The 121,837-nt window shown below is 35.4% G+C and overlaps 1 protein-coding gene across 2 annotated transcripts; it reads right to left on the reverse strand.

Moving 5' to 3' along the window:
* Nucleotides 1-7,751: 7,751 nt before the first annotated feature.
* gsk3ba (glycogen synthase kinase 3 beta, genome duplicate a) lies at nt 7,752-114,873 on the reverse strand. Of its 2 annotated transcripts, none has more exons than XM_056464785.1 (11): nt 114,006-114,873; nt 74,852-75,045; nt 59,228-59,311; nt 34,675-34,785; nt 31,793-31,923; nt 26,465-26,571; nt 24,624-24,721; nt 22,779-22,886; nt 16,280-16,466; nt 16,032-16,130; nt 7,752-10,244 (listed from the first exon to the last, which is right to left on the reverse strand). In XM_056464785.1, exons 1-11 carry the CDS (start codon nt 114,091-114,093, stop codon nt 10,174-10,176), a joined length of 1,278 nt encoding a protein of 425 aa, XP_056320760.1. In that variant the 5' UTR covers nt 114,094-114,873; the 3' UTR covers nt 7,752-10,173. The 2 variants fall into 2 exon arrangements, with proteins under 2 accessions (XP_056320760.1, XP_056320761.1); XM_056464786.1 differs by having other exon boundaries at nt 22,791-22,886; nt 114,006-114,871.
* Nucleotides 114,874-121,837: the final 6,964 nt, after the last annotated feature.

Here is a 121,837-nt window from a genome sequence, read left to right on the forward strand (position 1 = left end):
TCGCCTCTGGCTTTTCTGGAATTTTCCACAATCTGAAATATTGATGTGGCTTTTTAATCCTTTTCTTCATCTGTGTTAAGATGCTTTGGCACAATCTACACTGAAAAAAGCACTATAGAAATAAAGATGAATTGAATTGTTATAGCGGTTCTAGGGTCCAGCTGGAGTGTCAACTCAAACACCAGAATAAACACTTCACAACTAACAAACAGTCATGACAATAACCACAAACATGCAAAGCTGCCCACTGTCATGCATTCGGTGTGAGAGTCACGCAATTGACAGTATTCTCATGCTCTCTTGCCATACATCCATTTCTCACGCAGAAAAATTATCCCCATTGTGCAACAGGTGTTGTGCTGAGAAACGCACCCCTGACTTAAAATGCACCCCTTTCATAGACTTTCATTGGGATTCTCAGTCTACATAAAACCCAAAGGCCATAATTGATTAAAACATATGATTATTATCTTGATGGATAAAGCAAAAACAAGAAGTGAAACACATTTTAAAATGCACTAGGTTTACAAATAAATGTAAAAGAAAATCTGTAATCTTGTGTAAGGGAAGGGTTCACTCTCATTAGTGTCATAATGATGTTATTTAAAAATTATCAATTTAAGTTATTAGATTTCAGAAGGGCTGTGTTTTATAGTAGGGGTAGCAGCCTTTAATGTACAGGTGTTCCAATTTTTGTAAATCGACAAAACTAAAGTTTAACTAATATGATAAAACCTATTTTGAATAGCATATCTCCTGATAATTTATATATATTTTTTGTCTGAAGCAGAAAGAAGGGATGAAGTCAGGGAGTTCAGACTTAATAAATCTAATTCTTGGCCATAAGTCAGGTCTAAGGCAACATACAACAGATAATTCTATAAAACATACTTTTTGTGTTCTATACAATCTATAAAATTTTGTTCTAATAAAATATATATTCATTTATTACTTTTCCTTCAGCTTAGTCTCTATTTCAGAATTCGTCACAGTGGAATAAACCACCAACTGTTCCAGCATATGTTTTACACAGTGGACGCCCGTCCAGCCGCAACCCAGTACTGGGAAACACCCATACACACTCATTCATGCACACACTGGTACACTACGACCAATTTAGTTTATCAATTCATCTATAGCGCATGTGTTTGAGCTGTGAGGGAAACCGGACCACCTGGAGGAAACACACGCCAACACAACAAGAACATGCAAACTCCATACAGAAACGCCAACTGACCCAGCCAGGACTCGATCCAGTGACCTTCTTGCTATGAGGCGACCGTGCTAACCACTGAGCCACCATGCTGTCCTGAAATTAATATATTTTAATTATTTATAATAGAATAATTGTATAATAGTAATAATACTCTAATTTGAAATAAATATGTATAAAGTATTTATTAAAATATTATATTTTTCATTTTTATATATTTAAAAATAAATAGGGCGTGGCTTGGTGTGGGGGCGGGGCTTGGGATACGCGCGGGGCTTAAATTCTCACTCCAAGCTATAGCCAAAAGTTGGCAGCGCTGAACATGAATAAATAAATGAAACAATGAAAATGGTCAGAACAATGGAGGATGGTTTTGATTATGGAATGTCCAACCAATGCTGATATAAGTAGCCTAGTACTAGTTTTTGTTTGTTTGTCTTTTCAATCAATTTAGTCATGAGAAGTTTAACAGCCTTATCTGTTGATGACAGGATGGATTCAGTGTAGATATCCTTGAAGATGTAGGCCAGGAAGAAACTAAGTGGCACTTTATGATGAATCAGAAAAATCCCCTATAAAAAGGTAACAATTAATAAACGTGAATGCTAAACCAAACAAACACAATACACGAGATTAAACAGTGAACTCCACTAACGTTTAAACTTAAAAGTAACATCAAATGCTGACAAGAGAGGAAATAACTCTTGTCACTTACGGTTGAGAAGCAAAAAAAAAATGTCTACCATAGAAGCTATGAAGGATTAAATTGCGTTTTGGTGCACCACCTTGAAACAGAACCTGCCTCGTCTTTGTCTAAAGACAAACTGAGCCTTCTGGTGTCATCTGGTGGTCAGGATGAGCGTCGCACCCAAAGCCTTGCGACCGGAGAGGGGTCTGCATGCAGACCTGGTGAGTAAAGTGTGTAATAAAGTTATATAACTTTATATATATATATATATATATATATATATATATATATATATATATATATATATATATATATATATATATATATATATATATATATATATATATATATATATATATATATATATATATAATGGGAAAACTGGCTTTCCATACCAAACATTTCAATTGTGGATCATCATAACCTGCATCCAATCCCTTCTAACCTCCGGAAAGGGAGAGTAACCAATAGCGTTAGAGATAACAAGTAAACCAAGTCCGCCCCAGGACTGACAAAAATCCAAAACGTTTAACAAGAGCAGAGAGAAGAACCAGCGAGCGAGCGGAGAGGACTGATCGGACTGAAAAACATGTTTGTACGTCCATCTTCCAGATTTGATATTTATAAATGATCTGCTGTTAGATGATTTTTGAACAAATTTAGAACGGTTTTATTTTCTATACAAGGCCGCTGGGGATTTGTGATGAGATATTGGAGTACACAAAGCATTATCAAAGCATTTCCTCAATGCCAAGGGCTCTGTGAGGCAGGTGCTGAACGCCTCCATTGTTGTTGTTCTGATATCTCGGGGGCCATCTACCACAGCAAGGAAGTCATGGGTGAAGATTCTGATGTCAGTTCCTTTCTGCTGTAGAGAGACTTCCAGGATGCCCTGAAATAACTGGTGTTTGACAGAGTCTTAAAGAAAAGCAGATGAAAACAGGAAGCTGCCCACTCCCATGTTAGAGTAGTTTTACATCATCTAACACTTTTTAAAAGCATTTAAGACAAAGTGCTTTCAGATTTTCTTCTAAGCTGCTTAGCAACAGACTACATCAGGGTGCTCAACCCTGGAGATCTACCTTCCTGCATAGTTCAGCTTCAACCCTGATCAAACACAACTGAAACCAACTAAGTAGGATCTGAAGGAGCACTTGGTAATTAAAGACAGGTGCGTTTGATCAGGGTTGCAGCTGAACTCTGCAGGGTAGATCTCTGAAAAAATGCTGGGTTATTTCAACCCAATTCTAGGTGTAATACAAACTAAACCAACTGCTGGGTTATTTTTTTTAATTAAATTAATAAAATTTAACTTAATGTTTGGGTTAGTCCATATTTTACCCAATTTGGGTTTAAATAACCCATCATTTATTAGAGTGTAGATTTCCAGTTACAGAGTTGACTACATTGAACCCTGGATTATCATGTTATTGTTGTAAAACAGCGGTACAACTTTGTTATTGTAATCTTTAGACACACTGTCAGTTGTGACTAGTGGTTTCTGGAACATATGGTTACATATTGGCGTGATCCAGGGGCAGATTGGCCATAGGAAGGACCGGAACATTTCCCAGTGGCCTGACAGTCAATCATGAATCTGGCCTGCCCAACCAATCTTTCCTGGGTGAAAATGCTGTGCCAGTCCACCACTGGCGTGATCAGAACATGCAGTACATCATTAATCAGGTGCTAAATTCAAATCTGAAAAAGAAGAGCAAGAGAAAGACAAGTGCAGCACTTGTCAAACATAAAAACGTATCAGAGCTTTCAATAAAATAACATTTGCTTATGGTGCAGACATTTAAAAGCTCAGTTCACCTAAAACTGACAACTCTTTACTCATCCTTCAGTTGTCACAGACAAGTTCCAGAGTATTTGTTTTTCCTACTATGGAAGCCTATAGACCCTTCTCACAATGACGTCACTTCCCCCTATCGGCAACACTGTATTTTTAGTTCCGGTTTACCTTTGAATGAATGGGAGGCTTCTCTGGAAAATGTACAAATAAAAATATTAACATTGCACGATCTTATTTAAGGCTATTATTGGTATAGGGCATGTGTCCAAATGTTTTTCTTTCAATACTGAACTGCTTTCTGAGTTTGAAAATGATTCTTTAAGTTATTAAGAATAGGTATAAGCTATTGTTTAAGGAAAGCATATGTTTGCAACCTTTTCACTTAAGTTTATTTCCTCAATAATGGATTTATTTTTACTTTAATGCTGCTCTGAATATAAATGTATATTATTTGTTATGTGAATGTTCAAGCATGAGTACAATTCTTTACTAAATCTTCTTATATTACCTCACCTGGTATTTCTATAAATGCAAGCAGTTTCATAATCTATTATTTACTGATCTATTAATATTTTATTCAGTCTCTCTGTTTGAATGAATGAATTATGTCCTACCGCCACCTTTTGGGTGAATTTAATTTGATATCTGTACTACCTTTTAATTAAAAATGCTACAAATAAATTCATAATCTAAAAATACTGAATTATAATGCAGTCTTCTTGGTGTTATTTTTGCAATTGTAATTTTTATAATGATTTTTTAAAAATTGTTAAGAGTAACATACCAACATAGTTATTCTATTTCATTTAATTTGAATATTAAATAGACATAAATGTTTTATGTTAATGAATAAAATACCTATATAGAAAAAAATGTCTGCAAAAACTGAGCAGTAGAATGTAAATATGAATGTGTTTGTGAATCAGCTGTCCACTGTAAACAACCACAGTAAAACACCCAGTTTTTATTTATTTAAAATATATATATATATATATATATATATATATATATATATAATTCTGACATAAAAAATGTTCAGCACCCGTGAAAACATCTGAAATCTTTATTTGACAAATACTGACAAATGCATACCAACTTTATCTGCAGTAAAGACAGCAACACAAAGCAAAAGACTCTGTTTAAAGTACCATTTTCTTGGTTCAAGCTAAAATCTGGATGATCCGTAAGTTTTTTTAGATGTCAGATGTCTCACCTTGAATGCAGACAACAGAAAACAGCCGTAGTCACAGTCTAACCATTTCTGTAGTAAATATACAGCTGTCTGGGTGAGCTCTCTATGGGGATTTCTGTGTAGGCAGAAGTAACGATACACTGAGTGGAGTGAAACCGGAAACCACATGACGTCATGTGAAAAGGGTCTATTGTTAAAGGCTTCTACAGTTTTTCAAAATACGTTCAGAAAAGAAAACTCAACTAAAAACAACAGCACAGGACTGAACACACAAGCGGATTAAATAGGTAACGGGTAACAAGGAGAGCAGGTGAGGCAGAAGAATCAATCAACTGATAACAAGATAGGTGTTCTCTCTCAGAAAACATTCATCAAACCATGACACTTGTTTACATTTTGTGTCAAGTAGTCATGTATTATGTGGGTTGTCCTTGCAAAATAAATCCCTTTAGACTTATGCTGCGGTCACACTAGCGGTTAAGCTTGCCTAATTCTGCGATGACGAGCGATTGATCCGTATTTTACATTGTACATTTCTGTACAGAGAGGTCATGTTTTGATCTTCAATTGGTCTCACGCAGTCACGTGATCACCAAGTTTGAACTTTGAAATGCAATTAGTATTAATTTGTATTATTGGTTTTAAATTACCCAATAAATTGTATTTTATTAATGCCTACCCTAAACCCAACCGTCACAGTACTGTAAAAATATAAATTATTGTTATAAAATGTCATTAAAAAATGCTGCTATATTGATATGCATATCGCACTTCCAACCAGCCGCGTATCCAATCTAGACTTTACCATCATTCAAGAAGATGATCAGACATTAAAAAAAGCGAGTGATTGGTCCATATTTTAAATTTCTGTCTAGAGAGGTCAGGTTTTGATCTTCAATTGGGTTCACGCAGTCATGTGATCACCAAGTTTGAACTTTGAAACACAGCGGACTGCGTAAATAAATTGTTGCTAGATCGGATATGGTTGCGCCAGAAGTTAACAACAATTATTTACATTATTAAATTTCCCATTCATTGCATTTTATTATTAACGTTTACCCCTACCCCAACCCTAAACCCAACCATCACAGTAATGTAAAAACAGTAGTTTAATATTAGAATATTATTTATGCTATCTATTAAATTACCCAATAAAATGTATTTTATTAATGCCTACCCCCACTCCAACCCTAAACCCAACCGTCACAGTACTGTAAAAATATTAAATATTTTTAAGTCATAAAAAATGTTGCTATATTGATATGCATATCGCACTTCCACGCGGCTGCGTCTCCAATCTAGACTTTACCATCATTCAACAAGATGATCAGACCATAGACTGTAAAATATGGGATCAGTCAATAAAAAAAGCAAGTGATTGGTCCATATTTTAAATTTCTGTCGAGAGGTCAGGTTATAATCTTCAATTGGTCTCACGCAATCATGTGATGTGATTTTGCAGATCAGAGTTCACAAAGCTTGAACTTTGCAATGCAGCAAACTGCGAGACTTGTTGCACAAGCTTATGTTTCTGGTTTGTCACATACGCTTGCATATGAATGGAAGTTTCTACTTACTATGATCTTCCATGTGCAGCTGCTTTGACACAATCTACACTGTAAAAGCGCTATAGAAATAAAGGTGAATTGAACTGAAAAGTCTTTGGGGCAAAAAGTGCAGTACGACAGCAGCTTTATACAACAGCCTAGGTGTTTATAAAACAAAATGTACTTTACTTATCAGTTAACCTCAATGATCAAACATTTTTAAAACATCTAGCATTAAAATTAATTAGCATTTTATGTATATAAAAATGACCTTTGCTAATTTTAATTGGATGGAGACATAAAATGTCTAAAGTTAAAGAAACAGAATATAAATATTGTAAAAATAAATGTTTTACTGTCACTTCTAATCAGTTAATTGCATCTGCTGAGTGTAATGAAAGTAGCCTATTTATTTTTCATAAACCTTATAGACCTCATTGTTGAATCGTGCGCAAAATCTGATATTTGTGTCTTCATTAATATTTTAAAGCATAGGTCTCAAACTCAATTCCTGGAGGGCCGCAGCTCTGCAAAGTTTTGCTCCAACCCTATCAAACACAGCTGAAATCCAAATAATGAAGGTGTTCAGGACTCTTTTAAACACCTCGATTAGTTAGATCAGCTGTGTTTGATATGGTTGGAGCAAAACTGTGCAGAGCTGCGGCCCTCCAGGAATTGAGTTTGAGACCTATATTTTAATGCATTTCGACACAGTTGGCGTTTCTGTATGGAGTTTGCATGTTCTCCCTGCGTTCGTGTGGGTTTCCTCCGGGTGCTCTGGTTTCCCCCACAGTCCAAAGACGTGGTACAGGTTAATTGGGTAGGCTAAATTGTCTGTAGTGTATGTATGTGTGAATGAGTGTGTATGTGTTTCCCAGTGATATGTTGCAGCTGGAAGGGCAACCGCTGCATAAAACAGATGCTGGATGAGTTGGTGGTTCATTCCGCTGTGGCGACCCCAGATTAATAAAGGGACTAAGCCGAAAAGAAAATGAATGAATATCTGCGTAATGATTTTGAGATATTGAGCTTCAAAGGTTTTGCATTCCATAGCAAACAGTGTGTGTGTGTAACATTATTTTTTTTTTTAAGTCTTAAAATGTAAACAATTTATAAAAAAACATCCCATAATATAAATAAGTTGTCATTTAATAAGAATATGTCAATAACTAAATTTTGACAAAAATGTCAGATAGAACCTTATAATTCTAAGATGACGATTTATCAGATACTTTGACATAAAACACATTAAATTATTATACTTTTTTAATTAATTCCAGCAGGAAAAAGAAGGACTCAAGGCAAAGGCAGGGTCATTTCCAAGCTATCCTACTCTTTATTTAATGCAAATTACAGTACCAGGTAACTAGTCTCTGAATCCAAGTCACACCAAGGACCAAAACGGACATATTTACAAGGAGAGGAGACATTTAGCATACCTTCACAGAAAAAAAAGAATATATTTAAAATAAAATAAAAATTTCAGTCACAAACAGAGGCATTCAAGTAATATTAATGTTATACAGGTTGTATTTTTTCCATTTTTTATTTCATTTTAAACCAAGACAACTTTTTCCCCCCAATAAGTGTATGTAATGCGATAGTCTGTATTTAGCCCACATTTGTTTTTTGTCTTTTTATTTTTGGTAATCGTTTTTTTTTTTACCCCTTGTGTCTTTACAGTTTTACTCTAACTTTAGTCACGAGAAAGTGGTCACACCATTCGTGGAAAGCAACACATCTATGAACGCGTATGTTACAAGCAAGCTTTACATTGAGGGTTCGGGGGACGAGGGTCCTGCGGGTGCTACGTGACATCTCTACTGCGTACTGTCAGCTGCTCATCCAGCCAAACACACACAAAGAAATCATTATTGCCCCTGGGATGTCGCAGTTACGTCACAACACGCTCAGAAGTTGCTTCACTTTGGTAGTGGAACAAGTGTAAAAACATGCATTGTGAGCGGCTCCACAGGAACATGACATCTCCACTTCCTCCACACACACACTCACAAAAACATCTTTGTGCCAACAGTTGAATCACAAATCAAAAAAACATAGACAGGAAATGGCATTGGCTGTCAGTCATACAGATTTGACCAATCAACAGCACCTGCATGAGAAGGGAGGGGGCGTGGTTTATCTTGAGTAGGTGTAGTCTAAGGACAGGAAGTGTATGGTGGCAAAGGCACTCCAAACTATAGATACACTATACATTACTAGTTCATAATTACAATAATATCGCTGGCACCTACTGTACAGAGAAGATTGAACTATATGGCTGGAGAAAGCTCCTTGTCTACAGTATCCAACAAACTGATTTGTTTTTTTTTTAATGTTTTTACATATATATCCTTTGATTTCTTCTTCTTTGATCCGTTTTTCGTTTAATCCCTCGTCTTTGTTTTTGCTCATTAACAGTTCTCAGGTCAGCATATATTTATGTACACAGCCAGAACAAACGCTTGTACACATTCACTCACACACACACTTGCAAATTATACAAAATAAAACAATTAAAAAGCCAGAATTTGGTGAGGAGCATATGTGCTGTGCTGTATATACATGTCTGTCGTTTTCTTATACTGCTATACTTTGCGTATTAAGACATTTCGGGAAAGAAAAAAGTACATTTTGCATTAAATATACTGAGAGGAAACAAAAGTAGTGGTTAAAACAACACAAACGCAGTCTCTGTGATGTCTTTTTCGTCATGTTTTGCTGTGACCAATGAATCTGAACTTTATGACACTGACGCGCACACGACAATGAATAACAGGAGGATGTCAGGACAGAAGGTGAGCTGTAGTTTTAGCAGAAAAAAGCCAAACAACGCTTACTAGAAAAGCTCCAGCAGAGAAAACATACTGTATCATTTTGTGCTGACACACTGATGGATTCTGAACCGATGATGCTAGATATAGATCTATATATAACTATATATATATTTATATATATTTATTTTACATAATGCAAAGTAATATATAAACTGTGTATGTGTATATCATACAAGAACACAGAGATGGAGACAGCACGTCTCACCTGTCGATCAAAAGGTCTGCCCTTCCCCAATAGCCCGTCCTTTTTCTTTATATAAAACAAAATAAAAGATACTGGGCTGACTTAAAACTGCAAGATCAGAGCATTCCTCTGATGGCTTTGTGGCTGGAACATGCGCTTTTTACATTTGTTGGATACGATTAGATACGATATATCCTCTAGTTTCATTTTCACCCAATACATATACATATATATACACGCTTTATATTTATATATGTATACATGAGGGTCTCCTGACCAAATTCAAGTCATGCGTTTGGTTGTCAGAGGCCCAGAACAGAGTGTGTAGCTAGACAGTCCAGGTGAGGGAAAAAAAAGGGAGCCTGAATGCAAACGGAAGTGGATGGATCTGGCTACCGGATTGCTTACATTACAAGATTGTCCTCTGAGAATGAAAAACAAAAATCAAAACAAAACTTTGGGCCGGTCATAGACCAGCATTAATGGTTTAACCCTCCTCGCTGCTCTCCTGGTTTCTGTTGCTCTGGTGGATTACACCTGAGGCTTTTGCCGCACATTATTTTGAACTTGTTTTGAAAAAGGCGTAAATGAAAGTTGGCTCTTGCAGTCTCAATAAGAGTGATGGTCGCATGACTCAAATCCTGCCAATAGGCTGGTGAGCAGTAGGGTGGGCATGGCCTCAGACGCAGGGTCAGGTCTGATTGGCTGGGGCTCTCAGGTTGAGGTGTTAGAGGCGGAGGCAGAGGCTGCAGTTGTTGTCTGGCTGCGATCTCCACTGTTGGCATCTGGAAAGACAACATCTTTATTAGTATAGCATGTATGGTTATAAGGGTCAGGAAAGTGATGATGGTTTTCCAGTCACATCTAGGGCTCTATTTTAACAATCTAGGCGCAAAGTCTCAAGTGCATGGCACAAATGCATTAAGTGCTTGTCCGAATCCACTTTTGCTATATTAAGGATGGAATAATATGCTCTACGCCCTGGCGCATGGTCTAACAGGGTTGAGCTTATTTTCTTAATGAGTTATGGGTGTGTTTTGAGCATACTGTGCATTAAACAAATTCCCTTTAAGAGGCAGTTGCATCATGCCATGGCTCATTTGCTATTTACATGGCGGACTTTGTAAGTGGAAAAACTTAATGCTTCACTAGTGAGAAAACAGTTAAACAGATCATCTGCAGCATGAGGATAAGAACGAGCCTCCTCCATCCGGCCTCTTTACTTTACTTTTACTCTTTACTTCAATCCTTTACTTTCATGGAGTAAGGAAATGGTGGAAACTCACTCCACTGAAGATTTCCATTAGCCTACATATTTAATTTTGTTTAAGCGCAAAGATTTGTTTCAAAACTATTTCTAAATTCAGTTCTAATTTTCAGCAAACGAATAAATGAACAATAATTATAATGAAGTGTGGTCAAAAAACTAAGTTACATCAAAACACAGGTCCTATTGCCCCATATAGTGATGCATACATCTCCAAAACCCGACAGGTGGACAAATCTAAACTTGTTTTTATTAAAACAAATATAAATATACATTAATAATAATGCTAATAAAAATAATATTATACTAATTGTCTATTTATTTAGTTCTTTTATCATGAACATGTTTTTCATTTAAAATAATCTAGTGATAAAAGACCTAATACAAACACTTACTGACACTTTATTAAGTTCATTTGTTCAATACTTAACCCTCTACCGCATGGTGTTTCCATATGGCAACATGATATTTATGTTTATTTCCCTGCCACTGTTTAAGACCAACGTTTCTTTAAGACCAACGTTCTATTTATTTTATTTATTTTTTATTTTTTGAAAAGAGAAGACCTTAGTTTAGCCAATGATGTGCTTTGGTTAAGTCAAATGACATGCAGTCTTTTTTCTGTGGCACGATTTCTGACAGACTGGCGTTTATTGTGAGTAGTTGCTAAATGCAAATGAATAAAAATAATAAAACCAAAGGATCAACTCATGTCAGATCCACAAAAAAATCTGAAACATCACCTCCAGTAAGTTATGATGACATATTCACAACTCAAATTTTTTTAATCAAAGTAGTTTTTTGTAAATTGATCAAATGTATGTGTTGCCAAATAGCAACACTGTCCAATAGTGGAATGTGCAATACTGGGATAGGTTAGCTAGCTAGCAAGGTCAGCTGTGATCTTTTAAGTTGTAACAATAACAACATGAATGCTAGTATTAGCATAATGTTTAATTATTCATATGTTAAAGGGATTTTGCATTATTGATAAAATAAAATTTTAATGGCAATGCTTTTGATTAGATATAAATACAGGGAACAGTGTATTAGCGAGCACCACCATGTTCTATGGTAAGTGGAAAAAAGAAAAGAACTGAACGGGGGCTCTTCCTGAAGATGAAAGTGAGGATGAGATGGGTTTTAGTGACAATGAGAATGATGTAGATTGGACATTTGATAAGAGCAATGATGAGGACAGTTCAGGTAAGTTGGCAGATAAGACAGGGGTAGTATAGTGTATAGTATAATATATAAACATTAGCTAGTAGCTACAATATTCTGGTACATCTGAATATACTAGACTTGTAACTTATTTTTTATAATATTTACTTAAGGAAATATTTATACCTTCTGTATACATGATAATACAATATTATGATTGTTTTCATTAAAATTCAGCAAAAAGAATGGAATTCATGAAAGCTGTTGGAATAATGGAAAGTATGTACTGCAACACCAATTAAATCATTTCAAACTACAACATTATTAATCATAAGGAGAGTTCTAAATTTGAAATTTCTAAGTTAGATCCACTGTTGGACGTTGTTGCCATGTGGAAAGAAAAACAGTCAAATATATATTTTTATAGATCTATTATAATGCGTGCAGTAGAGGGTTAATATATACTCAATGATGTGGTCAAGACTATCTGCTGAAGTTCTAAACATCAAATTCTGTAAGAAAAGAGATTTAGGTAACTTCAAAAGTCACCACTCAACCACTCTGTACTGCTGTTTACTGAGTACAAACACAGATACACAGGCATAAAGCATTTTAAAGCCATGTAAATCCGTCGATCCATCAGTAAATCACAGGTATATGAGCTCATACACAGACCAGATGATCGACGTGACTTTGAAACGCTCCAGTGTCCGTGTTTTTGTGTTTGCACTCGTTGAACAGCGGTGAAGTGCGGTGAACTGATGTCGTTTCTGTTGAGCACATGAACACAATGACCAATCAGCGGTGTTTAAGAATGTGCTCAAATGTTAGCATGAAATAGACATTTTTAAAAATTCAGTATGTACTGTTACTGAAGTCGATACTTTTGACAACACTAGACCAGACTGGTTTGAGCTGACAGAAAGACAACAACAGAGGTCTGCAGAAGAGCATCTCTGAACACACGACACATCAGAGCATGAAGCAGAAATCCTGTAACCATTATTTCAGAGTATTTGTCAAATGCCATTATTATTTCTTTTTCCTACTATGGAATTCAAATCAATTCATCTTTATTTCTATAGTGCTTTAACAATGAAGATTGTGTCAAAGCAACTTTACATAGAAGATTATAGTACAGGGTGGGCCATTTATATGGATACACCTTAATAAACTTATTGGGAATTTCACAAGAAAAACAATGGTGTGCTTGGTTTTAAATGTAACTTTATTCTTTCATGAGTTATTTACAAGCCCCCTCACATATACTAATGTGCCACAAACAGGACACCAATATCACCAACCATTCCCATTTTATTAAGGTGTATCCATATAAATGGCCCACCCTGTACATTGAAACAGTGTCAGCCCAGTTTTCAGTGAATTTCTTTTTTTTTTTTTTTTCAGTTTTAAAGTTCAGTTTAGTTCAGTTCAGTGTGGTTTAAATGTTAAATGGAATTCAATGTTTCAGGTTTCTAACATTCTAACTACTTTTGTGTTCAACAGAAAAATAACCTCTAAAGTTTTGAAACCGCTTGAAGGTGAGTAAATAATGAGGGAATAATCATTTTTGGGTGAACTACCTCTATAAGAATAGCAAACCAAGATTTCAGTTCACACTCACTATAATTTGAAGATTGGAAAAGATTGCCTGGTCTGTGATTACTGCAATGACATTCAGACGGTTAAGTCAATCTGGCATAAAAACATGTAATCCTGGAGCCATCTATGGATCCACCTTTGTAATTTGGTGGAACTGGAGATTCACATCATGCTTGTGCAGCCGACAATTTTCCAATAACTGTGTGATGCTACAATGTGGATATGTTTCAAATCCCTGAGAAATGTTCCCAGCACCTTATCAATTTTGTGCTATGAAGTTCCAGTTAATAAAAAAGCTACACAGCAAAATCCAGAGTAAAATTTACTCTGTTCAGAGTGTATTTGGTCCCTCTCTAAATTGAGTAAAAGTTACTCAGCAACAGAGTTAAAGTTAATGAGTCAGTAAAAGAATTAATTAAGTGATGACTGAGCACTGATGATGAACACCTGCTGTTAATAAGCCGTAAAAGAAGAGAAACACAAATATACAGCTGACTTCAAACAGCAGCAGCAGATTCATTATTACTACGGCCAGACGGAATCTGCGGACATTTTTTGCTAAATCTGCAGATTTATGCGGAATTATTTTGGGAGCATCATAAATAAAACCTAAATATATGAAATAAAAAGTAATACCTTTTTAACTTGTATCTACTGTTTACAATGCAAATCCAATTGGATCCACTTATTTGGTAAACAAAGCAAGTCTCTCATATAATATATCTACTAAAAGACAGAAAATATGACTTTACAAACTATATTGTAAATAAATCATATAAATATTTGCATATTAGTCAATAATATTAATGAGATTAATTTTAAAACTGAATAAATATGAATTTACACACATTTACACAAGTAAATAAACAGAATCAATGATGGGCTGAAAATCTGCCAAATTCTGCGCGTGCATTCTTTGTGGGCCTACTTATTACTGACCTGTTTAACTAACCTCTTCAACTCAGTGATTTATTAAGAATTAACTTAGTTTTAGTTATTTACGTTTTACAAAAAAAAATTATAAAATAAAACAACAAAGGAAAATTTTTATTTTGTGATGTCACCATTGTTGAAAACAGTAGTTGATTTACTTGGGCTCTTTGACTTGATTTCTAATGTTAGGGTTTCTTTGCTTATTATGAATTATGACTAGTATAAAGAGGGTGAATATGATCAGATTAAAATGTTCCTGTGTTGATTCTTGATGTTTATAAGTTTACTTTGCATAATGTTAGCTTTGCAAATTATGTTGAAAGGATGGTTTATCATTCAAGAGACAAAACGCTGTGTTTTTCAAGAGAATGGACCTCAACTGTGATTTTATAAAAAGAATTTAAAACACATTGAGCATCTGAATCAATTTAGAGACAGACATCAAGAATCAGCTTATGCATCTAAACAATGGTTAGCGATGTTTTGCTGCAGTTCATGCAAGGGGAATCATACAACATTCATCCATAGATCCCAGGATGCACTGCAAAAAAAAAAACATCGTTGTGAAGCATACACTGATTATTTTGTCTGTGTGTTTTGAGTGTTCAATTCTCTTGATACGCAGCGTTACTTTCGTGATAAAACATCATTCAAACTTTATAGATCAAAATCAATCTTACTGGTTTGTCTAGTAACTAAATCACCACAGAATTAATTATCCTAGTAACATTTGGTCTCTTATGCATTGCTTGCCATAACACACTATTTGTCAGGCAAAAAGACAAACATTACAAATCAAATCCCAACTAAAGCAACTACTGTTCTTCTCAATGGTGACATCTTAAAACACAAAATAGTGGTGTAGTTTTTTATTGTTGTTATAAAAAAATTACTTAATCAGTTCATTCTCTTTAATATCACTATATGGAATTTTGGCAGAAATAAGGCCAAACAGGTTGGTAAAACGTAAAGCTGCTGTTCCTGAATTGCTTAATGAACCTCTGCTGAGGTTTTGAGAGATTCAATGTGCTTTATTTCAGTTTATTTCATCTACGGTTGTGACTGAAGGTAGATGTAGTTTTGTGTTTTTCTTCTGTTTTTGCTTATTAGCAGCAGGTGTTCATCATCAGTGCTCAACCATCGCTTAATTTGTCCCTTCACTGTCTCATTAACTTTAACTCTCCTGTTAAGTAACTTTTACTTAGAAAGGGACCAAATACACTGATCTGAGTAAAGATGCTCAGAGGACTTTGCTGTGTATTAGTTACTAGTTAATTAGTTAAAGTTATTAGCTAACTAATAAAGTTAGCTAATAAAAACTATTAATAACTAATAAAGTTATGATAATGATCTGAACTTTTTCAATTTGATTGTAATCCAATAATGTGCACCTTTTGTAAAGCTGCTTTGAAACAATATTTATTGTGAAAAGCACTATACAAACTTGAATTCAATTGAAGTATTAAGGTAATTCTGAAGGCAAAGTGACTCCAATATGTTATTAGCAAAAAGAACTTGATAAAGTGCCCGTTAAGTGTACAAACACTGTACATGCAAAATATTCGACATCAGATGAGCACAAAAAGGATCTTAAACACACACTGACCTGAAGTGGCAGAGGGGTTGGTGGGAGTTGAAGCTCCTGCCTGGTTACGTGCATGAGTGGGGATTAAGATGGAGGCCAGGGTAGGGTTACTTGACAGCTCTAAATAATAATAAAAAACAAACACTACTAAGAAACTGATTGTCTTAAAGTTGTTGTATACAGTTTAAGCCAAATGTATTCGTCCTCCAGTAAAATTTGTATCATTTTTCAAATGTTTCCCAAGTGCTGTTTAATTGTTGATGCTACACCTTGAGTTGTAAAGTTGAATAAGGAAGGCTTCTCGCGTCCATTTGGAAGTTTGACATTTGGTTCCCGCAGTTCATCGAAGAAGGAATGAGCGCAGGCCTCGAGAGGAGTCAGTCGAGCGGTCGGTGTGTATTCCAGCAGCCGGGAGCACAAGGCAATGGCTTCAGGAGGAGTGCGTGGCCGGAACACCTGAGGAGGAATTCAACTAATTTAGAAACAACACATGCAGAATCAATCAATTAATCTATCTACAGTATCTATCTATCTACAGTATCTATCTATCTATCTATCTATCTATCTATATATATATATATATATATATATATATATATATATATATATATATAGAGAGAGAGAGAGAGAGAGAGAGAGAGAGAGAGAGAGAGAGAGAGAGAGAGAGAGAGAGAGAGAGAGAGAGAGAAATGTCTCTTGAAATTAATATCAAATGGCAGCATTAACAATAGACGGGTAAAACACCAGTAGTAGTCTTTTTCAATGGAAAATACTACAAAAATATAGCTCTTCATTCATAAACAAAAGCAAAATGTTATGTGTTTGAGAGATTGGATCTGTACGACAAAAATAGATGTTATATTGTAATGATATTAATCATGGAGCTCAATCTTTACAAGAACACGAGTGAAGTATAAAGCCTTCTGTAGCCTAGATTTGTAAAAGCCGAATAAAATATGAAGATTACGTTCCTTAAAAAAATAATAATCAAATAAAATGCATTGCATCTAAAGATTTAATGGATTTTAACTAGTTATAATTGCAAATAGGACTTAAGTTCATATTTTTAAGGCACATGTATGAGGTCAAATGTAAATGGACCCGTTTTCACAAATCAGAATAAGAGAAATTGCATGAAGTTACCAGGGGCCTGTTTCAGTAAGGAGATTCAACCAACTCGGAGTTTAAACTTGAACTCTGAGTGGATTTACAGAGATATTAAAAACTAAGAGTTTAGGTTAGAATTAGGTCTATCAACTTTGAGTAGAGCAACTCAGAGTTAAGCGCGCACTCCGCAACTATAAAAAGGCATTATCAATGGAGCGCAGATATTACGAGTGACTATGGCAACATCTTAAAAAAGAGATCAGCATTTCTTTCTCCAGCTGACCTTGATGTGCTCATGCAAAGTTATAGCAAATATGAGCATATATTTAAAAAAGCAACACCACTGCATGAGTGAAACAGAGACAGTTAGCGTGGGAAAACAGCTGCTCAAGTTAATGCGAAATTTAAAATTTAAAATATTTAAATATTACAGTAAAATAAAATTCTCAAAAAAAGTATTGTTATGTGTGACGTTTATAAAATTTTTACACGTTCCCACTTTTATACACATTGATCAGTTTTAATAGATTTAAAAGTGCACTTGAGTGTTTCTGCCTTTTTTAATCTAGTAACAGTACATGTCCCTGTCAAAGGTCAGTGAATTTAAGATAAGTTCTTAATTTTGATTCTGTAAAATGTCCAAGAAACACAGCAAAAATGGACCTCATTAAGTCTCAACCTTTATTACAGCTCATGACGGACATTTCTCAAAGAGGGAATAACAGAAATCTTGCCCGAGACAGTGTGTGTGGAGCTCGAGTGCCGAGCAGGCGCGCCGTTGTGATTGATGACTCTCGCTTGTTTATTAATGCCTGTGACAGCGGTGAAGTAATTTTGACAGTGAAGTGTCGCTGTTTGATTCGTACTCGTAATAAGGACTTCGTGTCAGTGGAGAAACTGTAATTTGTGTGTGTAAAGTACACAGATCGTAAAATTATCAGTCGTATACAAACAGACAAAGAAAATGTCTGTTCTAATCGCAGATTTTGAAATTGTACCCTCGTAAAATTACGAGTACGTTCCGTTTTCCTTTACAATTTTATAATTACGGATGCATGAATTTTATTTTCGCATGAAATATTTTTGACAGTGATTTTATTCCATAGAATAACGCATAAAAGATGTGCGAATAAAGCAGCATTTCCATCCAACGAGTCAAAAAGAACAAAATCAACACTTCCTGATTAAACGGGCGCCAAATATCAACAGTAAAAACAGAATTTACTGCGGTAGAAAAAGCTATGTTAATATTTTCTTTATTTAATAAATGTACTTGCGCCTTAGAAGACAATGCTGACACACTATGAACACATGAAGCCATGAGACGCGCAGAACAGATGCTCTTGACAAGCTCCAGGCGCTCTGGAGGTCATTAATAATATAATAACATTAATACTGAAACGTTTAAGGCGTTTTAGAATGAATAACCAAAACAACATTTAAGATGTGTTACAGTGTGCTCAGCCTGCTGGTTTGTCCATTCACACATATTTTCATCATCATATGATCTCTTATATATAAACCTTTTTTTAAAGCACATGCTGTAATTTGTTCAGTAAAAGTGTTTACATCGTAGTTTATGCACATCTTTTCTATTGAATGAAAGTTTATCTTACTCAGTTATGCACATGTTTTTTTATGCGTATTATTGAAAAGTTATGTGCATCATGACGTTTCCACAAATCATTTTTTATTCACATATCCAAAATGAGCATTAAAATAGATGGGTGGAAACGTAAGGCTAAGGCGAGAAATACCGCTTAGTCTTTAAAAAAGGGCAGGAGACCGACAGAAACTCAGAGTTTAAAGAATAAAACCTGCTCCTGACCGGGTTATGTTCACAGAGTAAGTTACCACAGTAACTGACTTTGAGTTAAAGTTACCTTTCTTTCAGAAACATGCTTGACTTACCCAGCTTTCTCGAGTTTAACAAACCTGCTATTTTTAAAACAGAAAACCCAGAGTTTCTCTCATTTCAGGGTTAAAATACTCTGAGTTTTCACTTAACCTCTTTTCTGAAATGGGCCCCAGGTGTAAACCGACCCTTACTTTGTTCAAGGTATACCCTAACAATAACTCAACAACTTTTGTGTTTTGATGTTCAAAACATTCCAAAAACAGACACAGCACTCAGCATAAATTAATTCACCCCTCCTAGATCTCACTTTTATATCAATATTTTCTCCAGGATACTTTACAATAATATATATGCTCATAAACATTAGTAAAACAAAACATATACAAAAGGTTACTTAAAATCACTCGGATCACTTAAGATTAAAATTAATATGTTAGGAAAAAATAACAAAATAACATTTTAATAAACTATAAATAGTAAATTGACTTACCTGGTTAAAATATGTTAGTAAACAAAACTTTAATAAACAGGAAATATCATGAGAAACTTAAATAAATGTCAAATATAGTTTTGATGAAGTAAGTTGTTTAAATTTACATGTTTTATCTTTCTAATACAAAAGATGTTTCGTGACCAAACTCTTATTTTAAAGGTTATAACTGTACCAAAACTCTTTTGTTTAAATGTACTAAATATTTGTGGCTATAATGACTGAAAAAATGAATAAAAATATTAATATTAAAAATGGGGTGTACTCATTTATGCTGAGCACTGTACTTTACACATTAAATGACAAATAACATCTGAACAAAAAAAGCTAAGTTTTTCACTTTAGCAAAGTTGCATGCCTTTAGTAATATTTTGTATGCCCATGCTTGTTTTGTGAATCACTCAAAAGAAAACTGAATCATCTATGAATTAGGAAATGATCTTACTATTTAATTCAAGATGATTATACATTAATCCTCAAAAATGAGGCCCCAGGTTACCGTTGTGGCAGCTTGCACTGTCTAAAGTCGCTTCATGACTAATTATGTTACTGTTTATCTTTTCCTAGGAAATAAGGATGCAATCATCTATAAGAACATGGATAATCCTAAATAAAATTTCACAATAAACACATAAACCAATGGAGAAACAGGAAGGAATCTGTGTCTTTGGAGGTATTTGCGTCACATATGGTGGTCATATCCTGTGCTGAAGGGAGGCTTTGATTGGAAGCAAGATAAGACTAAACACACCCAGAAGCCCAGTGCTGTACTTTATACAAAATGACCACCAGAGGGCACCTGAGAGCTCCTGCTCATATACCTGAGGTGTTTTTACAATATGAAATGTTGACCAGATTTATTGCTTTTTCATATTTGCACAGGACTTTTAGTATAAATGTTTGAGCATAAATGTCAATAAATAAAATGACTGTAAACGTAAAATAAACTCCATTTTAATCATACACAAAGAAAAGAAGAGATTTAAGATGCATTACCAGCTGAACCATGTCCATCCAGTATACTGTAATTGAACTGCTTTTAAAAATGACTCAGCAAAGTTTGATGTACAAGATTTCAGTTTCAAGGCAAAATCCACACTGTTTTCAAAAGTTTGGGGTCCATACATTTTTTCCCATTTGTTTTACTAAAGAAATATCTTATAGTCATCATCCTGGACTGTAAAACTTGTCAAAATAAGAAATATTTGATTTCAAAATATAATTTTCAGGATCATTGCATTTTTGTAATATTATAAATGCATTATAAATGTCCATTTTTGTCAATTTAGTGCATGACCCCAAACTTCTGTATGATAGTGTATATCACAAGCACAACATAAATACACATTCTAGACCACACTAAACAACAATAAAGTGTAATGAAGTCAGCAATGTAATGTCTGGTGAGCTCATTCACTTCAAATGGATATGAAGATGTGACATCACTGGATGACCACTGTTCTGTTCCGAAACCACTGCTTAATGAAATTGTTCACTTATTCACAAAGTCCTTTACAGTATGAAAGTGAAGTGCGTTATTCTGGAATTAACAACTAAATCGATCAAATTCAGCCATTGTGCATCAGAGAGAGCTGTCACGCATAGATTATGATTTAGAAACAGGTATAAACACATATTAGTGTAGATCACTGTGTATGTTCGTTTTTTGTAGCTCTAATGAAACTCTAATGAATCTGAAGTCTTGAAAATTCTGAAAAAACACCCAATAAAAGCAATAGCAATAAAATCATTACATAATCAAATTATCAATCACTAAATTATCAAAAGGATAAGAGACCATGTCTCTTATTTGCAATTACTTTGTATTGGGTGACAAAAGCTATGTTTCCTTCCACCAATTTTTAAATGTATGTAAAAACGCATACATTTAATAAGGATCTTCATGTGGAAACATAACTGAGGATGACGACATAAAAGCAAGCTAAAACTTGGTGGAGCTTTTACTATACCCTTCTAAAACAGCTAATTTGATTATAAAGAGATACTTTCTTTTACAATTTAGTTGATATAAACTTTAATTAATAAAATACAAGAAATCTTAAATGAACACTCCACTAATTTTACAACTCCTAGAGTTTAAACTCTTGGGTTTAACCATTTTTGAATCTATTCAGCCAGAGTCTAGTGGGAGCATATTTAGCATAGCATAAAGCATTAAATTAGATTAGACCATTAGCATCTCACTCAAAAAATACAAATAGATTTTCTTTAATCTTCATATTTAAAGTGTGATTCTTCTGTAGTTGTATTGTGTACTAAGATCAACGTAAAATGAAAAGCTGCTATTTTCTAGGCTGATATGGCTAGGAACTATACTCTGATTCTGGCTTAATATTTAAGGGACTTTGCTGCCGTAACATGCCTGCACCAGGCGTAATAGCATTATACAGGACCGGAAAATAGTCCCCAGATAGGTAACTAGGTAACAGTTGAGTGTAATATAATTGTGCCTGCTGCAGCCATGGTACCGCAGCAACGTTCTGTGATTATTATGCCAGAACAAGAGTAAAGCTACTAATCATATTGACCGAAAAAATGTATATTATTTAGCAAACATTTTTCACTTTTCTTAGTACAAGAACAGTCAAGTTTTTTTATAATATCAAAAAAAGTTCAAATTTTGACTGAGATGCTAATGGTCAAATCTGATTCAGTGATATATGATATGCTATGCTAAGCTAAGCTAATAGTGCTCCCGCAAGACATAAAGCTGGGCTGAATGGTTACAAAAATGGTAAAACTGAACTGTTTAACTCTAGGAGACTTGTAAAATGAGCATATTTTAAAAAAACAAAGTAATTTTTTACTTTTTCTTTAATGAAATCTTCAGAATTTCAGAAAATCAGACGCAACTTTTTGAAATGGAGAAAATTCCATTTCCTTCAAAAATGATTAATTTATCATGTTATCATCAAGTCAATTATTATGAATTATCATTATTTTAAAAATAATAATAGTATTTGGCCAGTATTGCCAAATATTACTGAAAAACAGAATAAATGTCCATCAGAATGAGCTGAGAATTGTAGCATTGGTGCATCTCTAAGCATAATTATTCTGGCTACCTTTCTGAAGAGGCATCCTACATAGGCAGCTCACTAGGCTTTCGGAACAGAACTTGTTTAAGGTCACTGATCACAAATACTGATGACTACAGACAGACACAATCCTGACAGGAATAAATGTGGTTTGGTGGAGTACATCGCACTGTGAGGTGACTAAGATGGAGGCGGGATGAGGGCTGGAGGTGGAAGACGGCTGTGCTAGAAGTAGTAGAACTGTTGGCCTGTACCTGTTTACTCACCTTAGTCCATGGATGGGCCTTAATCTGCGGGAATTTGAACTCGGTGTAGTTTGGGTTCATTTCCCGTATCTGCTCTCGTGTGGGGGTTCCCAACACCTGTCAACACAAACACACATAATATGCAGACAGTGGTTTAGCTATAGCACATTGTTTTAAAGTCATGGAACTTTGATTCTTTAATTTTAAATATCTTTAATGTACAGGGTTCTCACTCTAAACCAAATGTCAAAAGTTGAATTCCCACCTATAATGAACTGGAGGCTAATAAATTGTCAAGACTACTGTAATATCATTGCGCCTGCTGCGATCATGGTACACAAGCAAAGTTCTTTGGTTATTATGCCAGAAAGAGAGTATAGTTCCTAGCCATATCAACTTAGAAAATAGCAACTTTCAATTTTCTGTAAGTCTTAGTACATGATCTAACTTCAGAAGAGTCAAGCTTTAAATAGGAAAATTATGCTAATTATGCTCATTATGCTAAGCTAAGCTAAAATTGCTCTCACAAGACATAGAGATTGGCTGATGGGTTTTAAAAAAAATCTGTACACAAACACACAATATATAATGAACTGGAGAGAAACAATTGTCAAGACTTAACAGTAATTACCTCACAACCTAATCAGCTGCATTATTCAAATAGGTATCGCTGCATCCTAGAGACCTCAAAGTGGGAGGGATTTCACCGCAAGTAGGTTGGGTGACCTCCAAGTGGGAGGGACTTACGCCACAAGTAGGTTGGTTTAGGTGATGTACGTGGAGCAGATATTAAGAAAACACAGGCTACTACAAAAAAACAGGCTACTATAACAAGGCTACTATAGACTATTAAGCAGGTGTGAGTTGGAGGTGGTTGGAGCTAAACTATGCCAAGCTGAGGCGCTCCAAGAATTGAGTTTGAAATCATTGGTGTAGACATTCATAAAGCACAATATTGGACTCTGTGTCATGCACAAGACATAAAAAAATTAAAAGCTCCAGGTGTGTACAGCCCACTTGGAGCTCAAGTCCCACCAACTTGGAGCTGGCTCCGACCTCCGTTTATACTCTCTCGGTTCTCTCAGTGGTCACTTTCACTGCATAACAGGCTACACTTTAATCGTTTATTTTAATTATAACTAGCTAGCTAAAATTATAGCTATATATCACTTTTGGACCTGCATGATTAGTGGGACGGGCTAAGTTACAGGCACCACAAGGTTTTAGCTTTTCTGTCATCTACTTTAAACAGACACAATTGGAAATCATCATTTTATAGCCAATCTCTTGAAATATACATTTTCCAGGCATGCTTGCCTTAGTTGACAAGTACAGCCTCGTGACTTCATTTGTTGTCAGCAAGTGTGAAAAGGAATCATCTAAAATGAGTCTAACCATAACAATGTGTAAAACACATGAAACAACACACAAAAAGTTACATTTTAAGTAAAGTTTATCAACTTTTTTTTGAGCAAGATGCTAGTTTTCTAATCAGATTCAATTAACTATGCTAAAAGTGCTTCTGCCAGACCAAATGATCAGCTGAACGGATTAAAAATGGTAAAACTGAACAGTTTAACTCTAGGGAACTTATCAAATGAGCCTATTTCCAAAATAGGGGAGTGGGGTGTACTTTTAATGTACGGAAAAAGGCTATATTTTCACAATTACACATTCCATGCTAAGAAAGGTTTTGAGAATTTACCTTCTAAAACCCACCAAACCTGCCTCAAATTGAAGAAACCCCCATAAAACATGCACAGAACTAGTCATCCTCAGAATCTGATGCAGTAATTGTTCCTTCGACAAACTCCCAAAGCAGTGAGATGCTTTGAGACAAACAGAGGGCAGTACCTTGATTATCTCCACCAGCTGATCCACGCCGCTGTCACCTGGGAAAATGGGCTGTCCGAGCAGCAGTTCAGCCAGCACACAGCCAGCAGACCACACATCTGTGGGACAGAGAGACAGGAGCGTGAGGAAGGATAACGCCAATCACCATACTCTTATCAGCCACAGGTCAAATATTCAAACACACAGTGAAACTCTAAAAAAGAACATCTGAAACACTAGCAGCAATCTGCGCTCACTGCGTGTCTATGAACAATCAATAATGGCACAGAAAACAAAACAGTGAAAAACAATGCTCTAAATATTAGGATGGAAATTTTATATGATCCTGTTGTTTGAAAAAGCAGTCAAGTAGTAAGACATTTCTAAGGCTGATATAATATTTAAAGATCAAAACTGGCATCATATGGTGATATCTAAACTGTCCACAAATGCACAGGTACTTTTATAAATGATTTTGATTTTGTTTTAAAAAAATCTTCACCCACTTGAAAACACCAGAACACAATGTGATGTTAAGGGCACGCTGAACCAACAAGTGGTGATAATGACACTTTTATGCTGGGGAGTATTTGCAAATGGGGAGTATTTGCAAACAATGCAAACATGACAACAGAGGCGGATTACTGTTCTGTGGTGAGAACGACGCAAAACACGGAATGTGTTTGCCACAATTTAATTAATGTTTATTTATATAGTGCTTTTACGATGTAGATTGTGTCAAAGCCGCTTAACATAGAAATTCTAGTAAATTGAAAATGTCAGTCCAGTTTTCAGTTTTCAGAAGTGCTATAAATGAAAATAGTAGTTATATAAACAAACAGAAAGTATAAAGTATATATGAGTATTTCTAACAAAATGTCTGGTGCATTAAGACAGGAGGAGTGTTTACTACAGGTGATTTGTCAAGCCCACTCACTTGCGTGGAGCAACACTCATGCATCATACTGTTATGTGATGCACTGTGCTTATGCTTTATTAAAGAGATAGGTCTTTAATCTAGTTTTGAACTGAAAGAGTGTGTCTGAGCCTCTGACATTATCAGGAAGGCTATTCCAGAGTTTAGGAGCCATAAATGAGAGGGCTCAACCTCCTTTAGTAGACTTTGCTAGTAGACAAAAGGTTGATTAGATAAACAGGGGCTAGATTATTTAAAGCTTTATAGGTAAGAAGCAATAGTTTATAATCAAAACAGAACTTAACAGGCAGCCAGTGCCACAAACATGCAGAAATTGCCTCATTCACGTCTTTTGCATTTGGGGTGAACTGAGCCATGTTGGCCAATCTGAAAGGAGAAAACAGCATGCACGGTGATGTCATGAGGCAAAAACTCAGTTTGTAGTGTCCACACGACTACACTGTACCTGGGATTTCGGAAAAATCTTCACCCTGTCCTGAGTTTTCAGAAAGTTATGGTTTTATCACCATTTTTAGTCACCAAACAGCGAAACCACATAGAAAAAAAGTGTGGTTTTGAAATACCCGCATTCGTGTGGACAGGGCCTAACTTCTTTTTTGTAAATAGTTCAATGAATGAATGAAATTACATGAACATTATTTTTGAAATTGTAAATATATTTACTCAAACAGCACTTCAAGATAAATAAAACAAACTAATCGAACAAACTAATGTGATTATTACTAGCTGCAGAACAGACAAATGTCACAGAAATATTCAGCCTGTATCCCTTGTGAAAAAAGTGTATGCTTTATCGTAATCAGTATGAATTTGCTTATTAATCATGATAAAAGGTACCAGTGTCACCCTGGAGGAGTAGTTTATTGAAGCGGAACTGATTTGCATGGGAGATGTGGTTATTATGGTGTGATCAAAGCTTATATACCTATGCTGGAGGTGTAGTCGGTGGCTCCAAAGATGAGTTCAGGAGCTCTGTAGTACCGTGAGCAGATGTAGGACACATTGGGCTCTCCACGCACTAACTGTTTAGCGCTGCAAACAAAAACACAAACTGATCAGACACCATTTTTATCACGCTCATCACCATTTCAATCAAAATCAATACTTTGATCTCTGTCTTTTTTTGATACTGTTGATTGTATAAAAAAAAAAATCTGCATTCACTGTCTTGCCATAGAAAACAAGCTCTGGCGTTCTTTAGGATGAGAACAAAAAAATCTAACTGTGCTGGATTACGAAAAAACATTTGTATAAAATATGTACTTTCTGTATTATTTGTCATTTCAGTAATAAAAATATTAATTTTGTGTCTTCCTCTACATTCTCGTCGACTCTGTTACATCAGTTTCCTCTGGCGAAAATAGGAAAGTAATTAACTGCTATTTTTAAATAAAAAGTTAAAAGTTTTACTGAGATTGGGATTGGTGGTGATTGTATAGGTGTTGATGGCCTTGGGTGCGTTTCCGAAAACCATCGTTAGCCAACTATGGTTGAAAATTCCGTCGTTGATTTAGTGTTTCCCAAATCCATCGTTCCAATGAACGTTCGAAACTGCGTCGCAAACCTCTATGCTTGCAACTACACCTCTAGAGCTGCAGTTAGAAACATAGTTTCTGGCTGTATTCTATTCCCAGTTATCCCACCTATGCCCTTTTCGTTTAGAATATTCTAACATTTAAACTTGGAATTATTTAAAAAAGCATTAAAGTCATCACTCTTAGGTGTAATTTGTTTTCAAAGTATTTTTACAGTTCAGTTTAGCGATCTTCATGTTTACAATTGCGCTCCCTTCACAGTTGAAAACTACAGGTGAGCTTTTATTTGAAAGCAGAATCTATGTTACGTCTCCAAAGCTTGTAAAGACCAAAAACATTGCATCCGTTAATGCTTTTAATTTATAGTAGGTTATTTATTAAGTATCTGTACTGTATATGACATGGGCCTGTTGGTTAGAACATTTCTGCAGTGGTTTGCATGCGTCAAATTGTAAAAGTATTTTTCAAAAAATAAAAAATAAATAAACAATATCCTACTTTATTATTTTAATTTATCTATACTTTCCTAATTTATTTATTTGTATGATTTATTTATGATATTAGAATACGTGTTAGCTTTTGTAAGTGTTTTTGTTATGCTTTAGAAGAGAATTTGTTATGTTCTCAATGATATATGTAAAGAAAGTATAGGTCCTATATGTGCCATTTACATATATTTTTATTAATATGGAAAATGAGAGCATGTTTTTACCAAAAGTAATATTGGAATTTTTTTAAATACGTGTTTGTAAAAGAATAGAATTTGCACAAAGAAATTTATAGGGTTCTTCTCTAAAGAAGTTGTTACCACCCTGTTAAGAGCATCATTATGTGCCTTTTACGTTATAACTAACGTGGTTTAAACGATGGATCTGCAACAGAGAAACTACGTTTTTTGGGAAACACTCATCACTACATCATTTTTTTCCGAAACGATGCATCGTACTATGATAGTTAGTTCAGCCGCGAGTTACATCGTTGTTTGGGAAACGCACCCCAAATTAAGACTTTTTCAGGGCCTAAAATTTAGCTTTTGAGATTTATTTATTTATTTATTTATTTATTTATCAGGATCCCCATTAGCCACTACCAAGGTAGTGGCTATTCTTCCTGGGGTCCATCGAACATAACACAAAATTACATTAATACATGAAAACAAGACCAATAAAAACATTAAAATACAAAATTCATACACAACATCCAAATCAACAATCCACTTAATATTGTTCCATTAAATATTTTTAAACGATTTTTTAAACCCCACTTTACTTGTTACAAAGCATGTAATGTCTGATGGCAATTCATTCCATGTTTTCATTCCTCTATAAATTACAGTTCAAGACATTTTAAGACTATTTAAGACTCTGCGGATACCCTGTAATAGAATTGAATGCTCCCTATCACATTTAAAGCATTTTGCATTCATTTACATTAATATTGGATTCAGTTTACTGTAAACCATACTGTACATTTCTTCTATATCATTCCAGCTAAATAAAAATGCATGGAAAATGCTTGAAATGTGTCCAAAAATCTGAAATGAGTCACATGCTAAGATATATGTGTACAGTGTACGTGATGCAAATTTCCTCATTATGGCTGATGAATTGACAAATCTTGCAACAGAAACAACATTGTCTATAGACAGACTAGTTTCTAATCACCAGTATACACATTCACTAAATTTGCATACACATGCATATGCATTAAGCAACTATAAAACAAGAATAAAGAAATTTGAATCATTCATAACATTTGGAGAGAAAGAACCTCAAGATGCAGAACACAGATGAATCTTTCTAGCGTGCATGTGTCAAGCCCTGATATTAGCATGCACTATTAAATGTAAAAATATACTTTAAAAGATTTTGCATCCACTAACATATGTTAAAAGTAATGAACTAAACTGATTTTCCTTAAAAAGTTGTTCCTTAAAACAAGTAAAATAATCTGCCAATGAAGTAAGGATTAGATTGCTTTTCTTACCCCATTGGCAAATTATTTTGTTGCTTTAAGGAGAAACTCATTTAATTTTTTTTATGTTATTTCTGAAAACAAGACAATACTTGCTTGCTGGTCTAGAAAATGCTTCTTGATTTAATCATTTCTAGACAGGGTATATGCAGGAATCCTAAAGGAAATCGCAATACCTTTTTTAGACTATTTAAAGAATATTTTAAGACCTTGTCACCACTTCAAGTTCTAATCAGTATCAAACCTTTAACTCAAACTCCATTAACAGTTGTTAATAAACAGTTGTAGTTAAATAAATGAATGGAGCACAACCGTGCAACAGAACTTAGATAAGCTTGAAAGAAACAAACCTTGAAAGAATAAATTACATGGTTGTTTTCAGCGACAAGCTTCAGCCACTGTTTGAACTCGTCTTTCTCTAACCAGGAATATGCAAACTTACATTATCCAATTTTGCAGTCTGTTTTGATATTTGCTATTCAATTAGTTTGTCATGGGGGCCATTTCATGAAAAGCATCCCAAACGAGGGGCCAGAGAGATATGACTTTTAATATGAGTGATGACACAACAGCATATACGAGCCCATATGTTGTATTTTTACTCCTTACGACACCCACATTGTATTTATCTACATTAAAATGTCAATATATTGTATTTTGAAACTACATACCATCACTGCATTGTACAATGTGGCTTTTTTTTTTTTTACAAACTTTCAAATGTTGGATTTCAAAGCACAACAAAAGCAGTGCACTGCCAAAGAGCATACAATCACCAAACACTCTAGTGCGATTTGGGAAACAGCCACTAGATGGCGCGGAAGCCATTTTGGAATGAAAATTCAAACAGAACAACAGCATATTATAAGTCTGTAAAATAAACTATTAAAAGTGTTGGTGATTGTGATAGTAAGTGTTGTATTGTCGTCTTTCAGGTTGTATCTCAGTTTTGATGCGCTTTTTAAATAAATAAATAACAAAGCAGCTGCTTGCCATTGCAACAGCAGTAAGATCTAATGGACAGCTGATCGCTTTCACTCCAAATTGGCGGAATCCGGGGCTGTTGCTGGGCATTGCTTAAGTAGGCTTCTTCTACATTCAAACACATTCATATGTTATGTTTTGAACTGCATAACAATTATGGCTGCAGCAATTATAGATTTTGGTTGTACGGTTATATAGTCTGAAGAATAATCATGTCTTCACGGTTATCATGTTATGTAATTAAGTAATGTAAATTTAAGCTTTATATTAGGTTAGTATTTAAATGAACTGTTGTTATCCTCTGCGTTCATACATACATAATCATTTTAATAATTTGGAATAATTCGTCTAACATTTCTTTTGTTTAAGTTGCACTGAAAGCCACACACAACTCTCACCACTTCGGTATGAGATGTTTTCCACTCGGAAAACATCACTCCGCTTGCGCAAGCATATTAGCATATATTCTAATATAGGAAATAACGAACTTGTGTGCGGAAAAGACATGATATGTGAGCGACCTGCTGCTATAGTTAATCCAGTGTGCGTGCATATTAGCCTTGGTGTAGCTATAAACTCGGAACTTTAAACTAGCGCACAGGGGGCATAACTTTGTTTAGTTGCAGCAGTTTCATTCTGTGCAACAGAAACGTGACTTTGAGAAGCCTCGGCTGCTCGCACCACTCACTCAATTAATGTCAGGTGACTCACGCTCTGTGCAGCCTTCAACTGCAGCTCATGCCGTATTGAACAGATGCACGTCACTTCACAACTATAGTGGCCATTTTTCGACTGAACTAAATCTATTTTGGATGTTTTGGTCAAACTATTTGGAGGGCAGGAACAAATTGCCAAGTTCGGCCTGCAGGCCGCCAATTGAATAGCCCTACCCTATGGTTTTGCTACATGTGGAAAGCGTCACATCACCTTCCCGCAATTGTGGCAAATTACTTGACATCACCCGGACAGTGGAGTTTGGCCGGATACACCCAGCCAGAACCAATCGAGGAAAATAAATCATATTTATGCTTTTTTTGAGTCAAACACTTTAGACAACGCTTGAGAAAAAATTTAAGACCTCATAAAAACAGGATTAAGACTTTTTAATACCTCTTAAGGAACTTATTTTTCTCATAATTGATTTATCAACTTTTAATACTTTTTAAGAGCCCGCAGACACCCTGACAGATATTTAGACGAGAAACAAGACAAAAACTAGTAAGAAGACAGTCAACAGCTGTAGCAAGATCCAAGTGGATCACTACATAATGCTGATCGCCCTTATCCTACATTTAAACAAAGATGTATAAAGTCAATTAAAATCTAAAGATGGTTTCTTTGTCTAAATGTTAGCTGTTAGCATAGTCTCCATCCAGCTCACACGCCCTCATTTGAGAAAAATCTGCATTATTTCCGTATGAGGCAGAAGAATCACATGCCCTACTTTCAGTCAATTCACACTAGCAAGTGAGAAATCAACACCCGAATATCACTTCACCGAAAATCTTTGCTAATATTCTCAAGCGGGGGAAAAAAGTGAAAAGCAGTCTAAATGAAAGGGCTGAAGTCAGCAGACAGACATCACAGAGCATAGCGAGACCATCTGGAGGTCTCTGCTGAGGTGTAATGTGGGATTATCAGGTTAAATGCAGTAAAGCGATGCTTTCAGTTCATAGATCCACGAGACCTTTCAAAGGTTATCAGAAAAGTCATTAGCCCCCCGCCCCAATGAATTGCCTATCAGGGGATTACCAACTGACCTGCCAAAGTCACAGAGTTTGAGCACGGCTGTGTCTGGGTCCAGCAAGAGATTTTGTGGTTTTATGTCCCGATGGCAGATCCCAAAGGAATGGATGTAGGCCAGACTCCTGAAGAGCTGGTACATGTACAACTGCAGGGATGAAGACAAAAGAAATAAACACAGGTTTAGAAAAGAACTCATAATGAAGCATCACAAAACATATGTGCTGTAAATATGTACAATTTTGCTTTCGTGGCTTACAATGTCAAATGTTTTAATGGAATAATTCAATTTGAGGTAAAGCAAAGCATAGCATAAAGCATAAACGTTGCTTTAAAACAACGCTCCATTGGTTAATGTCAGTTAATCTATGTACTATGACACAATAAATTATTATATTAAAAAAGTTGTTTACAGGGTTCTTATATTGTCACATACCAAATTGCCTGACTTTCACTGACTTAAAAATATTACGAATGGAAAATAAGCCGTTTTTGTGCTTATATATTAATACTAACATAATATGCTAAAATAATAACAATATTAAAATGGTTTTAGCCTGAATATAATTTTGCATGACTTTAATAGCCACTATTACAAAAATAATTGATAATTTACCTCAGATTTTGAATTAAACAATGCCTGCAAATCTCTCCTATATTTGACAGTTTCATAGTAGTTTTACAAATTTTAGATTAGGGTTGCACGGTTTACCGGTACTATGGTAGTATCGTGATACTATGGCTCCAAAATACTGGGTGTGCCACTGTAGTTTGTAAATGATAGTATCGTCATTAATGGTCTATCTACAATATTTAATGTTGCATGTGGAAAAGTCACTAAAATGCTCACACGTTTGTGCAACAATAGACCATTTTATTTTAATAGTCTGGAGCCCTTTGAGGTTGCACATTTTCTGATGTTTTCTGATGTTTCTAACGCACGCCTGAATCTGTTCATTTCTGTCCTGTCAATGTGATCTCTTAAAAAGAACGACTCACAAAGTGAAATTTTTAATTACTTTGGATTGCTACCTGTAAAAAAAAAACAATAGATGAAAAACCCATAAAAAAGCAATAGGAAACATTAAAACTATTTTTATAGCCACTTCATATAGCCTAATTTTTTTTTGAGAAAATGCTTTTTGTAACAAATTTCATTTGGTATAATTTGTATCTTTATTTTAATGTATTTTTTGTTGGTCAGTTATCTACAAAATAAACAAAAAGAACTAACACATTTTAGGTGAAGTGACGTGCAAATAATACTTTTTTAAATAATGAGGGAAATATGAATGTAATTCAAGTAGACCTTTTATAACATGTAAAATATAGTATTTCTGACCATTTTTTATCATTTGAGTTATGAATTACAATATTGCAATACTACTTGGTATCGCGATACTTCAGCTGGTATAGTATTGTAAGATGACCTAATGGTATCGTGACAACCCTATTTTAGATTTAGCGTCATTACTTTTTAACACCTAGTCATTGAAGTGGTCATTTTGAAGTCAAAGTTCTTAAAATGTATATTATCCTGTTAAGTCAGCCTTAGTTAAAAGATATTATAATAGGTGTGACATTGAGCAATATACAAAAAATAAGGTATAGAAAAATTACATTTTGAGAAATATTCCATGATTGGTTGAAAAAAATCCCTGAATTTCACTGTCTGAAAAAGACCTTTTAAAATTCCATATTCCAGAAATTCCATGACTTGTAGGAACCCTGTGTTCATAATTAGGCCTTGTTAACTAACAGTGCATTGCCTAAAGCACAACTTTGGATTTTAATAATGAATTAGTAGATATTATATGATTAATACATGCTGTACAAGATTGTTCATGCTTAATTCGTGTTACTAAATACATCAACATTAACTAATGGACCAATACTTTAAAGTGTTACCCAAGCAATATTATGCTATAAAAAGTGTTTTTATTTAATTTTAGTGGTTATTATTTTCTATGTAACAAGAGTGTTAATTTTATTTTTCATTTTAAGAGTCATTTTAATTTTTAAATGATCTTAGGGTCCCCTTTATAGTTCGCTAAGGTTTATGTTGATTATGTTGATAATTACACATCTGTGCATATATTTTAGTAGCAGTCAAGACTATATTTAATTCTTTATATATATATACAGTTAAAGTCAGAATTAATGACAGAATTAATAAAGTTAGCCTCCCTTTGAATTCTTTTTTCTTTTAAAAATATTTCCCAAATGGTGCTTAACAGAGCAAGGAAATTTTCACAGTTTGTCTGATAATATTTTTTCTTCTGGAGAATTTTTTTTTTGTTTTATTTCAACTAGAACAAAACAGTTTTAATTTTTTTAAAAACCATTTTAAGGTCAAAATAATTAGCCCCTTTAAGCTATTTTTTTCATTAGTCTACAAAACAAACCATCACTATACAATAACTTGCCTCATTATGGTAACCTGCCAAGTTAACCTAATTAACCTAGTTAAGCCTTTAAATGTCACTTTAAGCTGTATAGAGATGTCTTGAAAAATATCTAGTCAAATATTATTTACTGTCATCATGGCAAAGATAAAATAAATCAGTTATTGAGATATTAAAACTATTATGTTTAGAAATGTGTTGAAAAAATCTTCTCACCTTAATTGGGGAAAAAAAATAAACAGGGGGGGTAATATATATATATATATATATATATATATATATATATATATATATATATATATATATATATATATATATATATATATATATATATATATATACACACACACACATATATATATATATATATGTTTATTTATTTTACTCATTTTATAGATACAGTATTTTTCCCCTCTCGATATTCAGTGTATAATTCCCACACAGCCCGTACACACAGAAACATACACACATAAAGCATCAGGAATGATCCGCACCTTCACATAAACCATGGGAAGAGTCTGTTTAGCGCGGCTGTAGTGTCTCGCCACTCTGTACACGGTTTCAGGAACGTAATCCAGAACCAAATTCAGATACACCTCATCTTTCTGTGGACAGAAAACAAGAAAAGAAATGCTGTTAGTCACAGACCGAAACATGTCAGGCTTTAATAGCACACACATAATGTATATATCAGACGCTCCAGGATTTCATAATTCCACAATCACTTAATTTAGCGCAAAATAAAGCAAATGTCCACAATTTGGTGGAGCTTAGAATTTAAAAAAAATAAACAGATATCCCACATACAGTGTATTAAACAGATATCCCACATTTTTGGCCAGTCAGGACATATAGTTTAAATTCAGTTTCAGCCTTCCATCCACATTTTTCCATTCATATATTAGCAAATATTTTGTAGGGTTTGCATTTCCATTACTGCATAGAATTCAAAAGAATATAAGTAAAATAGCATTCACTACAACAGGGTTTCTGCAGATATCATAATGTCAAATTTAAGACTTTTTAAATATTCCCACAATTAAATATTATATTTAAAACCTATATCACAATATTAAAAACATGCAAACACATAAAGAGAAAAAAGAACAGTACTAAAGACAGGTTAGATGCACCATTGAACTACAGAAAAATCAAACAAACAAACAAACATCTTAAGGCTGATTTATACTTTCGCCTGCTGCTGCATCGCGCACCTCGCGAAATCGATGAGGTTTTTATACTTGACACGTTTGCCATTGAGATATTCTTTTAAATGACAGGGGGCGGTCAAAAGAAACAGACAGTAAAATCAGACGGATAAACAGAAGTAGAAATTTTTTGGAACTAGGTCATATCATTAATATCATTGAAGATTTTTAAACTAATTGTTTTTTATTATTTTTATAAATTGTTATAATGATTATAAAGATTTTTATAACCTTTCAAGATTTTTTTTGATCAACTTTGATGCATCACTTGCTTTTGTTCATATCTCGGACAGTTCTACCTGTTAAAGTTAAATATTAATCGCAACAGAACATAAATTGCTCTACAATTATATTTTTTTATTATAGCAAGAATAAAAGCAAAAAAACAAGTACACCAACTAAAAAATACTGACTTTTTTATTTTTATTTTGACCACTCAACTGTTCACACATTACTGTCTGGCTAGTTTCTGTCCTCTACTTATAAGCTAAAAAGGCAATAATGGACCAACATTTCTGACCATTATCACTAATGAAGCCTAGAAATTGGGCATCAGTATATTGTAAACTGACAGGTTCATACATTCCTTTTCAGTGATTAAAGACATAATTTGACCTATGGATGGTGAAAAAACATATTCTGTAATATTATAACCAATTTAGTCTCCACTTTTGCATGGCCTCTTTTTTTGTTTGAACAAACTTATCCCTCAGGTTTTTTCAAATCTTTCCTCCTTTCCCACGGCTGTTGCAATTTCTAGCCATGAATTATTGGTCATCTGGTTATGCCTATGATCACACATGGACGGATAATACAGATGTCTGTACAGTCATACCTGTTTCAGACAAAATCTCTTCAAAGTGTTTCATGTTTTCAATAACAGAAAGCTGATTGGCTATTGAATGTTGGTCTCATTTGTGGTTGTAATACCGCAAATTACAATTGGACTGGTAAAATAAAAAACTACAACACCACAAAAACCAAGCAACAACAACAAAAAAGAATTTAAATGAGAATTAGATGTAGCGCTACATGGACATCGGAAAAATATAACCTGTGCAAAAATATTTAAGACCTAGAACAGCGAATTTAAGACTTTTTAATGACTAAAATTTCCATTTTTAAATTTTAGACTTTTTAAGACCCCGCGAAAACCCTGTACAAGTTGATTTTTAAAAAGCACCTAAATAGTTTTGCAATTTGTGTTTTTTTTAGAAAGACTTCCTAAAAATAGGGTAAAAATTGTGTTTCGTCTTGTCTCATGGAGTAGGGGTCTCGTCACACCCCTAAATAAACAGTGTTTTGTGGTTTTAATTCTAGTGAGATGGTATTCAGAAATTGAATAGTCAAATATAAAATAACCCTGCATAGTCTTTACTGTATAAATAATTCCATAAAAGAATTTTTCATTAAAGTTACTAATGATAAAATGTCTTTGCTTTGAACTCTCGCAGGGCTGCAAATTGTAAACTTTCACTCTATTGTGGTTAAACACCACAGTAACTCCACAAACCAAATGTCTCCTAAACAGTATTCTGCCCAACTATAATCTCTACCTAACAGATCCTGCAATGTGACTATTGCGAATCTGCACATTGCGATATCAATGCTGAAATGATATATTGTGCAGCCCTAGCCTACAAATCGGTATGGAAGAGGCTAATGGTTGTGAATCAGTGCCTATACTAAAAATGTCCCATTGCTCCATCTATCTCTATGACTAAACAGCCAGCTTGTGAGAAAAAAGCTGCTATGGAAACAACACAAAAATAGTCCATTTTGGGGCATGATGTCATTGTAAGCGTTGACTGCCATGCATTGTGTGGATCCGTGCCTGAAAGCTTGCGATGATTGTGCCCACCTTCTTTACATAACATAAATGCTCAGACACTGAAGTCACATCCTCCTGGAGAACTGAAGGAAAGGAAGAGCTCAATGCGGTGGCCTACAGGGCCACTCTGACCTATGTCTGATGTCACATCCTGTCCTTTATGCACTTCTTCCTTCCTTCATGAGTTCAGCTGTGAGAGAGTCTATTTCTGATGGTCTGCATGCTGTTGTTTCTTTAAGCAAACTGAACTCAAATCTACTCATGAACGTGTAGAGATCAGTAAAATAATTAGATATGCAAATTTAAAATATATTTAAGAAATAAAGGATATATAGTAGAATATATTAAATAATTATGCGCGATATCGCGACATTTACATAAAAATTATACAACCAGAGAAGGGAAGTACTTAAGTAGATTTTTCTGGTATCAGTACTTTACTTCACTATATATTTTTTGACAACTTTTTACTTTCTACTCCTTACATTTTTACACAAATATCTGTTCTTACTACTCCTTACATTTTTAATTATTCAATTACTATCGTTTTCATATATTTGGTGGCGTGATCTATATTATTTCTTGTCATTGTGCAATTTGAGTGCTTTTTCGATTAAGACAATCTGTTTTCGTCATTGCGCGCCTGCGTGTTGTAGCGCACGGCTTTTTCAACCAAGGTCATCACGCGCTGTATGTAGGCTAGTTAATGAAGTTTACTATGAGAAAAGCAAGGATGACTTCGCAGATAAGACAGAGGGAGACGGCAAATTTAACATGACTGATGTTGCCTTGTTTACATGGTAATAAGTGCCATTTTGCTTGATCAGATCACAGGTAAACAAAAGAAGCACATTCCAGTTCAAAAATATGCAATTTAAATGCTCAAGGTTGGAGTCTTTTGTCCACTTCCGATCATACTGCACAGGATTTCTCTGGTCTTTCAATCTAATACCATGATAAAAGTGCTATTTATGTTTATTGATGCTTGGCCAAAGTGGTGACACATTCTTTGAAGAGCTACATTTGAAATCAATGTGATTTGAGAGGATTTGCAATAGTTTTGTAGATATTATGTAAATTTCCTATATACCTAAAATACATTCATTAATTCATTTTCTTTTCGGCTTAGTCCCTTTATTAATCTGGGGTCGCCACAGTGGAATGAACCGCCAACTTATCCAGCATATGTTTTACGCAGCAGATGCCCTTCCAGCCACAACCCATCACTGGGAAACCCATACACACTTATTCGCACACATCCATACACTATGGACAATTTAGCTTACCCAATTCACCTGTACCGCATGTCTTTGGACTGAGTGGGAAACCGGAGCACCCGGAGGAAACCCACGCAAACGCAGGGAGAACATGCAAACTCCATACAGAAATGCCAACTGACCCAGCCGAGGCTCAAACCAGCGACCTTCTTGCTGTCAGGCAACAGCATTACCTACTGCGCCACTGCATTGCCCCTAAAATACATCAAAACTTAATTTATTCATTTTCTTTTTGGCTTAGGCCCTTAATAATCAGGGGTCGCCACAGTGGAATAAGCCACCAACTTATCCAGCATATGTTTTACGCAGCGAATGCCCTTCCAGCTGCAACCCACCACTGGGAAACACCTATACACACTCAATCACACACATACACTACGGCCAATTTAGCTTACCCAATTCACCTATAGCACATGTCTTTGTCCAAATGGCCAAACCGGAGCACCCAGAGGAAACCCACGCGAACACGGTGAGAACATGCAACCTCACACAGAAATGGCAACCGACCAAGCCGAGACTCCGACCAGGGACCTTCTTGTGGTGAGGCGATCGTGCTACCCGCTGCGCCACTTTGCCCCGCCACTATCACCCCCCCACCCCCGGACAAAAACTTTATTTTTTCCTAAGAACTTTCTAGACAACTTCAATGGCAATTTTCTAAACATTTAGATATGTTTTGAACCATCAGATTCCAGATGTTCGATTGATTGTAACCTTGGTGAAATATTTTTGTATGCTAATAAACCATACATCAATAGAAATCAATTATTTATTCAGCTTTCAGATTATGCATAAATCTATAAATCTTAGTGGTCCAGAGTCACGTTTTAGCTAATATGTACCTAATCAATTATTTCATTTCATTAAAAACATTTCATAAAAACATGAATGCATCTTAAATACATTAATTCTGCAAACACAATAAGAGTAGAGAGTGCCACTGCTTTCCAAATCAGTTTGGATTTTAATAACACACATTTCACATGTCTGTATTTGGAATTTGTCTCAAATTTGAGTAGTTGTGCTTTAATAAACCCCCCCTCAGGTTAGTGCTCTGTGCGTTTGGCTCTGACAGGAGTCGTTTGTGTACGAGACTGTAAAAGCAGAGCCTGGAGACACATGAGTCTCTACCTGTGGCTCTCATTGTGGCTGACGTTAGAGACAGACCACCCAATCACACGCTTACAAAGTCACACAGCCACCAATCGGCAGCCAATCAGATCCTCTGTGATGCTGTTCAGTGATGGGCTGTAATTGAGGAAGTATGTCTGTTGCTGTAGTGAAGGCGGAGAGTGAGTCATCATCGCCACACTAATTTTAGCCACACTGCACAGTCAGGGGGCGGCTTCAGTTGTTTCCCACTCTTTTTTATATGAGGAAATCAAACATCTGTTAGAGGCTACTTATGAATCTAGTCAGAATGAAGAAAAAAAAGACTTGGCTTAAGAGTAGCAGCGAAACCAACACATTCATTGCCTGTTCTTTCTTTGAGAGGAACAAGAGTTTATTAATCACTGACTTGGTGAAATATTGTGTTGGGCTTCCGATGAAATGTCTTTACATCACAAAATTGACAGGTTTAAGGTTTAATTTCTTTAAAAATCTGCCATCTTCACTGCCTGTTAGATATACAATATGAAGTGGGTCTCAGATCGGACAAGAAGCACTGCATTAAATTTTATTTCCCTCCACCATGTCTTTAAAATATGATTATATATTTTACCCCAGTATTTTCAATGGAATTTCTGCTACTAGTGGTTACAATGGTCTTTCATCTCGTTTTATGCTTGAACAACTAAATAAATGCTTAAGTCTATTTAACTCAATATATTGTAATTACATTAAAACATTGATGCTGTAAAAACAAAATTCAAAATAGTCACAATAAGCTTTCACTGGAAGTTTATCGAAGGCTTTAAAACTCTAGCTGTGTATAGAGCCAATTTTACTCAAGTCCATTGTACTTACTCTCGTCCCTATTCTGGCCATAAAATAAGTACATAAAGGTAATTAATATTACTCAGTACTTAAAGTCTATGTAAAATCAAAATTTACAATGTTCTATTTTGCTAGCACACATTGTTATTCTTTATTGAACCATTAATCAAAACAAGTCAATCCACTGAAAAAAAGTTAGTTTTAGTAATCTTTAATCAATTTCTGAGCACTTGCTTCTGTGTTTGAAGTGGTGGTCCTTCTCTGTTGAAGTCAGTTTGACAGCTTCAGTGACAATATTCTTAACCACGCCCCTCTTACCATAAGTTTGATAAGAGGGAATTATGAGCTAAATAAACCACTGTACCTATTCAATATTCTGTTTGAGTGTAAAGTACATCAACATACTGAAATAAAAGTCTCATGCAGATTTTAAATGTAAATCTTAGACTGCATGTAACACTAGCTACATTTCCATCCACCTATTTTTATGCGCATTTTGGATATGCGCTAAAAAAACGGCTGATGGAAATGCTAAGATGCGAATACCTTTTGAAAATGCACATAAAAAAGTATAGCACATTGTAAACCATCTGAAATGTTGTTTTGGTCATTCTTAAACGCCTTAACCGTTTCAGTATTGGTGTAATTATATTATTAATGACCTCCAGAACAGGGGCGCAACTACACATTTACTGAGGGGTATGCGGGTTCAAGTTTTGCCCCACAGTTCTGAACACAACTGAAATAGTATGAAGTAGTAAAAGTATAATTACACTAAGCATGTTAAGTCACAAAGAATTACATCTCATCCCAACCCAAATTTCTTCTCAATTTCATTTCCTCATTAAATGACTATAGCACATTGACATGCCTTGCTTCTGTACTTTTTGTACATTTGTGAAAACAAAATGATAGATATGAGAGTCCCAAAGGGCAAAAGAACATAAAATGCCATGACTTCTCATATGCGAGGTGTAAGGTCTGTCTTTGCATTAACAATTGGCTGAAACTGCTATTACACCTTTGTGAAATAAAAAAATACTGTAAAATGTTTAGTGTAAAAAATAAACAGAGACAAACTGCCTGAAATGTTCTATTTTATCAAAACTTCATGGGCAAACTTTTACATAATAAATTTATAAAAATATGTATATGGTATAAAAAATAGATCTTGATATAAAGATTAATAAACATTTAAGTTCCGAAAAAATGTGAAGATTATGACTTATTATGAATCATTATAATCAAGTATATAAAATTAATATAGGGGAATTTTTAATCTGAAATATATTAAGGTCTGTACTTACATAAACATACATTTTGTGTGATCCCTCTTATTTTGGCAAATTAATTAATTAGTTAATTAATAATAAATAAAGACATTTTTTCAGATTAATCTTTCTTTGACATTAATCTTACTTTTGACCTCAACTGTACTGTATGTATGATTTGACAGTTTATTTTGATAAAAATGGCAAAAATCTAAAGTTACATCTACATGAACACTTTACACTTGGCTGTGTGACTGCAAGTTATTGTGTTAAATGATTTGGAATTAAAACGTGTGTGCCAACATATGCAACTCATGGTATCATTTTTTATTTAATAAAATACAATATTATACTCGCATAAAATGCAAAATAAACATTTTTAACAAAACATATTTATTTATTTTTTTTATTTGACACTTAATAAGGATAATTTCAAAAATCGTTTTGGCACAATGGCGCCCCCATATGTGGCGCCCCTATGCACTGCATATACTGCATACCCCCTTTTTGCGCCCCTGCTCCAGAATTAAGAGCATCTGTGCTCTGCGTCTGACTCCTTCAAATGCCACCGCGCGTTTACTACGTGTCAGGATTGCCTTCTGAGGTGCAAGTCATTCATTAAATGAAGAAAAAATTGACTGAGCTTCTCCTACTGCAACAAATTCAGTGTTTTACTGTTGTTGATAATTGGCACCAGCTAATCAGGAAGTGACGATGTTGTACGCTTTGACTCGTTGAATGGAAACGCGGCTTTATTCGCACATCTTTTATTTGATAATTCAGTTTTGCGCATAAAGTTAATTTGCATTTTTGGATGGAAACAAAGCTAATGACATCGTAAAATAATTTGTAATTATATTTTTGTGGTTGTTTTTCAACCTTGTCAACAATTGTTCACCAAAACATGAAATATTTGACATCATTTACTCACTCTCTTGTTGTTTCATATCATATGACTTTCTTTCTGTTATGACACACCAAAGAAGATGCATTGCAAAACACATGGAGCCAAACAGAAATTACGAATTATTCCATTTCATAATTAATTATTAAAGTATAATTAAAACAAGGATATGCATTATAAGACGTGGTCGTGGAAGCGAATTTATAATTCGAATTATGTTCAGAGCTCCATAGTTTAAAATAGGCTAACTGTCAGTTAAACTATAGTATAAGTTAACACACAAACCTGCCTAAATAAATAGGCTATAAAATACACAGTTGATCACTTAGGCCTATTAAAATAAAACTGTGCTGAAAGAAAAAAGCACAAGAAAGAATACCGCGTTGTGCTTTTAGACAGCTAGTTAAGATTATTTTAGTTACAAAAACAATTAGTTAGCCAACTAGAGAAATTTTATGCCAGCGCGGGATCTGAGCGGTATTTAGTTTACCGGCAAGCAAGCGCACGACAGGCTTCAGTCACTGTTTAAACTCGTCTTTCTCCAACCAGGAGCATGCAAACATACATTTTCCCATTTTGCCGTCTGTTTCGCTCTATGGTTTCACTACATGTGTTACTTTTAGACAGTTATTTAAGATTCTTTTAGTTACAAAAAAATTAGTTAGCCAACTAGAGAAATTCTATGTTGCCGCGGGATCTGAGCGGTATTTGGTTTACCGGCGAGCAAGCGCACGACCATGGAGCAGAATGCTTAGCTGAGCGTCACGCTGCTCAGCTCTGCTCACATGCTCTGGCTGTACAATATGTTCACTATGTTACATAACTGCCCCCTGCTGGTCATGTATTTCTTGTGATAGACCATGTTGTGCTCTGCCGCACTTTACTGCAACAACGTGCAACACAACTTTAGACCACTCGCACATTCTCAGTAGCCACATCTGTACTTTTACATTAAGGGGCAGTATTCACGCCTAGGAATTGATTGATTTATTAAATTCTATGTGCTATTTGAACGTACAACAAAAAATTCCCTACATAATGCATTTCATATTCGCAAAAATATACAATACATATTCACATCACCTTCCCATGTTTGTCGCAAATAACGTGACATCACCCAGACAGAGGGCCCAAACTAATCGCGTAAATAGAGCATGCCGTTGTTAACATTAGGAGGTAAATAAATAAATTCATGATTTTTTTGGAGTCACTTGGACATCTTCAAACACTTTGAGCAACGCTTGAACAAAACTTAAGACCTGGTAAAAACGCAATTACGATTTTTTAATACCTTTTAGGGGCCTTCTTTTTCTTATAATTGATTTATCAACCTTTAATACTTTTTAAGATCCAGCAGACACCCTGTTTATAGGAGATGTTAAAAAGCCTTGTTAAATAGCTTTTATAACTTGTGGCTACTTTCAATCTCTCATTGGCAGCAGTGTGAACACACAGTTATCAAACAGAATGATTTAAATGACAGCAATAAAAAACCTTTGTTTAAAACCAAACTACAATGTTTGTGGTGTATGTAGGCATGGGACGATAACTGGCTTTAAGGTATACCGCAGTTTGAAAAAGTCAAGGTTTTAAAACCGCCATAATTTTCTGTAATACCGTTCCTAAGGTATGAGTACGATTTTTTATTTACCTTTTTTTTTAGGACAACAGTATTACCAGCAAAAAAGATATCCAAAGATGCCATTTTATATTGTAAACAAATCTGTGTTTGAAACAAATGAAGACAGCATAATTCTTTTGAATTATTTAGCCTGACATATTTACTGCACCAAAATATTTGAAATGTTTCCCAAATTAAAATATAATGTGCTCATAGGGGAAAACTGTTTAGTTTTTTACCCAGACATTTAAAAATAATAAACTTTTGAGCATTAATCACAATATCGGGATACCGTGATATTTGTATCCAAGTTTATCATACCATCAGATTATTACACTGGCCCATGCCTAAGTGTATGTTTGCTGTTAAGGTCCCAAAATACTATGATTATTACATAATTTATCTCTCTTCAATTCGTCAAGAACAGACAAACATTATGAACAACTTACAACAAAAATCAGCTTTAGAAAACTGTAGAAACTGTAATTGCAATTTAAAGCAACAGTGACACTTATGTGAAACATAAATTCACAGAAATTTGTAACTTTTAGGCCCAATCCCAATTCTATTTTTGTACCCCTACCCCTTTTCCTTCACATTGTCCCTTAAAACCGAGGGTGAAGGGGAAGGGCTTTAAAATTTACCCCTAAGAATTGGGACAGCACTACAGCACCTGCACACGTCATCATATGTCATCGCGAGCTCATGCTTCATGTGAGATTAGACGATCGCAACTGCTGTAGTTATTCCAGTTGTGTCATTTTTTGGTATTTATCTTCAGGAAATCACTGAAGGCGTATATTATGTTATCATAATGATCTAATGTGGCAGTAAGCTCGTAACTATACTGTGCATTTGCACCCTTGGCATATTCATCTATTTAAACACAAAAAAAAACAACATTAACATTATAGAAGACACTGTAAAAAGCTCATTCCCAGCCACTAGACATTACTGACAGGGTATTTGAGTGTCATCGAGTGTCAGAACGTTGTGGGACTGCTGTACAGAAGTTATGATTATGGATTATAGATCATGAAATATAGCAGCTTTTATTTTAGCGGTTTTTTTTTTTTACAAGCATGACGGTAAAGCATGAACGCGGTTATGAATATATTAAAACATATGCTTGTTTGTTGTAAAAATTTGTAATAATGACAAAAAATACTAATTTGTGGATCTCCTTACTTCCGGGTGCTGCAATCCTGCTGTTGTGGCTGGTGTTTTCTGGGAAAATTTCTTACCCCTTGGTTTCGAGTGTGGTCCTGAAAAATCTTTGTTCAAAGGGCTATTCACCCCTTTCCCTTAGCCCTACGCCTTCAAGTTATAAGAATTGGGACACCCCTACCGCTTTACAGGAATCCGCAAAACAAGGGGTAGGGGTAAGGGGAAGGGCTAAGGGGTAGAAATGGGATTGGGCCTTAAAGTGGAATTAGGGGCAGAAATTCTTTTGAAAAGATGCTTTTGATCAATTCAATTTCTTTCAGCAAATCTTACTGAATATAAACTTTGGAAGCATGAGACATGTTTAAAGAAACACAGAATACTTCACAACTCCAGTGGGAGAATAAATCAGTATGTTTCACACAATTACAGAAACTATGTGACACAGTGCTTAGACGTGCTGGATGACATCTCTCTCTCTCTTTTTACCACTCTCTCTTTTCCTATTTTAGTCTGTGCCGTCTAAGTAGATGTATTTTTTGACTCATCTCTGCCAGTCTTGAGTAGCTCCCCTGTCAGGAAAAATCAGCGGGCACTAACTATAGGGGACAGGGATCATGGGTAACGGCTGGTGGTTGTCGAGACCCAGTAATCTCTTCACGTATCAGTGTACAAGAACCTGTCTCTGAAGAATCTGTAACACCATCTCCTACACCATTCATAAATAGAAGCTTTTAATATGTTCTCTTGGTTAAGCACAAAGTGTTTGCTCAATCAGCTGAACATGTTGACACAACCACACACACTTCTCTGTTCTAAAACCTAGTGACCTCTTATGTAGACAGCATCGAAAAGCAGTCCAGATATGAAGGCTGTTCCAAATGGCAATCAGAATAGATTAAAATAAAGCAAATATGCTGCATGAAGTGAAAGAAATATTAATAATAAATGTAAATATTTATTCTTTTATTCATTTTCCTTTGGCTTAGTCCCTTATTTATTAGGGGTCGCCACAGCGGAATGAACCGACAACTATTCCGGCATATGTTTTACGCAGAGCTGAAACCCAGTTCTCGGAAACACCCATACACTCTTGCATTCACACACACACACACACACACACACACACACACACACACACACACACACACACACACACACACACACACACACACACACACACACACACACACTCATACACTACAGCCAGTTTAGTTTGTTCAAGAGCGAAATGTCTATTTCTAGAAACGACATTGCCGCAAAATAACAGCATAAACTACTATGACAATGATATCCTCAGGTATTGATTATGTGCTTTATTCAGTGTAAATGCTACTAATGTGAATTTGAACACCATTTTACACCACATTTTTTACCATACTTAAAAAAGCACAAGCCAATAGTTCACCTTAGATCTTAAAAATAAACTAGCAAATGGTTTGAAAATTAAAGTCTGAACTGTGACTCGGTGCAAATAAACAACATCAGTTATTCAACCTACAGTATGTACTTTTAATTATGTTGAATAGGTTAAATATCTATTAATTAGATTATTAGCCCTTAGTATTTCATTGTGATTGCAATGGCTGCTATTTAAATGTTTCTGTTGTGTCGCATTGCATTTAGGACACCGTGTTAGCATTTCTTGTGATTGTTTGTGTGATACAAGTAATGACTTGAATTTTTGCAAGGAAAATAATATAACAGTTATTAGGGCTTTATTAATCAAAATCCAATCGCGATTTGAAAAGTTTTGAAAAGAGGCAGCGATATGAAATATATGTACCATTTAATTTCCCCCGCCCAGAGCAAATGTGTGACTGCTGTCTGTGTTTGATAGTCTAACTAACCAATTGAGTGAGCACACTTTTGTGCTGCCCAATCAGAATTGCGCAACAAAACTATGTGGAACACCCCCAATAAAAACAAACAAAAAAAAAAAACAAACAGACAGACAAGTGGGATAATGGCATTTGAGTTGTTTCAGCCATGTTAGTTTGCTGAGTGTTTTGTATTTTTATAATTATTTTATTTATTTTTTAAACTACACAATCACCCTAATTTGAAATCAACTTGTTTACAGAAAGTTAATTTTATTTGTCTTTACTGTTTGCTCTAGAGAAAAAAAGATGGTTTTATTTGTAAATATAAAAAAAATTAATAAAAGTTTAATTAAGATAATATCTTTTCAGTTTGTTTTTTAACTAACACTCACTGCATTTTAGTAGTAAGAAGCTATGATATAAGTTATTGAGCTAAAGCTTGACTACAAAATTAAATCGCAAATTAAATTGAAATCGCAATTTCTGTAAAAAAAAAAATCACAATGAGATATTTTCCCCAAATCACACAGCCCTAACCGCTAAAAGAAATGAATAGAAATACATGAATACTGTGATGCCGGTAGCAGAAATACAGTGATTTTACTCACTGTCTGTAGAAAAGCAGCCAGCATCTAAGTTTTTTTTCTTTTTTTTTTTTACAGGTGGAACTGCTTAGTAGGCCTATAGTAGTAGCTTACATATCTTCATGCAAAAAAAAGATCTCAATAATAATAATCATACTTGAAGTCATATTTTTATACAAATAATCTTAATACAATACGTTATACAAATATGTTAATACAATATAGCACAAAAAAAACTGTTGTTAAATGATTTAGGGCTGACTGTGGCAGTTCTGAGTTCACATTTGTAAAAATCTATGTAGTCAGAACAGCTACAGTAGGCCACTCACTATGTTTTGGAAAGATGCCTGTGACTGTAGTGAGAGTCATTTAAAAGGCTGTGAGGTCGAGATCTAGAGCACAGTTCTGCCAGCAATGAGACACAACAACACGTCTCCTAATCGCGCCACTTAGCTAAAGTGGAAGTTGTTTTGTGGAGAAAACGGGCCACGTCCAGACATGACGCCACCTCATCTGTGTTGAATGCTCTCTTTTCAAGTCTGATTTTAATCTCTTTCTCTCTCCAGGCCCACGTCATCCTCCTCTCTCTATCTTTCTGTTTTATCTTTTCATGGAGACAAGATGTGCTCTGATTTCAGGCTGCTTCACACTAGACAATTCAACTGCCAAGTGTACAAAAACAAAGCCGCTAAAATCGCAGTTAAAACCATGGTAGCTGTAAGCTGACCATAGTACTGACTGTGGGTCGCAATGACTGACATAGCCTCTCAACATTGAAATCGTTGAACTACTTGGCTAATTTGCAGCCATTGTTGACTTATATGCTTTTGGGAAATGCATTCCTTTTTAGGGCAGATATTGGAAAGAGATATTTACATAAAATTCACCTACTTCACCACAACATAAGTGTGATTTGTAAAGGGATTGTTCTCAGCGAGCAGAATGTTGGTGTACTCTTTAAAAAACAGGAAGTACTTAATGGTAAATATATATTTTAAAGTACAGTGGTCTGTCGTTTATCGTGGGAGTTACATTCTAAAAATAGTCCACGATAGGCGAAATCTGCGAAGTAGTCAGCTATATTTTTTACAATTATTATAGATGTTTTAAAGCTGTAATACCCCACTACACACTTTATACACTTTTCTCAGAGAGACATTCACATTTTCACACTTTTCTCTCTTGTTTAAACACTCTTAAAGTTCAAACCTTCGTAGAAAGATAAGTCCAATATTATACATGTTGTAAGGAGCAAATATTCATCGCTGTCAGCAAACGGTTCATAAATCTTTTTAGCTTTTGTGCAGATAATGATGGCATCCAACGTAATATTCTTTTTCCTGCAGTCACTGATCATCAAACCAAGCATACTCCATCCTTAAGGGGGTCACACAGCAGATGCGCAGCTCACATGACAGTTGTAAGTAACACACCGGACACGCACATACACATGTTATTTAGAATGAAATTATTCAGATAGCGTGGCAGAAATATGAACAGTGTTCTGAGTCGTAGCTGGGCACCGCAGACAGCAGCCGATTTACGGTGCTGGTGTGAGTACCCTGATATAAACCTGTGTTTACAATTCTAAAATGCATGGTGTTGAGTGGTGCGGTGCATCCGGTGTGCAACCCCCTTTTACGATGGTCTTGCTGCGAACAGTTACAACCCTTTTTGCATCTTTGTTGGAACTCTGCTAGCGATCTGCGATTTTTGTTAATTGGCAAGCTGAACGCATTCTGTGCTGTACAGGAGACATGAAGGAGATTGATTGACAATGGTCTACAGCCAATCAGGACGCAGAACATAATCTAAAAACACGTTGAAAAAAAATCCAATAAATAAATAAGCACGTCAAATTGCACTAAACAAAAATATTTGAAACTGTGAGGCCGCGAAAGGTGAACCACGCTATAGCGAGGGACCACTGTATTGTAATCGCCAGGACACACCAAGGCAATGCCAAACAAATAGCACCGATGAAACCCAATAGTGTTGGGTGTTTTCTTGTTTACAACAGAAAACCGGATCTTCAGATGTGTCTTCTATATATATATATATAATAAGAATTTCTCCAAAAGAAAAAATATTATCAGACATACTGTAAAAATTTCCTTGCTCTGTAAAAAAAAAAATATATATATATCCATGTCTAATATCAGATAGCCAGAAAGTGATTCATTTTTTAATAAATTGATAAAATATTGGTGTCTGTGATGCAGCAAGTCCAGAGACTGTAGTGTACCCCATGATTTCATTTAAAATTCACTTCAATATGTGATATGACTAAAAAAAGGTCATAGACGAATATTTTCTCAATTCAAATGAGTAGCAGCTTGGACCCGGAAACAGTATTCCATACGACATGACTTTACAAGGAGATATCCCTTTACTATGTCATGATCGTGCTCTGATTTGTTATTAAATAACCAGTTAGATAACTCTCAAAATGCAATTCTACATGCTGAATCGGGCCAGTGAGCTCCGTCATTAACCCAACAAGAGGCAACATGTGAAACACACCAAACCAACTAGATGGACTGACACTAACCGACAGACCAACGAAGGTGACCACTGGCTTGGTGTGTCCTGGGCTTAAGTGGACTACTTGAAGACTGAGGCTGCATTTACACTAGTGCATTTCAGTTTTAAAACGGTGTTTCATCAAAAAAAAAAAACACTCCTCTATCAGACTACCGTTTTTACTAGTTTCAAGAAAATGACACTAAACAAAAAAAAAGTATGTAAACAAATGTAAAAAGCATGATACTTGACCATTCACATTCACTAGGCATACGCATATTATGCTAGCATCCATACTTGCAGTCTACAGGTTGAGTAATGGACATATGAGAGTGGCTTGATGAATCAGGGAATGATACACAATTGTTCAGAAGACTAGTCAGAGAGCGATTGTGGAATTCCACATCTCTATTTTCAAACGTTTGTATTTCAGTCCATCTACACTGAAACAGAACATCTGCATTTCCAAAGTAAATTGGAGTTTTCTATTTTTCAAGCTGAAGAGGAAAGTAGTAGGGATGGTTGATATCCTATCATTTGAAACATACCAGTAAAAATCATCTTCATAATAAAAAATGTTACTTATTGTAATACAATAAAACCTAGGCTATAATTGGTCTGTGCAATGAGTTGTTATTACAGTAGTACGTCTTTATGATAATTTTGCATTTGAGGCTGTTTAAAAAAAGAGATTTATTGGCATACTTTCCATCTAAATTTATTTCAAAACATCAGTCGAGTGTTTGAAATAAACCATCTTTGTGACAACCATGGTTTAATGAAATAATCATACTATTTTATAGTATTCAATATAGTGATAAAGGCTAGGTCAATTAGCATTGCATTGCAAATATACTTTATGCTTATAAAATACCCAGCATGGCTTAAGGAACACAAATAATCATATATTGCTACAAGCGTCTGTTTATTGTCCTTGTGAACGATCCACTAATTTGTTTCTTTCAGCTTGTCTGACGGTGAAGTCTAGATACAGCTGCGGATACGCACACAAATATAGCATCATTTTTATAACAATAATTCATATTTTTACAGTACTGTAACGGTTAGGATAAGGGTTGGCGTTAATAAAATACAATTTATTGGGTAATTTAATAAATAACATAAATAATACTCGGTACAGCTACTGATTGTAATGACGTTAATAAAATACAATATACGAGAAATTTAATAAATAATATAAATAATTTGGTCCTCCAGGTTGGGGGTTGAGCCTTGGGTTAATGACCCACCTCATAAAAATTCTATGTTAAGAAACACCAACATGGTGTGGCTAAATATCAACTTCGATATAAACGGCCCTGTGAGTAAGTATTTAAGTAACAGAAATAATTCTTGTTAACTTCTGGCCGCAACTGTATCCAAAGAGCATAGAATTACCAAGAGGCGACACTTTGTTGCTATTTGGTAAACAGCCACTAGATGCCACTAGTGTCCCACGGTGGTCATTTTGGAATGAAAATTCCAATAGAACAACAGCACGGAGGACTAACGTTAGACAGAATGAATTAAAATATTGCATTAAACACGAGTTAAAATGAGTACATGCCCTTTGAAAAGTAACATTTTAAAACATTTTAATAGGCACCTATGGTAAAAAAATCTACTTTTCAAGCTGTTTGGACAGACATATGTGCATGTATGGTGTACAGACCGTCATATTGGGGTGATATAAGCACACCCAGTGTATTTTTTTCAATTTAACAACATAAAAAACGGTGGACCAATTGGAGCGGTTTTCAAACCGACCGCAACTTTACGTAGGAGAGCGGTCCCCCCACCCACCAATATTGATTGACAGGCACGTCATCATATCTTCAGTTTGTTGATTCACATCCGCCATTTTCAGCGTGAGTCGAAGCAACATCACTAAAGGAACACCCTTGCTCTATTTTTAGATGCAAGGCTCATTGGGCTCAACACAAGATCAATATTCTCCACATTATCACTCTAATCGGAATTATTGGTTGTATCTTTAGGTAGGTTTGCAAACATGTGTACTTCTCATTGAGTCTACCTTATACTTCAGCCGTTTGCATTTCTCGCGATCACAGAAGCTCCCTGTGATCTTAACTAGGTGCTGCTACACCTGACGCTGCGCCATGAGTTTTATAATTCTAAACATAGGTTTCTATCAGGGTACACACAATGGTGCGACGATTCGGGACACTTCATGTTTCTGCCGCGCCACAGAGAGTGTCTCGCGGCTTCGAGCGACGCATCCCGTGCCTCAGTCAAAGTTATTTCAGTGTGCGTGGTTATTAGTCTCGGTGTACAAGCTCGGCACTTGAAACTAGCACACAGTTGGCTGTAAAACTATACAAAGACACAAATGATTTTGTACTCTCTGCTTAGTCTGTGTCCGATTCGTATAGGTATGACTGATTGCTGATCCTCTCACCCCTGCTCCTTCTCTCAGTCTTCCCAAACACAGAGCGGGTGAGCTCATGGCTCCGCCCCCTTGTTACAATGGGCGGAAAGCCAAAACTAATCTACATGTGAAGCAACACACCCCTAAATCAGCAAGCTGTGGACACGCCCCCAACATGACACTTTTTAACACATTATAATAAAAAAATCTGAATTGTGTTTTGAACTGAACCTAAACTGGCACACTTAGAAGAACCATAATATTAATATTAAATCATAAAAAAGAGGTAAACTATGTGCCCTTTAAAACAATATTCCAATGAAAACAGATAATTTCCAAAATGTTGACAAGACTAAGTTTAATACATCTGATATCTAAAATATAACATAAAATCAAGGTTAACAAAATAACTTAATTACTTTTTTTGTTTGTTTTGTTTTACTCAAATTAGGATGAAGCAAATATGAGTATACGCAATGAAAACTACAACAAAAACTACATTATGTGGTAGTTTGTATGGCCTCCATGATTTTTGATGACAACATAAAAAATTATGAATAAAAATATATATAAAAATAAAAAATAAATAAATTTGGAGAAAGTAGCTTTTTAAATGAAAACTTTATTAGTCTTTTTTTAACAGACGACACTGGAAAAAAATACTATGCACTATTATAATATAATACTCCAACAAAAAGCAGTGTTAAATCTGTTATCAACATCCAATTTTGAAAGTCATGGTAATTTAATTTATCATGTCAGTATTAATATGAATTATGACAGTGCGTAAACTATTAAATTAAAGTCATTTAAAGTAATTTCCCCCTTAAAGTGACAGTTTCAAGAAAACAAGTATGCTTCATTTATTAAACATTAAGTCTGTAAAATAAACTATTAAAAGTGCTGATGATCACCAGTCTATGATTTTAGGTGTTGCATTAGCCTCTTTCAGGTTGTATTTCAGCTTTGATGTGCTTTTTAAATAAATAAACAATTAACAAAGCAGCTGTTTGCCATCGCAACAGCAATAAGATCCAATGGACTGCCGATCGCTTTCACTCCAGAATGTTGAAATCGCTGGGCGCTGCTGTTACAATGGAGCGTTCTATTGAGCGTCGCCTCTCTGTGATTCTAAGCCGTTTGCATTTCTCGCGATCACAGAAGCTCCCTGTGATCTTAACTAGGTGCTGCTACACCTGACGCTGCGCCATGAGTTTTATAATTCTAAACATAGGTTTCTATCAGGGTACACACAATGGTGCGACGATTCGGGACACTTCATGTTTCTGCCGCGCCACAGAGAGTGTCTCGCGGCTTCGAGCGACGCATCCCGTGCCTCAGTCAAAGTTATTTCAGTGTGCGTGGTTATTAGTCTCGGTGTACAAGCTCGGCACTTGAAACTAGCACACAGTTGGCTGTAAAACTATACAAAGACACAAATGATTTTGTACTCTCTGCTTAGTCTGTGTCCGATTCGTATAGGTATGACTGATTGCTGATCCTCTCACCCCTGCTCCTTCTCTCAGTCTTCCCAAACACAGAGCGGGTGAGCTCATGGCTCCGCCCCCTTGTTACAATGGGCGGAAAGCCAAAACTAATCTACATGTGAAGCAACACACCCCTAAATCAGCAAGCTGTGGACACGCCCCCAACATGACACTTTTTAACACATTATAATAAAAAAATCTGAATTGTGTTTTGAACTGAACCTAAACTGGCACACTTAGAAGAACCATAATATTAATATTAAATCATAAAAAAGAGGTAAACTATGTGCCCTTTAAAACAATATTCCAATGAAAACAGATAATTTCCAAAATGTTGACAAGACTAAGTTTAATACATCTGATATCTAAAATATAACATAAAATCAAGGTTAACAAAATAACTTAATTACTTTTTTTGTTTGTTTTGTTTTACTCAAATTAGGATGAAGCAAATATGAGTATACGCAATGAAAACTACAACAAAAACTACATTATGTGGTAGTTTGTATGGCCTCCATGATTTTTGATGACAACATAAAAAATTATGAATAAAAATATATATAAAAATAAAAAATAAATAAATTTGGAGAAAGTAGCTTTTTAAATGAAAACTTTATTAGTCTTTTTTTAACAGACGACACTGGAAAAAAATACTATGCACTATTATAATATAATACTCCAACAAAAAGCAGTGTTAAATCTGTTATCAACATCCAATTTTGAAAGTCATGGTAATTTAATTTATCATGTCAGTATTAATATGAATTATGACAGTGTGTAAACTATTAAATTAAAGTCATTTAAAGTAATTTCCCCCTTAAAGTGACAGTTTCAAGACAACAAGTATGCTTCATTTATTAAACATTAAGTCTGTAAAATAAACTATTAAAAGTGCTGATGATCAATAGTCTATGATTTTAGGTGTTGCATTAGCCTCTTTCAGGTTGTTTTTCAGCTTTGATGCGCTTTTTAAATAAATAAACAATTAACAAAGCAGCTGTTTGCCATCGCAACAGCAATAAGATCCAATGGACTGCCGATCGCTTTCACTCCAGAATGTTGGAATCGCTGGGCGCTGCTGTTACAATGGAGCGTTCTATTGAGCGTCGCCTCTCTGTGATTCTAAGCTCTTTGCCGTGTCTGATCTAGCAACAACCGTACCTGGTGTCTTTTCTTTAGTGAAGTATATGTGTAAATTATGCGCAAGGGTGCCATCTAGCATCCAGTATGAATGGAACAGAAATAACATCACAATGTATGCTTGACATTTCAAACTCTGTACTGGAATGTTTATTTCTAACCTGCTTCAGCACATCTGCTTGTGAATCAGGGCCATCCTGTAAGGCAGTACTAAAAAACGTATAAATAAAAAATAAATATGAAATATATCCATTTTACTATAAGATGAATATGCATCTTATTCGAGTCAGTAAATCCTAAATGATCCCTCTTTAGTTTTTAGTTTTTCACGTATTTTCACTTGCTTGTTCAAATTAAAATGAGCTGAAAAAACACAATCATTGAGCTTTTTTGGGACAATTTAATTGTTTTATGTCCCATCCACTTAAATTTGTTAAAACAATTAAGTTACCTTAACTGATTTGTGTTGGGACAGCATGAAGAAATTGTGTGGAACCCAGCCTTTTTACAATGTTGTTCAGTTTTTATGACCCTGAAAACATTGACCAGCTGCTTCAGTGTGTTTAACTATGGTTGAGCTCTGAGGGATAGTGGACATCCAAGAGCAGGTTCAAAAACCCTTTTTTGTGTAAATTATAAAAATTAAAAATATGAAAATTAATGCTTTTCTCTAAAGATACGGGAATGTGTTTTGTCTCTTAGTGGTTACATATGAAATATTGTTAATAATATTGTTATCACAATAAATACCAGTATTGTAATATCATTTTAAGTCCATATCACCCGTTCATACGGACAAGTGTGGATGCCATGCATAACTGTAACAAAATGTATACATTTTAAAATGAAAACACACCATGGTGGCAATGGTGGCGATGACATTTCTCTCAGTACACTCATCCTTTTATGGACAACTTGATTGTTTTATGTTTAATCCACTTAAATTTGTAAAATACTAAATATTAAACTTAATTCCTCCATGTTGTCCCAACACAATTTGATTTTTGAAGGCAAGCATATTTAATTGCAATTTTAAGTATATTTCTGAGAAGTACATAAAGTACATTTCAGAGAAGTACATATAAAGTACACTGGAAATATACTTTCCTATTTTTAGCATAAAGAAGTATAACAGCACACTTCCTTAAAACTCTTTTTCGCAAAAATATGACTACCACCGTAGAAACATACATATATCTAAACCATTCTCTCTCCTCATTTCCCTTTAGCCGTTGCTCCACTTTCCTAGACTTCTTCATTATTTTATGGACCTGTTTTCCATGCAGTCCCAGTGAGCCTTCACCCTGGTGCTTGGTTCTCTGTGATTCTGGGTTACAGAGGGGCCGGGGCGCATGTGGGTGTGTGAGCGGAAACCAGCTACTGACATTTCGAAACAATGTTTGTCAAAGAAGAAGGAAAAATAAAAGCAGTGGTCAGGCATTTTTGCAAAGTCACTGCATGTGGGCGAGAGATCGAGAGGGTCTGTATGATGGGTGAAATAATCAAGACCAAGAAAGTGAGCTAGATGTGCAGTTGGTGGTCAACCAGTGCTGCAGCATTGACATAATTTACTTGTGTTTGTCTTTATTATGTCAGTCAGAGAGCATCAGGTCTATGTTTGCCTAGTAGATATAAAGATGGGTGAAGTTCTCTGAGTCAATGTTTCTAAAGTCTGCATCTGGATGTCATTAGAGACTCCATTATAGGTTAATTAACACGGACAAGCATTCAGAATATATAAACAGATTTAAAGATTGATATAATACTGAAGAATGGAATGACGATGCTGACAATAATCACCATTCATTTTAATAAAGAACCATTTATTTATATTATAATTTTTTAAAACTGTATATTTGACAAATAAAATGACTAAAATGTATCTTGAGTTTTATTTACTGCAATAGAAATGTCTAATGAAATACTCAATATTTTAAATGTAATTACAATGTTTGTTTTTCCTTAGTTTTCTAACTACTTGCACTTATAATCATTAATATAGCCTCGAATACACAGCCATATCACCCTGCAGCCCAAGACCAGTTACTCACTGAAGCTAAGCAGGGCTGAGCCTGGCCAGTACCTGGATGGGAGACCACTTGGGAAAACTGGGTTGCTGTGGCCAGCAGGGGAGTGAGGCCAGCAGAGGGCGCTCAACCTGTGGTCTGTGTGAGTCCTAATGCCCCAGTAAAAATAAAGGGGACACCAAACTGTCAGTGGGCGCCGTCTTTCGGATGAGATGATAAACCGAGGTCCTGACTTTCTGTGGTCATTAAAAATCGCATGGCACTTCTCGTAACGAGTAGGGGTATAACCCTGGTGTCCTGGCCCTCTCAGCCCTTAACCATCATGGCCTCCCAATCATCCCTATCCACTAAATTGGCTGTATCACTGTCTATCCACTCCCCCTATAGCTGGTGTGTGGTGAGCACACTGGCGCCGTTGTCCTTTGGCAGCCAACGCATCATCTAGCCCATGATTGTGAAGTACTTTGGGTGTATGACCATACACAATAACTTTATAAATACACACATTACATTACATTACAATTCTAACCAACCTTACCAAATTTATACCAACATCTAATATGAATTGTTTTTAGACCTTAAATATTTGGGGGAAAAATGTATATGAATATTTTACAGATTTACACACACACCCATACTGATATACTGTATAAGGTTTACAAGAACTCTCCATAGGTATTTTATATTGTCAAAACTTTATATTGTTTTATATAGTTTTACTTATATCGGCGATTATTATTTGGCCCAACTCTACGCCTAAACCCAACACTCAGGAAACCTGTGGCAAATTTTGAATGTCAAAAGACCCATTAGCGTATGATTTTTAAGTATTTTGAATTACAAAGACACACTATATGTCCTCATAAACCAGCTTAATAAAGTAAAACTAGGTCATAACTATGTCATTATACAATTTTGTGTCCTCATAATCCACGTAAACAAACACACACACGTGAAAGGATTGAAAACATGGAATAGGGTCTGTCTGTGGACTGCAAGACAGGGGCGTAACATGAAGTACCCCCTTAGTGGGATAACTTGTAGTACGTTAGAGGCGTAACTTGAAGTTATGGAGACATGTCAAAACTATGTTGTCAGTTATTAACCTAGACCTACTCCAGACCTAAACCCAACCATCAGTTATTAACGTCTATACCAATTACAACCCTAAACCCAACCCTCATTGTTATTAATGTCTACACTTTCCCAATCCTAAACCCAATAATCACTGTTATTAACGTACAGCCACGAGATGCGGAGCCTTTCATATTTGGTCCGTTCACAATTGTACTGTTATTTGCAACAGAGGGCGACGCTGAGTCGACTAACTGTCATGACAAATGGATGAAGAAGTCGGTGGAGTTGAATGGTGGAGGTGCTAAATGAATGAATATAATACAAAAATCAGATGAATTGATTGTGGATAAATTTGGAGAAAGCTCATAAAAACATCTGATGAAAATGTTCACTGGTTGGTATTTCTGCCATCTTGCCAACAACATCTCATTGTGACGTCTCGCATGGTTCAATGGGATCTCGATAACTGCATGTTACACCTCTAACTTACTACAAGGTTCACCCTTTCATCTTACGCCCCCGTCTTGCAGTCCGCAGACAGATACACTTGAACATATGGATTATTTCATATTGTACTGTCATTTTCTGCAAATGAACGATCTAGATCAGGGGTGTCAAACAGCCCTGCAATGTTTAGTTGCAACCCTGCTTCAACACACTTACCTGTAGGTTTCAAACAAGACCTAAAGACTCAATTAGTTTGATCAGGTGTGTTTAATTAGGGTTGGAACTAAACTGTGCAGCGCTTCGGCCCTCCAGGAACTAAGTTTGAGAGACACTTGCCTTATCTCCACTAGAGTAGAAGAAGTAACGCAGACGAACAATGTTGCAGTGGTCCAATTTCCTCATGATCTGAAGCTCACGGTTCTGCAAGAAAACACAAACAGAAGAAACAGATTTACTACTACTAGTCATTTTCAGCTATTAATAAATGCAGTACTCAGCCACAGCAACAGTCTTCCCAGCTCCGTTTAACACATTTTAACCATATTTAAATCCCACACACTTATTACAGAAAAGGTGTAAATTGCAATGTTGGCTCATGGGATCTGTGATGGCCCTTTAAAGACTTGATATCTAGAAATGATTTGAAAGAAGAGAGCAGTGAGATCCAAGTTCCAAAATTAGGGAACATTATATTAAAAAAATTAAATAGAGGCCCTCTTACAAATTGGTCATTAATTAGTTAATTTATTAATTGATAGGTTTTTTTGTTTGTTTATTCAGGGAATACAACATTGAATGGAGGGTTTATTCAATATTTAACCTTTTTTATTTATAATTGCAATAGTAGTGCTGTCACTGATTGATAAAATCTATAAAATATAATAGATTTTGCTAATAAAATCTGCCAATGCAAATAATCACATATAATGTAAACTAACATTATATTAGTATTTTAATATTCATTCATTCATTCTTAGTCCCTTCATTAATCTGGGGTCGCCACAGCGGAATAAACCACCAACTTATGCAGCACATGTCCTTCCAGCTGCAACCCATCTCTGGGAAACATCCATACACACTCATTCACTACAGACAATTTAGCCTTTCCAATTCACCTGTACCGCATGTCTTTGGACTGTGGGAGAAACCGGAGCACCCGGAGGAAACCCACGCAAACGCAAGGAGAATATGCAAACTCCACACAGAAACGCCAACTAGCCCAGCCAAGGCTTGAACCAGTGACCTTCTTGCTGTGAGGTGACAGCACTACCTACTGCACCACTGCGTCACCGTATTTTAATATATTATAGTGAATAATTTTTGTAATCATCTCTATTTTTTGATCACTGGGGATAACTTCAATTTTAACATATGGCCAGAAATGCACATAAATGCAATAAAGTAATCAAATATAACAGAGGCTGAATAGACTTTACTGCACAACAACCATTTCAATTCATCCTTATTTTAACAAAAAAATTATTTAAAAAGAACAATGAGTGAATGATTTGTATTTGTGTTGGATTAAAACATTTGATTAACTGATGATAAAGACAGGAAGTTTACTAGAATGCTGTCATTTTAAAATGCAGATTGATTCACATTAGATTTCCTCTCAAAACATAAGATTTTAACTCATTAAAGGTCCCATGAAATTAAAATAGTTTTTAGATGTTGGTATCAGTATTGTTAGTTTTTAAGATATCTATAAGCTAGTGTACTCCAAAACAGTGACAAAATTTGCATTTAGAAGAAGTGCAATAGTGTAATAAATCCAAAATGAGAAATCAAATCAGTACCTGAGTACTGACTGAGAAACACATAGAGGCATTTCATACACACCAGGGCCCTCATGTACAAAGACTCATGTACAAAGTGTTGAATTCATGCTAAAACATTTGGTACGGACAAAGCTGTAAATGTGCTTACGCAGTAAAAAAATCAGATGTATGAAACACTGCATACGCAGAATCCCACGCATATTCTCTTTGTACATCTGAATTAACGTGAAACTGAGCACACGTGCACGAGCACAAAACCCCTCACTGCCTCCTCCCCCTAATAAATATGGTAATGACTCCACTTTGGCAAAACCAAACGAAAAAGCAATGGCAAAAGCAAGCAAAAAGAGAAACTTTCCAGAATGTGAATTGGAGGTGCTCATATGGGAGGTAGACCAGAGAAAAACGGCGTTATTTGCAAGTTTGTCCTACTCTGGAACTAATAAAAAAATAAAAAACAAAAAAATAGAGTGGGAAAGTTTAGCTGATGCGGTTAATTCAGTAGGGTCTGAACATGTGCAAGTTAAGAGGAGAACAGCGGAGCATCGTCAAAGTGTGGACCGAACAGGCGGGGGAACAGGGGATGCTGAACTAACAGCCTTTGAGGAGAGTTACCTCAATTGTGGGCGACACACAATTTTAGAGTTGATTTGTATATTTTATCTCAAATGGTGTCAGAGTTTAATTGACTTTTACAATTTTTACATAAAAGATATTAAAAAATATTATAAAATAAATAAAGTGCTATTTCCAAAAAAGAGTCTTTTGCAATAGGCAGGGTGTTTTTCTGAACATTTTGGTACTGGTTTTATTGTATAATTTCATATGGTTGAATTATTTAATAAATAATAAATAATAAATACATAATTTAGTTCAGACATGACTTTCAAACTTTCAGAACAGCATTTTCACAATGGTGAAAAATCTTTGCTATCTGACCTGCAATAGAAAGTGAGGTTCGGATCTTTGCTGTTTGCCTCGTGCACCATCATAGGATATATTACAAAAAGATTACATTTTTTGTTAATAATGACTTTATAAAATATGACAAGAGACATTCAATGTTTTATTCTAAAATGTCAATAAAAGCTGTGAGTGTAAATATGACATGACAAAAATTCGAATTAGTACAGTTTTATATGAATGAATGCTTTGGCCATTCATGTAGCGTGAAGACTTCCAGTAGTTCCAGTGTAAAACAATACCAGCAATCAGTTAAAATTGCTCAAAACCCATTAAACACAAGCAATATTAATTCCGGAATTAAATGTGTTATTTTTCACAACCCTAACGTTTACACATTTGTCTTATTGTCGGAATGTACAGTATATGCATCTGTCAGTGGAAATAATGGGGAGAAAATAACTGAATTGGAAAGACACAATGACCCAGAAACAGTCTGCCGTAGCTCCTCGCTGAGAGCAGTTGGGTCAGTTTCCGACCCACATCTGACCAGAATAATAGACAAAAATAGAGCTATTGAAATGACCTGTTACCATGACAACTAGTGTCATCTGGCTGCTTCCAGGGTAGAAACTGGCTAATCAACTATTTTTTTCAAAGCACCACCCACATGGTGCCAGTCTAAGTGATGCTTCCTCTCTGAGAGCGGCACAAGATGAAGATACACGGGAAGACTTCACTTTCGAGGATTTTGTTAGTCAGATTAACAGCCACACTAGAAAACAGCAGGACTTATACACTCAGTTACTGTCTGGGTCAGGTCAGTTTGATTCATTTTTGGCTGGTGTGGAGTTGGTCTGGTCTGGGTTAAAGGGCTAATTCACCTAAAATGCCCATTTGCTGTTAATTTGCAGTCTCAGGCCACTGAAGGTGATTACTTTTTTCCACCAGAACATTAAAGGTACAATATGAGATCTTGGAAAATGCTAACATTACCCTGATAGCACTATAAAATCGCTACTTAAAACTGCACCTCCTAAACGCATAATTGCTAGACAATCACTACATCGCGTAACTACATACAGTACATCACATACTTTTTACTACCGTTAGTAATACAAAACTTTAAAAAGTAGGTCGTTTGTCGATGTTTGCCTGCCATTCTGTCTGAACTGTATCCATGACGTAATCCTTTCTGCACAAACAGGGTGCGCAGAGTTATGCAAATACATCTTTTGACAGCCAAACAGGACAGCCTATTATAATGCTCGGACCAAACGTTTTAACTGGAAGAACTTTTCTTGGTTTTACACCTTCCACTGAATATTAAAATACATATAAATACAAAGAATACCAGCACTTTAATACACAAGAGAGACTAAATTATCATTTAATTAATTGCTCTGTGCAGGAAACTGGTCATTATTAAAAACATTATTGATTTTAATCCAAACCTCTACAAAACAATCCTGTGTGAATTCACAACAGTCTAAGTAAATTAACAGCCAACTTTCATTTGGGGTAAACTAGCTCCATTAAGGTGGACGCTTTGGTATTGTTCACATGTAGTATTAGAGGCTCCATGAAATTAAAATAAGTGAAATTAAAGTTTTTTAGATGTTAGTATCAGTATTATCTGTTTTTAGGATATCTATAAGCTAACGTGGCCCAAAACAGTGACAAAATTCACATTTAGAAGATATAAAACTGACATAAACTTGCAAAGCTTGTATTTTGTCACTTAAACCATGGACCAACAATTTTATTCACGTCATCTCACACTACAGTTTTTCATCACATCATAACCAATCAAATGCTCTCTAGTATCTCACATGCCCCACCCCCTGAGGTCAACTACTCTCATTGAAAGAGCTGTGATAACAAACAAAACGCTATTGGCTGTTTTAAATAAAGGGGAGGAGTTACTCTATGTCCCACCCTCACTTCATGTTTCGGTTGAGATTACATTAAACATCGAATAAAAATGCATATTTCAAAGCACTTCACAGGACCTTTAACCTCTTAAGGCCCAAGGTGTTTTTATATGCATTTTTTATTTCTCTTTGCTATTTGGGTTTGTTAGAAAAAAACCTAAGCATCATCTTTTGTTACGATGTACTTTTAGAGAAAAATGATGTCCATATATATGGACTCATTGTCTGAATTTACATAAAACACTTTTCCTAAATTTTTTTAATGCATATTTAACATAGAATTTTTTTTTGAACTTTGACTATCAGAGAGTAAAAACCATTCCCATTTTGGACAGTTAAAAATAGTGTTTGGGACATTTCATATGCTGCAAAACAGTTGCAAGATGACACTGTATGTCTGTAAAAAAATATAAAACATTCAAAGTATTTTAAATAGCCACTTAAGAGCTAAAATGTGCTGTCCACTTATGTGGACACTCAAGCCCTAGGAGGTTAAAGAAATCTATACAAACCATGAACCTGAAAATAACAAATTATTTCAATCTATGCACATTATTAATTATTATTATAAATTAAAATAATTTCGTTGTAATAGTTCTTTCTCCTTGAACACATTGCCTTTGACAAAATCAAGGTCTTTATGATTTCTAAATTTCCAACTTTATATCCAACAAACAAAATAAAAAAACAGGAAATTGAAGCAACAGGAAGCAAGAACCAATACTAGATCTTAATTACTTTTGGTTTACTTGAATAATCCAATCTAACTTCAAGAGGATAAAAAAATATTTTATGTATTCCCATCCCATCCCATCCTTGATCTCAACTGTCATTGTGGGACGAGCAAATTATACCAAAACATACAAATGAAATTACAATGTGTACTTCGTTGGCAAACATGTAAAGATGAGGATTGCAGCTCTGCACAAGACGTTTTCACAGAGGAGAAATGGTCATGCCCAAATGAGCCTGGTTTCTCTCTAGGTTTTTTCGTTCACTTTTATCAATAGGTGAAGTTTTTTCCTCACTACTGTTACCACTGGCCTGCATGGTTCCGGACTTATGGAGCTGCGCATAGATGGATTTTCTCTTCAGTGTTTGGACTTTCAGCATTGAAATTAAACCACACTGAACTAAACTAAACTGAACTTCAACTCTGAAAACTGGACTGACACAGTTTCAATTTACTAAAACTTTGATGTTAAGCTGCTTTGACACAATCTACATTGTAAAAGCGAATTGAATTGAGATGTGAAAATTTTCATTCATTCATTCATTTTCTTTCCGGGGTCGCAACAGTGTAATGAACCGCCAACGTATCCAGCACATGTTTTACGCAGCGGATGCTCTTATAGCTGCAACCCATCTCCGGGAAACATCCGTTCACACTCATACACTACGGTAAATTTAGCCTACCCAATTCACCTGTACCACATGTCTTTGGACTGTAGGGGAAACTGGAGCACCCGGAGGAAACCCACGCGAACGCAGGGAAAACATGCAAACTCCACACAGAAATGTCAACTGACCCAGCCGAGGCTTGAACCAGCAACCTTCTTGCTGTGAGGTGACAGCACTACCTGCTGCACCACTGCGTTGCCATGTGAAAATTTTATACTAATAATTCCATTTTTTTAAAGGCACGAATTTGACCTAAATAGTTTTGCTGTTATTTCAAGAACTGTGTATTTTAGAGAACCCTGTTATTTTGGTATGGTTGCAATGTAGTTGTGAAAAGCAACCTGCTGGGACAGAGGGAGGGGTGTGGAATCGAACCGGGTTTGTGAGTGTGGTGTTTGTTAGCCATTACAATCACACAGTGGGTGGTAATTTGTGAACACATGAGCACTGCCAACTGTGCTTACAGTCTCAGGTCCCTCATTTACACACACACACACACATACACACAACTTCCTCCATAGAGTTAGCGTCTGTCACACTGGGCTTAAAGTAACCTAATCATGACCTCTTTCATAAAGAACAATAGTTGTTGTTTTCTCATTTAAGGATCCTGTTTTGCTTATTTTTACCAAATTCTCACTCTCGGTGTGTCGTCACAATGCTATCAAAGGAAATATGATTTTGATGAAGTCATCAAGAAATCAGAACTGACTAATCCTATTGCACTTTGCAGCATGCTCCGAAATTTGTCTGATTTAGTATGTAATTTCATGACGACTTTAAGTCTGTGTTTACACTTATAATTTGGTACAGTTGGTTTGTTTGTTCTGAACCTAAAAGAAAAGCATTTAAACCAAGATCACTTAGCATCAACACTATTATTTTCAAGTATGAACCTAAAACAACAAATACAAAAATACAAATACAAAAACACTAGATTTTATGATGTATTGCACTTATACAGGCTTGAACCACACTAAAAGAGCAGTGTTCATTTTAATCTAATGCCAAGAGGAAACTGGGAAACTATTCATTTCAGTAAATCAACTTAAAATTATGATTCAGTGTTTTATTTCCTACTAATATAAATTGCTCTGCATTACTATGTATTGCTATGTTGGTGCATTTAACGCTTACACTCTGCAGCTGTTAAGGGGGTTTCTGCCTGGACTTTCCCTCCCCAAATAAAAAAAAAATTAAATAAATAAATAAATGAAAAACCTTTGGATACCCACATCCAGAGATGTACTTTTTTACACGAAACCTTGTGAAATTATCTAAAACACTGCCCGGCAGTGACATCAGATGTCTAAACATAAAATTTTTGCTAAAACAAGGCTATTTTTGGGCTGTCAGTGACTCTAATAGATATCTAATAGCCAAACAAAAATGAAAATAAAACAAAAATAGTCAAGATGTCTATGTTTAGACAACTATTAGACATCAATTAAACACACACACTTGGTGATGAACGTGATGAAAATTATGGCATATTTTGTCTGTGTTATATTAACCAAATCCCCCCCCCCCCTCCAAAAAAAGTTGCTTTTTTAATTATTTATTTTTTTACTTTGAATATATAAGGCCCAATGTATTAGCGCTGCACATTTATCGATTCAGCATTGATACTGCAATGTGATCATTCCCAATAGTCACATCGCAACTAAATAGTCAATCTCTGACTAAACACATGCATGAAAATCCTCACAACACAGAAAAAACACTGCAAATAGAACAGACATCAACGAAAATGTGTCGGGGACCCCAAAATTTCTCACCTCTTCTGTTCATCATGTATACTAACAATTGCCGGAGTATGTACGGAAACTGTCATATCATTAAATATGCTGATGATTTGGTGATTGTGAGTCTCCTCCACTATCAGGATTTGGGGCATGGTCCTGGTGTGGAAGAATTTACTTCCTGGTGTGATAGATTTTCTCTCTAGTTGAATGTAAATAAAACAAAAGACATAGTGGTAGATTACAGGAAGGCTTCTCCTACCCCCAGTATAACAAATATTAAAGGCTTGGACATTGAAATTGTGGACACACATAAATATTTAGGGGTTGTTATTGACAATATGTTGACATTTCAACCTAACACTCAGGCTGTCTAAAAAAAGTCCAACAAAGATTGTTTTTTCTGAGAAAACTGAGATCGTTTCAGGTTTGTACCTCTATGATGACATTGTTTTATAAACAATTTATTGAATCTGTTTTATCTTTCTGCATTGTAGCTTGGTACGGTAATCTGAGTGTGTCAAACAAGAACAGGTTAAGTAGTCTGGTGAAGGTGGCAGGCAAGATCCGTTTTAACCAAACTGGTCCAACAGTAATTTACCATACTAGTGATTTAAAGAGAGCTCAGGGTATCCTATGCACCCCGGATCACCCGTTGTACTCTGTGTTTCAGCTGTTGCCATTAGGATGTTGTTTTAGAGTTCCTATTTGCAGGACAAATAGAGTCAGAAATACTTTTATAATGGTGGCCATTAGGTCATTAAATGAGTCCAGGTGGGAGGGAGATGCACCTTCAATATGATGTATTGGATGTTGTGGGGTAATATTTTCTTAATGTGTACATGGAACTTCGCCTGCGTTATGGGACCTTGCTGCAATTTTAGCTTCCCTAAATGGGATAATAAGGTTGAGTCTGAGAAATTTTATAGATTGTTTATTGATTGTTGATTTTCTAGAGGTGCAGAATCATCCCACTAAATCTAACATTATAAGTCCATTCCAAATAGAGATATTAGGTCATCGAATGAAAATGTATTCATATCGCAATATATATATATAAAAACATCGCAAAATAAAAAACATTGCAATGTTAGATTTTTCCAATATCAAGCAGCCCTACTATTTACATATAGCATGTCCCATGTTGAACAATATTTTTAGGTCAAATAAATTTGATTAAATAATATCTTTTCTTGACAATAATTCGAGAAAAGAGGTCTCAATCATGAAACATTCTTAAAGTTGCTGTAACTTTAATAGGATGTGTCATATCAATACTGATACTGAATATCTTCAAAAAGCTAAAATATATAATTAGAATATGCTAAATATTTCTACACTGTATAATTCAGCACTGTAAGTGGTTGACTGAAAATAAGCTATATTTGTCGAAGTAACAAGCAAACAGTACCTTTGCTACATGCACACTGCCAAGTACACAATCACTTCATGGAAAATGATCGATTGCACTGAAAACCCCCATTACATCACTTCATCTGCACTCTTAAATCACACAAGGATTTGCATAAGACCCAAATAGAAGTGCTGAAATCTCCTTCTGCTTCTTTTTAGTGATTATATATAACTACTATAAAAGATGATTGCACTTTTTAGATAATATTTTTAAACGCTTGCATGCTAGCATCATGTACATGCTAATATGTGTTTGTTGCAGAGTCAAGTTCATAGGCTAACAGCTTTTGACACACTTTACACAGATATTTCAAATACACTCATACAGATTTTTGAGGCAAAAAGAGCAAACTGCATGCACTGAAGGTGATAAAGGAATGACAGAAATAACAGCAAGAGTATCATGTGCAAAGAATTAGCTAATTAGATGACGAACACACCTCACAGTGCTCTAGAGGTGTTTATACATGACGTGTTCACTATTGAACTATTTTCCGAAACAACACGTGTCAGTCCTGAGGACAAACCGCCTGGTTTACTTAACCTACTGTGCTTTGGCTAGTGATTTTAAAAAGAGGTTAATGTTAGCATGTGGCTAAGATAAAAGCTCAGGGCTTTAAATTTACCAAATGAGTGATGTTAATTGTGAAGTACTTCAGAGTGTAAGGGAAAAATACAGATTATAAGGTTTGATTTTAGAACATTTGCAAATGTTACCTTAAAAAACAGCATGACCTACATTTTTTTCAGCTAGAAATTCATTTTAACAGTGTTAGCATGTAGCTAAGTTCCTTGCAAACAGAAAGTTGAGTGACTTTGCTTGAGTATTGTGACTTCTTTGAGCAAAAAAAAGAATGCTATTTAGAAAATAACACAGTGTGAGGCTTGTTTTTTTTATCTTGGCCTTGATTTCCTGCTAGCGAAATGAAACAAAATGTCTTGTGTTGCACAGAAAATATTGTAGACAGCAGCCAAATTACTTTGTATGGATCAAATATATAGATATTTCTTTTATGCAAAAAATCATTATTATATTATAGATAACTCCTATTTTATCTGCACTTTACTGGTTACCCATTAAATACAGAATTGATTTTAGAATTTTACTATTTGTATACAAACCCGTCAACAATCCTGCACCTCAGTACCTTACAGACTTGTTTCTGTCCATATACTCACTCTCGATTATTGAAATCTTATGATCTCAACCGTGCCTCACTTGTCTAGAACACATAAAACGAGGTGATCAAGGATTTGCAGTTGCTGGTCCTAAACTCTGGAACACTCTACCAATTCTCATTAGACTTTCCCCCTCCATTTCTGTGTTTAAGTGTGTCAGCTGTAAAGATCTATTTATTTTCTCTCGCTTTTAATACTCCTTGATTGCTGTTTTATTGCTTTTATTTGTTAAACATTTCTTTTATATTCTGATTTTTTCTCTGTCATAGTACTTCTATGTACAGCACATTGGTCAACTTTGGTTGATTTTAAATGTGCTTTATAAATACTTCATAAATATTGTATTGTATTGTATTGTATTGCATAGATCATGTTCCATGAAGATAATTAGCAAATGACCTACTGTAGATACAGTATATCAAAACCCATTGTTTTATCAGTAACATCATTGCTAAGAACTTTATTTAGACAACTTTGTCTATATTTACACTGAAGTTTTAAGGGTTGATTCCGATTTTGTGACTGTATCTGATTTTTTTTTGCTGACCTGCTTACAGCATCTTTTAAAAGTGACTAGTATCCAATTGTCTGCATTATCAAGGCACAAGGCAAAAGGCACATTGAGCCGGAAAAAAAAGAGCGGGCGCTGACTGACAGCTGATAATAAAAGAGCGCTCTTTTCAACAATCCTGTATTTATTTTGTTCGCAGAGTTTCATTTTTTATTTTCATTTTTGACAAATTGTTTTGCTATAGTTTATGACAGAAAAGTTCTCATTTGTCAATATATTTCTATTTAAGGTTTTTTAAACTAGTAGGGATTTTATTGTCATGTCCATAGCGTGATTTATGCACGTTTTGTATGCAATAATTTTATATTAGTTCATTTTGTTTACGTGTATGCAAATGTTGTTCTCGCGCACTCTCATTAACATGCTTAAATAATAATATGCTTAAATAATAATATAAAAGCTTTTTTAGTCCTCGTGTATGAGATTTAAGGTTTGGGACTCTGCTGAAGTCTGTTCTGAAATGAAAGTGTCAGAGTTGACATCATTCACTGTATTTTTTACTGATGTATGACTCACATTGACAGGTGAAAATCCGATCTACCTGCTTACAATGCAGACACAAGGGCAGGGATCATGGAATCATATTGGATAAATTACCACATATGAACATGGCCTAAATCTGATTTGAGTAAATCGGAATCCATGTGATTTTTTCCTGCTTACACGTTCATAGGCCATATGCGATCTGTGCCACATGGGAGAGAAAATTCTGAATTGGGTCACTTGAACCATGTCGTGTAAATTCAGCCTTTGATGATTGAAGAAGGTAATTTTGCTGATATAACCCTCAGATTCCAGATGTTCAGTTAGCTGTATCTTTGCCAAATATTAACCTACAGTATCCTAACAAACCATACACCAATGGAAAGCTTATTTATTCATATGTCATGTGATGCATAAATCTAAAAATAAATAAATAAATATATATATATATATATATATATATATATATATATATATATATATATATATATATATATATATATATATATATATATATATATATATATATACTGATATAGATTCTCTTATAAAGAAAGAGAGAAAAAAATGTAGGAATAAAATCTTTTAATTGTGCCCACAAAAACTTTGAGTAGACTTTAAAGTGTTTGTATGCTCTTGCGAAACCTATGCATTTGCTCAAAACACAAAACTAATAAAAATAGTAAGAGGTGGCAGAAAAAAACTATGTTTCAAAGCTTTTTTTAAAACATTTTCCAGGTAAACATTTCCCTGGAGTATTTAGGCAAGTGCAAACATACTGAAATGGAACTTTTCCTCCCATATCTTTTTAAAAACATTACTATTTTGAATTAGATATACAATTATATGAATTATTATAGCTATAGAATGAATTATGTGTTTATAATTAACATTTCACTGCTATCTTGAATATATTTATTTATTGGAATTTCTAGAATACATGCTATACAGCCTTATAAACATGCCATCAAGGTTTTTGCAAATACTCCTGTCGAAAGTGTGCCAATCTTACATTAAATAGATAGCTCATCCAAAAAAGAAAATTTACTCACCCTTTACTTGTTTCAAACCTAAGTCTCTTTTTCTAAAAGCTATTTTGAAGTAAGCATTTTATTGAAATATCTTCTTTTGTATTCAACAGAAGAAAAAACAACCTCACGTCCTGTCTATTTATACACTACCCTGTCATAAAAAACAAAAACTTTAAGACGTTTAACATGGTGTATAGGTTTATAGCACTTTTACAAAAAAAGGACCCAACACAGGGAGAATTGAATACAGCAGAGATACACACAAAACACACACACCACTTCACAATCATAGTGTCAATATCTCTGTCAGGTCACTTTACACATGCTGCCCTTCACATGACACACACACACACGCAGCACATAGATGCGGTACAGTTCTCTAACAGACACTGCTCATGCATGTCGGTCACTGTCATGATGAAACAAGGTCAACTTTTGCACACTAGCAAAAAATTGCTTGTGGACACGAGTAAGCTATATTTAATTTACAACACCACCATCTGATCTTAGAGTCACTCTCAGGACAGCAGCATTCATCTGTGGCAGCTCAGAAAAGGGGACATTTTTCTCATGTCAATCATACTTTTTTGCTGCAGTGCATGAAAGGGATGATGTAAGGAACGTCTGCTGCTGTCACACATGTGCTTTTATTCCAGATGAAACTCACTAGAACCAAGGTTGTCATTAATAAGGTGGAAAATAGAAACTATTTTCTATAGTATCTGGATGCAGCCTTGAGGATGCAAGCTGAGAATGTATTTCTCAGAGATGCAATGTTAGACACAATGCACTCAATGGAGCTAGTGACGTCACTGTGAAGGTTAGGGTTAGGGGTGGAGTTAGGTGTGAGCATTAAAAGCACTGCATGCAGCTCAGATTTCAACTGCACCAGGTCTGCATCCAGACCCTTCACAATATTTTAAGGGCTCACAGGTTCAGTATGAGGCCCAAAACAATTGCAAGTAGCAAGTCGTGCTTTGTCACAACTGAAAAATGAAGGCAAAACTAAACGAGTTGAATGTTACTTTTATATGAGCGTGACTGAAAACTACATTTTATCAGTGTTACATCTGTTCTCTGGTTCTTGACCACTGTTTGTAAATTCAAGACTGCATTTCTAACGTAAAACTATTTAAATTTGATTACTGATTAATAATTGAAAACAAAAGTCTAATATAATCAGCAGAGAACATTTTGATATTTTTTTCACAACGTGAACCTGACTGAAGCAGATTTTTTAATTACTTGTGTCAATTTTGGCATATTTCCACTGAGTGGTTCAGTACAGTACGGTACGGGTCGATATGGGACACCTTTATCAGGCTTGCGTTTACATTGCCAAAAGGGTACTCTTTTGGTGGGCGTGGTATACGACAGAAAGTTTCAATCAACGTCATTCTCGCTCAAGGAAATGTCTATCTACATGTCTACATATCATATGAGAAGCACTTCTCACAAAACAGATGCTTTATATACAAGTAATTGTGTATAAATGTTCATTACTAACCTTTCTACGAACATGATTTGATTATAATTGCAGATCAATGATAAAAATAGCCTACTGTAACGTCTGCAATTATAAATTACAATTAACGTTATAAATGCAACATAGGTCTCTCATATGTTACCAATTACAGATAAACTACACACAGCATATTTAGGCCCTTATTTGGCTTCAAAAACACGTAACATATAGCCCACAGTAAGTGCAAACCTCTCGTCTGTATCTTTAGTCTTCACTAGCACATGTAATCTCTTGTTAGAGAGTAATTCCATCATTCCGAGTTCATAATAGTCCAAAAAGTGGAAATAGTTAAACACGGCAGTTTGTTCATGTTTTAGGTTGCTGACAGAATCATTTGCTCCTTTTGGTTTTTTTCCAGCTTCTTCTTTGTTTTTTCGCACATCACTCTTGTATTTGTCCGTTTCTGAAAGGATCAGATGTCAGAAACACTTCAGTAATCACGTGCACGTTGTTATCATCAGCTCAAGAAGTTCGTTATTGCAAATATAGACGCGCACACGAGCGATCGCGAGTACTCTGGAGAAAGTGAAACCACTCGCATTTTTAGTCGGCCTTGTAAAATAAAAACAGGACACGGCAGATTTTGTTCTTCTAGGCTTTGTGGATGTTAATCAAGTTGACAACAAGGTTTGTTTGAGCTCAAGTCGAACATGGCTCGTTATTATATGTATATAGTATTACGATGTAATGTCTCTGCTGTGTTTTTAAAAATGGCGGTTTCTTTGTTTTCATTCCTCTACTTGTGTACACTAGTGACGTATCTCTGTAAACCAATAGTGTTCAGCTGCGCCTCTAGCTCTGCCTTTTGGTACCCTTTTGCTGTGCTAGATACCCTTTGCAAAGAGTACCCAAAAGTGGTACGGTATGGTTCGCCTTTTGGTACCATTTGACAGTGAAAACGGCCATAAAAGCGTACCATAAAAGCGTACCACTCAGTGGAAACAGACCATTTGCGCCTTAACTACTGACAAATGTTGGAAACTCACTGATGTGCGCAGCACCATCACTGACAAAAGTCAAGCGAAAGCAGGTGGGAGTGAATACACAGGAGAGAGGCCTTGTCTCCCCACCCACTACACAATGGCTGATCTCACTTGACAAAAAGTGGGTGATTATTACAAATTCATATACCTTCATAGATAAAAAATTTTTTAAAGGAGGCACCCCCAAACTTCACCCCTAAACCCAACCATCATTGAGAGATGAGAAAATCATGCTTAAATTTATGAATGAGATCATAAAAAATCTGATGAATTAGCAACTGGATCCAAAAGTTGTCAATTGCTTTGAGATTGCATTGGTATTTCACAAGTCACGAATGAGAAATAAGTAGGTTGTAAAATAATTTTGGTATAAAATTATACCAAAAAATTTAATGATAATTATTGATTATAAATCAACAACATTATTCTGAAAATTAATAAATAACAATGGCCCAAACATTTGACCATAGGTTTGCTTTATATTTACCATTTTACTTGATCATAATTAACTTTATTGTTTATTTTGTTAACTTTATTTTGTCCTTGTCTTTTGTTGTTTGATTAATAATGATAAGCACAGCCAACAGCAGGAATGTAGTGCGCTGTCACTTTTACTTTACTGATTTAGGTTTACACGTCTTTTCATTCTGATCTCTTTATATTCATTTATTACATAACAAACTAGGTTTTATGTGAGTAATCACTACATGTTGCATTTTGACAAAAATGTTTACACGTTTTTCACCATTCGTGAGAACATATTGGGCTTAAAGATGAATTTACATGTCCCTAAAGTCATGATTTTGCTGATTTGAAACTGAGCTAGGCAGAAAAACGACTGTAGACTGCTACAAAGAGGGCGAGACATGAAACAATAAGCGCTTTTTCCTGATTTTATTCTTAATCATTGGAGGGCAAAATCGAATTTAAATTTTGATTAAAGGCACAACCCTGTGATGTCAGTTCAAACCAAAATTTCAAGGGAGCAAGAGGGAATGAATGTCTCAGTCTTACCTTAAATCGCTTGTCCTGAAGGACCTTCTTAATGGCCACCAGTTCTCCTGAGTCGCAGAGCTTGGCCTGATAAACCACGCCAAAAGAGCCATTACCGATGACCTTGGTGTCAGTGTAGCTGACCTCCTGTGGCCGGTCAGGTCCCTGTCCAGGAGTCGCCACCACTGTGGTCACTTTGCTGCCATCTTTATCTCCTACACACAGATAAAAAGAGGTGGGTTGGAGACTGAAGCTGCAAACAGCCAATAAAACGACAATTTGGAACGCAATGGTAACAAATTCCTGTGTCACACCAATCACACTCGTGATTAATGTGTAAAAAAATCTGTAAGATTGAGAATCTAGAGGCATTTTCTTCATCTTCTACAAAGAAGAAAATAATCTCAATGAAAATTTCTTGACAGTGCTCTTGAATTTCCATGTCTAGGGATGATTTTTTTTATGCAAAATGTATTTTATGCATTTGGCAAAGCAATATGAATTCATGCATTCCCTGGCCATGGAACCCATGTCCTCAGTACTGCTAGTGCTCTTCTGACTGAGGACACAATGTTGGCAGATGCAGTAAAAAGTACAGTATCAACGCACTAAAAGCATCTAAAATATTTGGTCCACTTCATATTAGGTGGCCTCGACTACAATGTACTTGCATCAAAAAAATAAATACAATGTTCTTGCTGTGTTCATGCTGTATTGAAGAACACTTCTTGGTGCTCTTGAGATGGGATATGGGCAAGGTTAGGGACAGGTTTGGAGGTATGGGTAGGCTTAAAAGTGGGTTAAGGGATACTCAACCGTGAAATTACAGAAATTAATTACCGATGCAATTAAATGCAGATATTAAATCAATCATAAGTAAAAACATGCCTTTACACAATAAGTACATTGTAACGAATGATTCATTTCAGTGTAAGTACATACTAGTTAAGGTCGTCTAATATAAAGTGCCACCAAATATTCTCCTGTTAGTGAACAAATACTATACTACTATATATTTAAGTTGTAACTTTCTGCTGAGTAAAATAGGTACTTCCTTACAATAAAAATACACTTTACCTGACTGGATATGATATTATGAAATTCCACCCCAAACCTAGTATCCAGTGGGTTAGATCAGTTTGATGTAAGGCTTCGTGTTGATTCGTGAACATGGGTGTCAGGACTCAACAATTAATCTTTTTTATCTTGTAGTGTGTTTCTCCTATGGGGTGACAAACTACCCCCAATTGTGGGATGCTTCATGACATGATCCTAACAGAAGAAGTAGCATGACTCTCCATGATGGACCAATAGAAGTAAGCTCTTCAGTACACAGCTTTTAAACAAGGCAAATTGGATCAGAGACATTTTTAGTGGTATAGGTGAAACTATGAAGAAAAGTCTATTTATATTTTCTGGTTGTGTTCTTATTTAGATCTTTTTTTTAGACAGCTAGTTCACAACAGTTCACATGCTGTGAATGATAGCAAGGAATAATTTGTCGAAAAGCAATGTGTATCGTGAAACATTAAAAGCACCTTTTTCCACTATAAAGCACATTTTTGATGGTAAAGGTTCTACATCTACATCCCTCTATAAAATAAAAAAAAATTTAAGACACCCCATAGATGGGACAATGCCCTAAAATGCTCCAGAAATCTGTACTTGATAGTATTTTAGTTCAGTGTTAACTGCTGCAAATGAATCAACTTCACATTCATTTTCCTTATGTTCAGTGTTGCCAGATATAGCTGACTTTTTCCAGCCCAAACACACAAGCAAATGCCCAAAATATTAGGTTTATAATTTATTTAATTAAATTAGAAATTAACCTAGTTACTTTAACTCATAAGTCGTACCATTTTAACCATACAGCAACCAACATCAACAGTCACATAACCACAATTTTAAAATTACAACATAACTGGATCACATCGAAACACTGCGTCCCTCTCACCATCACACTGCACTTATTGTTGTGTAGATCATTACCTGTTAGAGTATGTTTTACTTTCAAGACTATACTACCTGAGACTATGGTCATAAGCAAAAAACATGTCAACATTCTATAAAGCTGGACAACATTGTCTTGAAGCAAGTGGAAGAGTTAAAATACCTTTAAACAGTTTTAAGTGAGGATAGGAAACCCGATAAGGATCTCAACGTGAGGGTTGTTGCATCTGGCAGACTATATCACGCTTTAAACAGAGCCTTTCTGGTAAAGAGAGAAATCTCCATCAAAACAAAGCTAGCCGTTTATAACGCCACCTATGTGCTTACTCATACCTATGGGTGTGAGCTTTGGGCACTTACTAGCAGCAGGAACAACACATTGCAGGCAAATGAGACGCAGTACTCTAGACGAGTAACCACCAAAACTCGTAGAGACTCTGGGTAAGGAACCAGACCATCAGGACAACCCTACAAGTCAAACCACTGACTGAAATGATTGACAGGTATAAGATGAGGTGGTTCCGTCATGTTGTCAGGATGAAAAACCACAAGGTTCCAAAGCAGATGCTAGAGGCAAGAACCCAAGGAAGATGTCCAAAAAGTAGGCCTCAAACATGGATGGACTTATTTAACCTAGCATTCCAAAAGAGAAGAGTAGACCCAAACTGCACTAGAACAGATAGGGAAAGGTGGCGAAAACTTTGTTTAGCCTCTACACCTCAAGGTAGAAGATGCAAGGAATAAATAATGTTTACTTTCAAAAATGGGGTATATATTCATCCAATTTGGCGTTTTAAATTCTATTCAACATAATTAGGTGCTGCTTGTCAATCAGACAATGCTTCTATGTTTGTTCTTGCTGTCAATTGCAGAAAAAATTATCGATAAAAGTTTCATGATAAACCACTGTGAGTTTAACTTCAGGCGCTGCATGATGTGCTTGCACGCGATGGAAAGTCTGATTTGTCCAGGGAGTCAGATTTTAATACTTTGAAACTTACCTTCACCTCCTCTTGCAGGTGGGTCCATGCAGTTTGCACTATGCACTGGTCGCTACTAGCTGAATGGAGTCAGAGCACACATTTATGTTTTGTTAAATAAGTTGCATAAAAATATATGTTTCAAAACTTTTCAAGTTTTGTCAGCCCGCCCAATCTGGCAACACTGCTCATAATACTAAGCATGGATTCGCCAGAATATTGATGAGTATTCGATTTTACCATTTTTAACATCTCAACTGAAAAATCTAATTTCTTTTCAAAATGGCTAACACAATTTTTAAACTGTAAATAAGACCCTATTTGGAACACATTCACAGGAAAAGGCTGCAGGAAAAGATACCTTAAAAGGATAGTTCACCCAAAAATGAAACTCACTATTTACTGTCCCTCAAGTGGTACCAAACCTTTATAAATGTCTTTGTTCTACTGAACACTTAAGAAGATCATTTGGAAAAAAAAACTGAAAACATGTAACCACTCACCTCCATAGTAGGAAAAACAAATACTATGGAAGTCAATGGTTAAAGGGTTCGAGCTTTCTTTAAAAGATCTGCTTTTATGTTTAATGGAAGAAAGTCTAATAGGTTTGGCACAAGTGAAGGGTGATTAAAAAAAGAACACAGCATTTTCAGTTTGGGGTGAATTCTCCCTTTAAGCTTATGCATTTTACATTACCACTTTTGGCAGATGTGTTCCCACCAAAACGGCAAAAAAGAAAATGCATATTTGGCGCATGGGAGGATTACTTTAGCAGGTGACTTCAGATGAAAGTCGATTATATTGCTTACAACGCAAACATAGCACGTGAAATATAATCCTCAGCATGATGTGGAGAGGTTTTAAGACTGACTATACTTTCTTTCAGAGCCGTGAGGGGTAATAAACCAGAGAAATAAGTGGTCTGCTAAAGTATGATCTTGTTAGTGTCTTCATCTAGCACATTAGGAACAGATTTAAAGAACTCAAGAAAATATTTACTACGTATTACCTCGTTCAGTAAAAGTAGAACCCTGCTGTATATGCAATGGAAGAAATGCATCAACTTTTCTAATATAAATATACATAATTCCTATTATAAACATATATAATTACTACTGAATCAATGAATATATGGTGAAATTTGCATCCCAAAACTCTCAAAAATTAAGGTTGCAGAAATTAGATTTTGCAGTGATGCTATAGAAGAACCTTTTTTTAGTTCCAGTGTTGCCAGATTGGGCGGTTTTGAATTTGCTGTAAAAAGTGGCATAGACAGGTTGACAAAACTTGGGCGGTTTTGAAACACAACTTTTAGATGCAACTTATTCAACAAAATAACTGTGTGCTTCTACTCCTTTCAGTTAGTAGTGACCAGTGCATAGTGCAAACCGTGTGAACCCACCTGAAAGAGGAGGTGAAGGAAAGTTGTATCAAAATCTGACTCCCCGGACAAATCAGTTTCCTTTGTGCAAGCGCATCACACAGCGCCTGCAGGTAAACTCACATCGGTTTATCATGAGACTTTTATCGATAATTTTTTTTCTACAATTGACAGCAAGAACAAACATATAGGGCCCTATCATACACCCGGCTCAAGGCGTTTTGATCTAAAAAGGGAGGTGTGTTGAGGCGCATAGTTGGTGCGTTGCTATTTTGAGGAACTTAAATCGACGGTTCAATAGACCAGATCAAAGCTGGTCTATTGTCCAGCACAGAGTTCGTTAGTTGTGCGCCTCGCTTACACATTGCTTAATACACACAGGATGTACAGCAATACGCAAATATCTTTACAAATGAAAAAGAATTAAAGGGTTAAAATATTACAAAAATTATTTTTTTGGGGGGGGCGGGGGGAGGGGGGGGGCTTTTTCAGTTTATTCATAACAATTTGCTATTGTGTAATGTTATTTTTATTAGCAGTATTATTTATTATATGGATATATATATTTGTTTTATTAAAAACAAGCTTAGATTTGCCCACCTGTCAGGTTTTAGAACATATGGGGCATAGCATGTGTATTAGGATATAACTCAGTTTTTTGAACACACTTCGTTATTATTGTTCATTTATTCATTTGCCGGAAATTAGAACTGAATTTAGAAATAGTTTTGAAACAAATCTTTGTGCTTAACAAACAAAATTAATTATGTACAGGCTAATGGATATCTGTGGGTACAACACGTTTCCCTATCCATGAGAGTGAAAGCGAAAGTAAACAATGAGGAGGCTCATCTCTCATTCTCGCGCTGTAGAAGCTCTGTTAAACTGTTTTCTCTCTAGTGAAGTGTTCAGTTTTTTACACTTACAAAGTCTGCCATGTAAATAGCAAATGCGCTATGGCGCGGTGCAACTGGCTCTTAAAGGGAATGGGAGATGACACTCTTATTGGTTTATTCTCAAAACACACCTATAACTCATTAAGAGAATAAGCTCAACCCTGTTAGACCATGCACCATGGCGCAAAGCGGATTTTTCCGTCCTTAAAATAGCAAAACTGGATTCTGACATGCCCTAAATGCATTTGCGCCCTGCGCTTTGGACTTTGCTCATGGATCGTCAAAATAGAGCCCAGAAGCAATGTCTGATTGACAAGCAGCACCTAACTATGTTAAAAAGAATTTAAACTCCAAATAGGACAAAATTATATCCCATTTCCAAAGTAAAACATATTTTAACATTAAGTGCAGTGTGTGAGTGAGAGGGGGCAGTGTTTCGATAAGCTGGTGTTGGTTGCTGTATGGTTAAAAATTATGACAGTTAAAGTAACTAGGTTAAACAAAATATGAATATAATATTTAGATCCCACTCGAAGCCACATGTCATATTCTCTAACTTTTCCCTGACATTCGCTGACTAAAAAACTGCATTTCCATGAGCTATAATGAACAGAGAAATAAGCAGCTGCTGTGTTGAGAACTGCTCAGACAAAAAAAACAACCACAGACAGCATTCTGGAAGACCTTGAAATGAAATAAAATGGTAATGAAGGAAAACCGAACTATAACAACTGGCACAATATGTGAAACAATGTGGACAAATAACATGGTCCGGACAAATTTCCTTTTGTTAAATGGAAAGTCAAGTTTAAAACAGCAAACAAAAATTCCTGATATTCCAAATTTTGGACAAATATAATATATACCCTGATGTCCAATGTCTGGAACAGAGTTTTAAAAATGCTATGGGATTCCAGAAATTCCACGACCCATGGAAACCCTGACAGTAAAAAAAAAAAACATGCATTTCTGCTCCTAAAATAGTGTACATTTAAATTATAAAGAATTTTGTGCAATGTTCTTCAAAGGGCTCATTAATGCCAATATAGAACCTTCACTTTTAAGAATGAGGTCATATGTGTATGTGGGATTTGGTCTGATATTAATGGTTGAAGCTACTTGGATTAGCTTCTTTAAACTCCAGAGTACAAAGTCCCTGTTTACTTTGTTAAAGGTTAACTGCACAGAGTCAGCTTGTCTTGAACATATCCAATACACTCACAACAACACAATTCACAAAGTACAGATTCTTTAAATCATATCTGTCCAGCAGGTTGTTGTAGCTTTGTTAAAGAACAGAATCAGATGTTGGGCTTCAGCTCACAACATACTTTCTCCTTCTCCATCTAAGATTGGGGGAGAAAACTGCAATATTATTGATATGTTAGGGCTGGGCAAAAAATATTGATGATTCTGACATTGAGTTTTAAAATGGCAAGATTTTTTGCTAAGTAGATTTCATTAATCATTAGTTGTAGAATGTCTCTCAATCTGCAGATGTTGCTGACTCAGTAGATTTAGAACGATGACCCTGCACAAAGATCAAAGATCTAAATTTGGTGAAATTCAGCCTTATATTTATAATGTACTCTGAAAAATTCTGGGGTTATTCATTTAGGCCCTCAGTAATGGTTTTGGTTAGAGACAGCAGGCCATTTTTTGATAAGTGTTAAATATTTATATTAGTGACATCGTCATGACTTTGCTGCCATACCATACGTGCAACAGGCGCAATGAAATTTTGCAGCACTGTTAACCAGCTAGGGACTATTTTCATGTGCTTTGTAATACCATTGTGCCTGCCTGTATAGTTCCTAGACATATCAACTTTAAAAATAGCAACTTTTAATTTTCCATCTGTCTCAGTACAAGATATAGAGGAGTCAAGCTTTAAATAAAAAAATTATCAATTTTTTTTTTTTTTTTTATTAAGTGAGATGCTAATAGTCCAATCCGATTCAATTATTTTTGCTAAACTAAGAAGGTGCTACCAGATCTGGAGATCGACTAAAAAGCTTAAAAAAATTATGAAACTTAACTCTAAGGGTATTGTAAAATGGTTGTATTTCCAAAATAATAATAAAATTATTAATTAAACTGTTTTCATTGACTGCATGCTTTATGGAGAATAGATTTTTTTTTATTCTACATTTTATTTATTCAATGGTAAAAAAAAAATGGTATAAAATATTTTTTCTTCTTCCTGTGTTCCTAATTATATAGGCAAAAGCCAAAAAATGAAAATAAAGCATGCTGCAGTTGTGTGATCATGCAGTTATCATGTTGAGATTAACTGAAATATTCCCAAATGAATAAGTACTGAGGATATCTTATATTTGGAGTCAAACCAGGAAATCAGTGACGATACCCAAACCCTCTCCATCCATCTCCATGGCAACTGAGATGTCTACGAACCGTAGAAATGTTGTGTCCCACTTGCTAAAGACTCCCACTCATCTGCACCAACAAGCACATACACACACACACACACACACACACACACACAGAGTGTGTCAAGGGTGACATTCACACACTCCAAAAATAACCCTATAAAACAGTAACTGAGCGAATGCCAGTGCAAGTGAGAATAAAGATATGCTGGAATGTCTAATGTACAAGCAAATATGTGAACATATGATAAAAACATTTGAATGTGATCAACTTAACATGGTGACGTGACACTTTCATACAGTTGGTAACTGATTTAAGCAACAATTAATTGTTCGACTTAAATATGATTAACTAGGTGAGTGGTCTTGACAAACCACCCATCTTTCCTCTTCATATACACCAGACACTTTCTTATTAACACTTATTACTATTAGCAATTCTTGCAGGTGAATGGGCTTGGCAAACAACCTATAGGTGACACTCTTTTCCTCTCCATATGCACCTTTTAAATCCTCACTTGTAAGTCTCTAGATATACAATTATAGTCAGAATAATTAGCCCCCCTGAAATATAATTTTTTTTTTACCAATTTTTGTTTAACAGAGAGAAGATTTTTTTTCAACACATTTCTAAACATATTATTTGTTTTGTAGACTATCGGGGGGTAGAAATTGTTAAAAGGGGCTAATAATTTTGACCTTAAATTGGATTTAAAACATTTTAAACTGCTTTTATTGTAGCTGAAATAAAACAAATAAGACTTTCTCCAAAAAAAAATATTATCAGACATACAATAAACATTTCCTTGCTCTGTTAAACATCATTTTGAAAAAAATTATAATAATTAAAAGGGGGGCTAATAATTCTGACTTCAACTTCATTTGTAAGTCGCTTTGGATAAAAGCGTCTGCTAAATGACTAAATGTAAATGTAAATGTAAACTGCATACTGTATATCTCAATGAAAAGTTTCACAATTTTTCTGCATGTCTCACATTTGATGTAACTACATGTACTATTTCAGCCTTAAATCATCCAAATTGATGTCTCAATATTTTCGTCAGACATTAAAAATCTTATTTTGGTTCACCACTGAAGTTCTATAGTCATGTTTTTACTCATGCACGTCTGGACTCCTCGACAGACAGAACAGAGGAAATGAACTGATGAAGATCTTCAAGTCAAAGAAGGTACACAACCACTTATTACATTATCGTCACGGACCAAGACGGTGACTTTCTGAACTTTTTTTGTAATGTTTGCTATGGCAAACTGTGTCCAACTTCTGGAACGAACTTTTGTTTTGGACAAACTTTGCTTGAAGTATACTCGGGCCTATCGAATGGCAAATGAAGAATCATATGACTTAAAACTGGAAAACACTTAAAACTGGAATAATGATGTAGAAAATTCAGCTCTGCCATCATGGGGATAATTTATAATTAAAAATGTATTCAAATGGAAAATCATTAGTAAATTAGTTGACCATTCAACTATCACTGCAGCTTTTAAGTTCACACTTGAAAATTACATATAAAATATACAGTGCCCAGCATAATTGAGTACACCCCGTTATGAAAATGAATTTATCCATTTCTCAGTGAATAAGCAATGCATTTTGCTGCATTTAAACAAAACAGAATTATTAAACATATATTTATTAAAATCATATTTTAGTCACCAAACATACTTAGAAAATGAAGTATAATACAATTCAATTTAAGCAAAATATTGCAAAAATATATTACAATCTACAAAATTTTCAACTAAATTCTCTTGATTTTTCATCTTTCTTAAATTTGTATTTAACGTTTTTCTATAACATATAAATTTGGGTGTACTAGTTTTTGGGCTGTTATCGTAAGTCATTTTGTTAGATAAGCTCCAGATTCAGCTTCAGTACTGACTAATCTAATGTATATGCACAAAAATAACATTGTATAGCTTCCTATTTAAAAAAATGTATTTAAAATAGAGATTTGTGAGGGGTGTACTTATATATGCTGAGCACTGTTTGCTCAATAATCAATATATCGACATATCGCACAACACATGGACATGACCATCATTTTTGGTAAAGCATTATATATCACCCATACATAAAAACCAATTCTATCAACATTTTATCTGATTGCACAACCTCTCTCTCTCTAGTAGATATGTCATTGTCAGTATGGTTAAAAAAACACTGTAGTATTTACTTTGAATGACTATAGTATACTTTCATGTGGGTGTCTGACAACTGAAAACAGATCTGGTAGGAATAACTCTTCTACTTTTTTACCTTGCACTTTTTTGCTAGCACTTATTATTATTTATTTGTTAAGGAAATAGGTTTTCACATTACGACTCCAATGCCTCATTATTAAATTGTTAAAATGATTATAATCAAATAAAATATTCTTAAGAATAAAATAGTATGTGTTCTTTGAAAGAGTGTACTTGCATTGTGATGATATTATATTGTCAAAACAAGGGTATAATGATATATAAAGAGTGGAATAAAATGGTCTTAAAATGACTATCCAATGTATTTTGGTGCAATATATCATACAACAAAAATAGATATTAATAATGTGACAAGCCTACATATGATAATGTATATAGTGTGTTAAAATCAGGTTTAGACAAAAAAAGAATCTTACATAAGTTGTGAAAAGATGTCCCACGTGAGGGATGGCGAAATTTTTAAAGTGATAGTTCACCCAAAACTGATAATTCTGTCATCATTTACTTATACTTATAGTTGTCACAACCCTGTTTGATTTTCTTCTGTTGAAAAGAAGAAATACAAAAGACGGCATCTTGAAAACAGCTGAAAACCTGTAACCATTCACTTTCATGATATTTGTTTTTTCTACACTCAAAAAATTACTTTTGTTGCTTGTTCAAACTACTAAAATGGGTTGAAACAGCACAATTCTTACGTTTTAGGGGGCATTTAATTGCTGTGTTCAATCATCTTAAATGTGTACAAACGATTAAGTTAACTAAATCAGTTTGTATTGGGACAACAAAGAAATTGAGTGGAAACAAGAATTTTTACAGAGTACCATAGAGGTCAAACTTACCGGTCTCTAAAATTTGTAAAAATAATTTATTTTGTGTTCAACAACAACAACAAATTTTTGGAATATTTGGAGTAAATTTGTGTTATTTTATTTCATTTTTGGGTGAACTATGCCTTTAAATGTTTACCGTTAGCTCAATAAAATGTAATAGTCGCCTTCTGTTGACAAATGGAACCTTACTACAAAGTGTTACCAATATTAACCCACCTCTGGTGTTAAATGATCCTTCTGATAAGTTAACCAATCTGTGGCTGTAAAGTGATCTGTTCAGACACTTCTCCTCTCCTGTTTTCCACTGACGTAACCTCTTTGTTGAAACAATGTTTAGATGTTACCTCAGAGGTATGTGATGCACAGTGTATAAGAGAAGTGAAACTAAATGACACACACATACCCAGAAATCAATTCAGACATGCACCGACACCAGATTGCAAACAGAGTTGTCAAAAGTTTAATACCTAGGAGAACGGCAGATGATATTCCCCTGCTGTTCCAGTGACCCATGTCTTGACCTTTGCTCACACAGAGAATCATATAGCAGTGACATGTCAGTCTTGTTCAAACACTTTATCAGACAGTCTGTTTGATCACTGTATCTAACACACTGCAATATCAGAGGAAATCTCTGCTGCGATGGCTCCAGAATAAACATTCAACGAGTAAAACAGTAAAAAGTTTTGCTCATCGCAGAGTAGATGTGCTGCATCAAAGAGATGGACATACCTTTATTGTGGAATCACAACCTAGAAAAGCTGATTAAACATTTTATTTGGCCAGTTAAGAGATGCTAATCAAGGCTTACAGAGACACATCCAAACTTGTATGTGTGATATTCAAGTTTCACGGTAAGTGAAATGCAATTTTGTAGTGATATATTAGTCACACTTTACTAGAAGAGGTGTTCATAAGTCTGTCATGAAACCTTTATGATGCATGCCAGGAATATATTAGATTGTATGCATGCTTGTGGCAAATGTCAATAAGTGTCAATAGCTCAGTTGTGGCATGTTAAATGCAAAGATGACATTTTTTTTAGATGACTTTAACAACTTAATACATCCTAAATCTGTCAAAAACATGACTGTCATGAGGCCATTATAGTGGTCATGAATATTTTTCTTGTTACCTTTTTCAGTGGAACAAAATAAATAAAAATGTCTTATTAAGTGTCAATATTCTCGAAATAATTTTAGAATAGACTCATTAATATTTAATGGCATTCAACAAGATAAATTCAATTTGTACCACAATAGTTGAGGTCAAGAAATATATTAATGAGACTTCACGGCAATTATAATGGCCTCATGATAATCATGTTTATGACAGATTTTTGACTAGTTATGTCCTCTAGATAATATATATTTTTTATGAAAACATTGCAAGAATTAGATGCTTTGTTTCCAGTGAAGACTTATAGAAACTTGTTCATGCTTTTATCAGCAGCAGGGTGGATTACTGTAATGCACTCTTCACTGGCCTTCCCAAAACGACAGTTAAGACAGTTGCAGCACTTCCAAAATTCTGACCAGAACCAGAAAATCAGAGCACATCACACCTGTCCACAGGACTTTACACTGGCTCGCAGTTACATTCAGAATAAATTTTAAATTATTACTTGTTTATAAATCACTAAATGGCCTAGGACCTCAATACATTAATATGCATCACTGAATACAAACCTAACAGCAGTGGTGGATTTAGGCATGAGCAATATGGGTGAATGCCCAGAGTGGCATGGGGAGAAAAAAAAAGTGCCCCAGTAAAAGCTTTGAGATGAGATTTACTTAATGCAAGTGTATTAAATTATAGTGGTTATACGAGAATAAAGACGTTATTCACATTTGGCGTCTTTTGCACACGAAAGTTTGTTATTTTCTATGTGCAACCAAAACAATGGTGAAAACAAACTGACGCAGAAAGCCATTCTCCCGCACTTCACAACGCGATTAAACTAGAACCGCCACTGCCTAACAGATAACTCCGATAATGAGGATTCACACTCAGAACGCACAATGTTTTCCAAAATGTATGATTTGCTTATAAAAAGGTGTCTGGTGCATATGGAGAGGAAAAGATTTTGTCACCTACATGTGGTTTGTCAAGCCTACTCACCTGCATTGATATTAGGGCTGCAACAACGAATCATCGTGTCGCGGAGATGTTTGATTATTAATAAAACTTTAGTTGAGCATGGAGCGCAGTGAACACACTCTGCCTCTCTTGCGCAGAGATGCCGGGTTGGCTTGTGCTAAGCCAGAGAAAGACGTGTCATATTATAACAATTATGCAGTGTTTTTAACCACCTAATGCTTATTTTATGTTTTACACTTGTAAATACACACAAGTACTATTAAACAATACATTTACGAATTTAAAACACACAAGAAAGTCTATCAAAGTCTAACAATCTATTCAAATATAATGTACCGATGTGTATTTTTCATATCACATACACATAGTGAAAGTAACACTAAAGTTTAAGCTATTCTTCCCCCAGCTGGCCAGCCACTTGCTTGCATGTATTTTGGGAGTAACTGGTGAATTTACGCACTACGTCCTGCATGTTCTGCTTTTATGAATGAGGCATACGACCGGATGCAAGTAAAAAAGCGATGCCCATCTCACGTTATAGATCACTATCAAGATCACTTATACGTTGTTTAAACAACAAAAACACTCACACGTTTTTGTAAATTGGAATTTCAGGTAGTTGATGACATGATGAGCAAGCGTGTGAATGTTTTGTATTAAAAAGGAAAAGCATAATAAAAGAGATGCATCTGTCATACAGCGCTATTGTGGCTGCGATGTGTCACGTGATAAACATGACCCGTTGCCACAAAAACATTAAGGGTAAACATTCTAAAATAATGGTCGCCTGACAAAACTCACTCCCAGGGCCACGTAGAATCTTTTTAACTCACCAGTGAAAGGGTTAATATCAGCAGTAAAGCAGTGGTGGTAGGGTTACTTTGCACTTTGCATTGCAAGACTAAAGACACATTTTTATTCACTCGCCTTTTTTGAAACATTCATTTTTCCATCTGTTGTCATGTATAGCTACACTGCAAAAAATCTTAAATCAAGACTAGACAAGAAAAATGGCATGAGAAAGTTAAGTGATGCTTAAAACTTCTGTTTGAGATTTTATCTCATTAAGATTATTTTTCTTTTAAATTAATCACCTAATTCAGGAAACAAGACAATTTCTTATGCTATTTTGTGTTTAGTATGTATCTTGATTTAAGATTTTTTTTTTGATATCTGGATTGAAAACTACCAAGTTAGTTTTTTTTTTTATTATTATTATTATTATTATCATCATTATAACAGCTCAGGGATGTTCAAGGACATGTTTTTGAACTTTCTAAAGATTTTACTTCTGTTATTGAATAAAGGGTTGGAAATAAATGCTTTTTTTATCTGATTCATTGAAAAAAAATAATCGACAAAATTAATCAATTATTAAAATAATCGTTAGTTGCAGCCCTATTCAATATAGAAGTAACTGTACACAGAGCTGTGCAATTTATAATTACATTTTGCCTAAGCAACTGAGTGTCATTAGTGTGAAACATATCGGCTAGTGTTAAAATTACAAAAATCTGTTGAGGTTAAACCTGCAGTTTTAATTTGAGCCCCCCCTCAGGCAGTCAAGTTTTTAACCCCAATTACAGCGAAGCAGAGAGTCAGCCAGGACACCTTCAAAAACACATCTGTCTCAGTGCAGGAAGAAAAGGAAAACTCAGATCTCGTACACATTGATTTGGCTACAATAATACACCTATGCAAAGTACAATCGAACATAAGGGCATATTTAAATTTTAGAAAGACCTTGGTTACTAAAACCCCTTTACTATGACAAAACCTGATCACCTGTGTCAAATTATTCAATGTTAATGAGCGACATTACCCCTTATATAACTCCCTTTACTGTGAATTCAGCATAGTCAGTTGCCCTTTTGTCATCATCACTCATGACCTCACTCTGACCGAGCCAATCAGAGCTCAGCATCTCTCAGTGAGGGTGCTGGTATATCTGCATCACTCCACTGCAGCTAATGTTTAATCCTGCTCTATAAATAAACTCGATCAGTCAGAGCGGAAGACAGAGTCTGCATATGGCATGTGGGTGAATTCAGGATCATGTGTGTTTGTGTCTGTGAAACGCTGTAGGTGATTTCAGCATTAAAACAGGGTCTTGCGTGTTGGGCACACTTGTGCGTGCATGTGCGAGTTCTCCACCTGTTTGCCAGATGACCCAAATCTCTCTCTCAGGGTGATAAATTTCCCTCTCAGGCCTATTCACACTGCTTCAGATTTACAGGCTAACTTGTTTGCTAGTAAGCATTCCTATTTTTGTTTGCCCTTGGGATGTGATACAGAGCAAAAAATGTAGAATATTTTGGACCCTTTTTTAACAACATTTTAACAAAATTAAAATATGTGTACCTTTGCTGACATATGCCTGCCATGACTGATGAAAATACGAATCAGGGGTCATTTATACAACATTTTCAGCCAAAAACTGGAAAATTTTATGCACCTTGCCTGTTTGTTTACACAAAAATTAAGTTTTAGCCTATAAATCTGAAAATGCTCTTCGAATTGGAAGTTTTTGTAAAACTTTAGTTTAGGTCACATTTCATGCTATTAACTAATGGCTAATTACCTGCCTATTATTAAGATATTAAGTGTTCATTAGTGGACAAAGTATGATCTTATTCTTCTTCCCTAATCCTACCTAAAACCTAAACGCAACTCCTACCTTACTAACTATTAATAAACAGAAAATTAGTAGTTTATTAAGCTAATAGTGTTAGTTCATGGTTTGTAAATACCATGAATTGTGACAAACTAAAGTGTTACCGAAGTTCTTTTAAATGACAACATTGTCATGTCTGTGTAAACACCCAAAGACAAGAGTCTTTAAAAACGATGACATCATGCATGGGGATAGTACACTTATTATGTGTAGTACATTTTTATGAAGATGTGGATTATAGGCAAACAAACACAACAATAGTTGAGTATGTGGTATTGCTGTTTTTGCTCAAGTGTTTGCTAACGCTTCATCAGCAAAGTGTGGAACTCTTATTACAACCAATATCAAAGATGCATCTTAAGGCTGGTTAATACTTCCGTGTCGAACAAATGGCATGACCCACATCATATGTCTTGTGCGTAGCCGTGCATTTATACTTCTGCATGTTGATTGTGTTGCTCCGCAATAACGCTAGCTGAAACACTAGCTGGCAGGGGTTCCTCTGCATCGAGTTTCTTTGTGGGCGTTTTGTTTTTTCTGAACGCTACCTAATGGTACACTTTTATAGCCATTTCCACTATCAAAGTGTACCAAAAAGCGAACCGTACTGTACCACTTTTTGGGTAGGTTTGAGGTTTGCAAAGGGTACCTAGCACGACAGAAGGGTATCAAAAGGTAAAGCTAGATGTTGGTTTACTGAGAAGCATCACTAATGTACACAAGCCAGGAGAATGAAAACAAAGAAACTGCCATTTTTAAAAACACAGCAGAGACATTACACCGTTATAATATATACATATAATAACAGACCATGGTTTACCTGAGCTTAAACAAACCTTGACGTCGTCTTGAAGAACAGCCACAAAGCCAAGAACAAAATTTGTTGTGTTCTGTTTTTGTTTTGCAAGGCTGCCTAAAAGCGTGAGTGCTTTCACTTTCTCCAGACAGCTCACCGTGCAACTATATTTAAAATAAGAAACTTCTTGAGCTGATGATAATAATGTGTGCGTGATTATTGAAGAGCTTCTGACATCCGATCCTTTCAGAAATGGACAAATGCGAGAATGTAGTGCGAAAAAACAAAGGAGAAGCCAGAAAAAAACAAAGGAGCTAATGATTCTTTCTACAATCTAAAACATGAACAAACTGCCATGTTTAACTATTATCATAGCCTTTTGGACTATTATGAACTCAGAATGATGGAATTACTTTCTAACAAGAGGTTACAAACGCTGCTGAAGATTAAAGACACATATAAGTTTTGCACTGATTGTGGGCTATATGTTGCCTGTTTTTTTCTGTAATTGGTAACATATCGGAGACTGTAAAGGGCTGTATATGTTCATATATGTGGCATTTATTTATTTTATATAATTGTAGACGTTGCAGTAGGCTATTTCACATCATTGATCTACAGTTATAATCAAATCATGTTCATAGAAAGGTTAGTAATGAACATTTATACACAAGTATTTATGTCTATAAAGCATTTGTTTTGTGAGAAGTGCATGTAGAAGTTTGATATGTGAACGACCTGTAAAACTTTGACATTTCCTTGAGCAAAAATGAGGTCGACTGAAACTTTCTGACATACACCACGCCCACCAAAAAAGTACCATTGGTACTCTTTTGGCAGTGGAAATGCAAGCCTGATAAAGGTGACCTGTAACAAACCATACCATACCGTACCGCTCAGTGAAAACGCGCTATTAATGTACAAGTAGCTAAAACTCATTAATTCAGAGTCAGGACCAAGCTGACTAATCACAAAGCTTGTGCTACACGTTGTTGCGATGTGTAGTTACATTATTTGAGAGGTGCACGTCCGCGACTGCACAAAGGCTGTGCCGGACCATACTCGTGCACTTGATGCAGAAGTATAAATCAGCCTTTACACTCGGCAAATTCTACATATACACCTGCATTGAGCCACCAAATGCACATCGTCACTTTCCTACAGGTACTGTTTCCTAACAAGGTGACTGTTGAATACTGGTCTGGCATTCATTCTACAGCTTTTTACTTCAGCTGATGTTAAAACGGATACTTTTAAAAAACGTCATATAGACGTGTAACTTTTTTTAAGCACAAGGGAACAACTTTTCCATTTTTGCCTACATCGCTGACGTGTAAACGTAGTCTTAATAATTGATTCACTGAATCATTATTCAATTGACATCATTTAGAATTTTTATTATAATTTAGAAACAAAACAAGTGACTTTCTATACGAATAGACCTCTGAAAATAACTTGCCTAAAGGATTTGTTAAAAAAATATTTAATTCATGAACAAAACGTCGCAACATTGCTCTGAAATGCACAAATGTTCAGTTTTGTTTGGGAATCATATTGCCAAAACAACCAAAACTGGCAATGATGTGTCTAAAATATACCTCACTCAATTTTAACTTCTGTTTTGTTGAACTGTTTATGCAGCGTAAAATCAACATCGCATTTGTGATCACACTAATGCAGCACTGAAATGTTCTACTTGTGTGATATAAATGTATCTAATAGACACGAAACTAAAACAGAGATGTTTAATAACTTGAATTATCGGGTCACTTTAAATGCATTCAGTTGAACTTCATCATGAGGTCAATGAGATTGGACTCTAAAAAAAAAAAAAAAAGAGTTTTTGTTCATTTTCTTTCTGCAAAACTACTGACCAACATTGATCCGATCATATAGTGCAAGCACATAAATCAGGAGCTTTGGCTTCAAAGTTATAGGTTTTCATCCAAATGTAAATTGTGTTTACCAGATAAAAGAAACTTAAACAAGTTCTCACAGCAAGAAGGTCTCTGATTTGAGTCTCGGCGGGCTGCACGATTCTGGCAAAAATGTGAATCACGATTTTTTTTGCTTAAAATCAAGATCACGATTCTTTCTCACGATTCTGTAAATGTAAAATAAAGGTTAATATGATTAGCCTATTATTGTTAATTCTCAAACATATAGTAAAACAACAACAATAATAATATTAGGCCTATGTGTAGGTATACTGTTGCATAAAATGCAAAATTTTGTATAGTCATTATGATGGACTTGAACAAACTTTCAATATGTCCTGTTTGTTAGTTCACAGTAAAATGATGACATCAGAATATAAGTATTCATAATTATAAAGTTGATTTATTATGTTTAAGACATGTGCTTGTCATCTGTTATTGACAACATTATTGGACCATTTGTTTCCACTGGTAAAATTTGAATTTTGTCCTTATCAGAATGTTGTCAGATTGGGCGGTTTTGAATTTATTTTTGCGGGTAAAAAATGACAGGAGGGTGATGAAATATTGGACTTTTTTGTAACGGCGTGCCCGCCAGCCCCCGTCTTCACTTTTAACCCTGTTATGATGCCATAGGCCATAGGCCCCGTTCTCCACATACAAATGCTTACAACAGTTGTGATCTCCCAACGAGACTACAGATTGTTGGGCGGTGCTTTTTAGTGTTCAGCGGGTTTTGGGCTGGAAACTGTCAGCTACATCTGGCAACACCGGTTCTCGGAAGTAAACAAACAGCTGGCGGTCAGCTCATGTGTGATTTCGCTGCCGCGAATACATCAATACATGAAGACAGAAATGAAGTTTTTGGGTGAATAATGCCTTATAAATACAGTATAAGACACTTTTAACACTATTTGAAGGTGTCAATGTTGGTGTGAAGATTTGTGCGACTGTCTTGCTTTTCTCCTGACCTTGAAAATATAATTGGCTGAATTGTAGAAAAAGCTAAATTAAGATCATGTTTAGGGTCAAATCGAGATCCTGATCTTTTTTCGATTAATCGTGCAGCCCTAGTAGTCAGTTGGCATTTCTGTGAGGAGTTTGCATGTTCTCCCCGTGTTGGCGTGGGTTTCCTTCGTGTGCTCCGGATTTCCGCACAGTCCAAAGTTAATTGAATAAACTAAATTCTCTGTAGTGTATGAGTGTGTGTCATATGCTGGAATAGTTGGTGGTTCATTCCACAATGGCAACCTTTGAAACAGAGACTAAGCCGAAGGAAAATGAAATGAAAAGAAATGGAGGATGAGTAAATGATTGAGTAAATCATTTTTGGGGGGAAACTATTCCTTTAAATCCCAAAATATTTTCCTATTTCCTGCTACAGTAAGAGTTGGTACGTAATGAAAACATTGCTGAAATTGCAGTGTATGACATTTAACATTTCAAAGTTGCATCTTTATTTGTATTTAAGGACATTATATTAGTTCAGGCATTCAATAAGAACTAAACCTATGATCTTTGAGTAGCAAGCACTGTTTGAGCTACACTTTTCTTAGTCCTCTAATAAAAGCAACACATCCTTCCATTCATTTTACTGAATATCCCTAACTCTCATTGTGAAAAAAAAATAAATAAATAAAAAAAAATCAATGACTTCCGCTTGCGACAGAGCTCTATGTGCGATGGCCCCATCCTGGTTCTGGTGTGATGTGAGATTTTTTGGTTGATGTTTAACAGACAGCCGGTGTCTAACTGCAGGGCAATGACATGCAGAGAACCAGCGGGACACAGGACAAACACGCACACATAAGAGCACGCAAAACTTTGATCTGCATCCACACACTGATCCCCTGCTCCAGACTGTGCGTGACAACTATTTTCATGCAACACGCTCAGTATTCAAAGCTCTGGCCACCCCGTCTACACTGACACTAGAAGATCATTCTTCAATCCAATCATTCAATCTCTTTCTTTCTCACTCATGTAAATCCCACACACACACACACACACAAACACTACATTATTCAAACTGGCTGATGTTGGCTAGTGGGGGGTCACCCGGTGGTCAAATAGCAACACGTGACACAAGACAAAAGGCGAGTAAGAATGAGATGGAAAACTGCAGCAGTTCAGGGAAGAGATCCAGTGGAGTTTCCAATACCTCAATGAACCAAAATAACCATAAAGATCAAAAAGTGAAGTGAGATCACACAAAAAGACATACAGTAAATGCGAGAAACATTATTGAGTTTGTACATTTGCAACTGCATACTGACACTTTTAGCCATGTTTTCATTCAAAGATGAAAACTAGATTCATGGTTTCTGCTAGATTTATTCTTCCATGGCAGGGAGCCACACCAAAATTCATTCCCACCATGGCTACAGTTTTAAACGCGCCAAAATGTATTAAAATTTAAGTGAATTATAAAGCCTAGTTTATACTCTATGTGTCCACTAATTCGCTTGAGTGCACACTAGGGCTGGGTATAGTTCCAAAATGTTCAATACCGATACCCTGAATTCGATACAGATTCCAAAGATACTTTTTTCTATACTTTTATTTTAAGAAATATATTTTAACAAGATTACATAATCTCAGACAAACTTTGGTTTTATTTTTTTAGGATGTTTGTGACACTTTTCACAGCAGGCTCATCTCTAAGACCAATAAACAAAGGAACAAAAGCACAAAATGAACAAAGTGTAGTTAACACAATATATTAGTGCAAACATTTTTAATAAAGTTCAAGCAGTTTTAAGTCAATCAATTTTAAGTATTTGTGAGGCTTACTGCTGCTTAAAGGTTTAGTTCACCCAAAAATTGAAATTCTGTCATTAATTATCTACAAATGAAGATATTTTGGATTTAATCCAAGAGCTTTCTGATCCTCCCATGGAAAAATTGGTGAATAAAGTTATTTTTGCACAGAAGTATTCTCGCAGCTTTATATAATTATGATTGAACCACTTATAATCGCATGTTAACTATGTTTTTGGTTCCTTTCTGGGCATTGAAAAATGCATATCCAGTAAATCTAATCTTTCTCCACATTAGAAAAAGGCAGCAAACCTTTAACAACAAAATTTGTAACGGCCCTGTGGCATTCGTCTTTCCTTTCTTTGTTCATTTTTACTTTTTCTGCCAGTGTAAATGGATTATCACTTGATGGTCTCCTAATTCCAGGGTCAGCAGGAGCAGAGACTTTAACATTAATGTAAAGAAAACATTAAAGCTAAACTGTTAATGCAGCCAAGGGTAAGGACATTTAAATAAGATAAGTTTAATGTGAGGTAAACTTCATCATTTACTGTTAACCCTAAAGCATTTTAGTATCAACTTAGCTAGGTATTTAAAGACATCAAAACAACAGTACATAACGTTAGACAGCGTACGTTAGATCCAAAAAAGGATTAATAAATTTACCCCGCACAAGCTTAAGCCCCGTTTACACTGTCAGGTCTTGTTGCTCAATTCTGATTTGTTGCCTATTTGAGATTTTTTTTTGTCTGTCCGTTTACACGTTCTTTTAATTGTGACCCATATCCCAATTCATGTCTTTACACTTGCCGTACAATTTACGATGCATGCATAAACAAGGGTTTTAGCATATGTGCCACACTAGCTACAATGGAAGAAACTTGTTTATAGCTCTGTGAAATATGCGAAGCGTAGTATAAGCAGTGAATGGTTCAGTCCAGATTTACCCCCACGCAGTTTACGTAATGGTATGCCCCTGATGTGTGTGTGAAGTTGAAGATGTAGCCTTTGCCTGTGTGCGCACTGGTGTTGTTGGAGAGAATAAAGTTGTTCTATGTGTAGCCTCCAGTGAATGTATTATAAGCGACAAAAAGCAAAAAGGTTACAACACGAAGTTCGCCCAACTTTAAAATGATTTTGAGGCGGAGGAGGTGGGAAAGGGCTGTCACCGCAGCTTGCGCTTATGGTTTATACATTGTATGATGTCCTCCATCATTCAGAGGAATGTGTGGGTAACGTTACAAGAGAGATCTCAGGTCTGGTGGGAGCAAATTGTGGCGACTGACCACTTTCCTCCATGTTTCCTCTGTTGTTGTTTACCGCGTCGGAATCTCCACACACGCTCTTTCTTCTACATCATTAAACCGCAGAGAAGCACCACATTGTCACAAGTTTAATGATGATCAGAACAGAACGGCTCAAATCCGATCTGCCTGTTTACATGACAGTCGCATTGTTACATATCCGATTTATATCTGATTTATTTCCACATATGAAGGAGACCTGAAACCGATCTCTTAATATCCGAATGCATGCATTTTTTTTTCTGTTTACACGGTCATAGAACAGATCCGATCTGTCACATATGAGCAAAAAATAAAAAAATAAAATAAAAAATTTGGAATTGGGTCACATATAACTGGCACTGTAAACGGGGCCTTAAACTTAACTTTAACAGTACACAAGCAAGAAGTGCTAAAAGTTAACTGATTTTGTATGTCTGTTTGACAATTTGACAAGCTCTGGGAGAGTGGGCGTAACCGACGTAAACTTGATTTTCAAGACAGCCTCGCCGCAGCGCAGCCAATCACCAGCATTTGATCTGGGCACGTCAAGGATGCAGGATTTCTAGCTCACTGACGTTGACAAGATTATACCCTTGGGTATCGAAATTTGGTACCGAACGAAAATGATTTTTTCGATACTCGATAGTATCGAGACGATTCGGTCGGTGCTTAAAAAGTATCGAACTCGATACCCAGCCCTAGTGCACACAGTGACTGTGAAATCATAGCGGTGTTTGCGGAGCTTCGCTTTGGGTGCCGTGACATGATTTCAGCTGGCGGAGCGCACACAATTTTTTGACACTCAAGCGAACAGTTCGCGCTGCATTTACATTTGATTTGAGTTGAATATGAATCGCTTTGAAGAGATTTTGTCTAAAACGTCCATGCGTGATCATTGGGATAACAAGATGACCAATAATTCTAGGCTAGAAATTGAAACAGCCTTGGAAAAGGAAGAAAGAAAGTTTCTGTTAAAACGTTTGGGAAAAATTTGAGGGATAAGTTTGTTAAAACCAAAAAGGAAAACGTAGAGATCCAGGTAGTTTTAATAAAAAATTACAGAATATGTTTTTCCACCACTTATAGGTTTTACACTGATGTATATACAGTACAGTAATGTGTGAATTGTGGAGTGGGCTAAATAAAAATAAATAAATAAATAAAAAAAAAACACATTAGTAAATGTACTTTTTTTTTGTTTTATTCTTTCCATAATAAAAATATATATTTGTTGAGCAACCCATATTCTTTTGTCATTAATATTTTAATAAACTTTAATAGGTAGAACTGTCTGAGATATTTACAAAAGCAAAAAAAAAAAAATCTTTATAATCATTAAAATAATTGATAAAAATAATAGAAATAATTAGTTTTAAAAAATCTTGAACGATAATAATGATATGTTGTAGTTCCAGAAACTTCCTAATTCTATGTTTATCCTTCTGATTTTACAGTCTGTTTCTTTTCACCACCCCATGTCATTAAAAAAAAATAAAATAAAATACCACAATGGAAACGCATCAAGTATAAAAGCTTCGTCCGTTTTGTGAGGTGCACGCGCACTCAGGGGAGGTCCGCGACATGGTGCCAGGTGAAAGTATAAAATAATCCTTAACAAAGCGAACTTTGCGTGAGGCCTCCAAACATGATGTAGCTTTTCAGATATGATGAACAGTTTTCAAAATTTTACTTTATTTATAGATTAAAGTCTTTGGTTATGCATACAATGACTTTATCTTATGGCCGTTTCACTTTACTTCAGGACGCATCAATGCCGTTCTGCAGGTCTATTGGTTACATTCATAAATATTTCTAGCAAATCTAATAAATGTTGGAGACATACTCGTTTTATAAATGCACTAAATCGCACTTCACCATTCTTTATTTGAGAGCGCACAAGAAAATCTGTGAAAATCTTACACATTTTTTATTGAATAAAAAGTTTATTATATTCAGTTGTGTGCATAGTCCTTTTATGCACATTTTCTAAATTTCTATTAAGCATTTTTTTATGTAATATTACAAAATGCGCATAAAAAAAAAGAGGTGAATGTTAACAAAGCTAGTCACTCATCAACAGGGCTTGTTATAAAATTCAACAATGTATAAAATTTCTTGAATTTTATTAGATCAACTTATAGTTGACAATAATGAAAGTTGTGTGATCCTTTACTCAACCTCCACTTGCTCCAAACTTTAGTTACAACAAAGAATGTTAAAAAAAACATTGACATCCATAGTATTTTTTATTACTATCTTGAGTGAGTAAATGAGGAAAATTGTGGTTTTAAACCATTGCTTTAAAGAGATGGTACATTCAAAAACAATAACAAGATCTGTTTTGTGCTTAAACTTATGTGGTTCCAAAACTTTAAGACTATTTTTAATAAAACTTTAATACAATTTGGTTCTGAAAAATTCAAAAGCTTTGAAAACACTCAAAGACCTGGTAAAAGAAATCTATATAATTTAAACAATTTTATGAAAGTCTTTAGAAAAATGCTGTGAAATTAATTTTATTAACGTGCATTTAGACTTTTATTCATTTACAAAAAAATAAAATAAAGATAAATACACTAACATAAAAACTCCAAATGTATCTCCTTGATGTTGTACTTGCCTGACACAACTCTCTAGTCCAAAGTCTTGCTCAACATAACTATAATAAATAAAATATATAGAACTGTATTCACAGTTACTTATGTTGCACACAAATATCACATGCTCTGAAAGTTAAACCCAAGACATTGGTGTTGCAAGTATGATGCACTACGTTTTGAGTTATCAGGAATTGCCTGTAATGATTGTCACACATTTTCTAGTTCTGTATGAACATACAGATCACTCGAATGCTAGAGTCATTTCAAAGAATCTACTGTTATATTATCTTCACATCTGTAAAATGCAAAACTAGAAAATATTATTATTGCAAATGTAAGTGTTACTTTGCTAGTGCATGTGTATAGCATGCTAGTGATGTATATATTCCAGAAACAGAAAAAAAGTATGCTGTAAAAAGAAATCAAGCAAACAAAAAATATATATATATTCCACATGAAAAAAAAAAGAGTTTTGATTGGCAACTCAATCTGAATTCTTTTCAAGCACAACTAAACGTCGCCTCAATGCATGGTGAATTAAACAGAAGCCATTATGTTTTTTATGCCTGCAGAAGTAGTAGTGTGTATGTGTTTGTGTGAATCAGCTCTGAACAGATAAGAGAGAAAAAAAATCTCAGAATGGAAATAATCATGAAAGTCGAAGTCAGACTCTGGCCTTTAATAGAACACAAATACAGTAACACACTGCTGTACTTTGAGCTTAAAAAGTGTAACTTAAGGCCTGTTCTCAATCATTCAAGTGTTTTAGAAAGTTTGGGGACCCTACTAAAAGCAATTCATCTACAATCAAAGTTACTATTTTGAAAGTGTAGTCATCTAACAAAAAGTTGATAACTGCGTTGAAGCTGCACATGCAGGAGACTTCTTTAGAGATCCATAACCAACAGATGAATCAAATGATATAATATATTTTTATAATTACAGCAGCATTTATCTGGCAAAAAAACTGAGGATCTCTGTTAGCGTGCGGTGAAATGATGAATGGTTAAAGTGATTAACTTCAGAGAGCTGTTTGCAATGGAAACAATGAACTCTGTGATGCTTAATGCTGCAAATTCACAACACCATCCAGAATGTAACTGGAGTAACACAATGGGCCAATGCAGGCAGCCAATAATACAAAACGCTGCATATGATGAAAACGGGCCAATATTTTAAATCCAATAATTCTGCTAAAATTTGATATTGACGTGAGCCTACACTTTGCCTGCACTGTTACTAGACCTGTCACAATAATCAGTATATCGACTTACTGCACAACACATGGACATGACCCCAATATTTTTTGATGCATTATATAATCGCCTATACATAACCAATTCTACCAACATTTTAGCCGAATAAAAAAAAAACACTATATAGTATTTACTATAAATTACTATAGTACATTTTCATGTGAGTGTTTGACAACTGGATGCATGGTGGCACAGTGGGTAGCACGATCGCCTCACAGCAAGAACGTTGCTGGTTCAAGCCCCGGCTGGGTCAGTTGGCATTTCTGTATGGAGTTTGCATGTTCGCCGCGTGTAAATTGTCCACAGTGTATGTGTGTAAATGATTGTGTATGGATGTTCCCAGTGATGGGTTGCAGATGGAAGGGTATCCGCTGCGCAAAACATATGCTGGATAAGTTAGCGGTTCATTCCGCTCTGGCGATCCCAGATTAATAAAGGTACTAAGCCGAAAAGAAAGTGAATGAATGAATGCCTGACAACTGAAAATAGATATGCTAGCAGCTATCGCACCCTCTGTTACTTTTTAGCTTGCACTTTTTGTTAACATTTTTTATTATTTTTAGGATATATACGTTTTCATATTCTGATTACAATGCTCAATTAATAAATTGTTAAAATGACTTTAATTAAATGAAATATTTTAAGAATATGTGTTCTTTGGAAGAGTGAACTTGCATTGTGATGATATTATTCTGCCATTATATAATGAGATGGCATAAAATTGTCTTAAAATGACAATATATCATTTATCACAATATATTTTGGTGCAATATAGCGTACATCAAAAATAGACAGGAATCATGACAGGCATGTTAATTTTTATTAGATCATAGTCCACCTGGTAATAACATTAATTCAAATACGTACAGATGCTCAATCTGCACCTGAAAATATCATGAATCTCTAGTTTTCAAGAAGCGCAAAGGTGGTTGAAAGTGAACAAGCTTAAAATACTTTAGACTTCGTTTACACCGTTATTTAGCATTATCTACTTGTGATCAAATCAACAAAAAGAAGAAAATCAAGTTTTTGAACTTGCCTTAGCAAATAAAAGGTTGCACTAAATATAATCTTTGTGTGTTTAACTCATACAAAGATACATACGACTGATGACTTTTGTGTGACATTAGGAAAAATAAACAAAGCCATACAACTGTTTGACAATCTGGAATATCAGTGTTTAAAAAAATCTAAATACAAAAAAAGCACTGTTTACTACTGAGAGGATGCGCATGACATGTTATTCACAGCATGCGAATGTCTACTTTAGCGAACAGAACCTGCATAGGCTGTGAATAACAGGTATTAAAGTTGTAAATAACGTTCAGTTTGTTGCACTGGGTAATCAATTGGGAGCCACGTGGGAACTATGGTTTGAATGTGTGTTTTTTTCTGTGACGGCTGCCATGACAGCAGCGCTCTCGACAGTGATAATGAAACCGGCTCGCACATATCGCATTTTAGAGTTATGATTATGACAAGCATTTTATACGTTTTTTCTTTCATAGCAAAAACAAAGTGTTGTGCATTAGAATAAATGTTTACTGGGCCAGTAAAACTACTCTAGCCTATATAATGTAAAATAATGCAAGAGGGAATCTGATAATGACAAAGGTCTCATTTTACCAGTGAAAAAATAATGTCTAATAATGTTGACAAATGACAAGCATATGTCTCAAACATAATAATTCAACTTCAGAATTATGAATTGTCATAGTCTGATGTCATCACTTTGCTGTGAAATAACAAACAGGACAAATTTAAAGTCTGTTCAAGTCCACCATTCCAAGTCTATACAAAATTTAGCATTTTAAATCAACAGTAGACCTACACACAGGCCTAATATTATTATTATTATTTTACCATATGTTTGAGAATAACAATAATAATAGCCTACAGATATTAACCTTTATTCTACATCTACAGAATCATGAGAAAATCTTGATCTTGATTTTAAGCAAAAAAAAATAATAATAATAAATCGTGATTTTTATTTTAGCCAGAATCGTGCAGCCCTATACAGAACCTTGCCATGTTTGCCCCATCTCACGGTTCTTCTGATTAGTCCACTGCATTGAAACTGACATTGATGAGCAGCACTGTGTAACAGTAGATCTTCTGTGATTTTCTTTTAACAATGAAAATTGAAAAGTAGCACATCAGAAAGGGAAATTTTTCTGTGTGAACCATCCCCCCAAGGCCAGCCTGATCTCATGAGGAAACGTAACTACTTTACATTTTGTCAGTTTAGTGGCTAATTTGTACGAATTCATTAGTTCAGTGGTACAAAAATGTACAATTTTAAAAGGAGGCATGGCACCTATCCCTGCCTCTAAACCCAACCGTCATTGGGGGATAACCAAATCGTAGTAATTGTACGAATTCATACAAATTAGCCACTAAATCAAAAAGTCCTGAATTGCTGTGAGATTGTGTTGCTAAGGCTGGTTTTGTGTTCTGTAAGGTCAGATTTGGATTTGGAGGAGCAAAGCTAAAGATGATTTTATTTTTGTTGAACTGATTTAAACTTGAAACATTTACTATAAATGAAACATCGTTTCAAAATCCGTCAAACTGAACATCCATTTAAAATAATAATAACAAATCACTTCTCTTTAACCTGAAAGCCATAATTGTATGCATCACACTGTTCCTTATTTTTCCATTCATCTTTTTGTCTGTCCAGTGTTTCACAAGAGAAAAATGTATTCTACCTCCTACACAGTCTTTTTTTTCCTTACGATTTTACAAAGGAAATTGCAGAAATATCAAATGGGGACCAAGGTTTTCAAGCCATTCAAGGAATTGTGGGTGGGGGAAGTGAGAGAGAAAAAGAAAATGCGAGGAATGTACTGTCCCATAATTTAGGTTCCTGAAAAATAAATCTGAGCTGGAAATACAGATTTTACCAACTGGTCCACCTAGACTACATTTTTGCACTGATCATCATATATCCAACAAAATAAGGCCAATGAGAAGAGGCAACTAATGGAAGGATGTATAAATGTCCTCGTGCAGACTCCAGAAATAACACGGCTAAGAAGACTACACACATGTTTGCTTATGTGCTAAGCTCTTCATTTGTAGATACTGAGATCGTGAAGACAATCACTGATATGGCACTACTTCCTAAGCCTGCAATTTACAGAATGAAGTTACGAGCATTTAAACAAAAAATGCCAAAATTCTGATGTGAGGTTAGCAAAATGAAAGCCAACAACCCGCTACACTTTAGTGAGATGTGGTGTGCTTAAGGTTATTGACTTTGGATCGGCCAATCCATGTAATAATTCAGTTTCTATGCACAACAAATGTTGCTGTATGATTTCATTCCTCCGTGGAGCCCTGAACCACTCACAATTTATTGACTTTTGGGAAACACATTCTGTGATAAGGCTGAAACATCAATGATAAGCACATCAATGAAAAAAAAAAAAACATCTCACTTCTCTTTAACCAGAAATCTATGATCAAAGTCAGATTATTTCCTGATGTCATTTTTTGTCTCCAGGCAGCAGTAGGAGCTGTTTCATCTTCTCATATACACACAACAGTCAACATTCTTGAAAACCTGGACTTGCAAAGACTTTATCTCTCCAGAAAATTCTGTGACAGCTCTCTAGTATAAATTGCTCGCAGTACATTCAACTCTTCCAATTCTGTTCATAACCAGCCATTCATGCATGACATATATTGGTGTCATCTCTGATGATAAACAGCCCTGCTGGGATCAAACGCACACTGTATTCTTAAAACAGACCCCAAAATCTACCAATTTAACTGGTCTAGTAATTTTAGTAATTTTGATTTTAAAGGGCATCTAATTTCTAAGTCCTATTTTAACGTCAGAAAATTTAAAAAAAAATAAATAGAGAGACTTGTTGTCTTTATATCACCGCAGTATGACTGTGGGTACACTATACACAGTTCTGTCCAAACAGTTTACAAAAGATGATTTTCATCATAGGTGCCCTTTAAAGCAAGACTTCACCCAAAGATGAACATTTTGTCATTTCATAACCCTAATATTGTTCCAATGTCCATGTATTGTTTCTTTGCCATTAAAAAAAATTTTTTTATGTACATTTCTATTGAAAACTTGAAGCCTTTACAAGATACGCTAATACTTTAGCAGAAAATTAGACATTTTATTTTGTGATTTTTTTGATAAATACAATAATACCATAAGCTGGAAAAAATAGGATAAAGTAATATTTTTGCACATTAATAAATTCACTCACTTTTAAATCAACTGAATGCGTCTTCATTGCTGGATAGAAGCATTCATTTCTTAAACAATCAAACTGATCCAAAAACATGAATGAAAAGAGCCCATATTATGGGTTTTTGAAAATGCCCTTCCATGTAGTGTGTAACACAGCTCTAAGTGAAGTGAAATATCCAGCTAAGGCTTAAATCTGTAAGTGTACAGTGTTTAAAACTATTGATTCATCTATAAAAGAGTCGACTCATAGTGCTTCAAACGAGTCGTCTTGATAACGAGTCATTAGGTGTTTCGTGATGACGCGGCTACGAAACACAAGTAGTTGCGCGTGCAAACCCGGGACATTTGAAACCTGGGGCCCCGCCCACTAACACAGAAAAAAAAGCCACACACACACACACACACACAGACACCGGTCGAATGAAGTCACGCTGTGCAGATGGATATTATTGACAGTCAAATTAAAGATGAAACCTCAGCAATATAGCCTAGCCTTGAGCAGATCGAGTGCTTCTGGAAATTACATGCTTAAAAAGAAGACTTCATCGGTTTGTAAAAGGAAGGATCAGTAAAGACCGTCAGAACATGGATCAGTGCATCATGAATCAGTTTCTTCCCCCATTTCACCAGTGTAAGTATGTGCAATTAAAACTGTTGCCTCGTTTACTCTAGTTTGCAAATTATGTATTTAGTTGTGTTTTGTTACTTGTAACCGCGTGTGCTGTATCAGGTTAACTCTATATATTCTCATATCGCGTGTAAAACCACATTGAAAACGCGACGCGTGCTGCTTTGTTTACGGATCGCCAGCTATTCCTACACACATGCAACGGTCAAGTTTCAAAATAGTTCAGCTCAGATTCAAGGGAGCTGTCTAAATTGCACCCAGCAAGCTGAACTGGCGCTCTAGTCTAGGCAAACGGTGAGTGTGTGTGTTGTGTGTGTGTTTGCTCAATAAAATAGTTTGTCGTCTGTTTTTTTAAGTCCATCGTCTGTATTTACATTCCCCCACTGGCAGCCAAAATCCACACCTTACACTATGAAGCGTGTATGCACTGTGACTAATTTTATATTGTTGATTAGCTGCTAGGCATTTCACTCTGTCTCGCGCTGAAGGCTGTCAGTTTCGACCAATCGCAGCAGGCTGTCATTGGTCCAATCAGCGCAGATTAGCTTCGCGCTGAGGACGGGTTTGGGTACAAATGAATCGCTGAACGAATCATATGGGAGTCGCTGGGACAATTAGATAAAAATAAATGCAGATTATAAGACCATGAAAGTGTTTTTTGACCTTGCATGCATATTAGACTGTTGTTGGAGACCCTTAAAACCTAAATCTAACCCTATTTCATGTATAATATGGGCTCTTTAATGAATTTTGTACAATTTCATTAAATAAAAAAAATAATAAAAGTGTACTATCTGGAAACATTTTAAGAACTAGTGTATTTTTGGCAGTATCAAAACTGATGAATATGAGAGTCTGAAACACTATTGGTATTAAAATGCACACATGCAATAAATGATGCATTAGGTTTAACATCCCCAAATTACTGTGCCTGTCCTTTAAAATTCTTGTTAACAGGTCTTCCTCTAAATGCACATAATAGGTTATATTATGCAACTTCTGGACACTCATTACACACTAGATTCATGTCATATGGTCTTATCAGCGAGAGCATGTAACAGCCTTAAAATAAGGGTTATCACAGTTAACATGTCTCTATTAAGCACACAGCACTGTTGCATCACACGACCTTTATCAGCACTTTTCAAATCTTGCTATCCGTTCTCTTGAATATGCTACTTTAATATTTTTTTTTACGTGTCTTCAGTCACCACTGCAAGTTTGAATGGCATTTTTACATTGTTCATTAATTGAATAGAACCCTGTGGGAAGAAATAGGGTGTGGAGAATAATCAATTTAGAGTACATACTGTACATGCACAGCTTAGTGAGCCACACCCTGGAGCTGCTTATGGCTCCCATCCCCCAACTCTTGCTGTAGCCATGGTACAGGAAAGTGGTGAGGGGCCCCTGGATAAAGATTCCGCCTGGAACTCTGTGATCCTTAGCAGGTGGCTTATAGGCTGACTAAAAAGTGTACTAAAAGTGTACAATTGGGAAGCAAAGCTAAAGGGCAAACATGGAACTGTTGTTTTTGAGAGTATTAGTAACATGAGTTTGTTTGCAAGTATACACACACATATATAAATGAAAATGGTTAAATATTGTGTTCATAAAGTTTTACTTCATGCGTTAAACATTACATAACTTTACTACAGTGGCTGTTTGGGCAGATGATTATCAATTTATCAATTAAAAAAAAGACAATTCAGATGATTTCAAAGAAATTAAATTCAATGATCTCAATGTTGTTTAATTTTAGCAACATTAGCCAAGCCTAACTGTGAAAGATGACCAATGCCAACTAAGACCATATGTCTTCTAAGGCCTTTGCTAGTTATTCAGTGTTCTCCAAAAGCCATCTATTTTCTTGTGCTAGAATTTAACCATCTATCACTATATCTAGGTTGTTTTTTAAAAAATGAATAAAACACTCTGCTTTATGCTGTAAAATTAGCATTGTGTCCATTTACACAAGAATATGGTCGGTACGTTGGCTTTTAAATGCTAAACAAGGATCTCATTGTCCCTGGACAGCTGCCTTTTCCGGAAAACAAACCAAGAGGGGGTTGGGGAGGCGTTCTGAAGAATCACACGTCCCACTTCAGAACCAGCTGCTATGGCCGACCACTAATGCGGTCTCCTCAGATCAGCTGCCAAGTCACACACATGTGTGCACGCTTGTAAACGAGACAAGCCGTGAGCAAATCTCTTCATGTGCTCAAGAAACCAGCACAACAAATACAAATGTAGATTTCTCTTTAAGTTCTGCAAAAGGGTGGCCATGCAAATTCAAACATGAAAGTCATTTAGCTACCGTGCATCCAAAATATCTTGTGCGTGCGTGTGTAATTCAGGCATTTAACTACTGAATTGGGAGTACAGGACTGAACCTACCTTGAAATATATCCTAGCATGTCATTATCATCAGCCTGAAGTGCTGCCATGTCCATTTTTTTGAAGGTCACACCCTTCTCCTCTCCCTAGGTAATTTCTGACTCATGGGTTTCCTTCTTGCAACAACCACCACGATTTATTGTCAGCGAGTGATTCATTTGGTTTCACCATATCTGTCCAAACAGAAACCTTGTGTAAAACCTGTTGGAGCACGTCTGTTGAGACTGACATCAGATGAATGAATGACAACATGATTGTTGGCATATGCCGTCTGACTTCTCTCACCCTCAAGATCTCTAATATAACTTTAAGATGACAGCAAACAAAAACACTAAGGTCAAAAACAAAAATCTGCGGCAGCACCTTCTATGAATTTAGCTTGGGCCACTAACCCAAATTGGAGTTAACAGAAGACTAGAAACAGCATGAGCGGTATTGTGTATTATTAGCATGAGCATGAATGAAGATAGACCAAGAAGAGGATAACTTGATAAAAGCGTCACAATTAAGAGATCAGGTGAAAGGATTACTGTATATATAAAAAAAAACCTGTGCAAGAGCCTGCACATCTATAACGTGCCATTTACACTCAGCATTTCCCCTTTTTGCCTTTGAGCAGTCTGTAAAATGGTCCTGTGGGAGCTTGGCATTTCTTGAGTCATTCTCCTGATACACTTAACAGAATTTACCTAGAGGGGACTCACTCAATCTTTTTTTTAATCCTGCAAAGACTGCTCAGCAAATGATACTAGCTTGGATTAGTTCAACCATGAGGCTCACTTGCATAGTGGACAGAAAAATCAACTATTGGCTCATTTCCAGTAAATGGTACAGTTCTGTAAAGTACAGAATGATATGCATGAATCTCAGTTTCCACTGTCAAAAGTATCAAAAAAGCAAACTGTACCACTTTTTGGGACCCTTTCATAAGTTTACCTAACACTACAGTAAAGTACCAACAGGGCAGAGCTATACTCGTAGATGAATGCTATTGGTTTACAGAAAAATCGTCCCCAGCATGTGGAACAAGCTTGGGCAACAACACAATATTAGGCAAAAACACACTACATTTAATGATGGTGCACAGAAATGATCCATGCTTAAAGCCCACCTCTTCTTGTCACAAACTGCCACATGAAAAGCTGCAAGAACAGGATTTGCTGTATGTCTTTCATTGTTGTTAACAGGGCCAGTTACTTCACATCTAAAGAGGAAAGCTCAAGGGATGCCTTCCAGGGCTTCCTCTTTATTTGCATGTGCTTCCTGCCCTTCTACATTTGAAATAATGAACTCGAGTCTGCAAAAGATGCAATATGTGAACAGCCTTTTTAGCTACAAGCGAGAATGTACATCACAACAAGTACGCCATATACAAGTACGCCTACCTACCAAATATGGATACTACTGGCAGTGGAAACACAAACCAAATCACTGTATTGTACTAAAACATACCACTCAGGTATACGGAAACAAGGCATACGATGAATACCTCAACCAAAAGGAACAGCTGAAAGAAATTTCTAAGCACTCCAGTTTTGACTTGAACTTATTCTTTAGACCACAAGACACTAGTGTTGCGTTCTGCTCATGTTGTTTTAGATATTAGCACTGTAAAAGGCCTCCCTGTTTCATTCTCGCTACAGCTTCTACTGTAAGGCACAGTTACTTCCTGTTGATGACTTAAGACAAGGTACAGTATCCTGTGATTTGTGAGACAAAGGCTATGTTAATCATACAGGCTGTGTGAACTCGTGTAACTTCTCTGAATGAATGAATGCCATGTCATCAAAGGGAACTGAAGTAAACATCTAGAAGCACACTGCCAATCAAACAAAAACAGCACTTTCACTGGTTTGCTTTGAGGAAAAAAGAGCTAACATTAGATCCAGCATTAAGGCCCAATCCCTTTCATGTGAAGGGGTAGGGTTGTCCCGATTCTCTTTAGCTTGAAGGTGTAGCGCTAAGGGGTAGATACCCCTTCAAACTGAGATTTTTCAGGACTACACTCGAAACGAAGGGGTAAGAAAATTTCCCAGAATACACCAGATATAACGGCAAAATAGCTGCACCCGGAGGGAAATCCACAAATTAGTATTTCTTTGCATTATTATGAATTTTTACAACAAACAAGCTTATGTTTTAATACATTCATAACATCATTTGTTTTTTACCATCATGCTTTTTAATAAAATAAAAACTGTTCAAATTTCGCTATAAAAACTCCTGTATGGCAGTCCCACAACTTTCTGAAACTCAATGACACTCGAATAACCTGTCAGAAAAGTTTTGTGGCTGGGAATGACCTTTTTACAATGTCTGCTATAATGTTAATGTTATGTTGTGTGTTTAAATAGATGAATATGCCAAGGGTGTAAATTAGCAGTATAGTTACAATCTTATTGCCACATTACATAACATATGATAACATAATATATGCCTTCTGTGATTTCCTGAAGATAAATACCAAAAAATAACACAACTGGAATAACTACAGCAGTCACGATCATCGATCTCATATGAAGCAAGAAATTGCGATGACATATGATGACGTGTGCAGGTGCTGTAGTGCTGTCCCATTTCTTAGGGGTAAATTTTGAAGGGGAAGGGGTACAAAAATAGAATTGGGATTGGGTCTAAGTGCGCTATACATTGTGGCATTAGTTAATTTTGTGACCAAAAGCTTATACTTATTTTCTTCTCTGAAATATACATTATTCTTTACACTGCTAACCCATTTCCTTTTGAAACAGGAAGGACATACAAACAAACACACACAATAGATTAGTTTCTAATCTTAGCTTGTCAAATCAAAAATATTATTGTGGGAAAAACAATCTGATAAATTATGAGAAATTATTAATGGAGGATGCATACATTTTTTAAAATCCGCTCCTCTTCTGTTTTAATAACGCGCCAGCTTCACGTGGCTTTTCATCTATCCTGTTTTACCAATATTTAAACAAAGCACTACACTGAGAAGGGGAAAAGAAACTTTAAGCATTAATGTTTGCCAATATTGCCTATAATTTCAAAAACTTTTATAAGCAATGGTAAAATGTATTTTGGCCTTGATTATAAGATTTGGATAATTGTTAAAACTCAAATCTCAAAAAACAGTATTTGACAGCTTTTTTTAAGCACCTTCAGTCCATCAGTTATTGTTGAATGCTACTAATGATTGCAAAACAAGGCAAATGCACACTTGTGAAGATACAAGGAGTAGTGCTGAGGGTGCAGTAAGCTTCTACACACCCACAGAAGCTGACAGTGGCAGATGATAATGGAGTGGGGTAAAAGGTGACACCCGCCTTTCCATATCCACAGAGAGAGGAAGGAGAGTGTTACAAAGTCAGATTATGGAGTTTAACAAATCTCATCAAATGGGTGAACAAAGAATGGGTGACGGCTAAATGTGCAGCACAGATGAGACTGAAAAATATGCTTAAAAGTATGGCTATATTCGCTCAATGAACTTTGTAAAGCTGCCTATTTTTTGGCTGAGGTTTGAATAATCTGGCTTATCCAAGTGGAATAAGTAAAAATTAAGACAGGTCTTGGTATTATCCATAAGGAATTAGTGGGATCAGGAAAAAGTGGGCGCTACATGATAGAATGAAGCCAGGTGGTTCGAGGGGAGGGGTATAAAAGGGGGACGTCAGCCAAGAAGTAAAGATGTATTACTGGCAGAGCACATAATTACATTTCGATAAAAGATAGCCAAGACAAATAGAAGGTGGAATTATATTTTTCAAATGACTCTTTCATAATAAGATCAGGAACATGCATTTAGAAAGCGAATAGAATTACCTCTGACTTCACGTTGACTTAAGTGAAGAAACAATGCTATTTTTATATCCCGAAATAACTCACTATTGTTGCAATGTGAACTGACCAAAAAAATGCGTCTTGATGGAAAAATAGAGAGGTCTGAGAGAATACATCTGAATGGACACATTCCGATCTCTATTACTATGACAGAAAAAGGGGGCAAAAAGACATCTGTCTGAAAACAGATGGCACAGCTGTAGTACCGTAACAATAACATCCATCATATTAAAGGTTGCAATGGCTGTTTAGATAAACTAAAATTAGCCATTTATACATCACTGATGACTCCTGCATGTAAACCATTTTTAGGTCGTGTATAGCTTCAGAAGGTGGAACAAACAATCAATGTTTAAATTCAAACACTATTAAACATAAAATGTTAACCTGAAGCATCTATGTAAAAAGACAATCATCTTTTATGCTACTATTACTATTAGTCTAAAAATGGTTGATAACGTGCTCTGTTTCATCAGAAACCATTCGTTTGATATTACTACACATTTTGACTGGAATTTAATGCAATTCACCTATCAACAAAATTTGTAGGTGCTAGCATGTCAAAAACAAGCCATTTTTTTTAAATATTCTCAAACTGTCTGTGGCGTCTATATATAGCGCAACATACCTGTAGCTGTCCTTAATGTTAGTCATTCAAAAAAAGAGAATGAGAAAAGCATGCATATATGTCTTTAGTGGACACCTATTAGAGCTTTAATTTACACTTGATTAATACAATGAAGTCTTTGCAGTGTTATTATTATAATATTCCATTTTGTGTAATATTTCTATTAAACCTCAAATGCTGTTCATTTGTATCTTTGTGCCATCAGAGTTATTTGTCCTATTGCTCAATTGTGTAGTCTTGTTTTAATACTGAGTGTTTACCATGTTTAACTCTTTCAGTAAGCTTGAGAAAGTTTTTTTTATTTTTTTTTATTTATGGTAGACTTTTTATTTAAGGGTAAATAAAATGACAAATTTTGTTATATAGGTTTGGACCACTTATAGTATTACTCTTCCCATTACTCTTTTTTTTTTAAACTCTCAGTTATTTATAAGCTATTTTAGTTTAGAAACTAAATTACAACCTACATACATTATAGTGGCAATTCAAAGCTTCAAACATTTTGTCATTACAATTATATACAAAGAAATACAACAATTTTAACTGCCCACTAAATGATAAAGATGTTATGTTTGAATTTATAGCCATCCCAGGTTAAACCCCATTTCAAGTTAAATGCCTATGAAAAAAATAAAAAAATAAATATGGAAATGTTAACAGTGTACAAGTATACAATATATGCACCAATACAGGCGAAAGTTTCCTGCAACCCTTGGAATACCTAAATATTTAATACTGAACAACAGATTCAAATGAAAAACACATACCAGTAAAAAACTAAATGGTTACTTGTCACTTGAGACAGTAATCAATATTTAGTAGCAAAAAAAAAACCTACTAGTACGAAAAAGCAACAAAATTTAAGGTCTACTACTAAAAAAACTAGTCATTACTTGATTGGGGTGCTTAAAATTATGTTTCAAGCAACACAAGAATCTGTTTTTAACTACTTGATGATTAGTATGAATATGCAATATACTATATTTTATATAGAAGAATAAATGGTGCTGTCAGAGGACTAAATACAACACTGACTCCATGGCTGTTAATATCCACTCTGAATCAGTCTCCTGTAAATGTCAAGACCTTCTTTATAATAAGAAAGAAGTTAACTCGCCACTACCATGTCGTGAATCGGTGCCAGTCATGCAACCAATGGCAGGGCTCTGGTGGAGCTTCAGCTGTGGGATAAAACCATAGGATAAAACACGCTGACCGATTTAAAATGGGGCACGTCATATTTCACCCAAAGGTGACACTTGAAGGCACGCAAATCCCAGCTCATGTGCCCGACTGGGTCTATGCGCACAGATGCGCCATTCTCTTAGCTAATAAAGAGAAGGTCGGGCAAAAAGGCAAACGCTAAAAGCAGATTTTCCGGCGTCCGAAAATGATACTTACTGCTGACTTTCATGCTGCCGAATGCCGAAGGCTGCGGCACTGGCTTGCAGCTTTCTGCGAAGGAGGTGGTTCTGGGCCGACCGGACATTTTTCAATCCGAAATCCCACGCGTCTCTCAAAGTAAAATACGCCTGCTTGTCTTGAAAGAATCCGTTTCGACCTACGGGTAGCAGTTTATTTCCGAATTAAGTAATGAGGGAAACGGGCGAAAGAAAACTCGGCTGTCCTTTTCTTCGGTGAGCTCTCAGTCTCGCGTTCAGATCATTTTCCTCGAGGTTGTTTTATTGTCGGTGACTTATCAGTATCGTCTTCAGCGATGAAACCTCGGATAAATTCGGTTATTGATTAAGGTGCTCATGAAATTGGCCTTTTCCCAGCTTCCCTCGAACAAAACCCACGGATCCTCGACTCTCTGTGTGTCTGAAACAGAGATTTACACAAAGCACACAGTCCGTGTCTAAAACACCCTCGAACCGCTATAAACAACCAGGGCGGTTTTTCATCGCCATGCAGTATTTTTCATATACTGAGGTGGAGACTCGACGAATCAGCAGCACCAGCCATGGCGGCTTCCTTGCTCTAACCAGCGATACGAATGAGAATTTTCCAATTGCCCAATTTCAACACTGATATCCTCGGCCGCTCCGACCCACTTAACTCCATGCACACGGATGGCGAAGAAAGAAATCCAGTTTAACACACGGGTAGTTCAAGAAACGAGCCGAACGTGTGGTTCCGAAAGGAAACAGTGAGCAGAATCCCCACGGTAATTCAGAAATTTCCTTTTTTTATTTCTTCTCCGTCGGTCTGTGCTCGTTCTCTTTGTCACTCCGACCGATCGACGTAAAGTGCGTTACGTGCGCATGAGAGGCAATGGAGACGAGCGCGAGCACAGACTGGGTTACGCCACATCGTGGCGTCAAGAATCGGAAAATGTGAACGCGCAGGAAGGCCTAGGGACGTCGGAGTCAGCCAATCTCACGGTTTTCCTTGCCGATGGGTGGGGCGAAGGCGAGCATTCGGCCAATTGAATGCGCGTCTCCGCGGAACACATGGCGTAATTTGCCAATCTGTCAGCGCGCTCGTGCTCTGCAGACACGGATGACGCGCGGAAGTGGAAAGTGGGCGCGCGCGTGGGAAGACTGACTGTAAAAGCGGCCAATAGGTGTGACCGAGGAAAAGAAAAGGCCCAATAATGAAGAAACACCGGAGCTGCAAAAGTAACCAAGCTGCACTGTTGCTAGTCAGCTGAGCTCCAGTGAACCATTCAGTGACATGACGCTTTGCCATTGGTATATGGATTGTGTAAATCACTGGCATGCTTTGCGATTTTAATCATTTTTTATTTTTTATTAAAATGTGATTTGATTGTCAGTTTAAATTTATTTGAGTCCACTGCATTTATAGCCTATAATGTGCTCACTGGTGTATTTTAGTTGTAATCATATGAGGCATTTGGCCTGGTCACAATATATTTAAAGTTAAACAAATTGATCATTTATATTTTATCAGTGCTTTAAAGATTTTTATATTTTTAAGTTTTTTATTACCAACATAACAGTTGACCAAAAGCTAGGGGCTGACCCAACAATATTTTTTAAATAATCAAAGTTACGAATAATACAAAAAAAATATGTTTAATGCAAATGTTTGTTTAACTTGGTGGAGTACACAAAGATTAGAAAATTAAACTTAACTATTTAATGATAATTGAAGCTGAATGTATCTTCAGTTGAGTGAAGATGATGTGCGCCAGGTCTTCCGGAAACAGAAGAGGAAAAAAGCACCAGGCCCAGATTTTATAACACCAGCCTGTTTAAAATCCTGTGCTGACCAACTGGCCCCAATCTTCACCCTGATCTTCAACAGATTACTGGAGCTGTGTGAAGTGCCCTCCTGCCTCAAACGCTCCACCATCATCCCCATCCCAAAGAAACCCAAACTTACAGGACTAAATGACTACAGACCAGTGGCGCTAACATTTGTGGTCATGAAGTGTTTTGAAAAAAATGGTGCTGGCCCACCTGAAGGACATCACTGAACCCTCACTGGACTCTCTTCAGTTTTCATACAGAGCAAACAGGTCTGTGGATGATGCAGTAAATATGGGACTGCATTATGTTCTGCAACACCTAGACAGACCAGGGACCTATGTGAGGATCTTGTTTGTTGACTTCAGGTCGGCGTTTAACACTATCATCCCAAAACTTCTTCTGCCCAAATTAACTCAGCTTTCTGTACCCACCTCTGTCTGTCAGTGGATCAACAGCTTCCTAACGGACAGGCAGCAGCTGGTGAAGCTGGGAAAATTCTCATCTAGAATCCGCACAATCAGCACTGGCGCCCCCCAGGGGTGTGTCCTCTCCCTACTGCTCTTCTCCCTGTACACGAATGACTGCACTTCAAAAGACTCCTCTGTGAAGTTCTTGAAGTTTGCAGATGACACCACACTTATCGGCCTCATTCAGGACGATGATGAGTCTGCTTACAGACAGGAGGTTAAGGAGTTGGCTGTCTGGTGCTGTCACAACAACCAGGAGCTCTACACGCTCAAAACATTGGAGATGATAGTGGACTTCAGGAGAAACCCCCCTGCTCCCCCCCCCCCCCCCACTGAGCATAATGGACAGCATTGTGGCAGCAGTGGAATCATTCAGGTTCCTGGGCACCACCATCTCTCAGGACCTGAAGTGGGACACTCACATTGACTCCATTGTCAAAAAAGCTCAACAGAGGCTGTACTTTCTTCATCAGCTGAGGAAGTCCAACCTCCCAAAGGAGCTGCTGAAACAGTTCTACACCTCCATCATTGAATCAGTCATCTGCACATCAATAACTGTCTGGTTTAGCTCAGCTACTAAATACGACCTTCAAAGACTACGTCGAATAGTTCAGACTGCTGAGCGAATCACTGGTACAACCCTTCCTATTACCCAACAACTGTACTTATCCAAAACGAGCAAAAGGGCTGCCAAAATCACTCTGGACCCCTCACACCCAGCACACTGCCTTTTTGAACTTTTACCTTCTGGTCGACGCTACAGAGCACTGTGCACCAGAACAGCCCGACACAGAAACAGTTTCTTCCCTCAGGCAATCCATCTCATGAACACTTGATGATAATAATTGTGGAACCAACATCACTACTTGCTATACTCTTTTATACACATATACACTTATTCAACAACACACTTTACATGGCAATTTGCACATAACAGCTGCACATATAATGTTGTATATAGTAATATAGCTGTACATACACTTGTCAATTTGTATATTTGCATTCACTACTTGTATTTTTTAAAATATATTTATTATCAGTTTTTTTATCCATTCTCTGTAATCCTGTTGCACTGTAGAAGCTCTGTCACGAAAACAAATTCCTTGTATGTGTGACCATATCTGGCAATAAAGCTCTTTCTGATTCTGATGTATCATAAACTTGTTTATCAAGAGTCTTTAAGTTACCATTTTCAATGCAAAATGTCCCTTAAATACTTAAATACAACCATTATTTTATGAGATTACTTGATATAATTTGTGCTATCATTCAACACCTTCATTAAAGTTTTATGAGAATATGAGAAACCAGAAAATGGAAGCAGGTCAGTGTTGGTCACTGACCAACCCGATGGACCATTATAGTTAAAACATGTCAGTATAACTTTGTTCTGGAAGTTTCACACATGAAATAATTCTCATACATTCCAGATTTTGGTGTCTGCATCATTAACTTCGAAAGAGTGGGTTTGTAAGCAGAGAAATCCTTACAAGTGCATACTTAACTGTTTTGATAACATTTGTAAAAACATAATGTCAATAAATGTGTACAACAACACAGCAAGTATTTTTTTAAAAGTCTAATAGATATCTATGTTTTGGCCAAACAAGCCTAATCAATGAATCTCTAATGGATGTTTAACAATAGTCCAAAAGTAACTAGTCCCCAAATAGACAGGAATGAATGACTACACATGTGAAGTATGCATAATCTGTCTATTGATGACTATAGTGTTAGATTTTCACTGGCAGCTTAAATTTATCCTTGTTTTAGCCAAGACGTCTATGTTTAGATATCTATTAGATGTTCACACAATTGCTTGATGGAAATGTTCCAAACTGCAAAACTCATTACATGTAATGACATGGATATGGATATATAAAGTATATTTGTTTTCTTGTCATGTTGACTGTTTGAAGGGCTGCACAAAAATCTGACACTGCGATATTTTGTTTTCTGTAATATATTTTGTGATACAAATTTAATTTCATTAGATGATTTCAATAGTTCTAACTGCAAAGATTTCATTCTGTTAGATCGGGATGATCAAGTCTTTTTCTATGCAGTGTGTCGACATAAAATATAATAAATCAAAAGCATATATAAATATAGCCGAGCAAAGATAAAAGATAAATAAACACTTATTTTTAGTTTTTTAGGGAAATAGCAGTATTTAGGTACAAAAATTGAACAACCAAACATAAAATAACATGGTCACCATTGTAAAAATGATTAAAAAAATAATGTTTAATAATATTATGTTTTAATCTTTAATAAATAATCGAATCCTGCAATTAGATTATTTAAAAAAAAACTGCTTTTATTCTAGATGAAATAAAACAATTAAGACTTTCTCCAGAAGAAGAAATATTATTTGACATACTGTGAAAATTTCCTTGCTCTGTTAAACATCATTTGGGAAATATTTAAAAAGGAAAAAATAAATCAAAGCTAAGAATTCTGACTATCTAGTTACATCTTATCTGCTATACATCTGCATGACATATATATATATATATATATATATATATATATATATATATATATATATATATATATATATATATATATATATATATATATATATATATATATATATATATATATAAATACACACACACACACACACACATATATATATATATATATATATATATATATATATATATATATATATATATATATATATATATATATATATATATATATATATATATATATATATATATATATATATATATTAGCATGATATTTAGCATCATATTTGCCCTGTGATGTATTAACAACAAACAAAATTCTCTGCCAATTTTTACTTTCAACAACCTTGTGCTTTAACAAAATATCAAACATTTTCTGCAAATCCTTTCATTTGACATACCCATTTTAACATTTTTCTGTGGCAAAAAATATGAATGCTCAAATATATGGATAATATGTTGATTTTCCAGCTAAAACTGCTTACATAACACAACATAAATGCTTTGTTCCGTTTTGTAGCTGGGCAGGCTTTCTCTTTCCCCACGACCACCAGCATTAGGTTTAGCTCTACAGTGCATTTTCCATTTGTAACCTTTGCATTCTCTTCATATTTCACTATTTATTTTCTGCTTCCACTCCTTTCTGTGACGTGATGTTATTGCTTTGAGCACAATTTACAGTGATGTTTCACAAATAGCTTTTCATCTGCAATCTCCATTTAGCCTTGATTCAAAGCAATACTTCCATACTTCTTTGAGCAAATGTGGTTTTTGCGCACATACATAGATGTAAATACAGTTTTTATTCACAGGCACAAACATAAAGAGTTCACCATCTACATTCAGTCTTTAAGTATGCAGTCATTTTCATGTTTATAGATGTTCATTACTTACTACGAGCCACTCTTGGGTTCATAGAGAACATTTTTATAAGAAGCATCAACAAATTTACACACGTTAAACTATGTACTTGAATGCAAAACAAATTGTTTAAAAACTTAAATGCACCTCATATTAATCAATCACATTTCTTCCTCAGAGTTTAAATTTTATAAATAAGGAGATTCAGTAAACATATTATCTTTTATAAAACAGCTGCAACTCACCAAAAATAAATACAAATACATAACACAATCAGTCTTCGCAAAATGAAACTTCAAAACAACGACCCTGGAATGTTTTATGTATCATATAAAATGAAGTGTTTTAATATTGCTTATGATTTGATTAATCAGTTAATCACATATTAAGAGATTAAATAGTCCACATTATAAAACACACTACTAACTAATTTCACAGCTGATTATTTTCTGTTATTTTCACTACATGTGCATATTTCCAATATTCCTTTTAAGTTACATTGTTTAAAATAAATTTATGTCAATAGGATTGTAAAATCTGTCTGAAAATATAACTGAATGAAAAAAGGTCTGGATATTTCTGAAACTACTTATTAAGCCACATTTTTTTAAACAAATACTGTATGTGTAAATAAATACCTTTTATAAACAAACACAGGAAAGACCACAAATTCATTCACATTGACTCATTTATATTTGAGATTATCAGAGATGAAGCAAGATCACTTTAGGAGCTATAATGCCTTTTTGCATTTCTGTTCTATATTAATTTTATTACTATAAAAATGCCTTTTAATGCTATAAAAATTGGCGTGACCATAAAGTAAATTAATAAAATGTATACATCTCCAAACTATATGTAATTGAAGTTATGATATTGCCATGTCTTAAATATATTTTAAAAAAATCTATTATTTAAACAATCGCACTGACTTCAAATAATTTTCTGTTACATTTATTTTAAATTATAAACCATACTAATTAATTATATTTATCAACTCAATGACAATTTTTTGAGAAATAACCCATTAAAGAGATCTGTTTTATTATACAACAGAGATTTTTTTGTTTAAGCACCACTAAATTTATTTAAATAGTCCATTAAAAACAGCTGTATTAAAGTCTGTATGAAGTGCATTTTTAACATACAATACCGTCAAACTTTTGGAATTAATAATATGATTAGAATAATAATATAATTATGATTTCATTATATTTTAAAAGAAATCTCTTAAGGTACATTTACATGACAATGATGTTCTAAAAATAGAGCAGTTTTTCCTTTGTCTTTTTGAAAAGTTTTTCGTAGAGAAGAAAACTTTCAAAATGGTATCTGTCACAAATAGTCACATACAGTCAATAACTAAAATGTTGTAATACGCATGCCAGGCCACTTGTTATAGCAATATAAATTTGACATGTCAATTTGAAGACTATAAGGTGCATTCACATATTGCATCTAAAATTATGTCGAAAATGCAAGACGTGCTGCTTCCTTCACTAATTTCATTGCACGTCTGAGCTCACACACATGTGGCGTCTATTGTTGCTAAGCAATGATCAGCCACACTCTTCAAGGAACTACCACTGACAAACCCTTGCTGCAGCTCTGATACAATTTTTATTTATGGAGAAAATTAAAAAGCACTGCAATGTTTGGGTGCTTTAAGTTTGTTTGAGGTAATTAGTCTATCGTTATTACTGAAGTATGTATATAATCCATATAGTGTTTAAAGCTGGTGTTGATGCATGGTACACTTGTGTCATTCTGAAGTTGAGATGATGTTTTCAACTCACTGTGCTGTAGGCACCCTTGGAAAAAGTAAATGTGTTGTGCCGAGTGTACATTGCAACTGTATCAATGCCTATTTGTGCATGCATGCATGGCACTTCAGAACGAATTGTTTTGAAGGATACAACTGATGGACACTTTAGGCCCGCCATGATCCTTTGCGTGGAGAAGTTGGTTTGTGTCACACACTGCGTTCTAGTCAGAAAGGATCATCCCTATGCCCTAATCTCTTCAAAGCTTTCCAAAGGGTAAATTCTTTGAAGGGATTATTCTATAGGGATGAGCCCTTCCAAATGGAATTTTGTCCTGTAGTCCATCACTATTGTCAAGTACTCATCAAGTACACATACTGTACACATAGTATGGACACATGATATGCAAGTGCAAGACATGATCATCCTCACAAAACCAGGTTTTTTGAG

The sequence above is a fragment of the Danio aesculapii genome, chromosome 9 (genome assembly GCF_903798145.1).
Source record: "Danio aesculapii chromosome 9, fDanAes4.1, whole genome shotgun sequence".
NCBI classification, from domain to species: domain Eukaryota; kingdom Metazoa; phylum Chordata; class Actinopteri; order Cypriniformes; family Danionidae; genus Danio; species Danio aesculapii.

What these genes read in the sequence shown, in the direction of transcription:
- gsk3ba (XM_056464785.1), bottom strand. Translation starts at nt 114,093, where the DNA reads ATGTCCGGTCGGCCCAGAACCACCTCCTTCGCAGAAAGCTGCAAGCCA. An exon ending in CGGCAGCATGAAAGTCAGCA is followed by an intron (nt 75,046 to 114,005) that starts GTAAGTATCATT and finishes ATCTGTGTGTAG; the next exon opens with GAGATAAAGATGGCAGCAAA. An exon ending in GGACTAAGGTGAGTAAACAG is followed by an intron (nt 16,467 to 22,778) that starts GTACAGGCCAAC and finishes ATTCCTCCTCAG; the next exon opens with GTGTTCCGGCCACGCACTCC.